The sequence below is a fragment of the Camelus dromedarius genome, chromosome 15, assembly GCF_036321535.1.
Source record: "Camelus dromedarius isolate mCamDro1 chromosome 15, mCamDro1.pat, whole genome shotgun sequence".
NCBI classification, from domain to species: domain Eukaryota; kingdom Metazoa; phylum Chordata; class Mammalia; order Artiodactyla; family Camelidae; genus Camelus; species Camelus dromedarius.
Genome location: NC_087450.1, coordinates 23,564,430 through 23,694,781, shown reverse-complemented (window position 1 = coordinate 23,694,781; position 130,352 = coordinate 23,564,430). Strand labels below are relative to the sequence as shown.

General features: G+C 37.1%; 1 protein-coding gene across 3 annotated transcripts; it reads right to left on the bottom strand.

Annotated features, from left to right (window-relative positions):
- Positions 1 to 9,532: 9,532 nt before the first annotated feature.
- On the bottom strand, positions 9,533 to 68,563 carry EFEMP1 (EGF containing fibulin extracellular matrix protein 1). 3 transcript variants are annotated; one of them, XM_031467072.2, is made up of 11 exons: positions 68,461 to 68,563; positions 66,843 to 66,930; positions 62,809 to 62,857; positions 62,244 to 62,645; positions 25,910 to 26,032; positions 22,069 to 22,188; positions 20,978 to 21,097; positions 19,606 to 19,725; positions 15,822 to 15,945; positions 15,540 to 15,735; positions 9,533 to 10,135 (listed from the first exon to the last, which is right to left on the bottom strand). In XM_031467072.2, the coding sequence occupies exons 2-11, from the start codon at positions 66,921 to 66,923 to the stop codon at positions 9,974 to 9,976; spliced, it is 1,497 nt and encodes a 498-aa protein (XP_031322932.1). In that variant the 5' UTR covers positions 66,924 to 66,930; positions 68,461 to 68,563; the 3' UTR covers positions 9,533 to 9,973. The 3 variants fall into 3 exon arrangements, with proteins under 3 accessions (XP_031322932.1, XP_010988054.1, XP_064350546.1); XM_010989752.3 differs by lacking the exon at positions 68,461 to 68,563 and adding an exon at positions 68,173 to 68,281; XM_064494476.1 differs by lacking the exon at positions 68,461 to 68,563 and adding an exon at positions 67,285 to 67,381.
- Between the last annotated feature and the right edge of the window lie 61,789 nt (positions 68,564 to 130,352).

The window sequence follows — 130,352 nt, the reverse complement described above, 5'->3', positions numbered from 1 at the left end:
CCTAGGCTCATTCCTGACCTGTCCTTCTCCCTCACTAACTACATCCAATTTGTCATTAAGTCCTTTATTTTGTCCTTTCTCTATACAGAATCTATTCATTTCTCTTCATGCTCTCCACCAACACTTTTGTCCAAGTTAGTGTATCATCTTTTCCTGGGCTGCTGGCATAGTCTTCTAACCTGCATGCGTTCTGATCCCCTTCCAGTCTAGCTCTAGGTCAAAGGGAGTTTTTCCAAAGTGCAAATACAATGGCATTACTTACCTGTTTAAAATATTCAAATAGCTTTCCATGGATCTAAGAATAAAGACACACATTCTTCAATGGTACCCTCTTCATCTTCAAGAGCTCAGCTCTAGGGATATTTTTCAAGGGATGCCTGAATAGGTCATTTGATTTCCCCCTATTGTAGGTGCTTGTAGCTCCATCTGCCTTTTTTGGTAGCATCTGTCATAGTTGCAGTTTTACATTTGTTTGTGGGATTGTTTGATTAATTTGTTTCCCTCAATAAACTAAGTTTGTTAGAAGCAGGAAGGGTGTTTAAACAACCATCATATCCATGCTTGTGGAAAGAATGAAATAAGGAGTTAAGTAAAGAAAGAGAGAAAAATGGTTGAGGAAATGAAAAAACTGATAGATGGAGTGAGATTTGTCACCACATGGTTGAGTACTAGGAGTCAGGATCTTGGTTAAGTGTTAGGAACTATGAGGTTTATGAAGTTTCTTGACATGTTCCTTTTTGTGTTTTATTTCCTTGCCTTTGTGTGTAAATTCCCCTCTGCTGAAATACCCTTTCTTTACTGGAACAAACCCTGTTCCACTTTAGGATCAGCCCAGGAGTGCCTACTCTGACTTCCTCTAGTCAGGGTTAACTGCTCTCAGCAGTCCTCCCTTTGGAACATATTAAGGCTCTAGAAAAAAATGGATCTTGCTTCCAATCTTGGTTTGCCCCTGCTTGAAATTTAACCCTAAACAAATCATTAAATCTGCTTCTTCATCAGTAAAATGGAGCTGAAAATCCCTTCTTCATTGGATGAAAGTGAGGAGATAATAGCCTAAAAGCTCCTCATAAATATAGGTGCTCAACAAATAGTGATTATTTTTAAAAAACTGAACCCAAATTATTGGGTTTAATTCTTTAACCATATTGTAAGTTCTTTGAGGCCAGAGACTGTATCATATTTATCTTTGTTCTCTTAGCACAGTGCCAGGTGCCCAGTGTTTGTTTTTTGAAGCAAGTTACAGTAGAGTTATAAGAGAGGATCCTGGAGCTGAGATGTAATCAAGGATTAGATGGCTTCAGATTGACCTTATTGAGGTCTTTACCTTCTTATTAATGGCTAATCAACAGATCCTTGGAGGAAATAAAGGCAGATAATCACTGCTTAGAGACTAATAGGGGGAATAGAATATTTAATCACTACAAGAGCACATCTAATAGAGGCCAGAGGTTGAAATATAGTTTTCAACTTTTGGGCTTGAATTAGAAATTAGCAACTCTTAAATACACAATTGCTATTAATAAGATTAAATGATGCCTGTAGGTTGTGGTGATAAGTTTGAAATAAAGGGTCATGTCCTGTACCTTTTTTCTCTGCCTATTCAAATATTCCAAGGCCTAGGGTAAATGTCCTTTTCTCTTTGCACAAAAGCCCCATATATGCTAGGCATTACCACTACTTTGTGCAACCAGGAACATATCCAGGTTTTGAGCAAAGCTTATACATATTTAGAAGCTCACATTAAGGGAAAGAATACAAAATTATAAATGCAAAATTAGACACAAAAGCTATTCTTATTTAGACTGACAAAAGAAATCACAATAAATTACAAATTTTAAGAGCTGACAGCAAATATCACAAAGCCTGGGGAATGCCAGGCATTCCTTTGTAATATTTTTTTCCCCTACATTTTTTGGCTGTATACTCTTTGATTGCCTATGGCACCAATTTTATAATATCATTTCTTAAAGAGATAATAGAAAGATAACTCAACCTTTCTTCTAGAATTGTTGAGAAAAAATTCTTAGTATTTTGCAAAAAGATTATTTTGATTTCACAAGCCATTTTGGCAATGTCATGGAAATTTTAAGGATTGTTGTCAAATTTGGGAATCCTCTATCAAGTTTCTATCATATAAGATATGTAGAACTATAAATCACTCCAAGTTTTCTTGTCCAAGGATTAATGTTAAATACCTTTTGAAATGGCCACACTCACTAACTAGCAAGTTGTCAATGACCTTGTTGTGGTGGTAAAATTATCCATTTAATGTTTTCTTTACTGATGTTAGTGTTCATTTTGAAGTAGCAGGACATTTAAATTCTTTCCCAGTATGTTCACACGATTCACTTTTTTTCATTAATTTGATCAACCCAAGAGTCCCATTTATTACTTCTACTTGAAATTTGTTTCTTCCTCTTGATGAATTACAGTTTCTGGTATTGTCTGAAATATTTTGGGGGTTATAATTCACTTCTGATTGTCAGAATAATATCTAGTGTATTCTTATAGAAATAGGTGAAAAATGTTTTCATGGTATGGTGCATTTATAATTGCCTATGCTACATAGTTAAATATATTCTTGAATAGGCACTGAATAAAAACCAAATCCTCTGCTCTTCATTTTATACTTTTGGTGATTGGGAGAATTTTCTATATATTAGCTTCTGGCTCTGCATATTTTAAAATCTGTTGTTCCTCTACTACCTCCTCTGGTGCTGGACACTGCAGGGCAGATTAAACTATGCTAGGACCCCTGACTTGAAACTTTGTGCATACTGTCAGGTAAAGTCAACACAGAGGGTAGTAGGAATACTTTTAGAAGCTATTCCTACCCAGACATGAACTGGAATTAAATATACATTGAAGTGACTGTGAACTATATAGATATAACCCACAAAGTCCAAGTTAAAGAAACCCTTCTAACTCAACTTCCCTGGGCTGGATTCCCAAAAATGCTTGTAACCATCCCAGTGCTACCCAACATGAGGAGAGATATGAAGAGGGGAACCTAAGAGGAAAGGTCAATTGTAACCTATTCAGTTAAAATGCATTACTTTTGCAAATTTTACAAAAATAGTATGACAATGTGAACAAGGCCTCTTTAGGGCCTTAGAAAGGATTGATGCAAGGGAAGGGCCTTGAAGTTTTAACTTCACTAGCTTCCTTGAAAATTTATCTTTAAAGGGCAACCAGTTTTATACAGTACTCTGTAGCTGGACTTGTGACTTGCTCTGGAGTCAGGTAGATTCATGGTGTTTATTATACAATACCACTTTACTTAATACCTTATGTGTCTTTGCATCGAATGAACATTGTTGGTGCCTGATTTGCTAAGTGAGCGATACACAGAGGAGAAGAAAACCAGAGTTTTCTCTAAAGGAAGGAAGGAAGAGAGAGAAAAAGATGGAGAACCAACAGTAAAAGGTTAAGGAAAGGCTCATGTGGTATAAAGCCATCGGGCCAGTTACATGTGCATCTGTTGTTAGACTCCAAGCAGTTTGGATGTTAGTGTCTGCCTCACATCCCCTCAGCAACATGAGCTTACTGGGGGTCAGGGAGCCGGGTAACCCTGGTCACAGGGATGGGAGCGGGTAGATAAATGGTCCAGTCTAGGTGGCTTCTGGTGGGATGCTTTTGAGGCAAGTTTAAGACTATTTCTCAGAGGATCCCCAGAGAAACTAAGTGTTAGTTTGCCCACAGAAGTGACCTGCTCATTAACTCACTCATTTATTGGCATCTTTCCCTTCCCTGACTCACTTTGCCTAGTTTCTCACCTGTACTTCCTAAGTTAACCTCTGGAACTACCCACACTTAGTTCTGTGACAGGGTCTTCTTTTGGGGCAACACAAACCAAGACACCTGGTTTAAGTCATGTGCAAGTAATTTACCACTTAAAGAAACATAATCTAAATATTAAGATACAAAAACATGGAAAACAGGTTTTAAAGGAAATAAATAAACAATTTGGAGACAGTCAACTCCACAAAATTCTTTATTTGTTATATGCATCTTTTTAAAAAGAATGCTGAGATTCTGATGAAACTAATTTAGTTTCTATGGGAAGATTTGAAAAAGAGCTAAATTACTGCATTCAGGTCTTTAAAATTCCCTTGCATTTATATTCCAACTCTAGCTTATTAAAGGGGTCTGTGCTCCGTTAACATACATATGTGCTTACAATATAAACAGCTTAACTAGACATCTGTGTTGACTACATATAAATGTCAGTTAACATTTTGACTTGTTTTTGTTCAGCGATCTTGATATTTCAGTCTGCTGGCCAGATGAAACAAGATTGGGTTTTTGGTACCAGATGTGTCACAGTTTGGGCTTGTATTTTGCAGGTGCTCCCCTCAGCTGGGAAGATGGAAATTTGCCATCTTTCTGAAATGATGATTCAGGATAGAAATATAAATGTGTTAAAAATAATTCAAGATATTAATAGAGGGTTTTGTCCCTTGTGGGCTTCTTATGCAAAACATAAGAGCAGACCAGCAGCTGCACTATATTTTAAAAGAAGAGAAATTGAGAACCATACAAGACTATTTAAAACACAAGCAACCTCTTGCAGTCACGAAAACAAGATTCAGTAATAAACTTGTATTTGTGAAGCTTCCCCCCAAATAATAATCCCACTGGGTTGTGCTCAGGTGGTCTTAAGGTACTGAACTATCTTTCTCCTTCCATTATTTGGATTCGCTAAAATATCTACTTTGTAGAAACAGAGTGATAGAGATGACTACATTTTTTAGATAAAAATGGGGATTGGTTTCTAGATGATTTCTACCCTCTAATATTTATAGATTTTTAAAATGACAATAAAAAAACCCGTACTTTTTGGGGGTCATTTTTAGTTAAAAGTTGGGAAAGAACCAAAAGAACCATTGAGGGCTAAGTTGATTATAAAATGTGGAATCTTATCTTATTTCAGGCTTCTAAAGCAATAATCCCTTAGATGATGATGTTCATTTTTTGCTCCTTCAATAATCACCTAATGAAATTAACCAATGTCAGGAATGGCAGTAATCTTTCATTAATGCCTTACCTTCCACTAATTCTGTGGAAGGAAGGAAGGACTCTTTAAGCCTTTTGGTCTAGCTTCTGAATGAGGAGAATGTTAATCCCATTCCATTTTACTATCCCTCTCAAAGCTCCCCATGCAGAGAGCTCTGTTTGTATCCTTAGTAATAGGCCTTTTTTTTTTTTTTCCATTCTTTTGGAAATTGCTATCCTCTCAAATATAGTAAGGTCTACATGATTGGTCCTTGAATTTTAGTTTCTAGAGTTCAGGAGTATTTTGAGTAACACAATTACTTTTGCCTCTCTGGAATTTCTTAAGAGAACAAATGAGCTAGAGTTTAACAGAATAAATCAGAATCAGATTGTTATCTATGCTGTTTCAACCTGACTGCATGTAACAGCAGAAGTGACAACCGGTCATGCTAGTGACAAACTAGCAAGGCTGGTCTACAAATTGGGGTGGGCTTTGCAGGAAGAAGCTTGGAAGGAAAGGGATTGCTAGTTGGTGTTGAAATTTGGAGTATAGCCAATGAAAAGAGCCCCAGTCTAAGTCATGAGACTCGCATTCTAGGCACAGTGCTCTTGCTCAACAAACCATGATCTTGAGCAAGTCTTAGTAACATGGTTTGACCAGGTGGCATCTAAGTTTAGAATCCTATTACTATTGAAAAGAGGTATATGAAATGGGAGATTTTATGTTTAGAGGGGATGGAAATTGAAAGTTGTCAAAAAAAAAAAACTATATAAGAGGGAAATTTGGCAGCTAAAGGGAGTTAATCTCATTTCGAGAAGTCTTAACAACCAAGAGGTCTTTCCTAACCACTGTCAGAAAATAACTGTCCAGTCAGAGAGCACAGAAATCTCAGAACCCAGCTACACGCATTGGAATGGTGAAGCCATGGAAATGACTAGTTCAGTCCTCATTATTGACGCTTACTGAGTAAGGACATATGAATTTCCCTAGAAGCATGTTTGGAAGTGTGGGAACACATGGCTGGACTTTTTTCACTGGTGAAACATGGTAAAATGACTTTCAGTTTAACATGAATAATCATATTTCAGTTGGAATCAATGGAAAGGAGCAAAACATGCATAATTTAATAGTGAATACTAAAAAATTATTTTTAATTATAATTTTAAATATATAATTTTAAATAATAAATAGCTAAATTGGGTTATTTCTCATGTCGTTGGCTCCAACAATGAACCTTCACTATGAAGATCTGTTTTTTGGTGGGAACTGTTAGTTTTCTTTTTCACCAATGTCCAGTGCTTCCCAACAGCCACTGTATCCAAAGAATACTCAAATGTTTAAAAAAAATTGGGCAGATAGAGCCACTTTTTCTTTCATTGCAGCTCTTGTGAGGGAATAGTTATAGCTTTTAAAGCTGGAAAAACACCTTGCTTCAGTAACTCAGTTTTATGGGTAAAGAAACCAAGTTCCCAAGAAGTCTCAGAACTAGTTAATGTTAGAACTGATACTAGAACTCTGATTCTTCTCTGCTCCACCACACTGTTAGATGTTGGAAGAGATTACCATAGAAGTTGCTCAATAAATGTTTGCTGCTGAATGATAATGACTGATGATGAATTATTTTCATAATTCCCATCAGTGGGAGCTGGTTTAAATCAGTGATTCTCATGGAGAAGGGAAGGAGGGAGTCATGTATAATTTGAAAATAAAGCAGGGCTTTGTCTTACTGCTTTGGTTTGTTTTTAGTGGTGGTATTTACTTTATTTTGAATTTCAAATTACACTTAAAGAGAGCATGAGATATTTATGTTTATTGAGGATGGTTGTCCTTGTAAAGGGAATGCATGTGTTAGCTTTTCAAAGTTCTTTCCAGGATTTTTCTTCTATGAATGAAATATGATTTTCACTTGCAGTTCTTCTTAATTAAGCATGAAACTGAAAGTGGATGATTTATGCTATAAAATTAGTGGATGAATAGTCTAGGAATCAGTTTCCTTTTTGATACTCCAGATAAAAAGAAATTGCAGTTGGAAACAACCTATCAACTATTGTCCATCAACTGATGAATGGATAAGCAAATGTGGTATATCTATACAATGGAATATTGTTCAGTCATAAAAAGGAATGAAGTACTGATATATGTTACAACATGGCTGAATTTGGGGACATTATGCTAAGTGAAAGAAGCCAGACACAAAAGGCCACCTATTATATGTGATTCTAATTGTATGAAATGTCCAGAATAGGCAAATTCATAGAGACAGAAAGTAGGTTAGTGGTAACTCTCACCAGAGTTTGTGGGAGGGGATGATGAGGAATAACTGCTAATGGGTATGAGGTTTATTTTTGAGTGATGAAATTGTTATGGGACTAGATACTGGTGATATTTGCATAACATTGTAATATATTGAATCCACTGAATTGTACACTTTAAAATGGTGAATTTTATGTGTATTTTGTAATTAAAAAAGAAAAGGAATTGCATCAGTGACACTTTAATATATTAGCCCTCTCCATGTGTCTATGATTTGTGAATAGGACCAGGCTTTGGAATGAAAGGAAATAATCTTGTTTGCAGCTAATGGCTTCTGTAAGTCAAAAAAATATATGTAATATATTACTATATTATTATCATAAATTATATAATTATAAATTATCACATATATTACATAATTAATCTATAGGATATATTATTATAGAATTATATATAATCCATGTATTTTTATATATAATTCTATAATATATATGTTATTATAGGTCTATAATAATATATAGGTGTTTAGAGGTTGGGGTGGAGGGTCAGAACTTATGCATAACTATTTCAGAGAGATTCCTGTTTCTTCTGCTGTCCTCTTTGGATGTGTAGATAAGACCCTGCCTCTTTGTTTAAGAGTGAAAAATCTGTTGGAAGAAGGTCTTAGGCAATTTTTTTGTTTGTTTTCACTCTTACCGTGCCCAGCTCTGACTTGAGAATTGTGTCAATATGTAGAAAAATCACTATATTGATTAAGAATGGAAAAGTTTGGATTGAACTTGATTTATCTGGACTGTAAGTAATCCTGTGGACGGGGTGACAAGAACATACTCAACAGTCCTGCTGTGTTGTGGCTGGTTGTTCACTCTGCTTCTTTGTCTGGCCCTTGGTTACACTTGTTCTCTCATCATTGTTTCTACCCCCCTATACCCTTTAAAAACACCCCTGCCTACTCACGCAAGAAGTTTGTGTATTATTCCTTGGTCTCTTGGTGCACTTTCTTTTTGACAATTACTGCATATTTTGTCAACTCTCTGAGGAACATTTATTTCAGTGGCAAGGTTATCTGGTGACAGAAGTTCTTCATATCTGCTTTGAAATTGGATGTAAGGGAAAATTGACTGCACAAATTTTTGTGGAGTGATTTTAACAGTTTTTTGTTTGTTTCCTCAACTCCTAGGTTATTTATTTTTTTTAAAAAAGCAAATAGTTGTTCTTGCTCTGGCAGCTATAACTAATTTTTTTCCCAGACACAAAAATTATATTGGCTGTTATTGGCTACACTAAAAAAAATCCAAAGATTGGGTGATCCTCTAAAAGAATATTTATTTCAGTTTAAAAATATAATACATCAAAGGGAAGCAGTAACATTTTAAACAAATAAGACATAAAACCTTTTCATAGAATGAGGAGGGAGGATAATTTGCTTTAGTTCATTATCACTCTGGATGCCAAGAATAAGAATCATCACCATTTCCTTTCTCTGTGAGTATCACATATAAAGATGATAAATTTTAGTTATAAGTTACTGAAGTTTTAGGGTTTTAATTTTATTAAAAAATTAAAAGTTCCTCAGAAAAATAATTTCTTCATTTTGCTCTGTATTCTGTGGAAATCCTGAATTCAGGAATCCTATTACATTTATTGAGTATCATGGACTGAATGTGTTCTCCCAAAATTCATATGTTGAAATCCTAACTTCCAGTGTGATGCTATTAGAAGCTGAGGCCTTGGGGAAGTAACTAGGTCATGAGGGTGGAGCCCTCATGAATGGGATTAGAGCTTTTATAAAAGGAACCCCAGAAACCTCTCTTGCTCTCTTTCTGTGTGTAAGGATATGAGTCTACAACCTAGAAGAGGGCTGTCATCAGAACCTGACCATGCTGGCACCCTGATCTTGGACTTCCAGCCCCCAGACTGTGAGAAATATATTTCTGTTGTTTATAAGCCACCCAGTATATAATATTTTGTTATAGCAACTCAAACTGACTAGTACACTGAGTTTGCCTCTTCAGGTAAACGCTAAAGTGGTTTAGAAAATTTTGTTTTCTCATCTCTTCCCCATAGAATTCTCAATATAATACTTTTCTCAATATAGTAATTTTTATTCATTTTGGGAATTTCGCTTAGTATTTTTTTATATTCATAACAAAAATTTTTTGACAAAATTTTAAATATCTTATAGAAACCAGTATATTATGCAATAATGATTTATTACTATGTAATAAACAACCACATTTAGACTTATCATGAAAACAAAAGCCAACACAAGTATGATAGATCCTCATTTTCTAAAGAAATATATCTTTATTGACTTTTTCCATTTTCTTACAAAGCAGTTAAAAAACTCATTCTTGAACTTGCATGCTGTTCAATGTTATGATGACTGCCTCCTTATGAGACTGTCATCACAGAAGATAATCATTTCTTGGTCCCACTTTTACAGAAAAGAATCCAAGTTTCACCAGATAGAGTATGCTTAGCTCTCTTGAAGAAGACCAGTTTAGTGGATTAATGTCTAATTTACATACAGTAATAAAGACAAACTTTGAATCTTTACAGATTAAATGCCCACTTTATACCATGGTGTAATTGTTTGAATTATTGTTGAGTGTACAGTATATAGATGTAGATGTACTAGATATGTCTATAAATAAAATAGTGCTTTAAGATAACAATATTCTTTGGCTGATTTAAATGCCTATAGCGGACTCTTTTAAAGGACTAAAATGAAAATGGCCCCACTATTATTGTCAATCTTAACACTGAGCTGGTGCGGAAAGTTCCTATACTGTTGACTGTCAGCATCTCCAGGTCCACTATATATTCTCTTGGTCCTGATAGCGACTTCACCAGCACAAGCATTGCACTTACAGGACTTGTTTGCTAAAATAAAAGAAAAAAGAGGGATGAAGAGAGTAATTTTTCTTGTATTGAAATTTCTATTATTTGAGAATACACTTCCTATAAGAATTAGGGAAAGAATTTTGAGGGTAGGATAGAAGTCACTACTTAGTTCCTTCTTGGCTTCAATCCTTCTTGGATCTTACCCCTTGTCCACACATAGTCATTAGTTCTAGTTACAGAGACCTGCTTTTATGATAGTTCTTTGTTTTCTCTTCATCCCTCTCTGTTAATGTTTCTCTTCATTTTTATCAAGTCGTCCTAGTCTTAATGGAGACTGGAGTTCACATCAGAATCTGAGAATTTTTGAACTGATAAACAAAATTGTCATCTTTCACATCTCAACATTGTGGATCTGTTAACATTCGAATAGGTGAAGAGACAATTAAGTAGTTAATTTCGATAGAATGTGGCAAGTATTGAGATATATGGGGATATGAAGGGTATATATGAAGACACATAGAGGTGTACACACAGGGAAAAAGAGGAAGGATTTTGAAGCATTGATGGAAGGCTTCTGAATGCCTGAGGAGAGTCACTCGGGATAAATGGAAGTTTTGTAAAGAAGTGCCTTCAGAAGAACTGGGTGCAGTTTCATTTTGATGAACAATGTGATGGGTGCTGGAGACTGCAGGGAGATGATTTTGGGCAGGCAGGCAAGTAGATGTGTATCTGAATGCCAAGAGGAGGGAAAGGATAGAAACAGTGGATTAGGAGAAGGGAGAGATATATATGTCATAAGATTTGGTCTAGGAGAGGCCGACATTTAAGGAGTGGGCAGAAGAGAAGGCCACTGAAGGAAGCTGAGAAGAAATACATAATTAAGTGAGAAACAGATGAATGGCAAGCAGAGTCCAATAGAGCAGGGGAGGATGAGGGTGACTAGAACTGAAAAATGCCTCTGGATTTAGCAGTATGCATGTTGTTGGTGGCTTTTTTCTAGAGCAACTTCGGTAGGGTAGTGGGAACAGGAGCTAGAAGAGTGACTTGGAAGTGAGAAAGTAGAGAGTGTGATTGCAGACTGTGCTTTAAGAACCCATGACTAAGAAGGGAGGGGAGAGAGAGAGAGGAGGCAACATCCAGAGGGAGAAACAAGTTGAATATGTAGGAGGTAAATGAGTGTTTGAAAGAACAAGTTTCCAGAGGAAACAGAATGAAGAATACAGGTGGTGGGTTGGTCTTGATTGATAGACATGAAACCTCGTCTTTGGAAAACTCAAGGGAGAAGGTTAGAAGAGGGACACATGGACTCAAGTTTGTGAGGGATGGGATGGGAAATTCAGGTAATTCATACATGTTGGTTTCAGTGGTTTCAGAAGAGTTGGAGGTGAGGTCACCCCCTGAAAATGAAGGGTATAAGGACTTAAAGAGTATGGGGACATTTGCAATCAGGGGCTGAAGAGAAGAAATAAAAGAAAGTAATAGGATTGTGTAGCATACTGAGGACACATCTGAAGTTGGAGACTTATAGTATTACCAATCCATGCTGACAAGCTGGGTATGAAAGTAGATATGGATTATGTGATTGATCTAGGGTTGCTGGACAGGGAGATGAGGTGTTTGTAACAGGATAGTTTAAGGCTCCACCAAGAAGTTGACAAACTGGAAGAAAGTGGGAGGTGAAGGGTCAGGGGACTAGCATCACTTTGAGGGTGAAGAGCAGATAGAATGGGAGTGAGGGCATGAGAGAGAGGAAAGAGAATCAGTCACTGAGGGGGTCATGGGAGACTAAGATTCTGATGTGGAACTCTGCTGCATGATAACAAAGTCCAGCATGTGGTCGTGTGGTTGGCAGCAGAGTGACATAAAGCTGAAGGTCATGGGGGATGAGATGGCCAGGGAATTGTAGGCTAAGATACTGGACGACTATGATAGTGCCCAGATCAGGTTGCAGAGAGGAAAACTTTTCAAAATCTAAACCTTCCCTATCCCATGTCCTCTTCTCTTCTAAGTGATCTCACGCACTCCCTACACACTCTCTTTGAGTGGTTTCATTCATAACCATAGCTTCGATTATCACGTATTTGCCAGTGACTTCAAAGCCCACATATTCAATTCTCTATTCACCTTTACTTGGATGGCTCATGGTGACCAGGACTCCACATGTCCAAACTGAACTCCTCACCTTCCTCTTTACACTGGCTCCTTCTTCCTTATCTCAGAAATGGCATTACCATTTACTGTTGCTCAAGACAGAAACTTGGAAGTTATGTTTGGTGCTTCCTTTTCCTCCACCTCCCCACAGCAAATGGGTTACTAAGTCATGTAGTTCTTCCTGTATCTTCATAAATCTGTCCACTTCTTTTGGACTCACTGCTACCACCTTAGTCCTCCATCTCTTGAACTACTTACTAGTCTCTCCATTTCCATTCTTGCTCCACTCCAACCCAGACTCTACAGTGTAGCCAGGTGTCTTTTTAACATGGAAATCTGCTAGCAACTCCTCTACTTGAAACCTTTAATATTGTCTGTCAGGCACTGTGTGATCTAGGCCCTGCTCATCTCTACAGGCTCCTCTCCAGCCACTCTGCCTGTAGCACTGGAGTTCCAGATCAACTGGTCGGCTTTTTATTCCATTTGCTAGTCCCTAATTGCTAGTCTTCAGTTTAGATCTACTTCCTCCAGGAAGCTCCCAGACTATTGCTGTCTTGGTTAGGGGTTGTTGTGTGCTCGTGAGCAATTTGCAATGCTCGGTTGTAACATTCAGCATACTTGTGAACAGTTGTTCAATGTCTTGACTATAAGCTCCATTGGGGCCGGAATTGGCTTGGTTTTATTCGCTGCTGTGTCTCTAGGACCTAGCATGGTGCTTGCCTCTTATAGGTAACACTGATACCTTGAAGATGTTGACTGAATTAATTCATTCATTTAAAAATATTTTTTGAGTAACTGTAATGTGCCAGGCACCATTCATTCCATGTGCTGTGCATATGAGAGTGAACAGACAGGTAATATCTCTGCTCTCATTGCACTCACACTCTAGTAGGCAACACGGACAAATGAAAACTATGCAAGGTGGTGATAAGGATGATGAAAAAAAATAAGGCTCAGTAAGGGAGGATAAATATTGGTCAGTATGGATGGAAGATGGTATTCTACCTTCAATTTCATGTACTACTTCTTTACAATATGTCCCCTTTTCTAGGGAAGAAGATTTTCTCAGTATTCTCTCAAAAGGAATGTAAATAAAATCCTATATCCCAAGTTTCAGTCTCATGAACATTCAAGAAACATTCTTTGACTATTCCAGCCCACATTAATTCTTTGATGTCTTGGACCATGGAATTAAACACAACCTTGTCTCCTTTTTTCATAGATGTTAACTATGCCACAAAGTAATATTTAAAGCTCTATGAAGTAAGGAACTGTGTATTACATGCACCTAGCATGGAGCTGAGCATATAATGGATGCTTAATTAAGGCCTGCTGATTGAGTCTTATGATTAAATGCCCTCTGCACAAGTGGAATTTCAGTGAAGAGGTTTTGTAGGATTTGATCCAATTACTTTCTAAATTATGTGATAAGAAATAGTCTTGAAATGTCTTTTTATTTTAAATATTTTTTTGTTTCAAATAGTATTTAACACTGGGGTTATCAAAATTGGCAACGTTCAGAGGAGGTAATAGCTCAGTGATAGTGTGCATGCTAAGCAGGCATGAGGTCCTGGGTTCAATCCCCAGTACCTCCATTAAAATAAATATGTAAATAAATAAACCTAATTACCTCTCCCCACAAACAAAAACAAAAACAAAAAACCAACAAAAAATGGGCAACATTTTATACCATTCGTAAAAAAGGATTTTACTTGAGAAAAACACTGTTTATATTTGAAAACATCAAGTCTATACACTGATATGAATCATAAAACTTTTAAAGTGCCATGTTGATTGCAAAAAAAAAAACCCACATAGCAACTTTGCTTAACTATTTGTTGATTATGCTGGGAAATTTTATTTTCTTAAATTATGGCTAAGAGTTCAAAATGGAAAATTATTTTTAAAGAAGATTTTGAGATGAACCTATTTTATTGCCATGGGTTACAAATAATGGGTTTTTTTTTTTTGTGCTAAAATGATTAACTTGTTATTATCTGAACTGTGTGAAATTCATTTAAAGAGTCTTACAAGTATGTAGTGTATCTCAAATTCAAAGCATCAAATGTTGAAGAAGTTTATTTTTAGTTTTTAGAAAAAAGAGTAGTAATGGATTATATTTTGGGTTGAGTTTTTCTCTTTAGAAGTTGGTCATGAGAAATTAATCATTTCTAATTTACTGGCAAAGAAACAGAATCCCATAATTCTGGAGCTGGAAGGGAACTTAATATATCAAAGAACAGGATAAACGTGTAAACAGTAAAAATCTGTAAACTTTACCACAAGGATGAATTTCTCAATTTACTTTTCATATTCTCAAAATGAAATATTGACCTTAAAATCTGATTAAAAAATGAAGAGTGCCCAAAGGAGTTTTGAAAAAATTGTAACTGGATGAATAACATCCTTAGCATGAAACAGTTACCGTAACCCTGCAAACTGCTTGGTGGGATGCCATCATTTTCACATGAAGTGGTGAGCGGTATTTTAAATATGTCAGAATTTTAACCTAAAATGAACTTGCTAAGATTCTGCAGGGAGGACTGGATGTCTGAGGCACTGGAGTCAGGCAGATATGCTGGGAAGGAAGCCCTTGGAGGATTTAGAGAGGTGCTGAGTCAATTTAAAGGAAAAGAGTCAGGGCATAAGGAAGCAAAGATAACCCAGGAGACACTGTGAAGAGAGAAAAGGCAGAATTCAGAGAAAGACTTCATCATAGGCAATGAAAGAAAGGCAAAATATAAAGGTGGCCTCACATTGCCTGCCTGGAAATTTGTAAGAATAGCTTGTGGTACAGGGGGTGGGGGTCACTTCTCAGATATTTATAGGTCTTAGCTTTGGTGCAAATATAAATAGTCTTGCAAATGTCACGATAAGGAATTCAAGGTTTTTGAAAAGCTGTCCAGGAATTATTGTATCGACATACAATTATATATTACTGATTTGTGTATATCTGTTTGTAGGGGGGTTGTGTGTGTGTGTGTGTGTGTGTAGGCTTGTGTGTTAGTGGTCACATACAACTCCATTAGTCTGTCACCTTTATCTGAGTGACTTTAGAGAAGCTACTTAATCTCCTTGAATCTCACTTTTCTCTTCTGTAAAATAAGGAAATAAATATTAATATCTATCTGACCAAGTATTACCGGAAGAATTAAATGAGACACAGGAAGGCCTTACATGATGCCTGCACATAAACTCTTTAAACGCTAGCTTTCTTTCTATGTGAATTATTTCCAAACAACAACAAACTTGATCCTTTCTCAACAACTAAGGTTGCCCTTAGGATACTTACTCTTAGGTAGAACTCTCCATTTTCATTTCCAGATTTAATCCGAAAAGTATTGATAGTGTTGGCATAAATGGTTGTGGCCTGTATCTGAAAGATGTCTGATGGCACAGACCTATCAGATCGAATGCTCATATATTTGTAGACTATGGATTGGGGAAGTTCTCGGCACATTGCATTTGAGACTGGGCAAACACATCGGCTGCAGAGACAAAAGGATTCACCAGTTAGGCTTGGTAAAACCAGAAGATTCTCAGTTTCAAAAGCAAAAATTCTGATTTTTCTTACTTCTCTGATGTTAGAACATAGGGATCTTGACAAGGATTTCGTGGGTAACAACGGAAGCCACCATGATAATTCCAGCACATTTCGTCTTCCCGACATTCATTTGTGGTCTCACACTCATTTATATCTGTAGGGACGTAGAGTTGAAGAGTTTACTGATCTAAGTAACTTGTATAAGTGGCAGATTCCAGTTTGCAAGGAAGGAAGTGAGGGAGAATCTGGACTTTGTTTAATTTGCTTTTAGGCACAAGACTGGGTGGGACCTGAGTTCATTGCATTTAATTCAGGACAGATGTAGTGGAGACATTCTTGACAGATTAATATGTGTCATTTCATGGTATTTTATCAAGCACCTATTGTTCATCTGCTGAATTCAAAGCCAAATGCTAACCATTGACTCTGCTTATATAAAAGTGAAAAACAGCACTTCTTTCCCTCTGAGGGAGTAGGGAAGGCTGAAGGAAGGAGGAGCCATCTCAGTGTGACATTGAAAAGGGTGATGGTTAGATGGAATTTTCCTGATTGGAGTGGGGAGGGCCTTTCAGGCTGAGAAAGCAGCAAACAAAAACTATGGAGATGGAAGTTTATCATCAGGCTCAGGAACTTGGGAGAGAGGGACAGGCTAGAGCTGTGGCTGCAGTAAGCAGTAGCATGCTCCTGGATAGAGATGCTTTGGGAGTGGATTACACCATCCAGAGGAAGATGTTCACAGCACAAGAAGTGAAGCTATGAAGTGTTCCACCATATAGAGCATAGCTATTTAAAGACCAGGTGTCAGCGGTGAGAGTCAACCTAGGAAAATGCAGTGCAAGGAAGTGAAAAGGGGAGAGAGTCCCAGGAAGGAGGGTTGTGGAAAGGCCAGGCTGGACAAAGACTGGTTTTAGATTTGGGAATTAGGAGCTCCCTGGTGACATCTGAGAAAACAGTTTCACTAGAGAACCACTACATTTACAACAACAATGAAAATTATATTAATATCCACATCCCTATATGTGTCTGTCTCCCTTTACATTTGAATAGTGATTTAGAGTTTATCAAATACAAGCCTTTTCTGAATCATTCCTTCCCCACAATTAGATATTTTCATTCACTAATTTACTTATTCCATAAATAATTTACTGAATCCTTGCTACAAGCCAGGCATGGTCTTGTTGCTGCAATATGATCTCTTTCTTCTCTCTGAATTCTCATACTTCATGTTCCTCTTTTGGGGCCTTTATTGCTTTCTGCTTTGCATTATTGAAATCTGCTTGTTTGTCTCAATCCTTCTGTTAGCTTGTAAACTCCTGGAGGTTAAGGGTTATCATGCACATCTTTTTATTCCATTATCACCTAGCATTAATGTACTGGGGTAACCTGGCTTCTAAGAAATATTAAATTGAACTAAGTTGCTCTTCACACAAACCATGTGGAGATGATGAGAAAAATATTATCTCTATTTGGCAGGAAGGAAAAACAAATAAGGGTTAAGTGGCTGAACCCAAATTCATACAGTTAGTGACAGGCATCTTTCCACTGCAAGGTACTGCATCTTCTAAATGAGAATAATTCCATTTCTTGACTTTGGAGAAAAAATATTTTCTTTTAGTTTCCAAACTGGCTAAAGCTATCTGGAACCCAAGAGGAGACTGGAAAAGCTAAGCAGTTTCCAAGAGTCAGTTATAAGAAGTATCTTCTTTTGGACTGGCTATGGCTAAAGAAAGAACTTAGATTCCTCAGAAGAAATCACAAGTGACTTGTCTTTTCAATATTTTTCACTTTTTTTTTTGAAAAATAAAGATGCTGTTTAGCTACAGAGAAAACAAAGACTGTTTTTTGTATATGGAATTCAATAGTAGCAAAGGAAACTATGTCATAATTTTATTTATTACTTCCAGTAATTTAGAGCCTAGCATAATCAACTCCTTAATCATTTGGAAGGTTTTTCAGAAATTATTAATAGTATTAAAATATTTGATAAGTGTGTGTCTGTGTATTCTCTCTCCCCTTCCCTCTGTTTCTTTCCCTCCCTGCTGTCCCTCTCCCCACCCCTTGCCAAACAGTTTTCATTTTCCCAAGACTGTGGAAATGAGAATAGTTATTTTATACCTAAAGTAAACCTTTTGGGGGAAGGTAAGAATCCAGACTCTTTTGGTTTTACTTTAGTCTGTGGACAAAGTTGGGAAGGCATGGTTTCATTGGGGGAAAGAATGGTACGTCTCTTTCACAAAAAATATTTTGGTTTAACCAAACATTCTAAGCTGCATATCTTCAAGATATAACACTGATGAATCCCCTATTTGCAATTCCATTTCCACCTTTAATTATAACAGACATAAGTGTTTCCATGCAAATAGCATAAGCAGAGAAAATTCCACTGAACGTTAATTTGTTTCTGCCTTTGCTGAGTATCAAATCCATTTATGATCAGAAACACATAGTCTTTTGTTTGAAGGACTCCAGGGGAATTGGTTAAGATATCCCACTGGCTAACATTTTCCTGCATGTAATATTCTCAATTAAAAGTCTCAATTAGGATTCAGAAAGTAAAACCATTGGAATGCAATGTTTTTCCACAATTAGCATTACAGAGTCTCTAGTAACCTGGAAAGGGGTATAAAGATGTTCATTGTGCAATGAACTACATTCTGATTATGCTCATACTTAGTGGTTGGATTCCAGTTGAATGACCACATGCATACTATAAAATCTCAGGTCATGGATATTCCTGTGAATTCATATTTTCCTGTAAAATCATGATATAAACTGAGAATCCTGATTGTCTCCTTCCCTTGGAGATTTGCTACTAGGCATTTATATTGCTCGGAAAACTTCATAAAAATCTTGAATTGTACAGGTTTTGTAGTTTACAAATAATTTTTCTTTTTATTATTCCATTTCATTCCCTCAACTCCCTTTTCCAAATGAGGAAGCTGAGGCTCAGAGAAATTTGATAATTTGTTGTTCAAATTGTATAGAAAGAATGTTGTAGGGCTGGGACTCAAACAGATTTTGTGTCTTCAAGTTCAATCATTCTTTTAACACTCTCACTGCTTTATATAAATATGTGTTTGTACTAGTTTTTCCAGGATTATGTACAGTTTTAGTTTTATTTGAGCAGTCTTTTCACTATTAAAGAAATTTTAAGTTACATGCAGCATTGGAAGTAGGGAGAAGAGGGTTCTTATTGTCAAGTCTTTCAAAGAAACTCTAAAATTGTCCTCTGTAGAGAGCTGCTTCTTCTGCCTACATGAAGCTGTGAAGATCACCTGAATGTTTATTTAAAAACTGGACCCAAGGACATTAGCTATTTTTGGATCAGTAGTTTTTCACTAAAGAATTCAAGCACATTTTAGTACACATGAGGCTGATTTTCTCAGTGCTTAAACTTCTACCCAATTTATAATCTTGGTGTTTTAGAGAACTGAGGTTAGTTTGAGGTGTGGCCAAGCACACAATAAGCCTATGCTCTACACTCAAACTCATGGGGAAATATTTTAATAATTGAGTCTTTTCTGGTGAATAATTGAAGAATATATATTAAAGATTATGTAGGCTATATAGAAGGCATATCAATATTTTATTAAGATTATTTAAATTTTAAAAAGAAAGTGATTACTTTAAATTTTGAAGAAAGTCACTCTTAATACTGTATATCCTCTTTATGAGACGTGCATATCTCATGATGAACAAGGAAAGAAAGGCTATATTCAAAGTACAAGTAGTGAAAGTCTGTGTAGAGAATCCTGTAACTTCTTCCCTGCTTTTCCTGGTTAAAACTTAACAGATATGAAAGCAACAAACTTACCCTGGCATGTTCTACTTCTCACCACTTGGTATCCCTGGGGGCACATACACGAGAATTTCCCAGGTTCATTGACACATTGATATTGACACAGGTAGCTTGAGGTTCTGCATTCATCAATGTCTGTTGAACAAGAAAAGAGCAATGACAGAGTTGAAAACTTACATGTCACTGTTTTGTTATTTTCTTTTTAACACTGAAAACTCTGAAACAGAAATATAATACTTTATAAGAAGCTCAAGTGCAAATTCTAACAATATCAGCTCATTTCCCCTAGAACTTCATAGTACAAAGAATTTTTCTTACCATCAGTCTCACTGAAATATTGCTGACAGTTTGGTGAATCCTGGAACCTAACCATACTAGCTGAGCAGACTGAATGAATTGGCTCGTGGTTGATGCTCTTCATGTTGGGCTTGGCAGACCCACCCATGATGCAGATTCATATTTGCCTTCTCAGAAATCGGGTGGCTCTGCTTCCAAGTTCATCTGAGTTTTGAACTCCAAGTCCTATTCCTGTGCTAGCTTCTAGAGGTGATGTCCTGGCAGCATCTGGCCTTCAGGGAAAGAATGCTTTGCATTTCTCAATGGTACTGTCCCTATAGTTTGCTCAGAAGTCCAGAAGCAGCTGTCCAGAGCCAGTCCCTTTTCATTTTAAGCACAGTGGCATGATGTGAGCCCTTTCTATGTGGAACATGATCTTTCTGGCCCCAAGTAAAGCTGGGAGGGTTTGCAAGGAAGTCAGGAGTATCAAGTGTTAAGGGCATACCCTTCAGGATGTCTTACGTCTTTTGAATTACATGGTGGAGTGTGCACGTGCAATGGACTCTCAAGGTCATCCCTCCAGTTAAATGGTCCTCTTTTTGCTCATGTAGAAAGTGAAACCAAGGCACCTTAAGTACACAGTGGCAGGAATGACTAGGGACCAGGTCTCTTGCTTTCTATTCTAATGTTCCTGACACGCATCAGCTATTTTTGAACTTAAATATGCAAGGCAGTCACTTGGAATTCTCATTAGGTGCAGAATCTGATTCAGTAGGTCAGGACTAGGGCCTGAGATTCTGTAGTTCTCACAGGCTCCCAGGAGGTGCCAGTGCTGCTGGCTGTTGCATCACAGCTGAGAAGCAAGATATTGAGCACTCTTTCTAATTACTAGACCCAGCCTATATCTAATATTTCAGTTATTGTGTTTCTTCTCCTTTTTCTTGATAACATACTAAAAAGCCAATGTTACAATTGAACTAAATTAACTGGATTTTAGAACAGAATTTCCATCAATAAAATTTTATTTCTATAAACAGGTACATACTCAGCTAAAGCAACAGCAATCACAGGGATTGGACTATTACTACAAGTTACTTGGAAAATAGTTTACCTTCACAGTTGAGCCTGTCACTGCTTAGCTCGTATCCTTGATTACACTGACAGATGAATGAACCAAGAATGTTGTAGCATTGCTGAGCACACTGATTGCTGGCATCACATTCATTTATGTCTGAAAGGCAAGATTATATGCATTTATGTATCTGTGTCTTTAAACACAGCCTTGCTCTTTTGTACCTATGTCATCTGATGATAAGTGAGTAATTCCCTAGCTGAATTCTTTGAGCTGCAGAAGCTCGTTGGAGAACATCCACTCAGGTTTCATATTTGTTGGAACAACTTCAAACATCTGTCATACACTTCTTTTAGAAATACTAGAATATTTTTTTTTCTGGGAATGACAGTTCTGTGTTTGATGAATCTTTCCAAAAGAATTTAATGATTCTAATAAATATACATTCCAGTATCTATTTTCTTTTATTGTTGTTCAGATGCAAAATGCCAAGTCTATAAATAATTGATATAAGACACATACTGATACGGTCTCTCAGCATGCTGTAGTGAAGATTTATCTGTGCTATTTATCACTTTTTAAATGGGTTCTGTTAAATTCCATTACAATTATAACATAAGCCTTTGAGACCCATACAGAGTTTTGCAATGCTCTGAGGCACTGAAAATATTGTGAAAAGGCATTTTTCCTGCACTAGATTCTTTCCATGTCATGCCAGTCTTAAAACTGTGTGCCATGACATTGCATTCTGAAAGGGTAGAAGAAGCATGTAAAAATCAGATGCACTTTCAGCAGAAAGCTTATGTATTTGAACTTGCAGTAACCCCTGTGGTACCTTCAGCATTTATATTGTGTACTGTTGACTAATTGGTGTGTGTATATCAGTTGATCTGTAGTTTTTAATTTTTATTTTTTTGATACATTCACAGAGGAGAATTAAAGCCTAGGCTTAAAATGTTTCCATGCACATCTTGATGTGTTTTAAGAAGCAGATTGGTTTTTGTCTTTTCAGCTTTATGCAGGGAAGTTGATAGAAACCAGTTCACTCAAGAACATAGAAAATTAGAAATACTACAATGTGGGTTGGGAAAACAGAAATCACTCAGGATGACTGTTCCCAGAAGACTTACCTACACAGGTATAGTTGTTTGCCGCCAACTGAAACCCAGGATTGCACTGGCAGTAAAATGATCCTGGCGTGTTCACGCATCGTTGGTGGCAATATGGAGGGATGGTGCATTCATCTATATCTAGGTTATCAAGCACACATACAAAGAGAACCAACTTACTGACTTTCCAAATTATTGACTATGATTAAGCTGTCTAATCTCAAATTCTCAGCAGAGCATTATTTAGGAAACCTATCTAGAGACCTCATTTAAAAGTAATTATTTTTCTTTTTTCTTTTCTTTTCTTTTTAAAGTAGAGTATCTGTGCTTTAAATATACTTTGGTCTGTATTCTGCAGTTAAATCAGATGTTAATAACAAAGACTTCATATACCTGGATTCATACACCTAGTTGGATGGGTTGAGATTTTAAAGAGAGAAAAGTAATTAAGATTATTTCACATATAAATGAGAATGTCAGGTTGGGAATCTAAAAGCTTATTTATAACGACGGAAGTAAAAAAGAACTATGGAAGAATTGAGTATGTAGCATAAAACTAAGAAAAGGAGGTATGCGCTGTTGCTCAGCTGGTGACCTTAGTGAAGTCACTTTAATGTTTGGTATCTAGTTTTTTTTCTTCTGTAAAACGTGTATAGTAGTGCTTGCTATGTGTATCTTAGGAAGTTTTTGTGAGAATCATATGAAAGAACACTGTGGAAGGAATGGGATGCTAAACAAGTTACCTCTTGACACACTTGATGAAGTGTTCCAGCCCATGTCCTTCTCGTATAAATATTTCCAACTATAAAATGCTCAACTGAGAACTTGCAGAGTAGGATTAATATCTTAGAAGCATAATAAAATTTCATTAATTCATGACTCTACACTTTGTGACAACTCCAATATGGCATATGTAATTTAAAATAACAATTATGCAGATCAATATAATACTATGTAGTAACACTATCTTCTGGTAAAAAATGAAAACAAAACTTTATGCTGAACTCTTCTGGTATTTTAATAACTAAAAGTGTGAGAGGCAGTGTGCTCAAGTGACCTCAAGGTAACCTGAGTTTAAATCTTTGTTCTGGCATTACTAGCTTGGTCTTAACCTCTCAGAGCTTCCTCTTCTGTTAGTAATAATACAACAATGTGGTAGAATTGTTGAGAGGATTACATGAGATAATGTAGGCAAAATTTCTTGCATAGAACAGGTGAAAATAAATGGGAGCTATTAAAAATAAGCTGCAAAATATATTTGATTTAACTTGAATTTTGAAATAAACAATAATGATATTCACATGGCTTCCTTCCTAATTTATTAGGTGTCTGATCAAATGTCACCTCAGGGAGGCCATCTCTGTCCATCCATATAAAATATTTTCTTCTGCCCCATCTATCCCATTATCCTGCTTTATATTTCTTTGTAACCATTGACACTCCTTAACATTGTGTTATGTATTTTTTTGTTTCTTGTGTGTCTCCCTCACTAATGCTTGGCAAATAAGACATGTCTCATCCTTTTGAGGTGGAAGTAGAGTATTTTTTGTCTGTTCACTGCTGTATGATTTATTAAGAGACCTATCACAGGGCCTGGCCTAGTAGGTGCTCAATAAATATTAGCTGAATGAATGGAAACTTCATACTAATTAACAGCAATTTTAACACAGTTCTTCCTAGTACCTAATATTATAGCCAAGTGCCAATATCAATAGCTAATTTATATAAATGGTACTTTCTAATAGCTCTATGAAGGCCATGATCTTGTAAAGTCTGTTTACCACAATGGCCCAGCACTTAGAACCTGGCACAAAGTCAGCCCTCAATAAATATCTGATGAATAAACAATGCATCTCTTCTCAACCAGTAAACATTCATTATTATTTGCTAGCATTGTTGTTTGTCAATGTAAGTTTATAATGATGATAAGACATATGTATGTTCCACCTGTCTTGAATGGAAACAAATTACTGCATGAAATGATAAGATCAACAATAGAGAAGTGTACAAGGGATAGAGGGAGCACCATTCTACTCAAGGGGTGACCTGCTGACCACTACTGGTCCACAGAGTATTTGGATCAGTATGCAATGAATAAGTACAGAAATTGAGAGCCTGTATTTAGGAATAGCAATTTGGTGTTACTGCAACATTTTAACTGTACTTTACAGAAGTATTGATCTGTAACAGATTGGAAATTTATAGAAAAGATTGAGAATTACTGGCATAGAGGAGGGAGTGATAAATTATATTTCTGTAGATCATGGAAGACTTCCCAGAGAAAGTGACCTGGGATTTGAGAGTTGAATAGGAGTTTGTAGGAATGCATGTTTCTGGTACTGAAAGAGCTTATGTAGAGGCACTGAAGTGTGACACTGTGGTGTACTGGGGAAATATAATTAGTAGGACAAAGCTGGAGTGTAGGTTTTTTTTGACAGGAGAGGGATATTGGTACAACAGAGCTGGGCAAGGATTAGATTGAGGAAGACCTTATATGCTCTGTTGGGGAATGTAGTATTGGTTCTGTGGGTAGGGGAATAGCAGGGAAGCCACGATATTGGATCTGAATTTAAGAACATCTCCTCCTACCACATCATAAAGGGCTCTAACCATATGTTCTATTCACTTTGATTCTTCCTATAGTAGGCTGGGTTAGTTCTTTTTCTATACTTTTTATACCCTCAGTCGTTTATTTTCCTGACTACTAAAGTGGGCAAAACTTTGGTGCCTGTGGAGTTTTCCACACAATTTTCTCCTCAGTCACAGCTTCAGCCACTATAAACCTTGGTCCTTCCTCAGAGGCTGGACACTAGCCCCAGCACCTAGGCACAGCACCATGGCAGGCAGAACAGGTCCAGGGTCCACCAGGAGCTCAGTATTGATACCCTGACAATAGCTCACATTCTCAGGAGAAAATCGATGCTGGGTTGCCTGTCCCCATATTCTCTGTTCCTAAAGGAAAATAAAGACTTTTCACTGACATTATGGTAAGACGTGGTATTTAAATCAATGGACAGAGGGAGTCAATTATAGAGTTTCATCCTGGTGCTGGGCCTCCAGCTTAAGCCCAGAACACTTTTAGTTTACTTGTTATTTGCCAGTCAGCCTCCGCATACCGTGTTCTTCCAGTCATTCAAAAAACATGCATAGCCCATCTTCTTGGCGGGCACTCTTCAGGGACTGGAGAGACAGCAGTGACACAAACCAGGTCTGGCCCCTGCCCTCAGGGAGCTCAAGTAGAGCTCTCAAGTAGGGCACGTGTGTTGAATTCCTAGCACTGCACCCCTTTGCAACATAGAAAATGTTTAGTACAAGTCTGTTAACTCATTACTTAATGATAGCACACAGCTATTCAACCCAGGACCCGGTTCTGTTCTAAGTACTCTTACACGTGAGCTCCTAAGACAGAGGCTGGTATGATCTCCATAGCACAAAAGGAAAAAGCGAAATAGAGTATTTGCCCAAGATCTCAAAGTGAGTAAGGGGTGGAGCTAATTTGAACCTCACCATTTTCCCTCTAAGCTATGCTATGCTAAAACCAGTGAATGAAACCATCAGTGTCTTAGTGCTAGGGCACCAAATAACTAATTTAAAATGATTTTCCAGGTTGCTTTTGTGATCTCATTCATACCTCAAACTTCTGCTTTTGCTTAGTTTAACATTTAAATAGCACTTTGATATCCAGAATATGCTCTACCTTTAAGGTTAGTTCTTGTTAATGTGGAAAATGGATCGGTAGTCAATGAAAGAATCAGCACTATCATTCTCCAAACAAAGATGAGTGCTTTGTTCTGAATGCTTGAGGTTTAAACAGTTAAAGATGCTCCAGACAGGACTTGGTTTAGTGCACTGTTGTACTTACCTACACACTGCTCTCCTCGCTTCTGATACCCAGGAGGGCACTGACAGGTGAAGGAACCGCGAAGATTGATGCACACTTGGTCAGCTCTACAGTTGTGCGTCCCTGCGGTGCACTCATCTATGTCTGTTAAAGACATGCAGCACAGAAAGAGTTTGAGTCAGTTACTAAGATGTTGATATTTCCTCCATTTTGCCATCATATTTTTCTTAAAGAAACCAAGTTTTCACTCTATTTTAAAATCTTACTCTGTAATACTTTTATATTGTAAATATTTAAAATAATAAATTATTTCAAATGTTTGGAAATAATTTCATAGATGCCAGTGTGTACCACTTAGATTTAACAAATGCTAACATTTTGCCATGTGTGCCTCACCTCACTTTGTTTTGTTAAGAAATGGAACATTTGAGATATAACTAAAGCTTTCTTCCATTCTCATACCTGTACTCACTCACCTACTACCATCCTGGTAGGTGTGAATCCTTCCCTGAGATGTTCTTTATACTTTTTATTATACAGGTATGTGCCCATTAGAATATCCAGTATTGTTTTCTGTGTTTTAAAGTGTAAGTGAATTATATGATACTTGCTTTTCCACCCAAAATATTGCATTCGAAATAATTTCTAGTGACAAGTCTCTAAAAATCTGCCCAATAACTGGGTATAAATCAAACTTTAATATTACACATTCCTTGTTGGTGGGGGTTTTTTGATTTGTTTTTTTGTAAACTTTAACGTGAATGTATAAACGTTTCATTGCAAATTTCAAAATAAAAAGGATTCAGTTTGATCATATTCCTCTAGGAGAGAGAGACTGGTGTAGTTTAAAATACGTATTTTCCCAAAGCATTTCACTTCTGGGAATAATTTACTAAATGTACCTTAAGGAGTAGGTAGAATATCATTCTAGAAAAGTACAAAATGCTCAGTCATAATACAAACCTGTTATAACAAATTTCTTTGAAATCAAACTGTGCTGTAAATGTGTGTGTACATTCATATTACAATAATTTATAAGTGAAATTTAATTTTGCCTTACCTACATCACCTTTGCATTCATTCTAATCTCTCATATTATGAGGTCAAATAGCAGGTGAAAGAAGTATAAAATTTTGGCATTCTCCAACAACTTGAAGACTCTAAGCTTCACTAAAAAATATCTAAAATTTATAATTCCTAGATGACAAATTTTGCCTAAAAACTGAAACAGGCTTAGGGGTGCTTGGATCATCACTGTGGTAGACTTTGCTTAGGAAGAAAGAGTGGGTCAAAATTCAGTACCAAAATGAGCCATCAGTAATTAGAATTTATTCCTTAAATCCTACCTTCCCTTTAAGAAGCTGAGAGAGTAGCCCTTGGTGTGTTGCCTTTCATCTTTCTTTATTTCCAAAAATAATTGCTGTGCTTACACTACCCAGTGTAATAATGTAGGAAGTTCAGGTTATAAGAGAGTTGTCCTCGAATACCGGCTTTGGTTAGATGGGTGTGGAAATGATAAGAGAAATTCTTTCCAAAAGAAAGAGGGAGGGGTGATGAAGAATACTCGAGGGATGTATGGCTGTTTATTGGATAATAACCTATAAAAGCATCTACTTAACTAATTCTTAGAATCTGGTTTTAAAGTTTCAGCAAATTTTTTTGTTACTGTTTATTTTTTGTTTTGAAATTTTTTATTCTTATTATTTTCAAATCAGTGATTATGACTGTCCTTTTTATGGACTATGCAAACATACAGCAATCTTGCTTTGAAATTATCTGCTTTTTTTGTGTCTTTTATTATTTTCTCATATGTACTTGATGAAAACATTTCTACTGGGGTTTCTTCAGAGCTTTATGACTCGCTAATGCAGAAATGACAGCAGAATTCCTATTGTTTTATGTCAAGAACATTTGCCAACATTTGCAGTGATAACAGCTCTGAAAGATACAGCGGTGTGAGATTCAGATGTGGCAAGTTTCCTCAGTACAGGCTGGCAGAAGATCAAGGGCCCGGGCTGGCTGCTACATTTTCTAAAGCAGGCCTCACCAGCGACTGTGGCTTTTCTTTCTGAGACATCCCTCTGCCAATGGCCTCCACCCCATTACATTCCTGATGTGATTTCCTTCCTACTTTTTATGTCGTTCAATTCTAAGCCTCTTTGATAAATAAGCTAACATTGCAGTGGAATTAATATATCATTAAATAGATTTTAAACATAAAAGTTGTGCTCCCTGGACCTATTCCTTTTTTAAGAACCAGGTCTGTTTACCTTCTGAGAATTACTTAACAAAAATATTAGGTGAGTTAAAGTAATTTAATAAAAACAAACAAAAAACCAAATAAAATACTACTATCTTTACTGCCACTATATTCTCCTTTCTCTATCAAAAACAAAACTGCAACAGGATTCATCTCACCTAGAATTGACTGGCGATATTTTTAACACACTTTCTACTTACCTGGACTCACTTTTAGTTTTAGTGCTTTCAGATGGGAAACCTCCCTGAAATTCAATAAAACACAGTTGCATGAAACCCCCTTCAAGAAATTATTCCAAAGGAGTTGAGTGCATGCTTTATCATACACTTTGAGCTGGATCTGCTAGTAAATGAACTGACTACGTTTTCATTTATGGATTCTCTGACTTAAGTTTAGAATATTTATCCTCTTTGCTCTTAGCAGGTTATCTAGTGTTGGAGATAGACTGGATTTCTTTGAACTAGCTTCAGATATACCATCAATGTATCGGTTTATATAAATAACACGATTTTATTATTTTGAAAGTTGTACTTTGAGATCCTGTTATTTTTCTATTTGCACATCTATATGAAGTCATTTAAGAATCAGCTTACATTGTGAAACTCTTTTATGCTTGTCTTTTCTACTTGTATGCATTGCTATTTGTCTTAAATACCAGAAAGTTCAACGTGATAAGAATCACTGAAATATACTACTATGTTAGAAACTCAAAGCAAGAATATCCATCTCTATGCAGATGCACCAGAAGCCCTGGCTCTCCCACGTATGTTTATGAAAGTCCTCTGTAGTGGCAATACCTGTACTGGTAAAAGCAATGCTTTATTCATAAGGGAAACTACTCAGGTCAGCCATGATTTTCCTGATAAATCTAGGAAATAGTAGTCTGGGGAGTGGAGTTTTTGTTCTGTTTTTTAAAGTATCTGTAAGTTATCCTTGACAGTTAAACTCACTACGTTTTTTAGGCAGACAGTCAGTTAACACATTCCCTGGGCCCTGAACCCAAGCTCTTTGAGGACAGGATCTAAAGTATTACTTTTTCCTGTGTTCCTAGTACCTTGCAGAGTGCATGGAACATGGTGGGTTTTCAAAACATATTTGTTCAATAGATGGATGAATGAATCATGATTGTTTGCTAAGAACTGATACCTAGAGTTTAAAGAAAGTAGGATCAGTGTTTTATCTCATGGAACTAAACATTTACAAGGCAGAGTAACAGGCAAGATGTAGGAAACACAGCAAAATCAGCAAGATGTTGGCAAATGGAAATAGCTGTAAAACAACGGAGTGGAGAAGTGCAGAAGTTAGGAGAAGAAGGCAGCATCAGAGATGGGTGGTCATGGAGGGCTGGCCTGAGGAGGTGAGTTTTCAGCTGCATTTTGAAGAAGATAAGGGACATGGATTGGCAGAAATAGGAGGCTATTTCTAAGCAGAAGGCAGATCACGTTAGAAAGCAAAGAGAAAAGCAGTTTACATGAGAAGAATGGCAGACAGCTGGAGTCATCACAGCTGGAGGTGCTGTGTATGAGGAGTCTGGTGCAGAGTCTGGTTAATGTGCTCATAAAATGGTAGCTCAAATCATGAGCAAAATTCAAGGCCTTAAAGATGAATTAGAGTTTGGATTAAACACCACAGGAAGCAGCTCTGAACTATGTAGACACAGCCTAATGTAAACATTATCAAAGTACAGAATAATAGAATGTGCTTCCTAAAATATCACAACACATAAATCAACTCACATTTCATCATCCTAATGCAATAAGAATAGCTAATGGCAATATTTGGTGATTCCCTCATTTTTCAAAAATGTGCCCACACTCTCCCTTCTAGTGATTTATACTATTGTAGGTCTCTCTCTCTTGCTGACTTTGGCACCATGATTGCTTTACATAATGCAGCTGATCTTTACTCCGTTCTTACTCCTAGCCTCTCTATCACACTTTATCATAGACTGTCAATCTATGGAACTGCATATTTGGTTTTCTCTCAAAGCGATCGGAGGCAACTGTGTCCACATCTCTTTGGTGTCCATTAAGTCCCTGCTTAGGCCCTCATTCTCTATGTTTTTGGCTCCTTCCCTTTAGTCTGACTCATATTTCCCAAACCCCTGACTCATGCTGCTTTCTCTCTCTTATGCAACATTTTAATCTCTGCAGTGTTCTTTCCATAATTTGATAACTTACCACGACATGGAGTCACTTCAGTGTTTTCATGGGCAAAGATTTTATGTACCTTAAATGCTTTGGATGACTGCTTAAACTTTTCTAATTTGTGCCGTTTTATATTTAGGGAATAATTCAGAACTACTTTAGAATAAGACACCATTGACCAAATGGTGTATTTGATGAGAATGCACTGAAATAAGAGGAAGGGGACTGAAATTATTTTTATTCTGTTACTACCTCTGTGATCTAGGGCCCTGGCATCAATTCTTTTTTTCTCTGTTTCTCCATCTGTATAATAGACCGTCTATCCTTAATGATAATGCCACAGATTTTTTTAAAAGTTCAGAAATTTCAAAATATATCTTTTTGTTTCCAGGCTGTAAACCCTTAGAGTAAAATAACCATATCTTTACCAGTTCTGAGTGGAACACTGTGCATGCCTTGTAAATACTATTTGATAGTTGAAGAAAAGATAGTGGTTAAATTCAGGTTGCTGCTATTTCTTGATCTGTGTGGATCTAAAACCTTATTATATCTTCCCGAACCATGTTAATTTAATTTCATAAATGGAGTAAAGTAGAAACAAAAGCCAAGATTCATGTTTCCCATAAGGGGGTGTTACTTTACTCCTGGCTGCTTCTCTTCCTTCCTTCCTTCCTTCCCTTCCTTCTTTCCTTCCTTCCTTTCTTCACCTTCTTAGCGACTGAGATAGACACTCTTCTGCTCAGACTGATCAGTCCTAATCTTTTCTAGTGACAGGACAGTAAATTAGTTCCCAGCAAAGTACTCTTTCTACTTTATCTATGAAACTTTTTGAATAAAAGGGACTCATTGGTGAAGATCTTATAGTTATTTGGATATTCACCTTATTTTTCTACATAATCCTAGAAGGTAGGAACAATTTCAACAAGTGCTGAGGCATTGCTGTTTTACTGCTGCCTCACCCATTAATGGCTATTAACAATGATAACCTGAGTAATCAAGACATTATGTTGATTGAAATATGATTAAGGATAAGGTATGTAATATTTTATATAACTTCATATACAAATTTGTTAAAATTCTAAAATTAACTGGTATAAAAATAGGTAAATGTTTAGCAGTATTTAAACGTCTATTATTTGACTAGGAAATCAGATTTACAAGCCTCTGTTTCAATCCTAATAACAGCCCTGTGGGATAAGTGGTCACATTACCTACAATTTTTGGATGAGGCAGGAGGATGCCACCAAAATGTAGATTGATGTGTGACCTGCCCAAGTTCACATAGAGCAAAAATTCAAACTTTAGATTTCCATTTTGCCTCTGCAATTTAGGTCTCCAGAAAGGCTTATTTGCTAAGAGTTCTGGATAACAGAAGTTTTATTGTAGTCAACATATATATAAATTTCTTGTATACATGTAAATTTCATATATACATAAAATTTTCTTACATGTATATTATATAAATATATAATTTTTCTTAGAATTAAAGAGAGTTGTTAATCTGTATAGTGTTGATTCCTCCCTTGTGTCTTTCTTCTACATTAGAATAACATTAATAGCTCTCCAAGTCTTCTGTTTCCCTCCCCAGTCCTTAGCCAATTATCAACAATTTTTGTCAAAGACTTTCTATTTCCCTTGCTGCTTCTTTCATAGTACTGGAATCAGATTTATCTGGGCCAAATGCCCAGTTCTAGTTAGCTTTTCACCCCTCTGAAATTATCAGCTAGAATTCACCCAAGCTAAGCAGTTCTAGTGGAGAAAATAAATACTGATATTAAGTAAAAAAGAGGACTGTCTTCATCGATGGCCAGCAGTAGATTTATAGTTCTAGATTCTTATCTGTTCTGGCAAAACAGATTGTTAAAAATTTGGTGTGCTTTAAATGATAAACAAAAGTATCACCAAAATCAACAAATGTCAGCCTCCCTGATAGTTCATTTCTTTGTTTTAGAGAGTGGTGAATCAAGTGTCCTGGAAGCCTTTGGCATTGCACTGGGTTCTAACAGAACCTTGAAATATGTTGCTCCCATATGGAAAAATCATGTTACATGTGCTTGGAATTGCTTTACCAGCAGTGATGATAGATTTGCACTGCAAATCGACCCCCCCCCCATCTAGTCTGCCTTGTGGCTAGTGGTGTTCATTTGCAAGATAATTGGATGAGGTTAGACATACAGTTGTTCATGTCTACCTAACCTCATGAACTCATATCTAATATTCATAAATGTGGGGGAGGGAGAAAACCAACTGGTGAACATGAATGATCAACTTGTAACTCACCTGTACTACACACAAACCAAACCAACCAACTGGTAATAGGCTAAAACAAGAGAACAAGCAAGGAAACAAAGACCTTAATTCTCATTCTTTAGCTCTTTTTACACACCGGCAAAGTGAAGCTTATTCCTTTTAGAATCTTAAGGAAAAAACATTTTCTACTGATAAATGATTGTTGTCAGGGGTGTTCTCTGGCATACCAATGAATAAGTTTCTTCTTAAACTTAATTAGCCATTAAAAAATGTCTGGGAAAAGATGACCCTGGTATTTGGCGTATTACAACCAATCATCAGTCTAAACTCTGTGGAGGTAAAACCGTATTTGAAACAAGCAGCACCATCAGTCTTTGGTCTAGGGTAGCTCAGTACCAGTAACTAAAGACTCTACATGAAAGTTCAAGCCCATCCAAGACAAGCTGGGGACTTACTTCAACCTGGCCTCCAGAGGAATTATGCCCATCTTAGGGGATGCCTTTTCACTGACATTTTAGTTATGCATTCCTAGTGCCCTACTTCTTCACCTTGCCCCCTCCCACCCTCCTGTTATCCTCAGCTCCAGATTCAAACCCCTGAAGAGTGATGAACTGAATGGAGACTGAGTACATTCAACTGAGTCCACCATGCCCTCCCTGAGCACTGTGATTTGATTCCTGGCACACCTCCTTACACCTCCTGAGGCCTTACAGCTAGATTAGTGAGTCTCTGTAGACCAGAGGATACATATTCCTGGCTTACCCTTCAGGCCAGTCATCACTTGAGGTCACATAAGCCCCTGGCTATGGCAATGCCAATTATAACAAGCATGGCTTGGTGTCCTCCTAATTGTATGAGACTGATTACATTATATTTGTTCATTCAACAATAAACAGCCTTTGTGCCCACTAAACTGAGGCATACTACTAAATTTGCTGAGTGCAACTTGGCAATACTTCTCCAAATTATTAACTGCCTAAGACTTCTAAAATAAAGTGTGTCTTTGTGCCTCTTGCCTTCACAGCATATTATGTTCTTATGTGTATTTTCCTGTCCGTTTCATTAAATCATATTTATGATGTTTCTGTGCAATGTTTCCCCATATGCCTCAGGATCCTTACATTTTTCTGAATTCCAAATGGAGAGGTATGAGGGGTGTGACTCACCAAATTCATACTAAATTCCTTTTTCTTTTCTATTTTTAATTCAAAATTCCAACACAATGAAAAGCAATGAAAGCATAAATATGGGTAAATCTTAATGAATACTTACTTTATAAAACAGCAATAGTAAGGTCTTTTGTGATTTATTAAATATTTAGAATTATAACACATGAAAATAATAGCACATAGGTTGGCAGTAAGGTAAATGGAATTTAAGTATTTTAAGGTCCTTGTATAATCTGAGAAGAGGTAAAACTACTAATTTATTTTAGACTTTGAAAAGTCAAGGATAAATTAAAGTATTCCCTAGGGAAAACATTAGAGGACTAGTATAAAACTACAAGTCTGATTCAGGGGAGAATGGAATAATACAAAATAGTCCATCATTTTAGACAGAAAGCAAGAAATGTACAGAACAAAAAAAGGCAAATAGTAAAATGGTAGTTTAAACTTAAACATATCAATAGTTACATTAAAAGTAAGTGAATTAAATGCTCTTATTTTCAGGTTTATTACAGAAACAACACCCAAATATGCTGTTTCAAGAGAAATAATTTAAACATAAGGACATAGATAGATTAAAGAAAATATACTATGCAAACACTAACCAAAAGAAAGTTGGCTTTGCAATATTAATATCAGTCAAAGTTGACTTTAAGGAAAAAAAGATTACAAAGAATAAAAAGTAATACTGTGTAATGATAAAAGTTTAGTTCACCAGGAAAATGTAGAAATTCTAAATTTAACTGCGTTTAATCACATAGCCTCAATACAGATAAAGCAAAAATGGGTAAAACTCAAGGGTAAAATGAATAAACACAGTAAAAGAGTATAACATACCTCTCCCAATAATTAAAAGAATAAATGTACATTTTCAGAAATGAATAGAAAATATGAATAACATGATTAAAAACTTTGAACTAACTGACATATTTAGAACACTGTACAGAATATATGATCTTCCAAGTACTGAGGATACATTAAAAGAAAATGACTATATGCTGGTCTTAAGACAAATGTAAATAAGTTTCAAAAATTGCAATATACAGATTTTATACTGTAACTACAATGCAAATAAGGTAGAAACAGCAACAATGAAAACAAAACTAGAAAGATCCCCTTCTTTTGGAAAAGAAGACATATACTTCAAAACAACTCACAGTTTAAAGAAGATAACGAAATTGAAATTTTAGACTATTTCAAACTGAATGAAAATGAAAATGTTATGTATCAAAACCTATGGGGAAAAAATGACAGCCCTTAAGAAGGCCTATTGCCCCTCCTCTCTTTACATTATCCTTATCCTTTCCCCCCACTGTACTCAATTTACAAGAAAATACAGATGAGATTTGTATCTGAGTTAATGTGGTGTGAGAGTAGACTTGAGGATTTTGAATGGGTGCTTAGAGAAGAAGGAAAAGATCTTGTCTTTCCAAAGGGCAGGGCTAGAATAAATGGGTAGAAAGCCAAGAAAAGCAGATTTTGGTCCAGTGAAAGAAAAAAAAATGTGGTCATTGGACATTTTAATGTATTAAGAAATAATAAGGTTTCTATCTCTGGAAATATGCAAATGGTGCAATGTGAATCCCACTAGTGGGTAGGGACTGGTGTTTAAAATGGAGTTTAAAGATGTGTTAAGATACCCCATGCAAATATGGCAGAATATTAACAGGTTTTGAATCTGGATGGTGGGTGTCCAATGTTCATTATAGATATATTCAACTTTAAGTTTGAAAATGTTGATTAAAAAATATTGAAAAATAGATGCTACATCTACCCCAATATAGAAAGTTGTAAGGCTTCAACAAGATTAAATATCTATACTTTCTCTCTTTGACATATGGTACACATAAATATATCTTTGTATATGCACCATATATATTGTGATGTTTACTTTATGCTTTATAATTTTTCATCTAACATCTGAAAAACTTGCTGTATGACAAAGTAGAGCAAGGAAAGTTCTCATCTTAAGTGGTTATTTATTCTCTCTCTCTCTTCTTTGAGCAAGGAAGTAGTTAGGAAATGCTAGACTTATTAATTCCTTGTTCTGTATTTAAGGATTTTTCAGGAAGGAAGACTCTGCAGGCTTCATCATATTATGGCATAAAACTATTCAATGTTCAAAATATTAAATGTGAGCAACTATCTGCTTGTTTCCAAATCTTTCACTAAACCAGGTGAGATCTGACTTTTTGGTTTTGTCCCAAATTGATCCCATAGTTACCATTTCCCTCAAGTTATTCATGAATTATCATGCATACTTGAATTTAATTTGCTGATAAATTGTGTTTGACACAATGTAGTCTGTGGGGTTTCCCCCCTCTGTGTTAAAAAACACTTTTAGTGATGTGGAGCAATAGCATTCAAATAACTCCTGAGTATTATTAGTTCAAGGAGTACCTAAAGGCAATAAGGGAAAAAAGAAAATACTGCTTCATAAAACTATGACCTGGTGAGTGTTTTGATGTTAAAGACTTATCAAGCTAGCATGTAAAATAGTCTTTGGACTTTTAAATGAATTTGGGGCATTTTACTTTAATTTCCATTAGAAGTGAAAAATACACACACACACACACACACACACACACACACACACACACACACACACTCTGAGATCTCTTTCAGTTTTAAAAGTCTGAAATTAAAGCTCACTTTGCTGAATTCCTGAACACTGTTGTAAAAAGGATTCACTTTCCAGCTCTTCTCTCTTCTACCCTCTCCAGCATAAAATGCTGGGCCCTGGGAAACCTGAATAACATGTTCTTGCTTCTTGGGGGCCATGATCTTTTCTTCTTCCCTTCTTTCTTATTTTTCAGCAGTAACTTCTCCCTCCTAATCCGTAGAATCAAAGGAGGGTTTAACATGGTCACATTTCTGGACAGGATTAAATGGCTCTGTTAGCAGAGTGGGATGAATAGAAAGTTCTCTTCAATATTTTCGTGCACTACTGTGTACCTGTAAAGTTACATACTTGCCTGGAATTTAGAGGAGCTTAATGCTTGTTTGGCAGCATAAACTCTGAAAAAAAATCTTGCAGGGAAACATGCCGCATACTTGGTTTCTGTCTGTAAAGTACAAAGGGAGATGGACCTGTGCCAGTATGTAGTTGATGTGTTAAAACGTAGATGCCAAACTAAGTCAGTCTTCAGGAGAATTTCTTGGCATGAATAAACAGAGATGAAAAAAAGGTCTATGTTCTTAGATCTGTTATATATACTTGAAATGATTACTGCATGGATCACATCCGTGGAGTCTATCATATTCCAAGTTTTCATTTTAGAAGAAACTGGAAACATTGAGCAGTTCATATTGTTAATTTTAAAATTAGCCTAGAGTTATTTCTCCCTAGAAATGTAATAATTTGTTTATGGAAACCTTTAAATAAAAACCTTTGGCTTCAGGCACACACGTGGTTAATGGGAATGACTGCCAGTGAGGCTGCCAGATAGGTGTAAGGAGGTCCCCTGTCAGTAATCTTCAACTACAGATCTCTTTCTGTGGCTTTCAGAATGAGAATCACCATACTATTTTCTCACATAGTATTTTTAAGTTCTAAATTATTTTATTTGAGATTGTTTCTTTCTTTAGTTGCTGGGTTAGCTTTTTTCTAGCCTTATTATACAAAGAATTTATTATACCAAGAATTAGAGTTTATGGGATGACTTGATCTTTTTAGAAAGTCTGAGAACCACAGAATAAATTTTTTCCTTATGCAACTCACTGACAGAAAGATATGAAATATGATTGAGACAGAAGAGTGGGTAAGATCACGGGTTTTAGAGTCAGATAAGTCTCAATTCAAATCCAACCAACACCATGTTTTCAGTATGTGTCTGGAGAAAGTTATTTTAACCTTTCCAAGTCTCACTGCCACATCTGTCAAGTAGGGATAATACCCATTTCAAAATGTTCTTGTGAGGACTAACTGAAATAATACATGTCCCTAATGGCACCTTAGGCACACTAAAGGCTCGATAAATCGTGTTTAACACTGTGAAGTTGCTATACGTTGTATATCAGGTCAGTACTTCTGTTATAGACAGATGGAAGCAAGAAAACTGCAGAAAGTCTGTGATTTTAATATAATTTTCTATGTACTTGCATATAATTACACATCCTGTCTTTGTTTCCTTGCTCAATGTCATGTTTTGAATGTGGTCATATGACTGAAATCCAATCAGGAGGAACAACGATAGCATTGAATGATTTCCCTTCCTTTGGCATATTCCAGAGGAATGGATGCAAGAACAGGCAAAATCAGCCTTTCTTTCCTAAAAGTTATTTCTCATTAGTGAAATTGCAAACATTCAAACAAAAGTGATCTGGCAAAACAAAAATAACCTAGCATCTGCATTTCATAATATTTTGTGATTTGAAAGGACAGTTGGTGGACCCATCCACAGAAATGAAGTGTTAATGTTTATGAAGACTACTTAGCAAACAGAGCTTTAACTAGAGCTCTAATCAGAACCTATATGTAACTCTGAGAGAGAATTTTGTGTGAACAAGATCACACAAAAAGCTGTGAAAATGTAAATTTCAGCAGCAATTTTTATTTATTATATTGATTGTGTCAAGGGACATTAAGGTCATCATCTTTCAAGGTAGCAATGAAATTATAAATCAGAACTGGAGAACAGATGGGGAATATTTTCCAATGAGAAAAACTGCATGTAAAGTCAGGACAAGTATTTCTTGGTGTTTATTATAAGGACAAGGCTCAGCATTAGACTCTAAAATGAGAACATAGAATGCCTGACTTATCAAATGAGCAGGTCTGAGGGGTCTCTACAAAACATAATGTTGATCTATATTATTTGTAGTCAGTGAAGCATCCATTCAATCATATCACACAGGAGAATTTTATTTGGAGCCAATTTTTGTTTGTTAAATGCTATGCTAGTAATATAGTAAAAAACCATGGCATATTAGAAAAATATTCTTTGAAAAATTAATTTTGGCTTCTTTGAACATCAAATGACCTCCAAATGCTTTCATTATAGTCATAGGTAAATTATATATGTGTATATGATAGAATGTTGTTCCCATATTAAGGGTATAACAGAAAAAATTAATAGGAAAAATGACAGAATTTAAAGCTTGAGGGAAAACACTTAACTCATGGTCGCAGGGTGACAAAAAAGCAGGTGACAAGGCTGACTTCCTTCTTTGTTGTCTGCTTTTCCCACCTTTTCCCCTCCTGCATCTCTGACTTTTTCCTATTTTAGTATTTGATTTTGCATTTGCCCTTTCTCAATTTCACCTCAATCACACAGACCATTCTTTTAACTTGAGAACTCAGACTCTGCCACATCCAAGGTAGTGTGAGGACCATCTCCTACTGGTCTGCAGGCCTTGGGCACTGCTGCTTCAGCAATGGTTTGAGAGTGCTGTTTCCCCGGCTCAGGGTTGTGGCTCTCCAGTACACCCCTCGGGAGCTCAGCTGCCCTTGCCATTTTCATCTCGTTAGTGAGGTGGGCTGCTGTCCAGGCCCCTACAACTTCAATACCTGCAAACACATGTTGCCACTTGTCTGCCTTTGCCTGTGAGCCTCTCTCCACCACCTCTACCTTAACAGGATAGATTCCTTTTCAAGGTCCAGCTCATGCCCACCCTTTTTAAGCTTCTTTTCCCAGGTTTCTTTCCACTGTAAGATCCACTGTAAGATCACTATAGCAAGCAGCTTGTCCAACTGACCTCTGGGACAGCTGTATCCACAAATTATCCTTGTTAAGAAAGAGGAATAGCAGCAAACTTGCTATTTCTAGAAAATTCACTGCCTTGGAGAGATCTTGGACAGCTGCCCCCTGTCCTTCTCCTTAACTAGACTCACGCTAATGATTGAGTATGAAGGGGTACCTCTGGCATTTGATATGGCTCAGGGTACTAAACGAGTCTTTTTCTGACTACTGAATTCTAGCATTCTCCATTAGGAAACTAGCAGCTGAATAACCCTAGACACACATCATTGGCCTGTGTAATTTTATAGCTTTAATTGCTGAAGGTGCCAATTGAGCTCTCCATTAGATTTGATGTGTAAATTCTCGAACTATTATATTACAAAGTGGCAATACTTAAGGTAAATAACATTCAATGCTTGCATAGTATTTATACAATTACACTGTCACTACAACAATTTTTTTAAACAAGGCTAGGGGATGCTATGCCAAATAAGGTGAATGTGTAGAACCTGTTGTGGCTTCTGCAAAGGCTGAGTTACAATTTCATTTTCGAACTAGTTTTCCAGTAAGTTTTAGTACAAATTTTAGGATGGAACAAACCTCAGGCAGTAAAAAATCCTTTAAGAGTTTATAGTTGTATTCTGTGTGGATAAAAATCATAATGGCCTGGAACAATGACTAAATGCTGAGTGGAATTTTAAAGCTAGATTTGACTTTTTAAGCTTTTCCTTGAGCTAAGATACTTCCCCACTGGGTTATATTTGATAAAGATTTAAACTTACAAATATAACTTATTTTTATAATGAAATTCATACTTAATTTGCCTTTGTAGCACTGGTATAAATGAAGAATACAACCAATCCTATTTAAACTACAATAAAATTATCTTACTGGGTTAACAAATTCAGAATTCAGAAATAAGTTTTAAAAACAAATGATGTGTTTACCTCCTTTGTAAGCAACACTGATTATGTCACTTCCCACAGTCTTCAGGATGAAATCCAAACTTTTTAACATGACATACAAGGCCCTTCATGATTTGACCTTAACTTCTATCACATACTCCTCACTGAATTATACAGAACACTTGTTTTTCTTCTGCCTTTTACTTAATGACTTTAGCAAATGCTGTTCCCCTGCATGGAACATTCTTTCTCTTTCCCTCCTTTCCTCTCCTCAGTTCATTAAAGGCTAATTCCCACAAATTCCTAAGACTGAGGCCTGGAAGTCTCTGAAATGGGACTCAGAATGCCACATTTCTTTTACTATCTGCTTACTCAGACTGTGAACTCTTTGAGGGCAGGCACCATAAGTTTTTATCCTTGTATTCTCGGCACTTACTGCGCTTTTCTCACAGTAGTTACTCAACTCAGGCTTATTGAATAATCTCACACTTTGAAATTACATTTAAGGATCCAGCTACAGGATATCTCTGTGGTCTTATGCCATCTCCCAAACTGTAAGTAACAAGGCAAATACTAAAATAGTTTCCCCCCATCTTATTATTCCCAAATCCAATATAAAATTAAAAAGCAGATCTAGACAACTAAGATCATCTCCAGCAGACTCCATTCTTGAGAAGAAAAGTATAGACATGACTATTGTTTATGAAGTGTTCCAGAATGGACACTTAAATAGATCAATAAATGGACAAACCAGGTACTTTGCCTTTTGCAAAATTCTAGCTGTGGGTAGGTCTTCAAAAAACAAAAACAAAAACAAAAACAAAAACAAAAACAAAACAACCCCCACCCCAAACTAAACAGTATCAAGACTTAGTAAGCTCTAAATCCAGTTAAAATTCCTTTTGATTATTCCATAGGCTAAACTATATATTCTTATGTTCTTAAATTTTTACTTTATTAGCTTAGCAATCTAGCCTCATCCCCGCTCCAAAGCTGCTGTTCACCTTTTTGTATTCCATTTAAATTCTTATTTTTAAACAAAGATAAATTTTAGATGGAAATGCATTTCCTCTAGACATATCAGGAGAACATGTTGCTCTCCTCTCTTTAAAACCAGATTACTCCCTTAGTTCATGCTTATTTGCAAAATGAAAGGTAGGAGACTCACTGGGGAGAGTGGGCTTATGGATAATTGCCTCTTGCCATAATTTTCTATAATTGCAAAACCCTTGTTATAACTAGGGCATGACTCTCCTTAGGTTGTATTCATTGCATTTTGCAATGTCACAGCCTTAAACATGTTAAAATAAAAGAAACTGCTGTTAAAGGTCTATGTTTAGATATAGTTTATGGTTAGAGATTTGCTCCATATTCCTTCAGCCATACATTATGACTAATGAACATTGTACAGTTTAATGGATGTGGAAGCAGAAAGGCTCATTGTTCAGAAGATCATTTAAGGGCTTACTTTGCTCCTAATTGGTTATTTCATAGGGTTGCAGGAGCTGAAATTATACCAAAATGTTACAGATTTACAAATTTGATATTTACTTTTATAATACCTATGAATAAATGTATTGATAAACAATATTATAAACTGTTTACCCTACTTGGAGTGGAACTTGTTTAGAATCATCATTGACTCAGGAGAAACACTTGCATGCAAAAATAATGAATATGTCTGTTAGAAATCATTTTAAACAAATTATTAAGTTATTATTATGAGTCTAAAAATAGTCCTTATGCATAAAACTCTCTTTTTATACCTCTTATTAGCATTGTTACTATATGTACAGTACTTGAAAGTTAATGCAATTCTTTCTTGAGAAGCTCACTCATTTTTCAGTACATCAGACTGACATATGCCCTCTCTGCCCTGACTCCCTACCCCAGTCCTATTAGGGTGATTTAACACATTTAACTGTATGTGTGTACTTATTTTTCCTCCTCATCCTACAACTATCTGTAGGTAGTGTTTTTATTATGTCACTCCTTATTAAACTCTTTCACTAGTTATGACAGTGTAAAATTTAAATGGCTTAGTCAGGAATACAGGGTTCTACATAAATGTCCTCCAATGACTTTTCCTATCTTGTTTCCTGCTTCCCCTATAGTAGCCCCTCTTTCCCTCACCCCAAACTGTAATACAATACTGTCACCATTATTCTGTATATGGGGCATCCACCCAGCAAAGCTTGCCCTTTCTCTTCTCAGGATTATTAACACCTAGCTCATCCTTCATGATGCAGATCACATCTGCTCTCTCCATAAAGCCCTAACTCACCCTTGGGTGCAGCAACCAATCCCTCCTCTGGACCCCTCCAGTGCTTCTTGGTAATCACCATTTACCATTGACTACACAGGGACCGAGGCCCTCAACTTGGGCTTTGTTGACTTGAATTGTTGAGCTGAATTACTTGTAATGGTTAATTTTCTTTTCTTTTCTTTTTATTGACGTATAATTGACATGCATTATATTAATTTCGGGTGTATAACATAACAATCTGATATTTGCAGATACTGTGAAATGACCACCACAATAAATCTAGTTAATGTGCATCACCATACATCATTACAGAATTTTTTTTTCTTGTGATGAGAACTTTTAAGATCTACTCTTTTATAGCAACTTTCAAATACACATTACAGTATTATTAACTGTAGTTCCCATGCTGTACGTTACATCCTCGTGACATTATTTTATAACTGAAAGTTTGTACGTTTTAATTCCCTTCACCTATTTTACCCACTGCCCACCTCTGGCAACCACCAACCTGTTCTATCTGTGTATCCTTTAATTTTAAAAAATATGACCATATCTTACCTCTTCAGATAGACTGAAGGGTCCTTGCAAGAAAGGTGATGTGTCTAGGCATCCAGTACAGTGTGAACACGTATTAACTGAATGCACTGCTGCATAAATTGATGAATAAGTGACCAAAAATTGAACAAATGAATGTATAAAAGGTGCAGATTTCAGGGTATAAGTGGAAAAATATGTCCTTAAATTTACAATAACAATTAGGGGTCTATTGAGGAAAAGAAAGGTGGAGTTCTTAAAAGCCAAAGCTCTTGATATTTAAATTATCCTTTAATGTCTACAGGGCAAAAAAATCATGGGTCCAGCTAGAACGGCCAGAAACAGGCTCTTTTGGTTCCATAATCACTCTGTTGAGCCCTGTGTGTTTAGGAATTTAAGATCAGCATGAAGTTATGATGACAACCTGGCCATACAAAGTCCCCCTTTCCTTCTATACAAGTGGGGATCATGACCTCATTCTCTGGGAAATGAACTCTCCCCCGAAGCATTTGAGGACAGCTTTTCTGAAAGATTAAATGAACTGCAAAATGGGTCCAGGACAGGACCAATCTTACCAAAAGAGCATGCACGAGTTCTGGGGGAAAAGTCATTGCTGAGTTATGTATGTATTTTTTCTTCTGAACCTTTGAAAAGATCAACTCTGGTTTCAGTTTAATTTTTTTTTTTTTCAAAAGAAACCTACATGGCCACTTCTTCAAATTTGTTCCAGATGGATTTAGTCATAGAATGATTGATTATCCACTCAGTTGTGAGCTATGTGGTTAAGCTCAGAAACCTACAACAAACTGGTTTGGAGCTGTGTTTCACGGTAAGTGGCAGAAAGGATAATCCTTAAGCTGTCATTTTAGAGTTAGTGATGAGGAAAGAGGAATTTAGTGGGGCTTCTTATGTCAAGAGAATGTATTAGCAAATGGATGGCTGAATATGAGGAAATCTTATGAGCATAGTGCTTTTTTTCCCCTCTGGACTTCATGGTAAAGTGAACCAGATCTGATGGGAAGCCCCTCGGAGGGCTGCCCCAGCTCTCAGTGCCTGCTTCATGGACCAGACCAGCCTCCTGGGATTGCTCCAGGCCTGAGGCCAGAGGCCGGCTTCTACCTGGCTGCTAAGGCACCAAGTTATCCTACTACCCACTCAACAGCCCACAGAGGTTTTTATTATTTGCATCAAAGACACCTGAGAAAACCTGGACACTTAATTCTGGGGGAGAGTGAACCAAGGAGAAAATGTACTTGCTCTCCATACAGAGCTGTATTATGTACTTTAAAAAGCGATTTAAGAACATTTGGTCCATTTCCATTTTCTTTAAGGGAAAAAAAACTTTCCTTTGGATTTTGGTTACTCCTTTTTAATAGCTGCATTAGCCTTTTCTCTATTCCTTCCCTCTGGTTACATTACAATCTGGCTACCAGAATATTCTTTTGAGGAGACTAGATGTGGTTGGTAGCCTTTCCTACACGTCACCATCTGATTTTATAGATCCTCCTACACATTGTTCAATTGCTTGGTTTCCGCTGTCATTGATTTTTCTGTTTTTGCTCATATATCTTTTCTCTTTTCCTTTGATTGCTATTCTACTTCATTAGCACCTTCTTGTTTAAAAAAAACAGCTATTCTGTCTCTTATCAAGATACCTACTCCTTAGAGTCTCAAAAAATTTCATCATGTTGGATTTTATGGCTTCTGAATTTTTAAGTCTTAAACAACTTACTTATTGTAACCTTAGGTCATATTCAGTACATATTCAGTCTCCTAGTAAAATTTTGAGGCAAAAGAGAAGATGTAAACATATTTAAATACAAAAATGACGATTCTAGGCACAGGCTTTTGAATAGGCTGTAGGAAGAAAAATGTGACCAAAACAGAACAGAGATTTCTGAGAGAGATGGAGAACATTTTCCATGATTCCCTAACAAACACACAAATATCACAGATGTCTAGGACAAAAGTTCACACTGAAGCAAGAACAATGTTTATTAAATTTCTTTTATATAATAGACATGTGGGTACATGCTAATCTGCAAAAATAAAGGAATTTTTTGTGTTTGTTCATAACGTTTTTGTTTCATGGATATTGTTTATTTGTAGAGTGGAGTAAAGGAGGATTTTAATTTTTAAAAGTTTAAAAATCAAAGGATATATTCGTCATTATTTAGGAGTGGTTTTGGACAGGATTGATAGCATTTTAGAAGTCCTCTGTCCATGAAGAAGAGAAGGGTATTCTATTCTAACAGCTCCTTCAAAAGGAGCTGTGGGGTTCTTCTTTTGGACAGTACTTTGCCTGTTTCAACCACACCCATTAAGATGCATATCTGAATGAGTCATCCAGTCTCCTGCACTGCTGGGAAGGTGGGTGCATTTTGCTTCTTAACTTGTTTTTTGCTTTGTGGAACCATTTAAAATTCTAAAATTAACTCTAAAGGTTTGGATGGAATCATTTCAGGGGGAATTTTAATTACAGATTTTAGTAGGCAGCTTCTGACACGGCTCCCAATGACCCCAAACTCCTGGCAGTCAGACCTTTGACTGCGGGCTGGATCTAGTGACTTGTTTCTAATGAACAAAATATGGCAAAAGTGATGGGTTGTCACTTCAGTGATTGAGTTACTAAAGACTGTGACTTCAGTCTTATTAACACTCTCTCTCTTGCTGGCAACTTCTCCTGTCCTTTCACTTGCTTACTCTGATGAGGAGGGCTGCTGTGTTGTGAGGTGCTCTAGGACAATAACAAAAAAGAAAATTAAAAAAAAAAAAGAAAAAAGATATGCTCTAGGGAGAGGTCTATGTGGCAAGGAACTGATGGAGGAAGAACTTGCGAGGAATGGAAGCAGGAAGTGAATCCTGCCAACAACCACTAGTGAGTGAGCTAGGAAGTGGATTCTTCCCAGTCAAGCCTTGAGATGACTGCAGCTTGTGAAAGACCCAAAGCCTGAGGACCCAGCTAAGCTGTACTTTGATTCTTGCCCCAGAGATAAATGTTGTGAGATAAATGTTTGTTGCTGTAAGCTTCTACACTGTAGGGTAACTTGCAATGTGGCAACACCTAACTAGTGCATGAACGTCAATATGGTTCCCGTGTAATAGATAATAATGCGAGCTCAGGAAAGACCCTGAGGTTGTAATCCTGGTTTGAGTCTGAGGCTGAAAAAAATCCTGAAATGTGAAATGAACAAACTTGTAGACTTTAAACAGGTTGTTTTTTGCTGAAAGGTATTCATGTCCCCCCATGAAGGTAGAAAATCTTAATTCAAAATCAAGAAAATAATAAAAAGCCTGTAACAGTTAGTGTTGGCACATTTACATTTTAAATGAGTTTATATTGATACATGCAAAAGTGTATTTACTGTGCATCAAAATAAAAATAACTCCTTTCTGAGCTAGGATTGAAATGGAGTTCTTGGCTGTGGCATGAACCATGATAATTACCCATGTCAGTGCCTGAGGGAAAGACTGCAGTGATCTAGCTTTTAAAGCTTCAGTGATTTGGTCCAGACTTTTAGCAAACAACCAGTACTAGGTGTGAACTGTTTTGTCAATAAAGCTTCAAGTCATTAGAACTGTCTGGTTTTTTGTTTCTGAGTCATTAATGCTATTATAATCACAGAATGCACCTGCATTCTTTTCAGGGCAGATTTTAACTTGCTCTGGTATGTTTTCCTGACAGAAATGCCAACCTAAAGGCAAAGAAGAGCTCCTATCAATATAAATAGTTTAAATGCCAAGCATGTACCAATCAAGAACCTTATAGCCGCCGCCACCACACTTCCAAGGCTTATAACCTAGACAAAGTGCACTCTCTTTACCTCTCTTTTTCTTTTTCTCATTCTTTTAAAATTATTTTGAATGAGAGTTGGAAAGGACAACTCCTAATTTTAACAGCTGAGAAAGCTGAGGCCTAGAGAGGTTAACTGGTTTAATACAGTCAGAGTTATGTAGGGGAAGATTCAAATGGGAACCTTTGTCTCTTGCTGAATTTCATGGAGTTTCAGCCACTCTTTGCTGCCAAGGACTACTTTGTGGGATCCTCCTGAGCATTCAAGTATAAAAACATTCCACTACGGGAGAAAATTCTATTAATTAGTAAGCAAGGGAAATAGCTATATATTACAGCTGTACCTGTTACAATGGAATTTATATTGGAGAAACTGAGTAACTAACAAGAGGAGAAGAATATCGTTTCAGAAAAAAATCCCCATCACATGCAGATCTAATTCTATCCAAATTATACCACATTTTACTAACTGCAGAAAATAGAGAATGAAGGATGCCTAGACATATCAGCTTCTTGGTGGGAAGCACAAATTGTCAGCTACTGGAAGACAGGCTCTATATATAGCAACAAAATCTGGAAGCTTGTTAGAAATGTGAGTCTTGGGTCTCACCCCAGACCTACTGAATCAGAATTTTCATTTTAATAGGATCCCCAAGTAATTCGTATGTTCATTAAAGTATGAGAATCACTGGTCTATCACACATAGCATATAGAAGATTCTCAAAAATGTATTAGACAATTGAAGCCCAAATTTAAAGAATCCCTCAGCAAATTTTATAAAAACAGCAAAACTGATTTATTCAGGTGCCACCTTTTCTTTTATTCTTCATCAGTCTTTTGAGGAAAATATGGATTTATACATATACACATAGGTGGGAAGTGGTAATTGTAACACTATTTTAGGACATACTTCAGTAGAACCTGTTTTTGATTAGGATAGTCTTATGCTTGCTCATTGTCCTCTACTCTCCTATCTTGCTCTCTTTTTATCTCTCTTCTGGCTTCATTCCACTTCTGTTTTTCTGCCTCTCATTCCTCTTACAGCTGCTCTTGTCTCCCAGAGTAAGAGGAGGTTCCTCGAAGAGAAGGACATGGCTCAGCTGTTTGCTCTATTTTGCCTTTCCCCCCACGAATGTGACTACAATCCTGGCCTCTACCCTGACAAGTGTTTAGTGCATTTTTGCTTTTTCCTTGGATAACTGATTTTCATAACTGAGTGGTGTGTGGTGATAGTAGGTGGTGCTGAGGGGAGAGTGTCACTGTTACTTGAGTCACTCAGCAGAGAAGCCAGGGAAGTCCCATAACTGGCTTCACAGTTTCATCCTAATAATAACGTGGTATGTATACAGTAGCCTCCCTTATCTGCAGTTTCGCTTTTTGAGGTTTCAACTACCCATACCGTCAACCATTGTCCAAAAATATTAAATGTAAAAATTACAGAAATAATGTATAAGTATTAAAGTGCCTACCGTTCTGAATAGTATGATGAAATTTCTCTCCATCCTACTCCATCCTGCCCGGGATGTGAATCATCCCTTTGTCCAGCATATCCTGCCCTTCAGTCGATTAGTAGCATCTTAGTTATCAGATCCACTATTTCAGGTATCACAGTGCTTGTATTCAAGTAACTCTTATTTTCCTTAATAATGGCCCCAAAGCTCAAGAGCAGTGATGCTGGCAATTCAGGTATGCCACAGAGAAGCCTGTAAAGTGCTTTCTTTAGGTGAAAAGGTGAAAGTTCTTGACTTAATAAGGAAAGAAAATAGTTGTATGCTGAGGTTGCTAAGATTCACAGTAAGAATGAATCTTCTAAATGTGAAATTGAGAAGGAAAAAGAAATTTGTGCTAGTTTTGCTGTTAAACCTCAAACTAAAAATTATGGCCAGTGTGTGATAAGTGCTAAGGTAAGATGGAAAAGGCATTAAATCTGTACAGTAAGATATCTTGAGAGAGAGAGATACCTCATAACTATTTATAAAATGCATCTTTTACAGTATATTATTATAATCATTCTATTTCATTATTATTATTGTTAATTTCTTACTGTGCCTAATTTATAAATTAAACTTTATCATAAGTATGTAAATATAGGAAAAAACAGTATATATAGAGTTTTGTACTATCCATGGTTTTGCGCATCCATTGGGATCTTTGCAGATAAGTGGGGACTACTATATTTAAAATTGATCAATGGACAAGCAACACTTAAGTCATGAATTTTCAGTTACTGCAGTTACCCAGTTATGATCTTTGTAGTTAAGAGGTTCACCTAACTGTAACAGAGAAATTATTTCTTCTCCTTTAAAAAGTGAAAGTGGTGTTTTCTGCTGAGTAATAGAGCTGACATAACAGGGATGTGTCATCTACTAGAGTAATTTTAAAATGGAGCTCTCTAAATCAGTTGCAAAGGCTTAGTCTGACTTTGAATCTGTAGTAATTCTTCTTTTCCTAATTCAAGATCTACATAGAGGAATAGGCAGGACATTTGCTTGCAGTTAGTTTTACCCACTTCTCAGGACCTCTACTTGATTTTTTAAGCTTTTGAGAAAATTCAAAACATTATTCATATTTAATCAAATAATTCTGCAGACTTCCTTATTGAGGTCTTCCTTATTCTCTCGTCACTATAAACTGTTCCCTGTTAATATGAGACACAGTTATAACCATTGTGTTATGGATTCATAATACTTTTGGGGATGTGTAATTCTGCCTACCTCCTGACTTTGGTATTATAACCAACTTTTCCAAAAATTCTTTCAAACTCTGTTAGAACCCTAATAATATTTGTGGCCAGGTTTTTACAATGACAAATAAGTAGCCCAAGCTCTTTTCTAGAGTGATATTTTGATAGTCTATTTGAGGTATTAACCATCTGTGATAGCTTGGTTTATTGGAAACTATTGCTCTGGCATGCTTACAAAATCCATTTCTGCTTAAATTGAAAAATCAATGAGAAGATTTTTTAGTTAACTTAGAGTTGAACTTTATTTTACAATGGTTTTGCTCTTTAACATTTTTTAAAAATGAACTATTTACCAAATAATCTTCCCTGGTTTTTCATAACTATCATTAGCTGTATAAATTGCACCAGGATTAAATTTCCTTCTTTCATTTAGTTTCTTTTTATTATTAGCTTCCCCCCAACCCCGATTATTAAGAAAGGGAGGTCATGCAATTGAAGTTCAGAATAAAGCCTAGCATCTTTACCAGTTTCTGTGGAAGGACTTTTTCCTCTGGCTATTTCCCTCCCTGGATTAGGGTCATTCTGATATGCCAGGTCATGAGCTATTTTTACAAAAAGGGACCACAGCTTTTACTGGGAAGTTTAATTAGTCACGAATGACTGGAATTTTCTGCCTTGCTTGTTGAGTGGAGTTTTATTCCAGACTATATGTTGACTATATAATTTACCAAAGAATAAAAGAGTGTGGGGATTCAATGTCAGTCCCAGGTAAGTTATTTTCTAATTCACTCTGTGATGGTCTATCTAAAAAGTTTATTTTGTTAAAAATTCAGTTGCTCATTAGAGAATATAAAGATAGGTAAGGATGGAATCCAGGTAAATCTCCAAGAAAGATTAGTCAAGACTCGGCCAGGATGCTACAGAGGTGTAAGACAACAGTCTTAGGGGTTACGCCTTAACACTTTCATTTCTATTTTGTTGACTCTTTCTGTACTCCATGCAACAAAGTTCTTTGTTGGTTACATTGTGTAGTAGCTGTCTAAGGTGACCTATTCTCTTATGATAGGTAAACACATGAATTAACAAAGCAGTTCCCAGTGTGGATTTTATAAGATTAATGATAGGGGAACTGTGTTCTGAATCATTTTAGAAGCATTATCATCTTTGATCAGTTTAATTTGGTACATGTTACTTTCCTATCAAAAATAATGGTGCATTACATGTTTGTGCACATGCATGTAGATGATCATGAACTTGAATGGGAATGTGTATGTATGCACATGTGTGAGTGTAAATAGTTGGAATAAACTAAATCTAGGCAAGAAAGGGAGCATTTAGCCTTTCTTTGTGTAGGCAGGTTTCCTTAAGGTGTCTTTTAACAAATTCTTTTGGGGTGTCCTTTCCTTTTTTAGATGAGGTATCTTCTGATATCACAAACTGTTCAGAACAGAACACGGATAAGAAGAGAAAACTATTTTACACAATAGTATCTCTTTAGATCCTAAATGATGAAAAGCAGTGATTAGGAAAAAAATTCACTGGGAGGTTTTGAATGATGCCAGATACCTAAATTGCTCACATATTTTAGGAGAAGGATTAAAGTTGAACTAATTTTCTAAGAAGCTTCTTTAAAAGAACAAAAAATTCAAAGGATTCAACATAAGATTCTGAAAAACAGACTTACACTGCTATTAGTAATTTTGGTATATTAAAATATTGAGATATTTAAGTTTTTTAGTGAATAGTAAAATAGTAAAATTGGGCGACAATTTAATGGCATACTCATTTTGTGAATGTATGTGTGAGAGGCAGGCTTTGCTGCAAAATATTTCACAAGTGAAACATAACTGATCACCACTGAGCAAAAATTCTTCCTTAATCCAGGTTGTGATAAACCTGGTCTCCAGGGTGGACACTGAGTGGGAACCCCTGAGTTGTTTCCTGTTTTGGATTGTGTTCCACACTTCCACTCAAGGGAGTAGGATTAGATGCTTTGCAGCACACACAGCTGTTTACAGTGCAAAACTTATTCCACTACAGCCCCTGGAGCTTTTTGAGGTTTAACTATATGTACAAAGGCAGTTACAATTTCTGTCATGATTTTCACTTCAGATGGGCACACATGAAGCTATAAACACAGTTTTTATGGTTGTTTCTAGTTCCATTGCCTACGTCACACTCTTATTTCACCTAAAGTTAAGTACAAGCCAGTTACTACTTCTCAAGGGGACCTCAGTAAGCTGGGTTCTTTCTTCTTGGGCCTCTCGGGTCCATGGATTTCCTTCTCACTTATCTAGAAATTCAGCTCTTCCTACCTTGGGACCAGATCAGAACTGTGCTTCTTTCAGTTACCTACAGCCAACTAAGTGACTTTCCTGGATTCTACCTTTTAATATTTGAACCAAATAGATTTTAAAAGGGTAGTTTCAATACACAGCAATCAGACAAGGAAAAGAAATAAAAGGTATCCAACTGGTAGAGAAGAGGTAAAACTAACAATTTGCAGATGACACGATACTCTATATAGAGAACCCTAAAGACACCACACAAAAACTTTTAGAACTAATAAATGAATTCAGCAAGGTAGCAGGATACAAGATTAATATACAGAAATCATGGAAGAATCAGTATTGTTAAAATGGCCACACTGCCCAAGGCAATCTTCAGATTTAATGTGATCCCTATCAAATTACCCAGGACATTTTTCACAGAACTGGAACAAACTATCCTAATATTTATGTGGAATCACAAAAGACCCAGAATTGCCAAAGCAATATTGAAGAAAAAGTACAAAGCTGGAGGAATAACCCTCCCAGACTTCAGACATCACAGAGCTACAGTAATCAAAACAGCATTGTACTGGCATAAAAACAGACATATGGCTCAATGGAACAGAATAGAGAACCCAGAAATAAATCCACAGACCTATGGTCAATTAACCACTGACAACAGAGGCAAGCATATACAATGGAGAAAAGATAGTCTTTTCAGCAAGTGGTGTTGGGAAAACTGGATAGCAGCATGTAAATCAATGAAGTTAGAACACTCCCTCACTTCATACACAAAAATAAACTAAAAATGGCTTAAAGACTTAAATATAAGACAAAACACAGTAAATCTCCTAGAAGAAAACATAGGCAAAACATCCTCTGACATAAATCATAGCAATATTTCCTTAGATCAGTCTCCCAGGGCAAAAGAAATAAAAGCAAAAATAAATAAATGGGACCTAATCAAACTTAAAAGTTTTTGCACAGCAAAGAAAACCAACAACAGAATTAAAAGACAACCTACGAATTGGGAGAAAATATTTGCAAATGATGCAACTGACAAGGGGTTAATATCCAAAATATATAAACAGCTCATACAACTCAATATGAAAAAAACCTGATCAAAAATGGACAGAAGATCTAAATAGACATTTCTCCAAAGAAGACATACAAATGGCCCACAGACACATGAAAAGTTGCTCAGTATCACTAATTATTAGAGAAATGCAAATCAAAACCACAATGAAGTATCACCTCATACCAGTCAGAATGGCTATCATCAAAAAGTCTACAAATAATAAATGCTGGAGAGGGTGTGGAGAAAACTGAACCCTCCTACACCATTGGTGGGAATGTAAATTGGTGCAGCCTCTATGGAAAACAGTATGTATGTTCCTTAAAAAAACTAAAAATAAAGCTACCGTATGATCCAGCAATCCTAATTCTGGGTGTACATTTGGAAAAGTTCTAATTCAAAAAGATACATGCACCCCAATGTTCATAGCAGCACTATTTACAATAACTAAGACACAGGAACAACCCAAATGCCCATCAACAGATTATTGGTTTAAGAAGATGTGAGATAATACATATATATATAATGGAATATTACTGAGCCATTAAAAAGAATGAAAGATTGCCATTTGCAGCAACATGGATGGGCCTAGAGAATGTCATAGTAAGTTAAAGTAAGTCAGACAGAGAAAGACAAATATTATCTGATATCACTTATATGTGGAATCTAAAAAATAATACAACTGAATCTATATACAAAACAGAAACAGACTCACAGACATAGAAAATAAACTTATGGTTACCTAAGGGGAAAGGTAGGGGGAAGATAAATTAGGAGTATGAGATTGATAGATACAAACTACTATACATAAAATAGACAAGCAACAAGGATTTACTGTATAGCACAGAGAATTATATTCAATATCTTATAATAACCTATAATGGAAAATAATCTGAAAAAATATATACATAACTGAATCACTTTGCTATAGACCTGAAACTAACACAATATTGTAAATCAACTATAATTCAATTTTTTAAAAATTACATAACCAAAAAAAAAGTTTCTGGCTTGCAGTCAAAGGAAAGGACCAAGATGGATTGCTGTGATCTCTTCTTCATTTCTTACTCTTACTTTATAAAGCTTCCCTCAATGCCTTGAGTTTCTTCACAATATTAGAGAGGACTCACATATATATTTTCCAGCGTTATGATACTTTCACTTCAAATATCATAAATAGTAACATTTCCCCAACTCAACTGTATTTTCATTATTCACCATTAGATTTCTGAGGAGGAATATATTTGATACAGAGATGCACTCACTGGTTAAATGGCTTGTCAGAAAGTTAAAAGAATTATAGTATTTCTAATTACTAGTCTTGCTCTAGGAATAACAGCAACCTATTTATTCACCAACATTTATTAAAAACCTCACAATCCATAATATAAAGAATAGACTTTATAGCTCTTACTTTCAAGTGGCTTAAACTTGAAATGGGAACAAGATATCTAAGACCTTCATTATTAATAGAAGTTTGATACATATATGGTTGAGAACTATACCTTATACACATATGGTACATAATAGCTCACTTTCAAGGATGGTTTCAAAATTCAGGGTAAGTTTTAAGCCTAAATTCTCTGATGATTAAAAAACATTCATTTATTCAAACATACACACACACACAAACAAGACGTTTGCTTGGTGCCTTTTCAATCATAGGTAAAACAGGACACAGTTTGGGAAGATACTGAGACAGAGCTGGAGGAACAGATTAGTATTTTGCTGGGGAGAGTTACTGAGGATGGAACTAGTCAAAGATGTTTGCTCTGTAGTGCTTCAGCATCATGTGTACTTTCTAATTTTGTTTTCCTCCACATACTCCTACCCCTTACTTCGTTAGCATTCCTATCAGTAGCACACTGCTTCTGGGGGACTTTCCTGGGAAACCATTCTCCAGTAGAAAGAACATGGACACAAAGGAGCTTTTTCACTTGTCCTGAATGGCTACAAGATATTTACTTCCCCTGCTGTTTGGATCTTAATTTCCTCATCAGACCTCTCAACATCTCATCATCATTCTCATCTAAATGTTCCATCTCTTCTAAATGTTCTAAGTCTGGGAGAAACCAAACTTTTGTTCTTGACCACATTCCTGGGAATCTGTTCTCTTTTTCTGTCCAAATATGGATTTTAGTAAATTGTAAGGATATCTGTATCACACATTGCTACTACTTTGGGTGATTCATTTTGTGCTTGTTGTGATGTCCCATGTGTTATTTTACTGAGCAATATTTTGTTTCTTTTATTGTTATTTGATAATTCATGGGTCAAGGATGGCAAGTTCCCTAAGGAAAATGGCCACTCCATCCTTCTGTTTTGATTCTATCAAAGAACAACAGAAAGTGGTTCACAAATTTGAATTTATTGAGTTAACTGAATGGTGTTGTGTTTGATCAATTTCACTTGTGATATTGCCTGGTTACACTTGACTAGTATGGAAGTACAATTAATTCAGAGGTAGTTCAAGATTTAGAATTTGAGTTAGCCAAAATCTATTTTTAAGTCTATTTAATACACACTTACCTAACATTGATTGACTCTCTGTCCCTCTTTTTAATCTGTGGTCATATGAAATTTACAGCATTAAGCTATCCATACTGCTGCCAGTATCCTGGCATTTAGCCTTCCTTTTATGTCATTTCTTCACTTCATCTTTATTAAATGTTTACAAATCATTTAGGTTCAAGCTTCAAGCCTGCAGTTGTGGCTAAATGCTTGCAAAGACAACTGTTTTCTTCTGCCAATATCTGAATGCAGTTTTCTTGATCAGTTCTGTTTTTGAGTGTGCAATTTGCAGTTACCTCTTGGAAAAAGAAGCTAATGAATTTCAGATGTGGTGTGAATTACTTATTTGTACATTCATGCAAAATCAAACACATTTGGGACAAATTTTGTTTATTCTTTGGTTTCGAAGAATAAAATTGTGCCAATAATTCAATAAGTGCAAAGGCAATCCTTACAAATGGGGCAACTTGTTGATTTCAGAGACTATAGTTTGAAACTTTCTGCTGGAGAAAGAAATAATGAACCAGTATCAGTGCACATTCCTGAAGTTACCCAGGCTTGCAATTCTACTCTAATCTGCTTCTTTTTGTTTCTATGGGGAGAGGAAAATTCATTCCACAGGTTGTGTTAGCTAGTTTTAATAAGAATCTTCTTGTTTTTGACGGAAAGGAAATCTTTGATCAAGTTTAAATTAAATAGAAGATACTTACGTGGATACTCTTTTAATATCTCATGATAGTCACAGAATCTGAGATGTCAGCTATGCACCTGATATTGAAAAGATCTCCTACCACTCTGGTAACTGAAACACACTTTAAGGCCCAAATTAGTCAACCTCCTCCTCTTTTGTGACTCTGCATGAACTGAACCTCCAAAGAACCATGCCTCAACTCACAAGTTTATACAATCAGTGTAAGGGGGATGCCTACAGAAGGTACCGGTATCACAGCACCAGCTGTTATCACAGCCACAACATAACTGAGAGTTTCACCAACTGACAACTTAAGGGCAGTTATAGTATTTTACACTTGCGGGTTTTATAGAGATATGCAAGATGCCCCCTTTTCCTCTAGATCACACATATTATGTCCTTGGTTCAGGGATATAGTCCTAACCAGGACTCGTGACCAATCAAGTATGGGGATTAGAGCACTAGTGATAACAATAAGGAAGTGAGAGAAGTGAAATAGAAATATTATTCTGTCCTATAAGCAGAATGTATGTTTTTGATGTTTTCTCTTCATTACTTCTCATGTCCCATGTAAAGTATTCTGACCCTGTTCTCTGTCCTTTTTGTAACTGAATGAAGCTTCCTAAAGTTAAGATTAAGTTAGGGCACTGGTTCTTATACTTGAGCAGGGATCGAAATCATAGAATTGTTAAAACACAGATTGCCAAGCCTCATCCCCAGAGTTTCTGATTCAGTAGGTCTAGTGGGGCCCAAGATTTTGCATTTCTAGTAGTTACTGGATGATGCTAATGTTTCTGGTCTGGGGACCACACTTTAGAAATCACTGAGTTAGATATTTATATAGCTTAGTCTTTTGTTGCAGAAGAGTGACCATATTGACCCTTCCATTCTTCCACCTTAAATACTTGTCATTCAATTTTTATGAAGGAATTTTCTGACTATGCATGAATCATATATATGTACATATTATTTACAAATGTATATTAAAAATGAGTCTTAAATTAACTGAAATTCGATAACTACAGTATTTGGAAAAGTAAATTATGAAATAATGCTAGTTTTTTCAGGAGGAAATCAATCACTTCTATTACACAGTATCAACTCATTTAAAAAGTAATTAAGTTTTCTCTGTAGACTCAACTCCAATCCATTTATGTGGCCTTAGAGAATTTTCAGATGCTCAAAGGTAATTAAAAGCTAAAAACAATGAACTGTAAGCCGACTAAGTACCCATTTTACTTTCTGCTTTAAATATTTCTTTTCTGTTAATATCATAATTCACTCAATTATAGTCTTCTTTTTACAAAGTATCTATTTTCTGAGATCAAAGCTCTTCACTGAACTGTGTAATTATTAGGCATTTCCTCACAAAACTAACTGAAGCAACTAGAGGCCCTAATGACATTAGTGAGTATCTACAAAAAGGTAGTTATCTGAAAGCTGTTTGGTAGTGACAATTCTAAGAATGCTAAGCTACTTGATTACACTATAATTTATAAATCCTCTTTTGGATATAAGATCATTTAAGTTTCAAATGAAAGAAGTCAAAGAAAGATGGCCCTAGCATCTGAGAATTTGTACATGTTAGTTCAAGTTTTTCTTTTTTAAAGTAGATGTATAGATAATAACTTCTTTCCTTTTCAAAATAGTATTTTGGTTATCCTTATGTTTATAAAGAAATGTGCAGAGGATAACAGATGATCCCCAAGAGTGTAGAGCTTTTTAACCTTGAGTATAATTCTTTTGTTACTTTAGGCTTTATAAAAGGCAACTCTTTTTTTCTTTTTAGCTTTTTAGTTGCTCCTGCGTCATAGATAATAATGATAAAAATCAAATAAAATCATTGAAATTAAAAAAAAAAATTTGGGAAACAAAACTTTATAGTTGAAGTGTGGTGTTTAACTTGGCTGTGTGGTAAAATTTTTCCCAGCGGAAAAGAGGAAAGATGAGCTACCTATGCTATGACATGTATCTAAGTACGTAGGTGCTAATGTCTAGGTATGCGACATATGCAATGTAGAACAACGAGGAAACCAGCTCATTGACAAACTGGTAGGATCCTGACAACTGCAAAAAAAAAAGGCTCTGTCCAGGTACATGAAGATCAATGGAATATGGTTTTTGACAGTTCAAAACAAATTGGAAACAAAAAACAGTCTCACTGGACAAACAATGCCTTAACCTGAAAATGTGGCTCTAACATTGGGATTTTCACACTGTTGTCTGTTACATGCAGGACATTTGGTTACTGGGGTTTTGCTAGGGTGATCAACAATGTCATTTGCCCAGAACTGAGGCATCTCCAGAGATATGGGACTTTTAGTTTTCAAACAGGACAGTCTTGGGTAGGCAGGAATTGTTGGAAACCTTAGGGTATGTTTTCACGTCTCTTAGTTACACCTTACATAATACAAGTCAGGTATTGCACTCTGGATTTGGCTCCACAGTTAGCTTGATTAGACATTTGTATCGAGTTCACTTTTTGATGCCATTTTTTTTTTGGAAGTTAGTAATGATACTTATAAATCCTGACTGAGTTTAGTAATGGCTTAATTACCAGCTATACAAAATACTTACATCTAATTTTTTGAAAGTTCAATTAAGTGAACAAATTCCTTTCACTTAGGCAATTGATGCGTTCTCTTATTTGCCAGTTCCCAAATGATTTTTTTCCTATAAGAATAGGGATCTTAGAAAACTACATGGGACAAAAAAAAAAAAAATCCTTTCTCAACTCAAACTAGTGACTTCTAACTCCATCTCCTTTGGAGAAGATTACATAGTGACTATGCACTAAAGATGTAGAAAAATAAAGTGAACTATCAATGGGTTACAGTATATTCCCCATTCATCCAAATTCCTTGTGGAGCAGATGAATATCTGTTGTCTCTGAGGTATATGATATGGAGAAATTATTAATTTCTAAAACTTTGTTTTTACATGACTCCAGGTATGTTACACTGAAATTATCTTCATGTAATTTGATAGCTGCCTAAGATGGCATCCATCATTTGAAGTTCTCAGTGGGAATGGCACCCCAGTATCATGCTCAGTTGGCAACAATTACCTGAAAAAACCTGCTTACTGTGAATTGATATTTGGAAAATTATGTTATATTTTAAACCTCTTGGTTTTACACAAAATTGAAAAACTGGACAAATAAGTGAAAAAGAGTAAAGGGATCGTGTTTTCACTAAATGTTAAAACATAGAAAGCTGGTTAAAAATATATTTATAAAATAGAATACATTTTAAAATATCTAGTGGTATTTAAACTATTAGGTGCTGCCTGTGATTGGCTGGTAATAGTCCATTCAAAGGCACAATTGACTTTAACACTGAAACACAATCCAGATTTCAGCCATTCCATAAAAAATGGCCTCAGCTTTTAGGTTATGTAATGATAAACTGTACCTGTTGAAAAATATATGTGGAAAAAAGAAATAATTTTAATACAAATATGACTCATCTGAAGGCATTCATTTATTTCAATCCAGCGACCATGGTAAATGTGTTTGGATTACTGGTCATAAGCATGCAACATTTAAAAGGGAGTGGAGATCTTTATTAAAACAGAAGGCTCTTCAAACTCCACAATGATGTCAGTAATATAGGTCCTTGGAGCACATTACTGTTTTAAGCGGAGGTCCCCACACTTTCACACTGGTTATAAAACATTATTTTGTGCTGCTGGCCTGGAATAAGAATGTCATACATCTGCAGGCAATTAGAAGAAGCTGGACTGCATGTTTGATTAGCTCAATAATAAACGGGCACAAGTGTGACTCGACTAATGTTAGTCAGATTCCCTAGACAGATTATCCTGTTGTTATCATATGAAATAACCCCCTTTTATCAGCAATTAAGTAAATCCACATTTATGGGCACTTTGCAAAATTGTGAGGTGGGAAGAAATCCAACTAAAGCCTTAAGTCATCCAAAAAAACTTTTAACCCTGCTTTTAATGATACAGACCCCCCAACCCCAAGTTTTAGAAATTGGTTGTATTATGCAGAACAGTTTGAGTTGGAAATACTCTTGTGTGCACACAATCAATGAATATGTATTTAGCACCTACCATAAGAAAGGCATTTAATAGTTTAACTTATAACTAAAAAGAAATTCCCAAAGAAGTAAGGATTATAAATATTTTAATGTGTGAAAAGTAACTTACTTTATAAGGTAGCCTAAATCTTTTTAAGAAAAATTAAATGGGATTTCATTTTTATTAGTCACATTTAATGATACAGTTTCTACTGTAACCAATGCATGTTGTAAATCCTGAATATGTTTTATTCTAGAACTTCTTCATTTGGTTCTAGGCATTGTTCTTCTTTTCAATCACAATTGTCAGTGATGGATGATAAATTATTTTGATAGTTTCTGATAGGTGATCCATTAATCTATCTGGGTTTTTCCTCCTAAGTACCATTAAAGCACACTTCTGAAGTGTAAAAAGTAACTCAGTATATGAAAGTCAATACTTCAAAAATTTCAGCAAAACTTCACTTTCAGGAAAAATACAACCAAACCTTGCAAAATAAGTATGTATTTAAATAGCACAATTAAAAGTTGATATCTTAAATAAATTCAAGGTATTTTAAAACCTATATTCACTCAAATACATACACTATATGTATAAATATATTTATTTATATATAGAAATAACCTCATAAGGTTATTTCTTAGACATAATCCTTAAATTAAATATCTGAATATCAAGCAGATGCCGAAGCATTCATCATCAATATTGGAATTCTGACTCATGACAGTAACACAAAACAGATGCTAATATGATAGGCTCTCTGAAAAGTGACACCATCACAGCATGCGTTAGCTCTTGATGTGGGGTACTTAAAATTTGAACACAAAATGTAAAATAATAAAAATCAGGGCTTGATAGGTTTCTTTACCTCATGTATAAACCATTTAAAATCTACTCTATTTTATACAGAAGATAAAACAACACTAGTGGATAAGGGGCAGCGCCCCAAAGGACCAGAAGATGCTTCTTTCACTTAATGCAGCAGCTAGGTGCCCCCAGTTGAACCCTTCAATGTTGAGGGAGGAAGGTGCTCTCTTCCTCACTCATGCAGGTAGAAGGTAAGAACTCCTGGGCCCGTGTGTATCAGGCACTTCTGGAGTATTATGGGGTCTACCCAGTCAGCCCCTAGCAGTGGAAAAGGAGCCTGGAGCTCCTGTGGTCACTCCAGGCAGATCTGAAAGGGTTTGCTAAGTAGGCAAAGAGGAACAAAATCCCCCAGCACAGTCCAGTTAGTTAATATCCTTCACATCTTCAAAGCCCAAGATTCTTATCACTTTGCTAGCATGAGTCTACAGCTGTTTCTAGAATACACAGTGATGTGTACTCTTTGTGAAAATAAACAGAAAAACCCAGGCAGATGGTGCCATGGTGTAAGTGATATAAGTGAAATGTGCTCAAATGAGAGCTTAAAAATAGATATAAATGTGAGGGGGGGGGACTCCCTCAAACGTAATGAGAAGCAGAAATCCCATTTCTTTATTCCTCAGTGAGGAAAATAAGTCAGTGGCAAGTTCAATGAAAAGAAAGCTTGAGAACTTAAAGGATATTTGTGGAGTAGCTTGACAGCACAATTTCAAATTCTAAATGAATAACCTGGCTGCTCCTTTTGACAGCTGTGACTCTGGCCACAACTGCCTGGGTTTGAAGGCTGGCTCTGCACTCACCACCTGTGTGACCCTTGGTTCCCAAACTTGGCTGCACACTGGAAACGTGGGGAGCTTAAAAAAATACTGATGCCTGGAAACCCACCCCCAGAGATGGTTATTTACTTGGGCTAGGGTGTGGCTTGGACATAGAGAAGTTTTGAAGGCTCCCAATGACTCTAAATACGTGCAGCTAAGGTTGAGAACCATTGATGACCTCTCTGAGATGCAGTTTACTCATTTGTAAAATGATGATGATGCCAGCAACAACTACTTTTTAGGATTATTGCAATGGTTTAATATGATAATGCAGGCAAAACACTGAGCACAAAGCCTGGCAAGTGGGAAGCTCTCAGTAAATGTGAGCTATTATCACCCTCACCACGAGGTGCACTTGGGCAAGAACTTTCTCATTAGCATAGTAAGTCATGCTTACCTTGGCACACGTTATGCTCACTCTGCTCATAGCCTGTTGCACACTGGATCCGGTGAGAAGGGTTGGGGGGAATGCGCTGAGGGTCAGCTGGATTCCGCCGGATGACAAAGTTATTTCGGCTAGTCTGCACTTCAGCAGCAGCACTGGCAACAAAACCACCCCCAGGCACCACTCCACTGGCTGCCATGCCACTGGCTGCCATACCCCCAGTGCCTGTACTTGAGGTCGCAGCTGCATTTGCAGCTGCACCCACACCTTCAGCTGCTGGTGTTTCTTGCTGAGGTTGTTCATTGTTGACAATAATCTGGGCTGTTTTAGGAAGGCAGAGGTATCCTCCATAGTGGTTAACGCATTTCATTCCCCCTTTGCAAGCATCTGGGACAATGTCGCATTCATCAATATCTGTGATCAGTAATAAAATAAGTCAGGAATCTTCTTAGAGGGAAAACTGAACATGTAAATGCGTGCTTATGCCTTTTTGGTATAATACAAACAGGACATGAATGACAAAGGAGATGGAGACAGAAAGCTGTGTTCAGATGGGAAGTCTTTGAAGTTGGCTCACCTTTGCACTGCTGTCTTACAGGATCCCACTCATATCCATCTGTGCATTGCTGTGAAAAAAACAAGATGGGGCAGGAGACAGTTAATTGAGTGTCCATTCTCTAAGAAGTCACTCTAAAAGCTTCCTACTTACGGCAATAATCTTTGTATTAGGGTCCTAGATAGATGTTGTGAAGGGTATTTTAACATTCTGTAGCTTTTTTTTTTTTTTTTAAGACACATCTGTGCATTGGACTGCTTCAGGGATCCTGTCTCAATCACCAGCTGTCTCAACTCTTCTGTTGCATTTAGATTGGGCCAAGTTGCCCAGAACCATCTTCTTGGAATTCTTCCTCTCTGTCTTGATACTAATATTCCACAATCTCTCTGACTGCTTTTTTGCTTTATTTGTCCCTTCCTCTACTTTGTAAACTTAACCAAAAAAAAAAAAAAAATCAACTGAGTGCTTTTTTTCAGCCCTTGACTATTCCCTGTCTCTCCAAATCTTCTTAGAGCATTCCAGCACCTGGCTTTCCTTATCATTCCTGTTCAGCTGAGTCCTGAGCCTCCCTCTCACACCCTGGCCTGCCTCCTAGCTTCAGTTCCTGCAGGTCCTCTCTAGTTCACTCACTGATTCAACCATCTGTCAAGTACCTTCTCATACCAGGCACTATCCTAGTCCCTGGGGATGCAAAGACAATTCCTGTTCTCAAGCAGCTAACAGGTCAGAAGAGAACAGACCACTAGATAAGCTGGAGCAAGATGTCAGGTGTCATGACACAAGTTGCCTGTGGAAAAGAGTGATGGACTCTACCCAAATCTGTGTGTGGACATGGCAGAGTGAAAGGGAAGGCTTTACGGACAAAGCTACAAGTGAATTGGGCCTTACAGGATTTTTTCCAGGGAGATATGGGGATTTTAGGATGAGGGGCCATGTAAGCAAAGGTGCAAAATTATTAAAGAAGGAAGGAGCTGCAAGTAGTCCTGGGTGACTGGAGTGAGGTTAGAGAAGTAGGCAGGGCCAAACCTGGGAACTGAATTCTACCTTGAAAGTTAGTGAATCTCAAGCTTTATCATGTTTAACAATCATTCTTGTACTTTTTAAAATGCAGATTCCTGGGCACAACCAAATGTTCTGACTGTAGGTCTGGTAAGGGGCTTGGAATCTGAATTCCTAAGAAGCATCTTAGGTGATGCTTAAACAAGTCATCTATGGGCTACTTCTTGAGAAACAGTGGTATAAGTGATGAGTCCTCTGAAGGACTTTTTAGCTCAAGAAAACATCTGATCAGATGCAGATTTGAGGGAGAGGCTTCAGGAAGGATTGAGCAAAAGTAGAGTAAACAAACAAATAAACTTAAATTCTTTTATAAGAGCCAAGAGTTGCTTGGCACACAACAGATGCTTGGCAAGTAAGTAGCTGAATGGAGACAGAGAGATGAGTTTAGAGGTATTACTGATCTCTGAGACTTAACAGAGTGAAAACTAAATTCACTTTATCTCCCAAACTACTTCTTTCCAGTTGCCCCAACACTGCCCAAGGCACTACCACCTTTCTCAGGACCCAGGATTACAACTTTAACATCAACTTTTCCAATTATCTTCCTTCAGGCTCTGCTAACTTTGTGTTCATTTCTGTGTCTACCGCATTGGTGTAGGCCTTCCTGATTTCATGAGTAGGCAGGTCTCCTTAGCTGGTCTCCACAGCTCTACATGCTGCACACAAGCCTCCACGATAATCTTTCTTCACTCTGTTGGTTATGTTGCTCCTCCATCTAAGAGCTCACAGTGGCTGTAGACCTCTCGTCTCCCATTTTGACCATCTCTAGGTTCTCCCCACTACCCAACTCCTTGTCACCTTCTGGACTTGATTTGGTTGTTTTCATTTCTAGCCTTTGATTATGCCACTTTCTCTGATTCAAGTGCCTCTTCCACCTTCTAGAATTATCCAAAGTTATTACTTCCTTCAAAAACCAGCACAGAGTTCTACCTCCTTCAATATGTCAATATGAACATTATCACCTTGCTTTTGTATTTCTTTAGCAATGTGTATAATCTGTCTAATAATATGATTTGTACTTGCTTGTAAACTTTGTACTTTTCAACAGTATTTTCCCAGGGTAAATTCCCTGAGGTTAAGGTCTGATTTTTTTTTTTTTGTAAACAAATAAATTCTTTTGATAGTGATGAGAATTCCTTATGCATACAGTAGATACTTGATGAGTAAATAACTGAATGGACCCTGTCTTTAATATGAAAGGAGAATATGAGGCTATTCTGTGGATATGAGCCCATCCATCTGAAAAGTATCTTCCAAGCCAGGCAAAATGACAGTTCACTTGAATAAATCTGTATGCTAAATAGAGAAGTCTTGCAGTTTGTTTTAGGTCTTCAGCTCTAGTGCATTCGGCATGGATCTACTATTAAACAAGCCAGGGCTGAATTTAGTTTCACCACTTTACTGGCTTAAGTTAGGTACCCCTCTAATCTTTAGTTCTACTATCAGCAGAAGGAAATGGATGCCATTTACCTCATACTGTGCTGTGAGAAGAGGAGATAGTCTACACAGTGGAGTTACTAAAAAAGTTACATCTTGTCCTTCAACCATGAACTAATAGGCATACACAATGCAAAAGAGAATGGATCTAATCTTAACACAAAAAGGATGTCATATCTGGGAAATCTGTTATAGTGTTTATTCAACAGGGAAGTTTCTCTGCTAAAGATGAGTAAGATTTAGGGGATTAGCAAAGGGAAAGGGATATACAATAAGCAATTATAAAATCAATAAAATATTTTATTAGATGAATATAAAAATGAGTAGCTAATTTAATTTTAGCTCCCCAAGAAGGTAGTAAGTTTAGCTTGAATAACAAAACAATTTCACTTGAAGATAAAAAACACATGTATTCATTTCTCTTGCTTTATTTATCTTCAGCAAAGGAAGCAACTACATTTACCATTAAGTTAACAAAATATTTATATTAAACCCCATTTGATTTATAGTTGATCTGAACAAGGAACATTTGCCAGATGAATACTAACATTCTAGGGATAATATGGTACCAAAAAAGTGAGATAATGTTTATTATCAGTAATTGAGATTAGCTCACTTTTAAGAGTTCTATTTCCAGAAATTTTTCAAATTCTTTTGAGTAAGATTACTTAATTTTAAATTGGGAACAAGTAGAAAAATATGTTTTTCATATTCTAATCCAGGACAAATGTCATTTGCCTCACAACACTGATTAAAGACTAGAAAACACAAAACAGAGGTGCAACAAACTCACCACAAGTGAGGTTAAGTACTGCCCTCTGTTCTCACCATATCCATCCCTGGCAGTGGGAGAGGGTAAGGTGATATTTTCAATATTTTATTAAACATTGGTTATATCCATACAATTAACTAATTAATCAAAAATTACTTGAAAATATCAGATATGATAATTAGAAAAATGCAAAACCAAATTTCAAACAATGAATTTTTAAAACCATTTTACCAAATACCACAACCTGGTAACACAAAGTCTATCTGACCAGCATTTAGATGAGTTATGTGTTATATAGTAAATGAGTAATAGTCTTTATAAAGTCAAGAAAGTCCACTTACAAGAGAACATAAGTCACATGCACAAATGAGGTGATGTGCTTTTGTGATGTTTAACATTCTTATTTGACTTAAGCCTTAGTCCTTGAGTTTTGGTTTCATCTGCATGTATATGGGAATCCAGGTTTTCCAATTACTTATACCCATTAATTTGTTGAATGTGTTGGAAACATGTAGTTTACTTTGGTTTTTTATTTTAAAGGAGTTCCTCTTTTTGGCCCTGCATAAATCCTTACATTTTGGTCCCTATCTCAAATGGTGATCTAAATGCACTTTTGAAAGGACGGACAATTTACAACGAATCTTAAACGTGAACTATGCTAAAGTTTCTTTAATTTATTACCCTCCACAGAGAACAGCTCACATAGGCTGGCAGGAGTGGATAAAGTCTCTCTTGTGCCATAGAATCCCTCGGAACCGCACTTATCTCAAATTCCATCACCCCTTACCGTGTACGTGATGGTTTCTTCGGTGTCCTGTGACTTGACCAACGCCAGCGTCAGCATAGTTAGGAAAAGGGCTCTCAACATCGTGAATCTCAAAGAAAACACAGGACAAACCGATGCTTAGTATCTGCTGCGGAGGAAATAACACTTCAGCTGTGAAGTAACAAGCGAGGGAGGGAAGGCGGAGGAGGCTGAGGCTCCATCATACCCAACTTTCAATCTACTTTCTCATCTCCCCTCCCCCTCCTCAACCTTCCCTTGGCCAAAAGAGGCACCGAAGACGGTAAAACTGCTGCGGAATTACATTTCGCTTTACTCCTTCCGGCTGCTCTGAATATATACAAAGGATATACGGCGTACATTTTATACTGCATCTACACAACAGGCTCCAGAAAGGGGGTGAAAGAGAAAGAATAAGGGTAATTAATTTCAAAGGAGAACGCACATTTTTTTTTTACAAGGGTGGAGGTGGGGCAGCAAATCTCATACTCCCTTAAACGTTAAGGCTTTCCCTGTACTCCGACCTTCAGCTAGTGAAGTTCCTTGCACAGCTCAGCAGAAATACCTGTAAACCAATGAGTCACCTTGGCTTCAAACTTTTTTTTTTTTTTAAACAAAACAGCAGAATAAAACGCGGGAGCAATCTCCTCCACTAGTAGAATACCTGCCCTGCCCTTCAGAGAGTCTTCTCCCATTTCCCAGCACAAACTCTCAGAGTGGCATTTCCACGCGTTCTCTGTGCGCAGCTTTGTTTAAAAGCCCCAGGTACTGTAGAGGAGCAATCCAAAGCGTCTCATTCACTAGTGCCTTATCAGTCCCTCTGTACCCGAAATGCTAACTTCAGGATCGGGGCTGCCTAGGGCCGCAACCGGGGAACCACACCACGGCCGGAGAAACCAGTTTCAGGGCACCGGCCTGGCGCCCCCAGGGAGGCTAGGTCCCCTTTCTTAACAGTATGTTAAACAGGCGGCAGTTCCCGGACAGCTGCTCAGCGCTCCAGCTTCTAACCAGCTCCCATGGAATCCAGGTGTGGCTTAAATCTTGCACTTTGGGCCCCTGAAACTTTCAAAACCTTTATGCGCAAATTCCTGTCGGCTGATTGTCAGCGCGCACACACAGGCCCATCCAAACAGATGTCACCCAGGTACTCGCACATGCTGACAGATCACATTCCGAGACCACACACCTCCACCTCCCTCTGCCTGAGAGATTCTGCACAGTGTGGGGCAGTGCTCAAGTCCATTGCACCCCTCAAGTCAACCCACTTACTCCCCAACGCGCGTCCCTACGGGCACTGTGCGCGCTGGTGTGACCCCCGCTTCGGGGCTCCTACCTGCGCGGCCGCGCTGCGCTCCAGGCCCGAGAAGCAAGGGGAGAGCGCAGGGGAGGGCAGCCCCGTGGGTCTGAACTGGCGAGGTCTTTCAGCGGCCTCAGCTGCAGGAGGAGGAGGAGAAAGGGAGGGAAAGGGGGAGGGCAAGGGGGGTGGAGGAGAGAGCAGAGGGAGGTGCAAGTGCTGAGCGCTGCAAACCGGACGGGAGAGCGCGCTGCGCAGCGAGATCCGCGCCCCCTCCTCCAAGGGTCCTCTCCACCACCCGCCTGCCATTCTCTGCCAGCCACTCACCTTTAGCTCCCAGACGCTCCGGAACTCCAGGCCGAAGATGGCACGTTTGGCATGTGATGTCTGGAGTTTGAATTAGCCTTGGTGATGCTCCAGCCTCCTGGGCAATTTTTTGTGCCCTGCGGAGGGGAAAACATCTCTCCTGTGAGCTTGGAAAGCCTTTCCTCCAGGGAAAGAAATCCTTTCAGTTCTGATTGGTCAAAGTGGGACAATGCCGTACCCTGAAACAAGTCAGAGAATGCCAGAGATATTGTGAGGTCCTGAGAAATTGCATACAGATATTTTTCCAAATAAGTGAATCCTAGGAGAGAAAATTAACCCCATTCATAGAACTGGTTCTTTAGTCTTTTGTTTAAGATTGCTTTTTTTCTTTTCTTTTTTGAGTGAAGGAGGGTCCGGTTCCTCAAATGTAGAAAAATGAGAATCTATTCATTCAACAAATATTTGTGACTTACTGAGTTCCATGTATTGGGAGTGGGCCAAGTAGAACTCACACTAACAGAATTGTGAGGTTGGGTTCTCTTTGGTCTCTCAAAACGTCCTTTTTCATGGGCTCCTTTTCTCTTCTACTTGTTTTCTTCTTTCTTCTTGTTCACTTGTGGGAGTCCCCAGTACTGGTCATTCAAAGTTGAGCATTTCACTCTCACCTTTCATACAAATGGTGGAATTTCAGGAATCTGGAGAGAAAAAAAAATATTTTTTCTGGCTTCTTCAAATCATACCACACAGATTGCAGTTATCTCTGAAAGCTCCAACTCTAAAGTCAGATTAATAGTGTGCCTCCAAGGCAACATGCCTTCTGAAGCAAATATAGTTGCCTGAATGAGACAATATGCAGGCAGAAGGTATTGACTCTGACCTCAGAAGGAAATAGAAGGTGGGAGGGAGAGGAACAGCTCCTTTCCCTTCCCTGCTGACTGACCACAGAGGGGAAAATGGTAGAGAGGGCAAGAGAGAAAGGCTGTTAGGTGGAAGCCTTTCCTTGTCTTTCAGGTATGCAGTGGAGTGCCCAGACCTTGCCAGTATGGTTGCAGACTACACAATATTGGACAAGATCAGAGGAGCTTCGCAACTCTGAACCTTACTTGAGTATGTGGGGTTTTGCTAATAGTACTGAAGATTTTGGTACCAAAATGCAAATGTTTGTTTTTCCAGTCATTAATAACCTCCAAACTTAAAAAAAAAAATTGGATCTTTGCTTTTGTATAGTTAAAAAGATCTGGCTAGATATTTTCTCCTACTTCTTTTTGAATTCTACCTATCTTCAATCCTTTCCCCCAGAAAAAATAAGTTAAAACTCCCAAATTTCTATCTCCAGCCTGGAACTCTTCCTGTATATCCAACTACTGACTTGTTATCTTCATCTGTACACCTAATGGATATTTCAAACTGGACAGGTCTGCTAATTCTCACCCTCTCTTCCAACCTGCTCTACCCATATGCTTCACCATCTTAATTAATAGCAGTCTCATCTTTCCATTTGCTCAGGTCCAAGATCATGGAGTCACACTTGATTTCTCTTTTTCTCACACACCATGCATTCAGTTCTTCAGAAAACTCTGTTTGTCCCATCTTCAAACTATGTCCAGAATTGGACCACTTCTTATTATTTCTTTTGTGACCACTCTTGTCTGAGTCACCACCATCTTCCATATGGATTATTACAACAGCCTCCTAACTGACCTCCTTACTTACACCTTCAGTCCTTTACAGCCATTCCTCAGCTGAAGTTCGTATAAATGGAATTGTAGGGTATGTACTTTTTTTGTGTCTGGTTTCTTTCCCTCCGCATGCTTTAGAGGTGCAGCCTTGTTGTTAGGTATATCAGAAGTTTATTTCTTTTTATTGCTGAGTAGTATTCCATTGTGTGGATATACCCTGTTTATCTGTTCACCTGTTGACGGATATTTGGATTTTTATGAATAAAGCTGTCATGGACATTCATGTAGAAATCTTTGTGGACATATTTTCCTTTCTTTTAGGTAAATACTTAGGAGTGGAACCCCTGGGTCATATAGTAGGGGTATGTTTACCTTTATAAGAAAGCTATACTTTGTTATAAAGAAAGCCAAAATATTTCCCAAAGTGACTGAACCATTTTACATTCGTATCAGCAATATGTGAAATTCTACTTGATGTTGTCAGTAATTTATAATATTAGCCATTACAGAGGGTGTGTAAGTGGCATCTGATTGTGGTTTTATTTTACATTTCTCTGATATCTAATGATATTGACCATTTTAATATGCTTATTATCCATCACTATATCTTCTCTTTTGAAGAGCCCATTCAAATCTTTAATCTATTTCTTTATTTTTGTTTTCTGTCTTAGTGGTGAGATTTTTTTTTTAAATATAATCTTCCTACAAGTTCTTTGTCAGATATATATTTTTGAATATTTCTCCCAGTTTTTGCTTTGCCATTTCATTTTTTTAATACTGTCTTTTGAAAGCAAACATTTTTAATTTTGGTGAAGTCTAACGTTAATTTTTTGTTTAGTGTTTAGTCCTTTTTGTGTTGGACTGTTTACAGTTTATTGGATTGTTTATTGTGTACTGTTTACAAAATCTTACCTTACCTTTTTGCTTAAAATTCAAATCTTTTAAGCTCTGTAAACCTCAGATCCTGCTTCTGTAAAATGGCGAGGGTAACTTACTCTACTTCTTATGGTTGCGATAATTGAGTAGAAACTCATGGTAAATATCAAATACATGTGAATGATTGTTCTTTGATATTAGAACATACAGTGTGAGGGGCTATAGTAGACCATTCCTCCATCCTAAAATAACCCAGGATTATTTAGTTATTCCATACAATTGAGTATCTCCTGACTAATCTAAGCTAATGAAATCAGCAATGGCATTCTCTGACTGTTGCTTCAGGGTAAGGCATTGTCCTACTTTGACCAATCAGAACTGAAAGGAAGGATTTCTTTCCCTAGAGGAAAGGCTTTCCAAGTTCACAATAGCAGAGAACAGTGGAGCCCTTTCATCTGTTGTCACTGGCAGCTAAATTACAGCATGCAGGTAAACCAGCCCCAGCATAAAGGTGATGCATGCTGTGAGTGGCCAACCACAGAGAGAGAGAACCTGAATCTTGAATTGTTCAGAGGGCTGACTGACCCTAGAACTCATTATACTTATAGGAGTTCTCCACAAATTGTTGAAGTCAGAAGGAAAAAAATAAATATCATTCAGCCTGGATTATATTTGTCTTTATACCATTGCAGTTGCAAAACATAATTTTTTTAATAGAGGAAGGGGCCCATGAAGGCAAAAGTGGCTAGGGATCATGAAAGTCACAATGTGGCCCTGATTGTTGAGCTTCCAAATCAGCCACATGTGAACTCTGTTCTGCTTCTACACTCAAGTTTTGTAAGGTAATATATTTCCTTATGACCAAGCCAATTTGAGTCAGGTGTTCAGTTACTTGAAGTAGCAAGTGTCTCACTTCTATCATGAGGAAGGATCCTACTCTGGGAGCTCTGGCTCTTGTGATGTGTTGTACCTGTGTCCTGCACTCCAGAGTGGTGGGCCTTGGCTATTTCCTGAGAGAAGCTGTTGAGAGAGATTCCCAGGCTTTCTGACCTTAGGCAAGCTGAATGTTCCAACCACTTCTGCTTGGATCAGCTTCTGAGTTCTCCTCCATCCCCTCACTTTTGTGTGTGTGTCTGATTTTTCAAAGATTTAAGACTTGAATTCTCCCTTTAATCATCACTGCCTCAGGAAGGCAACTCTGGCTTCTCTTCATGTGATTTGAAAAATAACCAGTGACCAACTTTTATAAGGGAGCCGTCAGTCCTAGGCAAACTTAAAGGTGTAAAGAAAAGATGTAGAAGAAAGAAAATAGGACAGGACCCAGAAGTTCTTGCCTGGACTCTTGCCAAGCCCTAGCTGGGTAACCATGGCAGTTGCTCAACTTCTTTGAGTCAGTTCTGCACAAACATTGACCTGGCTAAAAACATTTATTTGTGGTTACTATATTGTACTTGTATTTATCACATTTCCTTTGCCTGTTTGTCATCTATTCCCTTACAGTGGTAGGCCATGACCAGTCTTGCCCATAGAAGGCATCTAAGTGTACACAAAGAAAAATCTCACAGGTCCAAAAAAATATAAGGAGAAATGGCCCAATGCCAGTGCAACAAGAATGTCAAAGCTCAGAACCTGGCTATTAGGTCCAGTGATGTGGCAGAATTATTGTCTTCTGTAGTGGTTTAAGTTGTTTCTGTGTGCTAATGAGCCTGAAAAATACAAAGAGCACCAGGCCCACAATTTCAGGTTCCTCTGACTGGAAGTCAACCCAATCTATATGGGCTGTTAAAATGTCTAAGTTTAGGTTTGGCTCCATGAGCTACAAGACAGGCCAGGAGCTGGGGCATACACCCTGAGCCTTTATTTCATTTATACAGTAGTCCCCTCTATCTAGGGGTATATGTTCCAAGGCCCCAGTGGATGCTGAAACCATAGATAATTCTGAACTGTATATATACTTTTATATATACTTTTTTATATGTATGTATATATATACATACATACCTTTGATAAAGTTTAATTTATAAATTAGGCACAGTAAGACATTAACAATAATAATAAAATAGAATAATTATAACAACATTGTATAATGAAAGTTATGTGAATGTGGTGTCTCTCTCTTTCAAAGTGTCTTACTATACTGTACTTACCCTTCTTGTGATGATGTGAAATGATAAAATGCCCATGTGATGGGATGAAGTGAGGTGAATGACTAAGCATCGTGACTTAGTGTTAGGCTACTATTAATGTTCGGACAATAAGTCAGAAGGAGGATCATCTGCTTCTGGTGATCCTGGATCATTGAACCATGATGATGTCTGTGACTGGTTGTAGGCAGACATCAATGGTCGGGGGTCTCTGGTGGGACAGAGTAGGATGGCTCAAGATTTCATCTCAGTACTCAGAATGGTGCATGATGTAAAACTTAAATTAGTTTGTTTCTAGAATTTTCCATATAATATTTTCAGCTCATGGTCAACCTTGGGTGACTGAAACTGCAGGAAGTGAAACCATGGATAATTAGGGAGTGCTCTATCCTTTGTCTACTTATTTTTACTATCTTTGAATCCAGACACCATGTGGGCCTTGAACATTTCCAGTCCATATGATTTGTCGGGAGCTTATTTTTCCTCTCACTTTTTGGGTGTGCATGTGGCCCAGGCTCCCCCAATCAACATCAAATCTATAGACACAGTGATTAGTTCAGAAATGATGGACACACCCTAAAAGGGGTGGTGTCGCATAGGGCTTGGATCCAGAGAGCCTGGGTTCAAATCCTTCTGTGCCACTCACTGACTTTGTGAGAGTTACTTAACTTTTGGGGGACTTAATATGTTTTCTCACATGTTAAATGAGAAATAATGGTAATTTCTCTCTCATAGAGTTTTTATGAATATTAAATAACAAAATGCATATAAAGCTCTTAGTACAGTTCTTTGCACATAGCTTTGCTGCTGTTGTTATTATTGGTCACAGTGACTCATCACTCATTGGTTTATGCCAAGAGCTTTGTAAATCAGATAATCAGGTTAATTGCATGTTAGCGTAAAAGAGGCTATTAAGGTTAAAAAAAAATTCTCCATATTTTTGTGTGTAATTCTCTCTAATTTATAGGATATTTAGAAGAATCAGGGTCTGGACACTTAGTCACTGAAAGTTCAATGACTAGGTCCTGGAAATCTGTGGCCCCACACTGAGCAATATCCTAAGATGATGACAATTTTGGAATAAATGTCTCTGAGATACCTTTTTTTTTTTTTGCATTTCAAGTGGCTTATAAAATTATACTTCCTTATTGATAATAAATAGGAATAGCTAACACTTATGTGCTACTTACACCATGCAAGAACTGAAGCAAGCACTTTTATTACACCTATTTTTCTGAAAAGGAAATTGAGTCACAGAGCAGTTTAGTAACTTGCCCTGGTCATACAGGTAGTTAGCAGCAAAGAGGGGGTTGTCTGGTACTAGAACCCCTGCTGTAAATTCTCTCCTGTGTTACTCCTTCCCCACCACTGACTGAATTTAGGATTTCAGGGATAGAACAGAGACATGGATGATTTCTGCAATGTGGTACAACTACAGAGATTCAAACTGGATGCATAGATTGAGAAGATAGCAATTGGAGATTGTGATAAATTCACCTTGCTAAATTGTTATGAGCCCAGGGGAATCTGAGATTTTAAATATTTGAAGATCTGTTTGGTTGGGGAAGGGGATCACGATTTCAGAAGAGATTTACATATGTCGGTGACCACTCATTGTGATTTTAAGTCTTTGTCTGCTTTTGAGTGTGCATATGAATCAAAGATGTCCCATCAGTGTGGCTTAGTTCTAAGAGTATCTGATTAAGGTGTAGGTGAACTGTGCCCAACGAGGACTCACCATGGGTATCCCTGGTGTTCTAGAGACTATGAATTCCAGAATTAGCCTCTAATTTCTGGCCATGTAGCCAAACTGGGCAATATTTAGGTCCAGTTGGTTTTTGAAAGTACCATGCTGTTATGAAGCTGTTGAAATGAAGCCACTGCTGGGGCCAGATTTGGCTGTATAAGTCTTTGCCTTTCATAGAGAGAGTTCATTTGTTAAATATTAGATTTTTTAGTGATGTGATAAAATTTGATCACTGACTACTGATAGCCCTGTTACATAGTCTTGCAAGAATACTGTTGATTAAATTATTTATTTTCTTGGGCTGCTTGCATATTGATACTTAAAAATTCAATATTTTTGAATAGCTAAGTTTACCATTATATGGAAAATGTCCTTGTGGTGAATACACAGGTGGGTTTCTGATATACTTTCCACTACTGAAACAAGTCCTTGGAAGAGATTGCTCCTAATATTTTTTTTTAGTCCTAAAATTCTTTGATTTTTATCTTATCTTTTGTCACTGAATTGGTGTCAGCATCAGGCCAAGAGATGAATTTAAGTGGGCTTTCAGCACATGCTAAGTTTTTTCTAATACACACACACACACACACACCATTATAAATTTCTACACAGAAGATAATGTGTTTTTATTAAATTGATTGCTAAAATACCCCCCAAGCATTAACCCATGTGATTGGTGGTTTGTGCTTTAGAAAAGGACTCATGGAAATACATGGAGGTTGGATTGCAGCTTTGGCTTCAAAGAATATTGGCAAATTTGCATTTATGTGATATTAATTTGCCTCAAGTATGTCACTGGTGAGTTCTTTGTTTTAGTGAGTGCCAGATTTATTCTTCAGAATATATTTGGTGAAACTCTCTCTTGAATGCCAAATGGACATGAGAAAACTTTCAGTCATCTGGAGCTTGTAAATTGTTCTGAAATTTTTGGAATTTTATTGAAGGCTTGATTTCATCACAGAGCAGAGAATACCTTGGATGAATAAAAAGCAAATCAATCAGAAATGATTGGAACCAGTAATTAGAATTTCCTTGGAGAGATAAAATGTATGATGTAAATCCACTGCCTTGCAAAAAAAATTTGCTTTCTAACAAGTTGTCAGATCTTACAGAGCAACTTCAGATGCGGACACAGATGTGGAACTTTATTTGGTTTTGAGCAACAAGTTCCTTCCTCTCTTTTTTTCAAAATTAGCTTTTCCGGAATCTTCATTTGGCTAATCAAGGCTAATGGGGTTTCAAGATGATTGCATTTTGGAGTATGAAATTAGAAATAATATCCCTTGAAAATTAGTAATTTTATTTCCATATATAATTTAATGAAATGGATCATTACTCCCCCACTTTTGCCAGTTTGGAGTCTTTCCATAATATTTTGTTGACTTTTAGAATATTCTGCTTTCCAATTTTGTTTTACCTTGCTTGAATTATCTTTTCCTTCACTTTGTGGATTTTATTAAAACAGAGAATCCTCCTCATTTGTCCTTTTGTGAATGCTTGATCTTGTATCTTGATACTGCTTACAGGTAACAAAACAGGTTTTAAAATCTTTTTGAAAATATTTAAATTAATTTTTTAGAGAACAGTGGTTCAAACAAAATCAAAAACATTATATATGTTGAAATTTAGAATTAAAAAATTTGTAATAGCATTACTAAAACTGATTTATGATCTTTTTTCCTTAGTATGTCATATCCTATACCAATGGACCTGCTGAGACCTAAGCCTAAAATGGAATGGACATTATTATTTTCTCTCTGCTCTTTGAGGAATTTTAAGGCATAAATTATTTTGATAAACTAGCATTAACTTCTTTCTCACTGTAGAATGTGGAGAGGGAAAAAAATGTTTCTACTTGGAATTTACAGTATGCTGCTAACGGAAAAAATATAAAGAATGACATATCTGACTTTTATCATTGATTAAATAGGGCAAATGTGGAAACTGTATTCAAGGTAAGAGGTTAAAAGTTTACATTTCCACAAGGGAGGTATTACAAGGATATTGCTTAGATAAGTGTGTATGTGTGTGTATGTTTTAAATAAGTCTGTTCAAGCAGATGCTTCAATTGCAGTTAATTTTCAAAAGGGCCAAGAGGTATAAAACACTTAAATTTGTTCAATTCAGTTGGAGAAATGGCAGGATCAGAAAGGTCTTTCCAATCTGATTTAAGAAAGATGAATTCATTTTATGGAGAAAAGGAAAAGGAAGGAAAAAAGGGATCTTAGCGACCATCTGCTCCAATTCCCTCATGAAACTTGGAGCTTAGATGACTTGTCCAAGTTAACTATTGTTAGTAGTAGAGCCAAGGACTAGAATCAAGTGTCTGGACCCCTTTTCCTTGGAGCATTCCACTTCCCTGCCCTATCTCTTTTGCCTACAGCCTCCTTTTCCTCTTCAACATAATCTTCACTATCATCATCCACTGAATCATACAACACAAATTGAGCATTTGACTGAAGCATGTTTCGAGGCTTAGGGAGCTTTTGGGTGAAGCTGACATGTAAGTGTGCAGAATGAAGTGGATCTTATTTCTCTTCTGCCAGACTGATCTTGAAGACAGGAGCTGTGTTTGTATACCTCCCTTCCAGGCTACACTGCAGAAGTGCTCTGGGAAGCTTTATGCAGAGCGCACTTTGCCTGAGGAAATTTTTCCACCTGTCCTTATCTCATGAATCCTCTTGTCTGTTTTGGATTTCTACTGATTGCCTCCTAGGAGAAGTCCTCTCAGCCTATATCCCACCCCCGCCCCCACTTTGGATCGACAAATCACTTGGTCAGCCTGACTTTGATTTTGATGTTTCCCCTAGAGATAACCTTTTGTGTTATTTCTGCTTAACACTATGGTGTGTAGACCTTGGTCAAGTGACCCTCATATCTGCCCCCGCTGCAAGCTCCCAGGATACTACCCCTAGCCCATGCTAAAGCTCAGCTCCCGCCCATCTGGGAGTTGAACTTGATGGTCTTTTGCTGAGGGCAAGAAGTTATCCTAGAACTTGGGAGATACTTATCAGATGTTTGTGGAATGAACAATAAAGATACTACATAGTGTCATCTTTGTTGTCATCCTCATTTTTTATTGAATGTTTGGCTTGGAGAGAAGGTGTCAGGCACTATGTGTGATGCAAAATGGCTCATGGATCAATTGATCACATTCAGATATATAAAAAATAAAACTCTTAGTCTTGAATTTCCTGATAGCTTGTTTAAATACCAGGCAAGTTCTATGAATAACTGGTTGTTTTTTTTTTTCCTTCTCTGTATATTATGGACACTTACTTTGTATATAAGTTTATGCTATATTAGGGAGTTATTGTTTCTTCCCTCCAAGGAACTATGTAATCAGTGAAGAAAATAGGGTTGTGCTGTATACACAACCTGAATTTCTATCACTTAGTCTCCTTTCAGACACTTTCAGAAATTCTGTGCTAGAGCTAACTAATAGCTAGCAATTTAAAAATAATTCATGAATCAGCTATATTTTAGACAAAATAGTGCTTATTTTTCTTTTGAAGGAGTATAACAATAGGTTTTAAAATGACAATCTTGATTAGAAGCTTATTTTCAGTAGTTTGCTAACATTTAAAAATGAATTTGTTTCTAAACATCCTGTAGCCTCCTTCTTCCTAACGACTTTTTTAAACAGTAGTATTTTTTTCTGATTTAAAAAGTAATATATGCTCAATGAAGACATTTTATAAAAATAGGATAATATAAAAATGTAAATTAAAATCATCCATAATGAAAATGACTTAGCTATTATCACTCTAAGAGACAACCACTGTTAATATTTTGCTTGTATTTCTTTCCAGACTTTTCTATATGCTCACTGGCTCTCTCTTGACTTCTCTCTTTCCCACATATTTATTCTAAGTATATATACAAATGTAGACAGTAAATACTGTCTTTTGGAACATGTATATTATATATGTATAAAATTTTGTACCTTTTTTTATTCTTTTTCGATATTTATGTTTTAAAAGTTCTTCATATTGTATAATATTTTGTAAAGCTTATCTTTGATTTTCTCTATGGATAATTTCTAGCTCTTGGTTCTGGGTCATTACAGATTTAGACTACCATAATTTCCTAGATAATAATCATGCTCCACTTGGTTGATTGAAAATCTGGCTTTTTAAAAAAGCCCAAATTAAGTTAATATCTTATGCAGACTATTTTGAGATATCTTATTTTTTTAAAAAGCTGATGGATCAGAAAGACCTTGAAGAGACCTGTATGTAGATGTAAAATAAGAGTAACTGACAAATTCTACATGTATGCTAAGTTCCAGACAATGTATTAAGCATTTTTAAAAGTAAGTTATCTCAGTTTCTTATAACAGCTGTAGATGTGTTCTCATTTTTCAGTTAAGGAAATTAGTGCTTAGAGACAATGTATGACTTAAAACAAAACAAAGAGAAAATCTGGCTTTGATGGAAAATTATCCCCCTCATTTTACGACACAGATTGGGAAGATACTTGTGTACACTACCACAGCACCACATGTTTTCCCTTTTCATTACATTGACCGACAGTTTATGATGTCCATGTGTCTGTGTCTGTCTCCCCTACAGGGCCAAAATCTCTTTGAAGGGCCAGGTGATATTAGTCTTGATATCCTCAGCCCTCAGCAGAGTGCCTCTAGTTTGTGCGCCAAATATGTTTATTAAAAAGGAATGAATTAATGGAGGCCCAGGGACATGAAATGGTCCCAGAGAGCAGAATTAATCTAGGCCTCTGAAGTTACTTCAGGCCACAGCAGCCTCACATTGAGAATAATAATCTTTCAGCCTTCGTATCTTGTGTTACTACAGGACCTTCAGTCCAGAGTCTCTCCTCCTTGGCAGGGCAGGCTTGAGGGGGTCTTAAATGGGTTCATGATGCATCCTTCTCATTTCTGCTGACAGTTGAGAGCTGCTGAGCCTGCAAAATAGCATAGCTCTCCTGGGGACAGTCTGTTGGGTACTGTGGCTCCCACAGTTCGGCTGGAGCCCTTGAGGTTTCAAAGTGAACTGTTTTCTGGAGGCTCCGATGCTCTGAAACTGCCCTGGACCAATGCAGAAGCAAGGAAAATGTCTCTTGTCCCCTCTCGACCTACATTTTGTCACATGGGCACCAAAGTGGCATTGCACTGGACATCAATATCTACATAATCAATAACAAAAACAGTTTCTTGAGTCTATTCTCTCATCAGCACCTTTTCTTAAGAATCAATGCCCAAGGCTTTGGCCATGGGGACAAACCTGAGTGGCCATACTATTCACAGGACATGCTGATACCCTCCTTTTTTCCTCCCCAACAATTGTTTCCTAGCTATTGAATCAAGCTTGGGTTTTCCACAGAAGGCTCTTCAGTCTCCCAATGCAGGTCACCTTCCAGCCGGCCCACACTACCACTTCACCAGACAAACTGAAATGTCCAAATTTCAGTGGAGAACATGGCATGTGTATCTCTACATCAAGTTATACTTTAGTCTGCAAGGGTGATCTGTTGGTTGGTAATAAAGATAGAAAGGGTTTTGAATTTCCACCACAGAGTGAAGAACCTTTGAACATTTGCTAATTCTAGACTTCCTTTTGGATTTTCCTCAAAAAGTTTTGCTAATCTTGCTACATGCTGGCTCTTGTTGGTGTGCCTAATTACTGCTACATTTCTCCTCTTCCCCACAGCATCTGCTGTGGTTCTTTCCTCCCTACCATCTTTTAGCCCCTCAATTATTTTTCTACCAGCTGCTGAGGAAAACCAGATTTCTTAAAGCAACATCAGTGCATTTACATGGAATAGGTAACAATTAGGTCACAGGCAATAAGGTCACAGACAATACCCTTTGCCCTTTAATTCTTACTCTTTTTTCTATAAATAGCCTTGAAACTGGTATTGAACAAGTTAAGAATTAGTTTAAATGAAATAAAACATTTCAGAGTCATGTAAAAGGAACTTGTTTCCTATTTTCTATATTTCAGCCTGAGGATCATTTTTCAGACCCTTCTTATTCTCATATTCTCATATTTAACAAAGGTCATTAAATCAGCACTATATCTTTTATTCTTTGACCTTCTTTGCCATTCATATTCTTCTTACAATTATATTTCAGAGCTACACAAGTTTAATACCACTTGTCTATTATATAGATGAAGAAATTTACCTGAAAACAGACAGATGCACACATTTAATAGCAAAGGTGGGTCTGGAATCCAATTTTCTTGGTTCTTACCCTGTATAATATTAATCCCTTCATTTCTTTTTGAGTGCCTGCTGTGTTCCAGGCCCTGGGCTGAGTGTTGGGGATGCAAAGAAGAAAGCCCAACCTCTGGCCCCTTCTAATTTGGAAAGGGAGATAGATAATGCTTAATCCTTTCTGGGGGACCAAAGGTATTTTTTGAGACACACACTACACACTTGTAACATAATTATCCAGGTCTGGGAAGTGGTTTATAATAACAGAGTAAAATTATAAAGGCATGTTATTGGGGTAAGAGTTAAGAGATTCAGATTTTTTTTTCCTCCAGTAATAAGCTGCTGTCAAACATTCATAACATCTGGGTCTAAGCTCGACAAGGGCAGGGGCTGTTTTCTGCCTGTCCACCTCTGTGTCAGTGCTTGGCATGGAGTAAGCTCTCAGCAAAAATATGTTGGATGAATTATTGAATGAGTAGTTCGTTTTTTCTTGGAAGCACCGGTTTAGTTGAAGAATCTTAGAGAACACCCGAGAATATTATCAAGAAAATGGCTCTCTTCCTCCCATCCTCTGGTCAAGAGTAATTAGCTTCAAAAAATGCTTATCTGCTTCTTTTTGTGACTCTGTTTTGCTGCCATTTTCTTTGGAATATTGAAAAACCAGAAGAGACTGCTTCTTAATGGATCTGGGAAATACAGTAGAGTTAATCTGTGTATATTTTAGTCTTTCTAACTAGGTTTCTTAAAGTGCAAATTTGTAAAAGTGAGGGTTATGTCTTATTCTTTTGATTCACTATTTCATTTGGACAACAGTGAGATTTTAAAACACATAGAATGTTTAAGATACATCCAAACTCAATTCCTTTGAAAATGAAAGGGAACATGTATTTCCATTATTTGTAAGTGGTCATGCATTAAATCTGACTAGCTTTCAATTTGTAGAAATAACATTTATATGAGAAAGCTCTTAGTTATATATTTGAAACTAATTAATAGACTGTTTATAACTATAAAATCACTATAAATTCAGCGACTGTATGCTCTTCAAGTAGCCTGCTAAATCAGTAAATTCTGTGAAACATAAACCTAACAGCCAAATCATTTATGGGCAGTAATGTAGACTGCAATACAGAGATAACAGTGTTTAATTTTGTGGTTAGATTTAATTGGGTGATTATATGTTGATTAACTGGTATTGCACTTTATTTGAAATTATTAAATCCATTTGGTTGTTACAATTGAATCTTATGAACAAAGTAAAACTTAGCCAAATATCTATGTAAAATCATCTGGATGGTTCGTGTGTGTGATTGCGTGTTATTTATTTATTTTATAAGTTGTTTTTAAAAATTTTACTAGTGCCTCAGTTTTTCTACAAATATTTGTAGAACAGACACTGTGTACTAAGCATTGGATATTATAGTCTGGAGAGGTGTCAAACATCTAAACAGGCATTTATAATGCAATATGATGTGGCAGTACAGAGAGCACAAGGAAGGGGCAATTCATCTCACCATGGGAGGTCAAGGAACGTTTGCTTCCCAGGAGAAGGGACATCGGAGGATAAGTCACATCAGTCACTGGCAAGGGAGGAAATGGCCCTTCACAAAGGTTTAGAGAGTCTCCTGGGAAGCTGTGAACACTGCAGTATGATGGAGTAGGGATCAAGGAGAGGGAAGAAAGGGAGTTGAGACTGGAGAGATAAACTAGGATTTGGGTCTTGAGGTCCTTGTTTGCCAAACTAGGCAATCAGGGCCACATGATGCTACATAAGTGGGTTTCAAGTATATTTGTCTCAAGTTGAAAAGTGTCAACTGGATTTGGAAACAGAGATCATATTTGACCGTGAATAGAGCAGTTTAGTGGGAGGTGTAGGAATGGAAACCAGACTGCAGCAGGTTGAAGAGTGAATAAAAAATAATGAAGTAGAGACAGTGGCTGCTGTCAAGTCAAGAAGTTATTTCGATTTATGAAACATTTGAAGTTTGTATGTCACTAAATGTAAAGGATTAGTCTGGAATTACTGGTTGGCTACAATAACAGATGATAAGTTTACTATTATATACCTCTCTTGATGTATGCTAATTTTATTTTCCAAGAGTATTGTGAAGAAAATGTTAGGTGATAGAACTGTTTCCTCTAAAAAGAAGTCTTTTTATGATCAAGGTAATGTCTTCTTCTTAAGAATTATGTTATATCTGAGATCTGATAAGTTCCTACAAAGTTCTGTCTCATGACGAATTGAGAGAACTGAAAAGTAGTTACAGTTACTGCTATAAACAAGCAGGTCACAAGAATCTAAGTTTTGAAAATAGCTCATTCACTTCATACAAGAATTCTTGGCATTATAAAAGATATGACTATAGGATTTCTTTGGCCCTTTTATTCAAAATGTAAACTTATTTGAGTAACAAGAATTCTGCTTTCATAATTATATCCAAAGCAGCCCATCTATACTGTAAGTACCATATTGCTCACATTTTAGCACAAATTAATTTTTTTAGGCTGTAAGCATGAAACTAATACATGATGCTTCTAATGTTAACACTGCTGTCAGAGGTGGATTTATCCTGAAGTTAATGAAACTTCAGAGCCCCCTCACTAGTACAGCCTTATATATAATTTTGTATTTCAAATTTCTAACACCCTGTACCTAGTTCTGTATTCAAAATTTCATATTCTTTTTCTTAAAGAGGACCCCCAAACTGTGTATGTTTCAAGCCAAAAAAAAGAAAAAAAATCTGAGTCTGCCCTGATTTCTCCATAAGAGATAATTTCTAGATAAAGAATCTTAATGTAAGTATTTAATGTTTCTATTTTGAACTTGATCAAGAAAACTGGAGAAGTAGAGTACTGAAGGGAGAAATATACATACTTAAATTTTAAATGGGTGTTAATGAGTCAAAATGTTCTCAAAAACGAACAAAACATTCCTTCAACTAAGTAATTTTGTGTTTGTGTGGCTTTGTGATCTAGTAAGAGGACATGATTTCAGAGGCTCACTGTGTGCTAGACTTAATCTTCACAGCAGCGCTATGAGGTAGGACCTATTGCTGTCTGCAATATAAGGATAAGAAAGCTGAGGCTTAGAGACCTGTCTAATCTGGCCCTGCCTGCTAGGGATACGTTTAGCTTTGTTGTGTATTGTTCAAATGGTCAATACACACTGTTTAAGTGATCAGGGTTATCTGTTAGATACCTGAACAAATTTAACTCTTCACAGAGAAATATATATAAAGACAAATGCTCTTGGTCATAAGGGAACTACTAGGGGCCATGGCGGGCTCAAAGCATATCCATGACCACACAGGAAAAGGGACTCCAAGCGCCTGTCTCTTCAAGAGCGAGTCTGTCTGTGCCATTATTAGCATGTACAAATAATGCCCTATTACCTTGGCATATTTTTAGACAGCCATTCTACCTAAGATATTTTATTACTTTTCCACCTCAGGAGAGCATAAATTCACTCAAAAATCCACTGGCTGTTTATCATCAGAATCTTGTTGGAACATTTGAATAGCTATCAGAAAATTGACTTTTTAAGAAAGGGAGGGTAAAGCTACAGTCTTCTGACAAAATAAAATGAAAGAGATGGGTCTAAATTAACTATGGTCATGGGGAAAAAGAAATGTTCAATAAAAACATTCAAGAAAAATCCCCTTAAATCATTTCTTATATGACCCAGGTACCTGTTGTCATACAAACATCTTAAGATTTATTTTGCCACTAAAATACTCAGCATGCATGGGGTTTGTAGTAGACATAACCAGAGTCAGGAATCGCATCTACTCAAAAATCATCCATGAGTAGCTGATGAACAGATCATCCCCCACCCCGCCACTTTTTTTAACCCAGCTGTCAAAGCATTTATATTACCCCCAATGAAGTCATGTTGTTTCATAGAATCCAGAGTATGTTTAATTGAATCCTCTTGTGGTAATTGTGTTTTCAGTCTGGTTGCTGGTCTTCAGAATTTCTAGAAGCCTGGAAAGGGTTTAGTTGTGTATTACAGGCTTTTCTCAGACTCTTAAGGCCTCTCTTACTTTCCCCCTACTCCAGCAATATTTTATTTTTAAAGAGTACCTTGTACTTGGAACATATTATTTTCATGTTTCAAATCTGAAATGTGATTTTTAGAAAAAGTAAGAAGTCAACAGCTGGGATCAGGCAGAATCTACTCAGTTTCAGTACTGTATTTCTTTTAAGTACTTTAGCTGGTTTTATCTCTTTTCCTATTCTTTTTTGATTGTAAAATTTTCTTCAGAAATTGGGTTAAAAAGGGGGTTAAAACACGTGAATTTTTGAGGGCTATCACTCTCTAATATTTCTATCAAATCATTTTTAGGATCTCTGTATTTGGTAAGAATTACCCCCCACCCCAAAATTTCCTGTTAGAAATTTGCTAAATCATTTTATACCTGAAAGAGCTGCTTCTGAATGTTATATTTAACCTAAATAGCTGACAGATTTATCCTTCCAGTAACCTCCCACCTCTGCCCTTCTAACCCTCTACCTACTAATTTTTTCTTATTTAGTCATGAATAAATAACATTTATGATTACAGTTTGTGATGGCCCTTGGGAACTGTGAGATGCTCTCAACTGGAATTTAAATCTACAAGCAGTAATCTAATTTGTCAGATTTTGGGATCTTAGCCATGTATACTTAGCATTATTCAATCACTAGTCATATCTCTAGAAAAGAACAGGTCTTACCACATAAATTCAGTCTCTGAATGAAAGCCAGCATGAGTCAAACAGACACAACTAATTGGGTCTTCACTGCAAAAATCTCTAAAGAACATTTGTTAGCAAGTTGTGGCATAATTGTTCATTTTCTGATAGAAAACTCAAGTCTACTGGGAAAATGTTTTGCTATGAAAATATAAAATATATGAGTTTGGGGTACTTACTAGGAGGCACTCATAGGAAGGTTTATACCATGTGTTAAATGTAACAAAAACCTTGAACTTTTGATGCTAAGGCATCAAATTTGAAGTGAAATTCAAAATAGTTTTGGATTGGTCAAGTTTGTCTTCTAATCACAGTATGGTTTAGTGTTAATGAAAACTAACCAGCCCTTGTGTGAAAGTTAGACTGGATAATTTTATTCGGAATTTAAGCCATTTGTATCCTGAAGTTTTTACTTCCTCATTTCCTGTTTTTGTACATGTGTATTTAGAGAATTAGTAAAAATTAGGATTGATCTTTAATTTCTACAGTGTTTGCAGAATTCTAGAAGAAGTGCCACCTCTGTAGGTTGCTCTTTGAATTGAATACTTTTTCTCCAGGCAAAGGGGACCATATAATCACTGGGAATGAAGTGTAGGTTATAATTCTTAGTCATTTGTTGATGTAGGCTAAATTCCAAACAATGAACTAGAGGTGAAAGTCCCTAGGTCCTATTACTAATCCCCATGGTCTCTTAGGTTCCTTTTATTTTTCTTCTCATTATATTGTTAACTATATAATGTCAGGAGATCCATCAAACACCCATAATGGAAGCACAATATGTAAACAATTTATAACCTTGAAAATTTCTCATTCTATATGTAGGGTTCTCATATTTAATGTATACCATCACTGTACTCTAGATAACTTTTTAATTAATTTGTCAAATTTCTGCAGATTTCCTAATTTCCCCCCTGATATTTGACTTTAATTTTTACAACTTCCTTACTCTGTTGTATTAAACCGTGGCCACATTACAATAGGGAATTTAAAAATCATTTCACTAGTGGCTTCTATTGTGTTCTGTAGTTGAATAGTCTCGGTTGGAATCGACAATACTTCTTGAGCCTCAGCATCTTCCCTTTGAAAAATGCCAATTCACCATAAGGAAAAATGTGTAGTTTAAAAAAGTTGTAATGACATTATTTCTGGTGTTATTTACACACAATATAATTTTTTAAAGTAATACATTTAAATATTCTTTTAAAATTATTCATTATATATGATTATTGCAGAAACTAATGACAAGCAAAAAGACATAAAATTACCTCAGATCCTACCACCCAGAGATAACAAGTGTTAATATTTTCATTTTGAAAGATAGTACCTCTCAATTTATACATACATACACACACATATATTTTATAAATATTTTGTATGTATATAATGCATATATGTAAGATAGGGTCATACTATGCCTACTTACATTGCAACTGTTTTTTCTCCATTTAATATTGTGGTCAACACATTTTCTTGTTCACAATTAAGTATCTATGTATCATCTAATGATTGCTTAATGTGATGCTGTGTAGATTGCTATAATGTATTTAGCCAATCCCTAATTATTGGACATTTAAATTGTTTCCAAGTTTATATTATTATATTATTGAAGAGTTTACTGATTATAAATCCTTATACAAAAATCTTGTGCATTTGATTGTTTATTTTATTGGGATAAATTTCTGGAAACAGAATTCCTGGGTTAAAGGATAAGCACACATTAAGGCTTTTGCTATCTGTTGCCAAATTGTTCTCCAGAAATAGTACATCAATGTATAGTCCCTCCCGTTGCATATGAATGATCTTTTATTCTTCACTATCCTTGTCTTTTTAATCTTTGACATTCTCACAGTTGAAAATGGCATCACATGGTTGCTCTGATTTCTATTTCATTAATTACTGGTGACGTTGAATGCCTTTTTAAAACATATTTACATGTACGTCTATAATTTTTAGTGGATTTTTTTCAGTGTTAGTCTATTTTTGTATTAAATTTATTTGTAGGATTTAAAAACTGTAATAACTCTAGTCTACTAGACACAAGATGTTTTTACATTGCCATTTGCTTTTAACGTTTGTAATTTTTTGATATACAGTTTAAACCTTTAATTTTTATTTTTAAAATTAAATATATCATTTGTACAAATGAACATGTAGATACCATACATACACTGTTTGAAGAGTAATAAAAATAAAACAATCCTGTACTCACATCTCAGTTTAGGAATAGTACATTTCCAAAACTTTTAAAGTTTGTGTAAGTTCCTATCACATCATATTCCCCTTCTCTCTGCAGGTAACTGATTTCCTTGATTTTGTTATTTTCTTTATATTTTTATCACATTTGTACAATTCTTAAACAATGTATTACTTAATTTTGTGTTTGGTTGAATGATTTAGAACTAGAATCATACTTTATGAATTCTTTTGTGGCTTCCTTTTTGTTAAAACTAAACATTATTCACTAAGAATCATCAATGTTGATGCTTTCTTTTTAATGCATATATAGTATTTATTTATTTACTCTTCTGTTGTTTCTAGTTTATGATAATTACAAAAAAAAAAAAAGTCACCACAGTCCTTGTATGTATCTCCTGGTGCTTACATGTAAGAAATGTATTCTTAGTATTAGAATTGTTGGGTTGTAGGGTAGGCATATTTACTGCTCTAAAAAAGCCAAATTTTTTTTTCCAGAGGATTTGTAGCATTTTATAATCCCACCAGCAGTGTTTCAGAGTTTCTATTGTTCCAGATTATTGTTAACATTTCAATTATCAGACTTTAAATTTACTGGTGGCTGTAAAATGGTATCTCATTGAGGTTTTATTTTGCATTTCCCTGATTACTGATGAGGTGAGCATCTTTTTCATAAATTTAACAGTCATTTGTGGATGTTCCTCTGAGAAATACCTTTTCATGTCTTTTGACCATTTTTCTATTGGGTTGTCTATCTTTTTATTCTGCTCTTCCTTTCATTTCCTTTCCTTTCCTTTCCTACCTTCCTTTCTTTCTCCTTCCCTCCCTCCCTCCCTCCCTCCTTCTTTATTTCTACCTTTCTTTTTTCATTCCAAGTGGGTTCTTTATTCTGGATATTGGTCTTAAGATAGTTTTATGTGTGAAAATGCCTTCTCTCCATCGGTGACTTTTTTCCCCTCACTTCCTTTTATGGTAACATCTGAAATTGATTTTTGTGAATGCCATCACAGGCTGTGGTAGGTTGCATTACTGGTCCCATTTCTTTACCCTTCCTTTATCCCCTTTGGTTTGTGGCTTCAAGTTCCTTGCACAAAGTTAGATAGTATTTCTCCAGCTCTTGACTTGAGATCAGTCATGAGGTTTGTTTCGGCCAACAGAATGTGAAGAAGAGACATCAGTTCTAAGCCTAGACCTTAAGAGGCTTTCTGTGTTTCTGCTTCTTCCAGTGCTATGAGAAGAACATGTCTGAACTGGTCCAGTAGCCCCAAGAGAAGGAGAGCTACCTTAGTTAAGCAAGCATGAGCTGAGCCCCGTTGATTTTAAACAAATCCGCGTTGACTATTAACATGTCAGTGATAATAAACCATGGGTGCTTTTAAGGCACTGAGTTTGAGGTGGTTTGTTTTGTGACAATAGTTAACTGATACAGGTGTTGATCCAACTTAATTTTTTTTTCTGTATGAAAACTAATCATCTCTCTTATCATTGTACAGTAATGCCTCTAGTCTATTGATTTTCTTTGTGATAGCAATTTTTCAATTATAGTGATTATTATTGCTTTTGAATTTATTTCTACCATCTGAACTTTCATTTCCCTTTGCCTTACTTTTTCTATGTTCTATGCTCCCTTTTTGCCTTTTTGGGGGGTGGGCAATTAAGTTTATTTATTTATTTAATTGAGGTACTGGGGATTGAATCCAGGACCTTATGCATGCTAGGCATGTACTCTACCACTGAGCTATACCCTTCCCCCTCCCTTTTTGCTTTCTTTTGGAATTGGCCTGTTATTAGCCTGAATTTTTTTCATTCTATTTTTCCTTCTAGTTTTTAATTGCACATACTATTTCTATCAATTTTATGGTTACCTTAAAATTTCTAGCATGCATATTTAACTTAACAGTCTTTAAAAGTAATTACCTCTTCACCCTCTTGAACAGTATAAGGACCTTAGAACACTTTAAATTTGATACCCATATTCTGTACAATTACTTTTGTTTGTTCTATCTTTTTAAAATGCCACATTACACATTACAAATTACACTTTGTTATCACTGCTGTCAATGTTTATGGAATTTGCTAACATGTTTGTTGTATATTCTCAGTATTTCCCCTTGCATTTCATATTTTTCTTTGGAGCTTTGTCCTAGAGTGCTTCCTTTAGAAGTTCCTTTAGTAAGCATCTCTTGGTGGTAAACTCTCTCCATTTTTGTTTTCCTGACGTCTTCATCCTGCTTATCTTAAAAGGTACTTTTGCCAGGTTTATAATTCCTGGTTGAGAGTTATTGTCATTTGGCATAATGAAGGTATTATTCCATAATTTTCTGGCTTCCATGGCTACTCTCAAGATGTCAGCAGTCATTTAAATTATTTATTCATAGATAATCTCTCTTTTCTCTCTGACTTCTTTTAAGAGCTCTTTAATTCAGATATGCTACAGTTTCTCATGATGTGTATAGGTAAGGATTTATTTTCACTTGTTCTTGGCATTGTTGTGACTCCTGAATCTGAGGATTTATGCCTTTCCACAATTTTAGCAATTCTCTTGCATCTCTTCATACTCTTTATTACTTTGGCTATCCTATTAAACACTTCTCTCTCCCTTCCAAGTCTCTTGACCTTTCTTTTATATGTCAGTCTTTGATTCTCTTTGCTGCATGTGAGTATTCAAATTTATCTTCTGGTTTATGTCTTCTCCCTTCAGCTCTGTCTAATCTGATGAACTGACAATTGAATTTCTAATCTTATTATAGTTTTCAGTCCTAGACGTAACATTTCATTTTGTAAAGCCCTGTCCATTTTTAATAATCTCTTATTTATTCATAATTTTCAATATGTTTTTTCTTTAAACACATTAATCTCATATTTTAAAAAATTCAATACCTGATAATTCCAATATCAGCAATTTCTGTAGACTGATTGAATTGCTTGGTTATTCCCCTGACTCCTGTTCATGGTAGGTTGGTTCCTTATGTGTTTTGTGATTTTTATTTGTAAGCTCACATCGCTGAAACTCTCTCTGTGTGAAGTCTGTGAGGCCTGGATTAAAGATACCTTCAATAGATAGAATTGTCATTTGCTTCTGTAAGCCAGTTGCAGCACTACAAAATCAAGAGCTACTTTAGTCTACTTTAATCTTTATTAATTTTTTCCAGGCTGCATAGATAATGTAAATTCTGTTACCAAAGTGAATGAAAGTTGACTTGAGGTTGTGAGTTTTCTTTTTTACCTTTATCCAGAATCCAGAGTCCAGGTCTCTCCCTCTGTGGGGCAAGGGGAAACATTTTTGTTTTGATGTTTGTTTTTTCAGTTTACCCTTTTCGCTGAGAATGTCTCCTTTAATGATTTCAGTATTGTGGAAGTGTCTTAATCTTAATTTCTGCCTAAATTGACCTTGTCTCCTGTTCCTTATTAAACTCAAAATCTCCGAACTACCAGAAATCAGCAATTATCGGTAAATGCCACCAGGCAACTGTGCATGTTAATGCTTGATTACCTTTTTGGATTCTAACTTTTAAGTGATTTTTGCCTCTGAAGAATTCCGTTATTTTCTTATCATTTAAGCTGTGCTTTTTAAAGATTTTTTTAATGTTTTATTCAAAATTTATAGGTATCCTGTACAAAAACATTACCTGTACACCATATTTCTGGAATTATAAATCTACAAATTTAAAATTTTGATGTAGTCAAATGTATCAACATTCCCTTGTATGGATTTTGTTTTTTGTGTTAAACATAAGAAGTTCTGCACCAATTCAAGAATATTCAAATATTCACATTCATTTTAATTTTGTAATTTTATGTCTTCAATATTTAAGTATATAATTCATTTAGAATTTATCTTGAAATATGAGAAGTAGAAATTAATTTTGCTCATGCTTAGCATGTATGAGGTCCTGAGTTCAATCCCCTATACTTTCTCTAAAAAAATAAGTAGGTAAACCTAATTACCTCCCCCTTCAAAATAAATAAAATTTTAAAGATTAATTTTATTTTTTTCTCAGATAGTTAACTTGTCCTAAAATTTAGGTAATTTGTCAAAAAATAGAAATACTAAATAGTAAAGGCTGAAGTTATTATCACCAATAAATAGAAATTGTATTTGAATACAAATTATAATTATATTTATTAGCTGCATAATGTGGAAAACCAATTATGAAAATGAATGGTTTTGTGTTTTTAAAATTATTTTAATTTCCTTTGTATTCTTGGAAAGAGGAAAGGCTTTTAATTCTTTGGTTTTATTTTTCAGTGCCTACTGTGGAAGATATCTTTTTTCCTCAGAAAAATTCCCAGGATACTCTGTAACAGGGCATTATAACAGGAAACCCTGGGAGCTAAACATTTTTGCTGTCCCCATGTACATATTATTTCTGTTTTTCTGAAGTCAGAATCTTGCATATATTTAATTCCCAATTGTGATACAATTATTGGGGATCTAAAAGAGAATTAGAAACAGACACATTAATTTGGGAGGGAAAAATGGAACTCTCTTATTCCCCAAGGATGTGGACTAGGAGGGTGGAGAAAGTGGTGCATGGATAACTTCTATGGAAGAGTATTGGGCTCTTCTTCATAGATTAGATCATGCGTTCTAGTCAGACTTCCCTGTATCCGTAGAATAATTTCCTTGCAAACTAGAAATTCACTGTCTGAGAAATAAAATTAAACTTCCAATTGCAACCTATAACTCACATGTCTACAGATATGTGTGGAAATTACACAGATTTGCATTATGGACACAATCTCAATCATTCAGCAATCATTTGTTGACTTTTTGAAATCCCATGCTGGGTCTTGATTAGGATAAGAAGAGACTTCAGTTTTCATTTATTCATAATGTGAGAGAACTGGTTATTTTTATTAATAGAACATATGAATTATTAGTCACATTTAAAAAAATCAAATAATAGAAATACATTTGAAACTTAAAGTATGTGGAGGAGACGACTCTCTGGAGATTTCAGATTTTATAGTGTTTTACTCTTGCTGTCGGAGCACGTACTGTTATTACTCCATGGTTTGGGATGAATAAGGCAGTTACAGATGGAATTAGAGTTACATTTTTGATGTGCTGGAAGTTGCTTTATGGACTATATACCTGAAGACTTGTTTACTTGTTATTTTTCCCTCATAAAAGAGAAGTTACACAATTCTAAGCCACATTTTTGACGTATTTCATGAGCCCACAGCAAATGAAACAGTGTTAGGAACATTGTAGGCGTGCAATAAACACCTGTAAATTAACTGAAAAGGGAGCATAGGAAAACATTACCTTGTTTATTTTAACTTTATGGTTCATTGCATTCTAGATAAATGACAGTTCCTTGTAGGGAGAAAAACAGGACCTGATGGAATCTAGGAAAGGTGTGGAAAGGGAAGGTTGTCCAGCAGGTCAGAAAATTTGAATCGGTTGTCAAGAGTTCTGAATGTTTTTCCTGTTCAACGTTATGAAGTGCTTACCTATCATTAATTTTAGTTTGTTTTTATGTGAGCTTAGACTTTGGGTGATTTCTTGACTAGTGCTTTTTAATTTAACATTAGGTTTTTGGTTTTTTTTTTTTTTTAATGATTTGCATTTTGTTTCACAACAGTTGCCCAAAATATCCTTGAAAAAGGAGGGCTGTGTTCACCTTTAATACTTAAAAATCACTTGGAGGCAGTTTAATTGAGTATGAATATGCGTCTGCAAGAAAGTAAAACATAACCAGAATGAGTAACCTTTGTTCTCTGAGGCTTATAGCGTATCATTTATGCTTGAAAAAACAGAATGAATTCATTTGTTTTAATGTCCAAAAACTTTGACCCAAGAGTTAAAAGGAGCTAGCTGACCAATATAGTAAAAATAGCAGCAAATTTACTTTTAACTGGGATGATATTTAACCTTACCTCTCTTCATCACAGGAGAAGTTGAAAACAGTTTGAAATACTTTCGTAGTGTCAGGAAGCACATTTAGAATGTCCACTCTGGTAATATGAAGTGTGGATCAGCCAAATTATCTGAATAACCCAGGCCCCAAAACCCACCCTGGAGATAAAGGAGAGTTGTTTTTTAGTTTAAATTACCCAAATAGCTTATCTTTGTAATCCCATGACACTCAGTAATTGCTCAATCTTCATTGGATCCCTGCTGCCTTGTGGATAGAGCTACATAATAAAATGAAAGGATTTAAGAAAATAGTATGTCAGGAATCAGCAGCAAAGGCTCATTTTACTTTAAAAATGTTTTTAAATTAGAGATGATACATAACAATTTAGTTAAACCTGAAAAAATCTTGCTGGTCTCTTCACATACCTATATTTTGTTGGTTAATGTGGGAGATTTTGCTCTGTTGTTTTTTGTTTTCTGTTTTCTCTAAAGGAGAGGGTGGGTCTTAGCTTGATTTGATGTTCCCTCCCAGACCACTAATAAAGGCAGGCCTCTTTCCCAAAATGACTTTTCTATTATCTTTCCAGAAAAATGCTGATGACAATATTTTTCTTTATTACCCTTTATACTGGTCTCTCCAAGCCTTCTCAATTGAATATGATAACAGTCAAACAATTTAATGAATAATTTTGGGGCAAACAAAGGCCTTTTTCCTCCTGGCAGTCGTTTAACAGCTGTAAGTGTACCCTAGAAAGCACAAGAGAGAATATGAAACTCACAATTTAGTTGAGTTATTCCTTTTAGATTCTGAGTTTGATTATAGACAAAGTGACATTAATTAAATGGCTCTTTAATAATTAAGCACTTTTGTCCTTAATACTGTGCCACATACATTGTAGGGTGTAAAAGCTTTAAGATGTAGTTATTGTCATCAGTTTAGTCTGGATGAAGTGATCATATTTACATCCAATCATTCGGCAGTTAAACGGTGGCATAAGATAGCACTGACTAAATAGCAAAATAAGCAGTGTAAACAGCAAGTACAATAAGAGCTCCTAATGGGGTCACATATCAGTAGAGAACGTTTGACTTAACCAGAGGAGTCACATTGCACTTGGGCATTAGGTGTCAAAGTCAATACACAATATAAAAAGTATGTGAAATCTCCTTTAGATTTCAGTATATACCAGTCACAAACACATGCTGCACTGGATACTGACATGCTTGCTCTCTTTCTTAGCAAGTTCCTTTATTATACAAACAGATCCCTGAAGAAACTGTCTTGAGTTTATCTTCAGACCCCACAATCAGTCTCGGCATCATGAGCTGCCTGTTCTGTGGGAGGTACGTGGGAAGTGGGCCTGACTGACTCGGCATCCCTTGCTCCTTTAATGGAATAGCAGGCAGAATTGTCCACAGTTTACACTTCTTTTTCTCAAACCCTCTCCTTTCTATTAAACCTGTACAGGCAACTTTATATAACTTAAATGTGTATATGATATGTTCCACTGTATGTAAGTTATTCATAGTCTTATTGTCTCTTTACCTGTAGGTGGTAAATTCTGAATTGTTTTCACTTGGTTGCATTTCAATTTTGTGCATACTTGGCTTAGTATATTATTTTCTCATGATTGTGTTTATAAGATCAAGTCTCTTATTCAGGACTTTTGTATTCTCCACTATCATTTTTCTATATTTTCTTTTTTAACCTTTTAGTTTCATGGGAGGAAAGATACTCTTTCTATAAGCTAAAATCACCCCCTGTTTTGAATCTTATTCCTTTTCATTTCCTCTAAAATTCCATCTACTAAAAGACTTACCAATCAGAAAATATTAAGGAGTACCTACTATGTTGCAAAGTATTGAGCTAAGCTTTGGAAAAGAAACTTTGAAGTACATCAGAAAGGAAAACAGGGACATTCATTAGCTCAAAGAACCATACTGTAAATGCCAAGCTGGTGATATAGAAGGTAAATGATGTGGCTGTTCAAAGGAGAGACATTCCCAGACTGGAGTGAATGGCCTGAAAAAGTCTGAGGTAGAGGCTGGGATTGAGTCAAGCCCAGAATCTTGGGTAGGATTAGGATAAGCAAATGGCAGGATGCATTTATAATTACATTTATTCAGATCGAAATAAATGAGTACTACCTGGTACTGGTCCTCTATGAGCTCATGGTCTAGTGATGGAGACAAATAGGTGAAAAAATAAATTTCAACACAATGTGGTAAATATAGGGATTGGAATAAAGTCCTCTGGGGGCACAGGGACTGTTGGATCCTGATGTAAGACAGCAGGTGTCATTTGAACTGTACTTTAACAGTAAATAGGGGATGCAGGGCACATTAGATCAAAGAAAGCATTTCTTCTAGACATGGATCTGGAGAGAGCAAGCTTAAGCCTCCAGGGTCATGACAAAGGACTTGGGAATAGGAGTGTGGCACATGGGGAAGCAGATTATGAAATGTCTTTTAAAACTAGGGAAGGCCTTGCATTTCAACTTGTAGGAAAAGAGGAGGCAAAAGAGAGTTGTAAGCCACAGCATGACATTATCAGATTTGGTTTCTTACAAGAAAATGCATGAAGCCTGGTGACAGGGAGACCAGCTGAGATTGAAAGCTACACAAGGGTGAGGTTGTGTTTAATCCCTCTTGGTATGCTCAACACTATCACGTGGTAGGTGCTCTATAATCTTTTACTGAGCTGAACCTTTTTGTTACCTGAAAAGCCTAAGGAAAGGTTGAGTGTCCAAACTAAGGCCTTAAACAGTGGAGATGGATAGAAGTAGTCAAATTTGAGTGAGGTTGTGAGATGAAATCCATAGGGCTTATTGTCTGATCAGATGTAGTGGGAGGTGATTAGGAAGAAGAGAAAGCTGAAGATAATGCCAGGGCTTTTCTCTTGGGAGATCAGATGGATTTCTCATGAATTAAAACAGAAACCACCATGGGCTCTCTTTTAGAGAGGATTTCTTGTTCAACTACATCCAGTGAGCAACTGGGAAATACAGGCCTGGAGAATTGAGGGTGAGATTTGAGGTTGAGGATATTGATTTTAGAGTCTTGAGCAGAGAGTAGTTGGGTTGGAGATAGATGAGACCACACAGGAATGGCCATCCTCTGAGGAATGGATGAGGGTTGTTCTGGGTTGAGCAGTGTCCCTTCCACCTCTTGTGGCTTGCCGGCAAATTCACATCAACCCAGAACCTCAGAATGTAACTATTTTTGGAAATAGGGTCTTTGTAGGTATAATTAGTTAAGATGAAGTCATGCTGGGTTAGAATGGGCCCTAATCCAATGACTGGTATCCTTCTAAGAAAACAGAAATGCAGATTAACAGTGGAAAAGGTCATATGAAGACAAAGGCAGAGATTGGGGTCATGCTTATATAAACCAAGGAATTCCAAGGATTACCAGCAACTACCAGAAGCTAGAAAGACATAAGAAAGGACTTCCCGTAGAGCCTTCAGAGCTAGCAATGTCCTGATGACATTTTGATTTTGGACTTTTCATCTCCAGAATTGTGAAGAAATATACTTATGCTGTTTTAATCCACCTAGTTTGTAGCACTTTGTTATGGCAGTCCTGGGAGACTAATACAAGGACCATAGATGGACCCTAGAATCTGACATTTAAGAGCAGCAGAGGAGGAGGACCCATGAAAGAGGCAGAGAAGGGATAGTCCCAAGGGCGGGAAGAGCCATGTGAGCATAGGTGTGGTTTAACTGGAAGAGACAATTTGTGTCAAGGGATGGTTTAGAGATAGGGTTCCCAAAGGGACTTAGAACCAGTTTGAGGCGCACTTCTGTACCAGATGCAGGTTTGTGGGCAGCCTCTGGCCATTGAGGGCAGACAGGGCAGGATGAATCTGGGCTATTTCCATGCTTTGAATCTTCTGTCTCATGTTCAGCCTTCCCCAACGTTGCCTCCAAACTCACACTGATCTCCCCTATTGTGTAAAGGACAAAACAAATGGCCCTTGATCTAATCTGCTGCCCCTTCTCACCTCCCTTTATGTCACTGCCTCCATTTCCTCACCACTCATCCTCTGGGATTTGATTTCTCTCCTTCGTTTCTCAATTAGTCTTTAACTTGTTAAATCCACAGCCTCTTTCCCTCTCCTCGTTTTCCTTGACCTCACTGCATCTCTGCAGCATCAACATTTCTGATCTTCTCTGCCTTGTTGAAAGTTTTCTTCCTATGAATTCTCTGCTGGTCTATTATTCCGCTTCTTGAGTTATATCTCGGTCTCCCCAGGGTTCATTCTTCCTGCTGCTGCACAGTGTGGACTAGATGATTCTCTTGGGTTAAGTATGACTTCTATCATTTTCTTCCTTCCTCCCACAGTCAATTTATATAACTATTCATTGAATAAATTAATTTGAATTAATTCAAAACATATTAATGCCAGCAAAATTCATTCTTTACATCTGATCTCCTTCCGACCTAATCTAATTTTGGTCAGGAATATTGAGCATCAATTTTAATCTGTGTCTGGTTAGAATTTCTCTTATTTTATTTAAAGTATTTCCTTAAGGAGCTCATTGAAGAAAATTTGAAAAATATATAAAAGGAGAAGGGAGAAAAACTTACCCAATATTTCCTTTCACCTTTTTTTTTTTACATGTAGGGATTTATTGTTTATTTTTATAAGCATAGTTAAAAGCAAATGTTTTATGTAAATCTGTGTATCTATGATATATGTTTGTCTTCTGTATTTTAATTTAATATCATAGCATAAGCATTTTCATGTTATTACCAGTCCTCGTAAATATTCATCATGGCTTGCATAATATTCTGTTGAGAGGTTATATTAATTTGTCCTTAACCATTTTCCTAAGTTCAACATATAAGTTGTTTCTATGTCTTCCTATTACAAATAATAGTAAATATCTTTGCGCACAGAGCTTTATGTTAGTCTAGATTTTTTTTTTAATGATATATTTCCCCAAATGGACTTTTTGGAAGCAGGGTATAAACATTTAAAACCTTAGTTTTTATTGTCAAGTTGCTTGTAACAGAGTACTACCAACTTGTATATCAGCAATCTATAAGAGTATTAATTTACCACAGCCCTGCTAAAATGTTTACTTAAATTTTCTGCTCTTTAAATACTTAACTTTTTTCCTCCCAAGAACACTGATGGTGTGTCTTAGTGAATACACTTAGAATTCAGATATTTTAGTGATACATGCATTTAGGGACTGATAGTAGAAACTAAGTGGATGACAAGGGTTTGCCTTTCATGTTTACTTGGAAAATGAGAATCTCAGAAGGGGAAAGATCTGAAAAGAAAATTTGATATGGTTTTAGAAGCAGTCTCTTTGAATCTATGGGACAGTATTTGGCTGGAATTTTTCTGTAATTCCTCTGCAGAAAAGAAAATATTCTTAATTTCTTAATTTTAAGCAGAAAAACAATTCCAGCAGAGAGGGAGTAACTTTCTCTCTGCAGATATGAGATTCACTTTTCCTTATAGAAAACATCTTTCCAGAGGCATGTACAGATGAACATATTCTGATGTGTTTCTTATCTGCTTGCCAAATGATTTACCTCAAGCTTTGTTTAGCAAAGGTTATATGAGACAAACATGTGTTACCCTAATGTAGGTATGTGCTGTTTGTGGTGTGTAGGGTCAGCTCAAAACATTAATTAAATTCTTCCTGCTGGTTTATACAGAGTGTACCAGTTTATGGAAGAAATGTTATGTGTATGGAGATTCCTTTCAAAAAATCTGGGATCTGATATGTTACAGAAAACAATCCATGTCTTACAAACTCTGATTTCTGGAGTCATTTTCTCATAGCTTCCTGGTTCCTGGTTAATGACAGGAATAAAATTCAGAAAAGAATATAGGTGCTTGATAGCACGTAAGTAGTATGTTCTGTATTCTCAACTTTTGGACAAATCCAACCACTATTAATATGCTAAAAGCTTAATTTTGTAGAATGTTAAACATTCATGAAAGGAATGATGAAAGAAAGGATAGGTTTCCTGCCAGCATTGCGGTCAGCAGCAGTACTCTGGCCTGATTACTTAAGCCGATGTTTTTCCTAAATCAGTCATGAATCAGTAATTATCAAGTTTTGCAATACTAGGCAATTCTCTTGAGAATAGCAAATGATTTGTAATGTTAAGTTGATAGCTTTTTGAAAAAAGAAATATTTTGGCTCCTCTTGATGGGTTTCCCTGGGCACTGGGCAGAACCTCTGTTGATTTAATGGGACTTTGTAGAGGCTTTGTATGTTGAGCTTTCCTACATGATCAGATAGCACATATTTGCTTTCTTTCCCCACAAAAATAAGAATGCTGCTGGTGTATAGTGTATTGGTTTTGCTTCCATTCATTTGGTTTAACCATTTAAACCACAATTTAGTCCAAAAAGAAAAAAAAAAGACAGAAGTCACAGATGAAAATTCAGGAATCAAGGTTTTTGCTTTATTCTGTTTCTTCCAGCATGTTTTGTGATGACCTGTTTGATAACTATCTTCTTCTGTCATAAGATGTTCTCCTTTGTACACTGGGATTGTAGACCTCAGAGTTGAAAGGGACTTTGTGAAAATTTTCTAATTCCATCCCCTACTTTCTGAAGCTCATAGGAGTTTTACTGTCTCAGTTTCAGAGCCTGAAATTGGTTCAACAGGGATCTAAATGTGCTTCTTTCTCTTACTTAGTAGAGCATTAGCCAACATGCCTGCATCAACGCAGTTGCCTTATTTTAGATACAGGGAACCTGGAGCTCAACTGATTACACTCTTTGTGGGTTGTTCTGATCTGCTACATGACACCGGAATTTTAAACAGCTTGCTACTTGGTTGTCCAGGACCCTCATGCTGTTGCCTTTTACAATCACCATCCTTCAACTACATATTTACTCAGGAGGCCTTTATAACTTTTCTGTGTCCACTCCCTGCTTATTTCACTTTGAGGACACTCTTCTTAGACTAATCTTTGACAACACCTTTGCTTGGAGGTTCCCAAGAATTTTAATGTCTTTATGTTGCAGGAGGGCCCCTCAATGTGGGGACCAGTAGAGACCCCATCAGATGAGCTTTTCAGAATAGAATCCTACGTATCTCTTCTTCAAGGGGCTACATTTTTAGTTCTTTAGTTAGTCTTTGTCTTGGGGTGCTCCTTGTCTAATAGCCCTGATCCCCTTTGAAAGCTAGTGAATTTTGGCATTCTGAGTCTCTCCCACACACTCTGACCCCAGGAGTTTGGTCAGGCTTTTGGTAGGAGTTATATATCCCCATTCTCTGTTTCCTCACCACTGGTTCCGACACCGCCTCTGGTACCTGAATGAGACTGACTCCTGGCTAATCAGCAACATTGTCACAGTTCTGCAGTGTGGGTTCCCAGATTTGTCTATTGTGCTATCAAGAGGGAGCTTGCAGAAGTTCACACAATCACAGGATTGGAAGGGAGCCTACTGGTCATTGAATGCTTGAGTCACCCTTGCAAAATCACTGCCAAGTAATTATCTAGCCTGACGGGAAACTTATTACCTCCCAAGGCGTTTCATTCTAATTCAGACAGTTCCGACTGGTGGGAAATTCTTTCTCATACCTATTCAGTGTTGATGTATTTCCTGTACTAAATAAAACAGAATTCCTATTAATTAGGCCCCCCAGAGTCTTTCCAGAGTTGACTTAATACCTTTGGGAGGAAAACTTATTTGCATTTACAGAACTTGGTGGCTGTTGTCCTGTGAAGTTCAGAATGCAGACTTACATCATCAACAGACCTGTAGTGGGCATTTAATATAAAACACTTGTTGAACTAAACTAAATTATTCTCTGAAGAAAGCAGCAACGACTAGAAGTATAGTGCTTATAGCATGCGTCATTCTTTTGGCAGCTACTGCCTTGGGCTTTTAGTTACTTTATATGCACGAGTCTTGCCTATACAGCTAGTTGTTAAGCTTCTCAGGGTGTGGACTTGTCTAGTATGTGCAGTCCCTAACAAGACTTACTCATAACCTTGCATTCACAGGATCAGTTAGTGTTTTGCAAGAAAGCGAAAGTGCAAGAATTGCTTCTCCTATTACCGAATTGCTTTTCTTCTTCGCCCCAGATGATGAGTGGTGGTGGTGGTGGTGGTGGTGGTGGTGGCGTGTGTGTGTGGGTGTGTGTGTGCATTGGCATTAGCCCAGGGCCAGTTCTGTCTTATTGATGGTTTTGAAACTAATTACCTAACAGAAACAAGTTTTCCCAGGCCAGCCTGCAAAAACCTATTACCTCTTTGTCTCTGACAGGGCTGCAGCATTGGCAGAGCCACATTAGGGGTTAAATTGACACCTGGGCATTGGTCTGGCAGCCTGACAGTCACATACCAGGAACACCCTTCACTCATCTGCCTGGTACACACTTCCTCATTCTTCAGGCCTCGGCAGGAATGTCTCTTTGTAGACCTTCCTGATCTATCCAGGCAAAGTGATCACCTCTTCTTTCTTGTCCTTACTGTACTATGGACAGTCTTCTATTTTTATACATGCTGCATTCCATATATCTTACTTGCTTCTGCCACTGTCTCCTTTGTTATTCCATGAACTTCTGGAGGAACGGGACTGAGTCTCATTTCTCTTTGTTTCCCTTGTGCCAAGAAAAGTGACTTGTGCAAAGCGGGGAGATACTCAATATTTTTGAAAGAATGCCTATTAAAATAGATGAGTTGTTTGTGATGACTTGGGAAGTGCATTCCCAAATGCTCAAGAACGTATTTACAAACAAACTTTTGGAACATAACATTTTTTGAAGTTGGGGATTGCTTGCACTGTTTTACATGCTATCGGGCCTGTGCTTGTGATAGGCATGACTACACAGCATCCTTTCGGTTAACTATAGTAAGGGGAGTGCAATTCAGATAAGCTATGAACCGGAATAGGAATAAAGTGGGGCACCCTCTGAAAATACGGACCTTCTTAGAAGTCCCGAAGGAAAACAGAGTGGCAAGTGGGACATGGCATCCCCTGGGTATGGCAACCAGGAACAGATCAGCCAAGCAGTTGGCATTACAAAGTCTAATGGAATAAATGAGAAGCCCCCAAGTGGCTGAACATGCAGCCAACCCTTGAACAACTGCGTTTGAACTGTGTGGGTCCATTTGTTTGCAGATTTTTTTTCAATACCAAATAGTACTGTGATACTACATAATCTGGTTGGTTGAATATGCGGATTCAGTACAGGAGATATTGGTGCCGGGGTCAGGGGGGTAACAATAAAGTTATACGCAGATTTTGGATTGTGTAGAGGGTCAGTGCCCCTAACATTCCCATATTGAGGGCCAGTGTAGTGGTGGGAATTGAGGAAGAGGTCTTCCTCAGTAGTGTTGACTGCTGATTGGTCAGCCAGCGTCAGGGAATCTGTGAGCAGATAAGAGGGGTATATGTAAAGGAAATACTGGCAAGAGCCCAGCAGAGCTTCAAAACTAGGGGGACACTGGCCTTTTATCATTCATTTGTTCTACAAATATTTATTGAATATTGCTATAGACTGAATTGTGCACCCCAAATTAATATATTGAAACCTAATCCCCAAAGTGGCAGTATTTGGAGGTGGAGCTTTTGGGAGGTTTCCACCCTCATGAATGGGATTAGTGTCCTTATAAAAGAGACTCCATATGAGGACATAGTGAAAAGACAGCCGTCTATATGAGCCAGGAAGCAGGTCCTTACCAGACACTAAATCTGCCAGCACTTCAGTCTTGGACTTCCCAGCCTGCAGAACTATAAGTAATAAATTTCTGTTGTTTATGAGCCACCTAAAGTATTTTGTTATAGCAGCCTGAATGGAGTAAGACAAATACTTGTGTGAAAATTCTCCCTAGAGGAGGTGAATTCTTGATCTGATTATCTGTAGGAAAAGAAGGAAGGGTGTCGTTACCGGCATTGGGGCACATGACCAGAGCTGGACAAAATACTGGGACATGATGTGAATTCCTTGTTATGAGGCTGGAGCACCCTTAAATGCCTACTGTTTCCAGTCAGGCTTTCTAGAGATGGGATAGGGTAGAGCTCCCAGGGTCAAATAAACTCAGCTATGGTGAAAAGAAGGTCTGGGGACTGGGTACCAAGAAGGGCCTGACAAACACCTCTTGACTAATAGCATTGCATCCAGCCTACAACTCTCCATTTAACCATGAAATATAGTTGATTGGCTATATCAGATGGTAGCTTGGCATAGCAGAGAACAAGAAACACTGATTTTAATAACATCTTACACATGAAAAATACTCCCATTTTCACATTTCATTGTTTCATGGGACCCCAGAATTCTCTGATATAGGCCAGTGTGGTATGCCCATTTTTTAGTTGAGTACATTAAGGCATTAACAGTTTAAATGGATCATCTCACTCCTGGTTAGCTAGTGGCAGAGACAGAACTAAAACTATCAGCTCCTTATCGCTAAATCACTGCTCTTTCCCTTATGCCACTGCTCTGCTCATATGATGCTGTGACAACTCTTGGAGGACAATGTTCACTGAGAATTCAGTCCAGGTTTGATTGACTTCTGGAAAACATGACCTAACTGGGTCTAAGCATTCAAGAGGATAATCTTAACAATAATCATGAATCCAAATATTAGTTAAGATACTTCATTTAAGAAATATGCTTCAAATGTGTCAGGAAACATACAAAGATTCCTGCCTTTGTGGAACTCACTTTGTAGTCAGGGGATATATAAAGTAAACAAATAAAATAATTAAATAAATTATATATCAGAAGGTTTTAAGTACTATGGAGAAAAAAGAAAGCAGAATAGGGGGAATTGCAGGGCCTTAGGGCAAAGGACAGGTTGCAGTAGTAAATAAGCCTCATTGCAGTGAAAGAAGAATATTTACTGCAGTGTATATGTAGATACTGGACTGTTGCATTAGTCAAAAAGATTTTACCTTTGCAATTTTGGCAAGATTACTGTGGAATTTCTTTAGAGTTAACTGTTAGAAAATCTAGGGGTTTAAAGAAATATAGTGTGTTATTTATATATAAGTTATTTGCCCATTATTTAATAATTACATATCAGGGTTTGCTTTGATAATTGGAATTCATAGTTATATTTCTTTTCCCCTGTGATATTTGAAATATAAGTACCCCACTTTGGTTCCTATGATCCTGTTTAGCATTTATTTGGTTTCTTTGTTGTTCCTTTTCTGTTGATGCAGCCAGCCACTGTCTCCTCATTACCTGTGAAATCTAATAAAAAGTTATTCTAGCATTTGGAAAAAAAAAAAAAGAAATATGCTTCAATTTGAATTAAGTGAGTTATTATCTGTTTTAAGGAGTTCTCCTTAAATGTACTACAGTAAATTAGCAATACTAGAGATGTAAAAAATATCAATTTCTAGTAAAAATGTTCCAAATTTTATAATTTCTCTGTGTTGCTGAATTAATGAGTTCCCACGATGTGCTAAGCACTATCCCAAGCTTTGAGAAAATGGCGATCAACAGAACAGACAAAATTCCTTTGTCATAGGGCTTTTGTTCTAGTTGGGGAGGGGTTGTCTGTGGAGGAGACTAACCGAAACCAAGTAAAATGTAAAGTATGTCGGATGTTGATGAAAGCTACAGAGGAAAAATGCAGCAGGGTCTGGGGACAGGATATATGGGGGTGGGGAGGGGTTCCAATTTAAAATAGGATGGTTAGGAAGGCCTCAAGAAAAGCTCAAAGGGAATACATCTCTATGTACTTCTTCAAAATCTACAAAATAAAAAATTAGTAAACATCCAAACTAGCTATCAATAATTATTGGTGAGTACACACACACACACACACAAACACACAACCCAGCATTTACTTTTAAAGTTAATTCTCAACTTTATTCACATAGACAATGAAATAAATCTGATTTTATGTTTTTGTGGAAGCATATGGAATTTAGCTATCACTAATTCCTGCTTTTTTGTTTGCAGACCTCCCACTGTTTATCTCAGTGATAAAATTCCACAATAAATTTTGACTTGAAAGATTTCAGGATATCATGAAAATGGGAATGACGAATGAAGGCTATGAGATGAGGCAAATATTTGGCAAATCCTGTAAAGCACTTAGAACAAGCTTTATTAAGTGTGGTGGAATCAGATGATCATTACTGTTTTTTATTTTTATCTGGAGTCAAACATAATTAAAATAAAACATTTTCTATGGGTTTCCAAATTAGCCTAACAATTTATTGGTCTCCAAAGATCCTTCTAGATGGTAATCTTGGCGTGGAGTTCTACAAGAGGACTCTCTAGATCTGGAAAGGAGTTGGAAAATAATTTGTTTAAAAACAAAACAAGAACATCCCAAGAAACACCGTGAGAGAAAGTTTTGTGACATGTTGAGAATTCAGTTGAAAGGTGCTATCAGTGATTCTATGGCAAGCTTAGCACTAAAATGCCCAGTTTGTCATGGTTTAGAGCTGCAAAAATCAAGGAGGAAATGTTGTAGCTGCCCTCTTGTGGCCAAATTGGAGGCTTTGCCTCTCTGTCTCAGTACTTGCAGGAAACAAAATTATTCCACCCCACGTTCCCAGAACACCCCCTCCCCCTGCCAGCTATACATGAATAATGTAAAAGTAATAAAACATTTCAAGTTTTCAGACGGGGCTCAAAAGACGCCCGCCCTGCCCCGCCACCTACCCACACCCACACCCATACAGCAGGACCCTGCAGGTCAGTCAATACATACTTTTTAGTTCAGCAAAACTCTAAGCAATTGGAAGATTGTATTAAAATTGTGGCCCCTTCCATCACACCCCAAGGGAAGCCACATGAGATTTCTAAGAGAATTTTAAAGATGCTATCTTCAACTCTACAAATGCTTTTTTGAGGGGTTCGGGGAAGTGATGGGAATTAACAGCAGAGGTTGATATAGGAAATAACAGGTAGGGCTTTGGTACCTCTCAGCTGGATAATCAAGCTAAACCACTTAACCTGAGAGCTGAAGTTTCTGTTTCTTCGTATGTAAAATCAGAGAGTTCAAAAGCAGTATCCCTTTTAGCTCTAAAACTATAAATAAGTAAGTTGATGGACAGGCAAACTGCTTTTTGGTCTCTGGGATTTCTTTCCTTTCTGGTTATGTGGCTTTATGATTAGTGAACTAAAGAGCCATTAGGGGAATTGTGTGATGAAACTTTTGGAAATTACAGGGCGATAGGGAGATTTGTAGAACTGCCTCATTCATACAAGTACTGAATTTATTAAGTGTCTGCTATGTGCTGTGCATTATTCCAGGTATAAGTAATGCAATAGTAATAGGGAAAAGGAGATCCTTGTCTTCACGGTGCTTATAATTTGAAAAAATTTAAATTCAACCATTCTTATGTGGCTTTACACAGTTTGCTTTGATGTTCTTATGATTCTGAAAATAATCTGAAGGCGGAACTTACTTCAAATATTGAATGTCTCCAGAGGTCTTCTAGGTGGGATGGGCTTGAAGCTGAAGAAAACTCCTAGTAAACTTGGGCAAGAAATGGGTCTGAAATCAAAACTTCAGGGTCAAGGGAGTGTGCATTTTGGTGAAGATTCTAGTAGAAGAGGTGCCTGGCTTTGCTTGGGTCATCGTGAAAACTGTCCTTCCATGGGTCTTTTTTTTTTTTAACATAAAAGGAAATCCTAATAGATCCTATATCTTTTTGGATACTACCTTATTTGTGCTCTGTTTCATATCATGTTTTAGTATGGTTAGTTCAAAAAGAAAGACTATATTTTAAATGATTTATAATTTTATTTAAATTTTTTATTTTATCAGGCTAAGATTGTTTTCCTTGTTTTGTTTTTCCCTCAAGTCCTTATGCATGCTCTGACATCTAAAGTGGAGAAAAAAAATCATAAATTTTGAAGTATTAATTGTTTTGGTTGTGAGAAATCTTAGCTATACATTACTAAAATGAAACTTGACTTGTTAGTTATATGGATATACAAATGTGTGTAATGATCAGGTTAAAGGATATTGATAAAAATGATTATTCCAGATTATAAGAAGTTCTGGGAGGACCTCTTGATGACAGATTTTTTTTTTCCTGTTGCCCTGGTATTTTCGGAATACCTTACACATCATCTACTATATGTGTCCTTGTTGTAAGTTAGAGTTTGGTTAGATAGAACATTTGAACTCTATTCAACTTGGCAGTGCAAAGGGTCTGGAGTCCAATGATTTGTCTTTAGGGCGGTGTTTGGGGAATAACAAAATATTTCAGAATCGTTAAGGGTATTACAAGAGGGAATTTGGGAGTGGTTGAAATGCTTTGTGTACTTCTAAGAAGGCAGGATGGGAGAGATTAGAGGAGGAAAATGGTTTTAAAAGTTTCACTTAGTGATTTGTAAATATAGTAAGCATTACTGCAGGTTCATGATAAAATTAAATGACCATAAACTATTAAAAAGATGAGGATTTTTCTGATCTCAGTTTAATAAAACTGAAAAGGTAAAACAAACAAACAAAATTTGCATGTTACAAAGGCAGGGTCATTGATAAGTAGTATTAGGTCCCCCTCCTTACCAAAGATATATCTGTTGTGAAGACTTAGATACAGGTTGTGTGATATCATTTTGGTACAAATAGTGATACCTTAGATTACTGCTTTGAACATTATTTTCAGGTAGATAAGCTCTGAGTAAGGTAGTGTGAAGTCTTAGATAGAACACAGACTGGGTTCAGAGTGTGTGGGTCAGTTGGCTGTGTGGTCTTGAATAACAGTTTAGCCTCAGTTTCTTTACTCGTAAATTGAGTTAATTCCTCTTCTCAAACAGGCTTATCCAGAGAAGCCTCCATGCTTTCCCCTCCCTACATATTCCAAGTTTCTGGAAGAGTTTTGCTATATATTTCTCTGTTCTCCGAGAATATGCCAATCAGCAAGGCCTAAAGAGCTAAAAGAAGAAAAAAAAATGGTTTAGATGGTATTATTTGGGTTAAGCAGTGCATGAAAATTTAAACTACCTCTTCTAGCTATGCCAAACAAAGAAGGTTGTATTTAATATTAAAGGCAAGTGGGTCTTAGCCCCATGACCTATAAGGAAATATGCATTTTTGGTTTTTTGTTTAGGTGTGGGGATATGGAGAAGAAGAGCGGGGTTTACAATTCCTGCATATATGGCTCAATGGCTTATCTAAACATAAGCACGTGGTTGTGATTTGAACCTAGTTGTTGATTGCTTTTAACTCAGACCTCTTTACTACATGCATTTGTTCTTTCATGTCATTCAAATATTCCAACGATTGGGTGTACATTACTGAATATAGCTCTTTTGTCTTTATGGACAAGACTATGTTTAGAGCATTTCCTAGTTCTGGATCACAAATGCAAATGCATGTGCAGGGCAGAAGTGAAGCAGGGCCCACCTAATGCAACTGTGAGCACTGGTGGCTGTGGTGAATTGGAGACCATTTGCTTAGCCCAGAGAGTAGCCGCTAGGCAGCAGCTTGCTTCCATACAGGTGTGGGCTATATACTGCCAGATCTTCGAGCAGTTTTTTTGAGAGAAGTCAGAAATACAGGCTTTCGTATGAACACTCCTGATTTTTAAAACACCATACAAACCAAACAGAGCTCATTATCTGAGGACTGCCAGTTTGAATACTCTGATTACAGCTGAGGTTAGTGCCTCTTTCTTGATTTACCTCTTAATAGAATAATGAACAAGAGCTAGATAACCTGGGGACAAATCACAGCCTCACCACATACTAGCTGTGTGATCTTGGCAAATTACTTGGCATCTCTGTGGCTTAGTTTCCTCATCTATGAAATGGTGATAGTAATAGTACTTATCTCATAGGGTTTGGGAAAAGAATCAAAAGAGTTAAAATATATAAAGTGCTTTTAATAGTGTTTGGGACGTAGTAGGTGCTACTGAAGTGTTTAATATTATTAGAGCCTCTTTTGTGTCCTTTCACCCCTTTTCCTTATGAGGCCTGGGAAGAGAGGAGGGAAAACAGAAGCAAACCTTTATTGAGCACTTCAGTGTACCAGGAATTATAGCGGATGCCTTGTTTGACATTTCTCATTTAATCCTCAGGTAGACTCTTGAACAGGTTTTATTCCCATTTTACAGTAGAGAGAACTGATACCCTATGAAATTCAGTAACTTGTCCAAGGCAGAGTTAGGATTTGGACTTAAGAGGATCTGATTCCAAAATCCATTGTTCTACCAGAAAGTTTTTCATCCTCAACTCAGGAGATTTATTGTGAATTTGATGCCTGACAGAATCTCTTTCATAAAGGAATTTAAGGGAATTGCCTCCTAAATGAATTAACTTGGGTCCAATTACTAGTGAGAGTTTTGTTACCCATAAACCTACTACCCACCCCCTGCTTCGCCCCCCAAGGCAAGCATGAGCTCCTTGAAGGTAGGGACTGGGTCTCTGTTCCATCTAAAGCTCCCAGCTATTCAATGATTTCAAATGCTTATAAAGGAATGAAAGAGGGACTCAAAATAGGAGGCTGTCAATCTACAGTGTTCGGGAGTCAGACATGACATGTGACAGATCTAGCTAGGCCAGTATAGGCCCTCAATTACTGCACTAAAAGTCCCAAAATATTATTAAACCTTTGCCTCCTTTCCTAATAGTGTTCTTTAGGGTGTGAATGAATACAACCATATTGGATGGGAGGAATGGAGGTGTGTGTCAAAGGAAGGAAGAAGGAAGGGGAAAAAAGAATGAGTGGGAAGTCTGTCTGTAGAGGTAAAGAGAGCAGGAGGTAAGAAAGGCAAATTCATTGAGTAAACGTCCTGTCAGCTGCACAAAATGATTTTAGCTCAGATGAACTTCCCAAATTAGGACAGAATCAAAAATTACATACAACAATTTCTTTGGAAAGCCTTTTCTACCTCAACATGCTGTTTTCTGCTGAAAAAAGCTTTTGTTTTTGATAGGTGGAGTAGAACAGTGTAAGAAGTTTACTTAAAAGAATATCTGCTATTATAAATCACACGAAGTCTTTCCCAGTTAGGGCTAAAGACAGTACATCAACAACCCTGAAACAGAAAATTGTGAAAATCTTTTTGCTGGCTGGTGATATGTTTTTTTGCAGATTTTAATGCCTCTTCTATATGAGAAGTTTGAATGTCCACAGATCTTGCTATCCCTGCCTTATTGACTCAAATGTGTTAGGAATCAGTGAAATTATCAAAACCATGAACTGAATGACTAATAGGTCTGTTTTCAAGAGTCAAGTGGAAAACCAACAGGCAAATAGAAGTACACTTCCCACTCTGTCCCTTTGTCACTTTGATCCCTATCTCCCACTAGATGGAAGTATTGTCGGTCCAGCACATCATCACTTTGCCTCTCTCCTTTATTCTATCCAGATGGAGTGCCAAGGCCAAGGTCAGGCGGGCTCACAGATTGACCTTTGGAATTAGTCCGATGCAGAGCAACACTGAACCCATCCATCCAGAGCCAAAGGTTCATGTCTGAAGCAATGTCCAGTAAGTACTTTTTAAGAGGCTTAATCCAGAGTTCAGTACTTCCTGACTGAAGGAGCTCTGGCAAGTTACTTAACCTTTCTGAGTCTGAATTTCCTCATTCGTGAAATGGGAATAATCCTAGAACTTACCTCACATGTTTGTGATGATTAAATGAGTTTTACCACATGTGAAATGCTTAGAGCAGTGTCTAGCACATGTTTATCAATATTATTAATATTAATAAATGGTTTTAGGGGTGATATTGATTGCAAGAGCAGGTGATGATATATGCATTGGAAATACCTTTTTTTTTTTTTGAAATTCTTTGACTTTGCAAATGATCTAAAAAGTCCTTGGTGTGAGATCAAGCACCTTCATTCACCTCTCTAAATTAGCCATTTCTATTATGGGCAGACTTCTATCCCTTTCTGTAAATTGTCCATACTTCCAAAATGGGATGTGATATGGTCTTGTTCCTTGAAGGGAAAAATGATGCAACTATATAGCAACTATATGTAGATAAAGCAGTGATTGATTAGACAAACTAAACATAATTTTAAAAAATAAATCAAAGAGGAATGGAATTCGCTTTTTATGAGAACTGCTTCGTTCCATACTAGATTATTTCTCATTTTCACTAAATGAGATACAAAATTGTCAGGTCTAAATAACAATTTCACAAAGCTTGGTTTTCTAGGTCATACCACAGGTGTTTTCTAATCAGTGAAAAGTACCATTGTCAATTCCCAGGGCCTGTCCTTTGGACATTTCTCTGTATGACATTATTGTAGGTAGGAGAACTGATCAATGTATAATGGCCAAGCAGAATTCAGAATCATGCTCTATAATCACACTTCATTTAAAGTATATTCCATCCCCAACACCTTCCCTTGGTAAAATTGGGATGGGGCAATACGGTTCAGCAAAAGGCCACAGGCTTTGCCACAATGTTTGAATCTTGGATGTACCGTTTATTATTGAATTTTGAATGTATTAACTATTCCAATAAATTCATGAAACAAACAAATAGTTCTTAAACTTTAGCATGGATCAGAATCATCTAAAGGCAGTTTAAACATGGATTGTGGACACCACCCCCAGAGTTTCTAATTAGGTGGGTCTGCTGCTTGGCCCAAGAATTTGCATTGCTAACAAGTTTCTAAGTAAAGATAGTGATACTGCTAATCTGAGGACCTTCCTTTATAACAACTAGGATACATTAGATGCAGTAAACTAGGTTCAAGCTGGTACCAGATTTGGGCCAGAGTTTCCACATCTGTAAAGTGGGAAGAATATTGACTTGGAAAGTTTTCTGTGAAGATTAGAGATATTGTATACATGCACCTAGCCCTTACTGGGCAGTCAAAAAATAGGTTTTTTTTTTAAAAGTAGATATTATTCCCTAGCGTCAAAACCCTGGATTCCAGTTCAAGCTCTGGTGATTGCTGACTGAATGATTCGTTGTAAACTCCATAACCTCTCAAAACATCATTTATTTGTAAAGTGGATGCTCTTGTCTGAACTGTGGTCCCCCAAATTCACATATTGAAGCCCTACCCACCTACCCCCCACCCCACCACACCCAATGCATGGTATTTGGAGATGAGGCTTTGGGAGGCAATTAGGTTTTGATGAGGTCATGAGGGTGGAGGCTTCACGATGGGATTAGTCTCCTTACTAGAAGAGACCAGAGAGCTTGCTTCTGCTCTCCTTCTCCACCATGTCATACACAGCTAGAAGCTGGCCCCTGAAAGCCAGGAAGAGAGCCCTCACCAAGAACCTAGTTGGCTGGCCCCTTGATCTCATTCTTTGCAAGAGCTGTGAGAAATAAATTCCTGTTGTTTAAGCCACCCACCCTACATATTTTGTTATGACAACCTGAGCTAACACAATGGAGTCAATCCCTACCTTATAAATTAGGGATATGATATGTTGTGTGTACAGCACTTGGAATACTGCTGGCTACCTGTAGTAGGAGGCAGCTAATGAGTTTTAGCATTATTATTTAATGATACAGTCATCACTGTGCCCTTTCTTCCAATTCCATTGTAGGATTTCTTACTTTAACCTTGCTAAGAACCTCCCACCCCCAAATCTGATGGTAAGCTGACTGCAGGGCATGTAGATGAGACAATAAGTAGTGAGGGCTAATTCACATCATTGCCTTCAACTTTATTGCTACAGATTAATTTTTGTCCCAGTATCTCATCTTTGGACTAGCACGTATTTATATAAGAACAAAATTGCTATCAACCCTCTTTCTGGGCTCAGCCTGTCCAAGAGAGTAAGCCATCTTGTGTGGCTCATTTTCTGGTGACGTTCGTTTTTTTTAGAACACACTGGTCAGTTGTCTCCTGGGTGGTATCTTGCACATGTGTTTCCCATTAAAGTAGCAACTGAAGAGTGGCAACTGTGAATCTTTTCTGGCTGGTGCTCATGTTCCCTTTTCTTCTGTAATTAGCCTTTGGGTGGAAGTTTTTGGAGGGAGGGGGAAGCTTATTTATGAATTGAAAATTGGACTTGATGCATGTGACACTGGGTTAAGTTGCTCAAACTTAGCTGTGATAAAAACTTTCCCTGGTTCTTTTTCTCTCATTAAAATTTTCTCATTTATAAGTATATTCCTTAGGCTTTACATTTCTACAGTTGTCAAGCATCTGATTTTGTTTTAAAAGTCATGTTAAGGACTCGATTAAGCTTTAAAAGTGAAAAAAAAAAAGTCAAATGCTTCTGATTATTTTAAAGACAGTATTTTATCATGGTGAATAGTATTATTGGAATCACCTAAACATAAGTGAACAAGCTATCAGGGTCCACTTTTAATGGTTTTTATTATTTTACTTATGAAAAAATGATATACAGCCACTCTGGGAAAAGTTTGGCAGTTTCTTATAAAGTTAAACACAGATGTACCATGTGATCCATTCCTAGATATTTACCCAAGAGAAATGAAAATTTATGTTCACAACAAAACTTGTACACAAATTATAGCAGCTTTATTCATAATTGCCACAAACTGGAAATAACTCAAGTATCCTTCAGTGGGTGAGTGAACAAACAAACTGATACATTCATATTATGGAATACTACTCAGCAATGAAAATGAACTATTAAGACAGGCAACAGTTTGGATGAATCACAAAGGCATTTTGCTGAGTGAAAAGTTACATGACAAAGGTTGTATTCTTCACATTCTGGAAAAGATAAAACCATAGTGGTAGAGAACAGGCCAGTGGTTTGCCAATGGTTAAAGGTAGGTGGGGATTATAAAGAAGTAGCACCAGAGAATTTGGGAGGGGTGTGAGAACTGTTCTGTAACCTTGATTGCAGTGAAGGTTTCATGACTATCCATGTAGTAAAAAGTCATAGAACTGTGCACCAAAAGAAGTCAATCTCACTGTGTTAGTTTAAAAAAAAGGATTAATGGGGATGAAAAAAGACATTATATCTCCTTCAGGAACATAAATGATTGTTTCAGTGTATTATGCAGTGAAATTTTAAAATGTGTGTTGAGCAGAATCTATTACAGAATTTCCATACAGGTAGGAAATATCAGGAAAATATTTATTTTTGTCTGTCTGCATAATGACGGGAAGGAGGATAGATGGGTTCAATTTTACCCATGGTTTCCATATACATCAACAACTAAAAATCATAGGAGAATATAATGAGTTAACAATACTCATAAGTTGCTTTTTGAAGTCTCTAATCCTCATCACTTATCAACTTTCTGATCTCTGTTGCATTTTCAAAAATGAATTGCATCTGGATTCTGAGTCTGAGATGCTTGAGATGGGAAGTAGTTGGGTCAAAAGTGGGAATTCACTTTATACGGCCCATCAGCTTTCATATCCTACCATCTGAAACTAATTTGTTGTGTGTAATTTATTCCATAAAGTTGCTGGAATAAACAATGCATGCACAGCTCCTTAGATGTGTATTCAGCAGGGACTTGCTTGCCTGTATGCGATTTCCAGCTCTCTCAGAGCTTTCAGAAGTACCATCCAGCACTCGAGATGTCATGTGGTTTCTTGGAGGGCCTATTATTTATAAACTAGGGTACTTGTGTGTGGTTTGTTATCTGTGACTGATGCCATGGCCCCCGTTCCCAAATTGTTCTTAAGTCAAGATCAGTGAGTTAGTAATGGGGAACAAACATGCCCACTCTACGCCTCTGGTTCAAGTAAACACAACAGGAATGGGAGTGTTTGGTCAAATGGATGAGAAGTTACAGCATAGTAGTTTGTCACTTTCCTCCTAGGAAATGCAAGACACCTCAGATGGTGCATTTTCCATGGTGGCAGTTTGTTTGGGGATATGGCTTGACTTCAATTCTGTGTTGTGGTTGCTATAACATTTCACAAAGCTCCTCAAACCCTTCCACTTCCCATCCTTATTGCCAGGAGCTTGGCCGGATGGTGGCATGGTAAGAATAAGGCATGGCCCTTCTTAGAGATCTCACAAATTCCCTCACAGTCCTCACAGTGCAAGCAAATTCTTCTCAAACTACACATTCCAAACTACATTTTGTCTCTTTTAAAGAAGGGCTATTCCAGAGTCCATATGGGTCACTTCTAGTGCTCTTTCTCTCAAAAATCAATATTTTCATTTTGTCCCTGTAATTAAATCTGAGTACTAGGCTTAAAGATTTCCCTTCTGAATTCGTACACTATCAATAGCATTTTAAGACAAAGAGTACAAATCATTACAGAATATCTTAGAATGCTCTTGTCAGTTCTAGAAATACACGTTTGAGTTTCTCCTTATTGCAAAAGGACTCCTTCTCCAGGAATCTTCTAGTTTACACTTGAACTTTGGCACATGGTTCCTTCTTGCCTTATTTACTTGGAGGCCATCAATTCTTACGTTATTCAAAAGTATTTTTGGAGCATTTTCTATATATCAGGCACTGTTCTAGTTACTGAAGAAATAAGACAAAATCACAGGCTTCATGGAATTGGGGAAGAAAGAGAATAAAAAGGAAATAAAAATGATTTTAATACATCTCAAAAATGTTCTCCTAGGGCAGTCTACCCAAGCAATAGAAATAAAAGCAAGAATAAACAAATGGGACCTAATGAAACTTACAAGCTTCTGCACAGCAGAGGAAACCATAAGTAAAACACAATGACAACCTACGGAATGGGAGAAAATTTTTGCAAATGATGAAACTGACAAAGGCTTGATCTCCAGAATATATTAACAGCTCATATGACTTAATAAGAAAAAAGCAAACAACCCAATCCAAAAATGGGCAGAAGACCTAAACAAGCAATTCTCCAAGGAAGAAATACAAATGATCAATAGGCACATGAAAAAATGCTCAATATCACTAATTATCAGAGAAATGCAAATCAAAACTAAAATGAGGTATCACCTCATACCAGTCAGAATGGCCATCATTCAAAAGTCTACAAATGACAAATGCTGGAGAGGCTGTGGGAAAAAGGGGAACCTCCTACACTGCTGGTGGGAATGCAGTTTGGTGCAGCCACTGTGGAAAACAGTATGGAGATTCCTCAAAAGACTAGGAATAGACTTACCATATGACCCAGGAATCCTGCTCCTGGGCATATATCCAGAAGGAACGCTACTTCAGGATGACACCTGCACCCCAATGTTCATAGCAGCACTATTTACAATAGCCAAGACATGGAAACAGACTAAATATCCATCAACAGATGACTGGATAAAGAAGATGTGGTATATTTATACAATGGAATACCACTCAGCCATAAAAACTGACAACATAACGCTATTTGCAGCAACATGGATGCTCCTGGAGAATGTCATTCTAAGTGAAGTAAGCCAGAAAGAGAAAGTAAAATACCATATGAGATCACTCATATGTGGAATCTAAAAAACAAACAAACAAACAAACAAAGCATAAATACAGAACAGAAATAGACTCATAGACATAGAATACAAACTTGTGGTTGCCAAGGGGGCAGAGGGTGGGAAGAGATAGACTGGGATTTCAAAATTGTAGAATAGATAAACAAGATTATACTGTATAGCACAGGGAAATATACACAAGATCTTATGGTAGCTCACAGAGAAAAAAATGTGACAATGAATATATGTATGTTCATGTATAACTGAAAAATTGTGTTCTACACTGGAATTTGACACAACATTGTAAAATCACTATAACTCAATAAAGAATGTTAAAAAATGATTTTAGAACATGTGAAATGCTAAGAAGGAAATAAAACATGAATAAGAGAGAGTGAGTGTAGGAGTGGAGAGAATGCATGATTTTAGACAATAGGTTGTTATAGAGACCTCTTGAGGACCTCAAAGACCTCTTTGAGAAGGTCACATTTGAGCTGAGTCATAAATAAGCCAGCCATGTAAAGATTGAGGAAAGAAAATTCTAGAGCAGGCTGTTTATCTATCAGGCACTACACTCTTCATGTTTGAGAGATGGAGTTGGAAACTGCCTCTCTCCCATTTTAATGCACAATCAACTGAATGAATTATTTCTTCTAAAACCTTAGGCTGTGTGGGTTTAGAGGTTCTCGTGTCCAAGAAAGGACCACTACCATGAGGGAACATAAGTCATGATTCAGTGAAATTGGAGGTTGCTGCTTCTGAAGCTGGTCAAGGCCTATGTTAATCGTGCCATCAATTCTTTGTTCCACCTATTCCATGTTTCTCGCCCTCTGCCAAAACCTTGGGTGGGTAGGAATTTTTACCTGGTAGGTGAACCAAGTGTTTATGCCTATAGGACTCAAGACCTTAGTGGTCTTGTCTTTATTGGCTCTACATTATTTCCACTGACCAGTGTTTCTGGGCTTGGGAGTACTAAGCTGTGTTCCAGTGAATCCTCTGGGTTCTACTATGTAGTAGCAGCTTTTTTTGTATTGCATATTTAATGAGAAGTTGAGGATTTTCAGAAGGGGAATGTTATGCCCCCCTTCATTTTAAAGGATATTTATTGTTCTTATGTATATGGAGGCTGTCTCAGTTGTGGTGAAGCCTCATCTCTAGGTAGCCAAGAGCAATGACATCATTACATGTATTCAAATTATATTCTGCATTTAAAAATTGAGGTATAATTGATGTTTAACACTATATTAGTTTCAAGTGAACAATGTGCTTCCATATTTGTATATATTCCAAAATGATCACCACAATAAGTCTAAGTCATGCCTCCTCCTCTCCCTCCTTTTTAAGATTATTCTGGCTGTCTGGGGAGAGAATGGATTTGAGAGGCAACACACACACACAGAACAATGGTAATAAAATAATAAATTAAATAATTATTGTGCTAATGGCTAACATGTGAGTGCTTATTTTATCCCAGCCACTGTTTTTAGCACTTAACTATATACACTCTAATCTTCATAACCTCCCCATGTGATTTTTATTTCCATTTTGGAGATGGGAAAGTGAAGGCACAGAAGTCAAGCCACTTGCCCCAAAACACACGATAAGTAGTGGGGCATTCTGATTTTAGAGTCTTCATTCTCAGCCATTAAGCAGTGTCTCCCTGGGTGTGCAAGGAGAGACCTGGAGGAAATTTCCACAAAAGTATAGAGAGAGGAGAATCTGGATTATGATGGAAGCAGTGGTGATAGTGAAGATTTTTGGATACAGACTATATTTGAGGTGAGTCTTGAGGGAGTGAGTTAGAGAGGAATCAAAGGTGACTCCTAGAATCATAAGTTGAACAACTGGACAGATGTCAGTGCCTTTAACTGAGATGGTAAAGACTGGCAAAGTGGCAAGTTTGGGGAGTTCAAAAAAAGTTATGTTCTGGACACATTAGGTTGTCCATCCATATGGAGATGCCAATTGTATTAGTCTGGCAAGGTTCTCCAGAGATACAGAGCCAATAGAATCAATATATAGATATATTTATATATATATATATATATATATATATATATATATATATATATTTACATAAATGTGTGTGTATGTAAATAAAGAGACTTATTTATTATAAGGTCTTGGTTCACATGATTATTAAGTCTGACAAGTCCCAAGATCTGCAGTTGGCAACCTGGAAACCCAGAGGACCAATGGTATAAGTTCCAGGCTGAGGGCAGGAAAACTAATGTCCCAGCTCAAGGTAGTCAGACAGGAGAACGTCTCCCTTGCATGTGAAGAGGGTCAGCCTTTTTGTTCTTTTCAGCTCTTCACCTGTTTGGATGAGGACCACCCACATTAGGGAAGGCAATCTGCTTTATTCAGTCTATTGATTCAAATGTTAATCTCATCCAGAAACACCACCACAGACACACCCAGAAGAATGTTTGACCAAACTTATGGGCACTTTTTGGCTCAGTCAAGTTGACACATAAAATTAACTATCACAAGATCACCCATCAACTTGACCAACAAACCATATAACCTTAATACATACTTAAACCCCCCCCAAAACACAATAACAAGGTCATAATTCCACCTAACATAATACTGCTAGTCTGCATACAATGAAAAATGCATTAACCCCTTCCCCAGAAGAAGTAGGTCCTTGAATGATGTTTACTCTTCTCCTTCATATCCCATAACTTAAATACTATGATGTAAATGAGTAATATTTAGATAATATGATATAAAGTCAATGCATCTTATGTTACATGATAAGAGAATGAGAGGAAAGAAAACAAAGATATATATATATATATGTATATATATATACACAGACACATACATAAACATATTCATAAGAAAATAAGGAGAAAATATTCATGACAATTATAGCATTCATTTCTGTAACTGGTCATAACTGATGTTTATTACTACGTTCTTCCACTATCCATTCTGTATGCTCTTTGCCTTCAGAAAGTACTAGCTGGTCATGGTTCTTCACCTGAGTGACTCAAGATTTATTCCAAAGGATCTGGGTCGTTAGTAATCCTACCAGCATTAGGTTGTAGTTTTCCACTGACCTTTATCACAGGGCATGGTAATACTAAGAGACACCCTAAGGGATATCCTGCATTCCAGACATACTCTTCCTTACCACCTCTGTGGAGTAGCAGTCCAAGTTTCCCTTCATAGTCGGGATCAATCACCCTAGCCTGCCCAGTAACTCTCCTTTGTCTGTTGATTCAGAGACATGAGGAGTCCTAACTGGCTGGGCAACAGCCGTAACTTCGAGTTCAGTGAAATCATTGTTGTGTCTCCAAGAGTTTGCTGTGAAGTGAATTCCTTGATCAAAAGAAATGCTACATGGGATACCATGATGGTGGCTGAGACACACTGTAAGTCCACAGATGGTAGTTTTGGCAGAAGCATTGCATGCTGAGAAGGCAATCCATGTCCAGAGTAAATATCTATTCCAGTTAAGAATAAACACTGTGCTTTCCATGATAGAAGGAGTCCAATGGAATTAACCTATCTATTCTGGCTGATCACCATAGGGAATGGTACCATATCAGGGATTCTATTGATTTCTGCTGCTGGCACATTGGGCATTCAGCAGTGACAGTAGCCAGGTTAAGCTTGGTAAGTGGAAATCCATGTTGCTGAGGCCATGAAAACCCTCCATCCTTGCCACCATGACTACTTTGTTTATATGGCCATTGGGCAATAACAAAAGTGGCTGGGGAAAGAGGCTGACTGGTAGCCACAAAACAAGTCATCTTATCCACTTTGTTATTAAAATCCTTCCCTGTCGAGGCCACCCTTTGGTGAACATTTGCATGGAACACAAATATCTTCATATTTTCTTGCCTATTCAGAGAGGTCTATTAACTGACCTCTTCCCTAAATTTCCTTGTCACCAGTTTTCCAATCATGTTCCTTCTAAATTCCTGACCATCCAGACAAATCATTGGCCATAGCCCATGATTAAGTATATCCCTGCACGTCTGGTCACTTCTCCTTAAAACCAAAGTGAACAACAAGGTTCAGTGCTTGATGTTCTGTCCACTGGGAGGCTTTCCCTTCACCACTGTCCTTCAAGATATCCCAGAAAGGTGCAGTAGTGCTACAGCTATCTACTTTTTGGGTGGTGCCTACATATCATGCAGAACCATCTATAAATCAGGCTTGAGTCTTTTCCTCTTTCAACTAATCGTAGGGAACTCTCCATGGGGCCATAGGTGCAGGCTGGGAGGGAGAAGGCAGTGTAGCAGGAGGGGGAACCATGGACTTTTGGGCCACTTCTTCATATAACTTACTTGTGACTTTAGGGCCTGCTCAGGCCAGATCACATATATAACATTTCCATTTGATGATGGAGTGCTGCTGTGCATGCCCAACTTCATGACTTGATGGATCAGATAACACTCAATTTTGATGGGCAGCTTAGGTCGTATGGTAACTTGAGGACCCATGGTTAAACGTTTAGTCCCTACTAAGGCTCAGTAACAGGCCAAGATCTGTTTTTGATGGGAGGATGGCAGGGCTTTTCTCCAAAATCCTAAGAGTCTGTACTGTGATTCACCTATGGGGGCCTGCCAGAGGCTCCAAACAGCATCCCTGTGTGCCACAGCCACTTCAAGCACCATTGGATCTGCTGGATCATGTGACCCAAGTGGCAGAGCAGGTTGCATGTTGGCCTGGTCCTGTTGCAGAGCCTCCTCTTGTTCTAGTCCCCACTCAAAACTAGCAGCTGTTTAGGTCATGTGGTAAATAGGCCAGGGTAATATACCCAAATGAAGAATATGTTGCCATCAAAATTCAAAGAAGCCCACTAGGTATTGTGCCTCTTTTTTGGTTGTAGGAGGGGCCAGGTGCAACAACTTATCCTTCATCATAGAAGAGCTTTCTTGACATGCCCCATACCACTGGACCCCTAGAAATTTCATTGAGGCAGAAGGTCCCTGAATTTTTACCAAAAAGTCTAGAGTAATTGCTGCTTCTTGCTCACTAGGTTCAATCAGCATAAAGTCATCAATGTGATAGACAAGTGTGATACATTGTGGAAGAGAAAGGTGATCAAAGCTCCATGAACTAAATTATGACGTAGGGCTAGGGAATTGATATATCTCTGAGGTAGGACAGTGAAAGCAAACTGACCTTACCAGCTGAAAGCAAATTGTTTCTGGTGGTCCCTTTTGGCAGATATGAATAAAGAAAGCACTTGCCAGATCAAAAGCTGCATGCCAGGTACCAGGGGATGTGTTAATTTGTGTCAAACAGTGAAACCATATCTGATACAACAGCTATAATTGGAGTCACCACCTGCTTAAGCTTATGATAATCCACTGTCATTCTTCAATATCCATCTGTCTTGTGCAAAGACCAAATAAGTAAGGTGAATTGGCTTGTGGTGGGAATCCCCCCTCTTGCTTCTTTTAATTCCTTCATGAAGGCACTAATCTCTGCCTTTCCTCCAGGAATGAGACATTGCTTTTGGCTCATTATTTTTTTTTTTTTAGGTAGAGAAAGTTCTAGTGGCTTCCATTCAGCCTTTCCCACCACAATAGCCAATTATGGTCTGGGAACCAATGTGATAATTCTGCCAGTGGCTGAGTACATTTATTCCAATTATGCATTCTAGAACTGGGGAAATCACAGGTTAGGTCCAGATACCCACTGGGCCCACTGTGAAACAGACCTAAGCTAAAACTCCATTGATCACCTGACTTCCATAAGCCCCTGCTCTGATTGGTGGACCAGCATGATATTTTGGTTCTCCTGGAATTAATGTTAGTTCAGAGCCAGTTTCCAGCAGTCCCCAAAAATGTCTAATTATTACCTTTCCCCAATACCCAGTTACCCTGGTAAAAGGCTATAAGCCACTCTGACTGCTGTGCATTATGGTGACCACACTCACCCTGCACTTAGTGATTGAGCACTGCCACTTGGCCCCTGCCATATGGGGATCCAATCACTCATCACATTTTGGTTTCCTAATTCAGTGACTACAGTTCCCACTATTAGGTCTTGCCTACAGAGAAGAGTGTTCACAGAGCTCTTCAAGGATCCAGGGTTCCCTCATGAATTTATTTTTCACAGTCATGGTGAAGGGTATGTCTCTGGACCCTCCCAGGGTGAGTGAGTAGGTCTTAAATGACAAATCCACTCTAACATTCCAATCTCCTCATGTCTTTGAATCCCTTCCTCTACATTAAACCAAAGTGAATCTGGCATTTTAACTTGCTCACTGTGGACCACTTTTTGGTCCATGTTTCAGGCAACCAACTAACCAAACAGAGTGTTGAAGCCCTTTCTAACTCCCTGAGCTGCAACAATAAACACAGAATCTCTACTTAGTCAACCCATATCAATAGATTCAGCCTGATTCAACTTTATGTTTCTTCTACCGTTATCCCTTGCTCTTATTGTACACTCCCCCAAATGTTCCCTGGATTTCTGACTCTATAGGTTAGAAAACACAAGTAGTTCTTTTGCAGTATAGTACAGCTCCTTATGGATCACACTTTGTACCTCACCTTGAGGGGTCTGCTGGAACTTGTGTCTAGTTATGGGTCTAGAAGCAAAGAGGGGTGGTAAGGGTAGGTCCTGAGGAGACTCTGCATTGTCTTGCAAGCAAACTGCCTCAGTGAAGGCTCTTATGGTTTCCTCAGGCAATACAGGGTTAATCCTCTTAAATGGGGTGCTGAGGGGGGATGGAGAGGCCACTTCCATTGGCAAAGAAGACTCCTCAGAATATAGGGGCTCAATGTCTCCAGTTTCATCAGGGTCTTCCCACAGGTCCCCATTCCAACTTTCAGGATCTTATTCCAATCAATCCAATCCAAGAGTTGGATATATTGGACTAGAGCTCAGAGAACAGTCAGGGCTAGAGATATGAGTTTGTGATTCATTAGCTTATATATAGTGTTCAAAGATATAGAACTCAATACCAAAACCCCCATCCTCCCTCAGGAGAGACTGTATATAGAGAAAAGGCCGAAGACCTAATTAGGAAGATTTCTAAACTTTCATATTCAGGTATGCACTACTGCTCTGGAAAGAAGAGTTAAAATGATGATTTCCAGTACAAACAACTAATTTTTTTTTTCAATTACCAAGAGTCCACATGTGCCAGGAAATCTTCTAAGTGCTAGGGATACCACGGTGTATACTACATAGTCCCAGCCCTCAAGCTACCTGTATTCTGGTGAAGAACACAATTAAAAAGCTAAACAAGTATAGAACCAGTGTCAAGTAGCGATGGGTACTATGAAGAAACAAAGTCAGGTAAAGGAGTAGATAATGATAGACTAGGGAGGCTATGTTAAATGGAATAGTTGGGGAAGGTGTTTCTGAAAAGCAGAGACTTGAAGTGGGAGAGCTAGCTATTCGAACATCTGGAGAATGGAGCAGAGTTAGGTATGGCAGGCAAAGAGGAATGGAAGGAACTGACTGAAAGAGAGGCGAGGGGTCTGATTCTGTGGGGTCTTTAGAGGGAGAGGAAGGAGCAAGGAGAGTGAAGAGGTCCAGAGAGGGGAAGGAAGGGAGGGAGCAAGAAGCAGAGGGAGAGAAAGGGGTAGGTGGACAGAATGAATGAAAAAATGAATATGAATAATACGAATGAATTGGTTAGGCAGGAGGAAAGGAGATGGAAAAGGAGGTAGATATCCCAGGTGGGCTTGGATTTTATTGGCAAAGTTTAGAGAATTGAGATTGAGAGGCTCTGGAGTAATTGTGGGGGAATTAAGAACACGAGAGGAGGTTCCTAGATGTATTGCTGAAAGTTATGAATTGTTTTTCCTTTAATGTTCTTTGTCAGATATGACAAGAAGTGGGATTATTTTTATAATTACTTATTGTCATTGGCCTGTGTTTCTTTTAATGTAACATTCCACTGGAACTGGACTTTATGGTGCATACTTGGGTTATTTAAATTTAATAAACATCAAATTTATGTCTCACATTACCAGCAGGAATGACTATTAATAGATCATACATAGTAGCCTTTTCTGTCTTTGGGAAACATATTCCACTGAACCTATGAAAAACCATATATAGTACACGTACAGTATACAGTATATAGTAAGTAACTTATTAAATTGCTTATCAAATTTATTTTAAAATTACCCACAAAAGTTGTATCATTGCTTCTATAAAATAATATTCTATCCATATTAAAACATATCCATTTCAGGGCTCTTACTCCTCTAAAAACTCTTGATTTTACACAAACTATTATAAATTGGTTTTCAGTCTGTTCCCTTCGTAAGTATGTAAGCTCCATTAATGTAGTAACTTTGCAGACTGCTGTATCACAAGTGCCTAGAGTAGTACCTGGCACATAATAGGTGTTAAATAAATGTCTGATAAATGAGTTAATAAGTGAAGCAAAATAAGCTTGCTTCTCAAACCACCTTGACCATTTGAGTTAGAAAATGCTGGAAATACAAATGAATTTAGGCTAGTTGAAAGTATAATTAGTCATAACATGTTATCTTTTATAGTAACTGCTTTGTAGCATTTTTTTCTATAATATTTACTTTAGTGGTAATAATGGGAAATAATATCTGTTTAAATTGCAATACCTATTTAAACTCCATAAATGCTTTAAAAAAGATAAGCAAAGTTAGCAAATCAAATATATGTACTCATTTTTCTCGCAAGTTATAAAAACGATCAGCAAGTTTTAGATTGTTTTATTTCATACTAATATATTTAATAAGGAAGGTACAACTGTATTATAGGCATAAACATGGAACTAGATTAACTTCTCTGGTTCCATTAATAAATCTATGAGTGGTAGCTAGTGATAGGTGTTTTAGCATCTTGGGACAACCCCTCAGAAATATTTCTCTTTAGGGTTAAATTAAGAGTGCTTATTTTATTGTATAACCATAAATACATCTCAGAAAATCTAACTTCAGGTGTTTACTGATGATCGTTTAGATGCTGAAGGCAATGCATTAGGAACTGATGGTGACCGATTCTTATCCAATCAGTTCCTGATGCAGTATCTGCGACATCAAAAACTCTATAATAATTATGTTGAGTATCATTTATTCCGAATGTAGCAACTTTGTCCCCTTTTGTTCCTACATGTGAAATTTTCAATTAAGTAACTTTTTAAAAACATGTCACATGATAAATGAATTGGAAGTCAGACTAATGAATAATTTCCCCAGGTTATCAAGAGAGAGACTGTAAATGTAATGTGTGTAAGACTCACTTAGCACAATCACTTATTTCATGACAATCTAGTGTGGATAAGTATTTTTTTAGAGAGGATATTTTAAAAATATCATTAAGCCATTCATTCTTATTTTTAATGATTATTTTTAAGTATTAAAAATTAAGGTAGATTTGAATGAGACAATCTAATGATCACTTAATTTTAGATTCATTGATTAGGATAACCTACATGTATATTTTCAAGGTACGTTTATTATGTCTTTTTAACCATTCTAGAATTCTAGCTCACTGAAATGATACAGTTATTAGAGTTAGTTAATATGGGAAGCACATGACACCAAGAAGAATGTTGTGGCCAAACATACATCCCTAAGAATGTTACTGGTTTCTTATTGATAATTTTGCTATTTGTGATCTCACTGGAAAATTCTAATTAGTCCTCCAGAATTTCCCCAAGTATAGAAGAAATGAAGGGTTCAAGTATTACTTAGCAAATCTATCCTTCTGTCCAATGGAGTTTCTGCTTTGCATGGGCTATTCTGGACATAAAGAGTAGGAAATAGTTGGGTAGGGGATTTGGGAGTAGAATAATGGTGGAGCTGAGAGGTGGAAATCACAGAATGGAGACTGAAGAGTCCATTCTGGGATTGCTACCTGTCTGTCTTCATTTATCCAGATCCCAAGTAGGCTTGAGAATTAAGTTTTCACTGTATTTTTATTTTACAGATGGTGAAATTTTAGAATACATTAAAATACTCCAGGGATATAATTTCCAGCCTATTGTATCTTTTTTCTAGCGTTCTGACCTTTGATTAAGTATGTTATCTCAGTTGTTTAACAGACATTTCCTTAAGGTTGATATACTTTTCATAGGGAGTATTTTTGTAAAGCCAAAGGACTTGTAAGCAGAATGGTATTGGGCACCCTAAAGACCTCCTTTGGAGAAGGAACTCCAGGAGAAGAACCCAGAAATCAGTCCATTGTGATATTCCCCTATAACTCTCATGGTCTCTCTGTAGATATAGTTTTGTTTTTTGCAACTAGGTTTGACAGATTAGGGAACTGAGTTAACAAGTCTAGCAGTAACTTGAAAACTAGTATTGTGTCATTTTGTAAGTTAGGAGGAATGTGATAAGGAAATAAAAGTAGATGAAGAATAGGATCCTGCAAGATTTGATTGTTGCAAATATGTTCTGTGTGATCTCCTCTAAGTAGTGTCATTTACCACAAGTAACTGGATAGAAGTACAACTGCCCACATGTCATGATTCTATGATGTTATTAACTATTTGAAGTGCCTAGACTAAGAATCCAAGTTTTGAAAGCCCTGAGGTCTGAGATATGGTGGCTGGGATGGTTAGATATGGGAATATCATCTTTCATTACACACTGCTACAGGAAATTGCGTGGGGAAAGAGGGATTCGTGAGATGGGTGAAGGTCTTATATAGGCCAGTGGTTATCAAACTTGAGCATGCAGCAGAATCATCCAGAGGGCTTGTTAAGATACTGTGTTCTGGGACACATGATGAGAGTTTCTGATTTAGAAGATCTTAGATGGGGCCCAAGAATTGGCATTTTAAAAAGTTCCCTGGTGATGTGGTCTAGGGACTGTAATTTGAGAACCATTGCACTTAGCCTGGTCTGAGATGATGTGGGTTATTGGAAACAGGTGATCTTAAACAGGACTGTGATAAGTGAGCATGATGATTTAGAAGGAAAAAGGCCAGGATCAAGCACCTACAGAAGTTCATGTTTTAATAATTATTGGATTCAGGAATGTTGTTTGTTAGACATTATTATATTAATACAGATCTTCTAAGGGGGTACATTTGAAACTTCCTGTTTTCATTTCCTATCATCCCAGAAAAATCATAGATTACAAACTCTGCATTCTCAGATTACTTGAGTTTGGAAATATATCTAGTATGCCTGTGGACTGTGCAAAATGATAGTTAATGGAAGACAACTCAGAGATAGGCCATCATAAAACAGGGGACTCCTAAAATCTAGGTCATAGTTTTGAGCAATCTTTGGAGCACTGTATAGGCTAAGGGTATCTTCCAGTAATTTCGGTGTCTATAATAGAATTAAAAAGCAGAGGGTCGCCCTTTCCAGTTATCACCAAGAGATTTTCCAGAGAGATCCTCTTGGCGTGGCCATGGCAGCTGCCAAGCCTGCCAGATAGCAGCAGGGAGCCTTATCTGTTCCTAGAGCTGACCAACCTCCTTCCTTCTTCTAAGGTTTTCACCATGCTGTTCACACAATTCCTACTCATTCTTCAAATGTCTACCTCGTTTCAGTCTAGATGAGGCCTCCTCATCCTTTGCTCATAGCAGTTAACTATCTATCATTACAATGGAGATATTTACATGACCGGCTTAACAACCAACTCCTCCACTAGACTGAGGGCAGAGACAGTTTGTTCATGGCTGCATTCCCAATACAGAGCCTAGTACCTCACTGGCATTAAGAACTTGTAGAATGGAAAATGAAAAGTAGCTATATTTTATGTGGAGCAGAACTTGAAGCTACAGTTTCTTCTTGGTCAAAACATGATGTTGGCTGAGCTTAGCACCTCCCTATCTTTATCCTCTCCAGACCATCACGTTCATTGCTAGTGGAGGGTGGGGTACAAGTACAGCAAGTTTTGAGAATATGAGTTAAATAATGCCATAACCCCCAGAGGGGTTATTTAGAAGTTCCAGCTTTGAAGATTACTCAGAAGAATGGGCTAGACAGGCCCAAATTATATACCTAGTAGGATTATCAATCTTGACGCACTCTAGCTGATAGATAACTGAGTCTGTAACCAGGAAGGGTTTCTTTATCCTGCTCTACAGTAATGGAAGACAGCTCTGGATCTGATACAAAGGGCACCTTTAGAGTTCACAGAGACCTTGCAATGATCACTGAAAACAGCCATTTTAATTTTATTTTGTGTTGTTGTTATTTTGATTTGGATATATACGTATTGTTTGGAGGGAGGGTGGAGCCAAAGGAAAACAAAGGTGGCACTTTCTGGGTATTCAACAACTGTTCATCTTCCAGTAGTATAGCCTGGGGGAGGGCCACAGAAAGTTCTAATCTGGGTGTCCACAGAAGACAGACATTATGAAGCTGGGGCTACTTTGCAGCTTTTATGGGGTTGCTGGTAGGACGTCTCTGGCTGCTTGACTATCAGTGACTTCATAGGCCTTTTTGGTGGATGGAACATTTTCTGGCCTGATTTGAGCCTGCCCACATTCTTTAACACATCCATTTGGGTGCAGAGGGTAATAAAGTCCTATGATGGCATAAGGGTGGCCATCTAGCTAGCTTGTTCTCAATAACAGAGGGAAATCTGCCCTCAAGTTGGGACTTCCTCACATCATAAGGCTCCCTGCAGCAACTGAAGGACGAGTGTAGCCTCTTCAGCCAGCAGAGCCCCTAGTGCTAGGTGTCCAATAGAAATGGGTTCCTAATGGAAATTTTGATTTCTGGGGCTAGGACTGAAATGTTGATTTCTAGCATTTAAGGAGGCACGGTTAAGAACTGTCCAGGGAGGAATGAACTCAGGAGACCTTTTCTCAGTTGGGGAACAGTCAGGTGGTCAGGAAATCAGTGGAGAAATCATTTGACCCCTGGACTCCAGCCACTGTGGTAGGCACTGGGGCTGGGTGGTAGTGGAACATGTAGGGACTAGAAATCTATACCTAGGGAGGAAGCCAGGGATGCTTAGAAAATTCAGTACAAGATTTGGGTACCACAGGTTGATGTGCAGTACATGACTAGATGTCTGGTTAGGGCAGAATCAGGCAGCATCTGAAGAAGTTGTATTGAGATGCCTTTTGCATGGGACCCCAAATAGCTATTGGCTATGGGAGGCACCTGGTCCCTGCAGGGCAAACTAAAGGCAAAGCTCAGTCCAGGTCTAAAGGTGAGGACTGACATAAGCCATGCTCAGAGCCTCAGTGTGTAGGCATGTATGGTCAGACAGAAACACACAGGCAGGAGGATGAACAAAACATGGCCACCTGTGTTGAGCAGAAATAGAATTCAGGTTTATGGCAACAGCTCAGGATCACAGATTCGGCACACGTCTAAGGGGCAAGCCTGCAGACTC

What these genes read in the sequence shown, in the direction of transcription:
- EFEMP1 (XM_031467072.2), bottom strand. Translation starts at nt 66,923, where the DNA reads ATGTTGAGAGCCCTTTTCCTAACTATGCTGACGCTGGCGTTGGTCAAG. An exon ending in AAGAAACCATCACGTACACG is followed by an intron (nt 62,858 to 66,842) that starts GTAAGGGGTGAT and finishes TTTTTTTCACAG; the next exon opens with CAATGCACAGATGGATATGA. An exon ending in GAGAAGTAGAACATGCCAGG is followed by an intron (nt 15,946 to 19,605) that starts GTAAGTTTGTTG and finishes ACGTCCCTACAG; the next exon opens with ATATAAATGAGTGTGAGACC.